The sequence below is a fragment of the Curcuma longa genome, chromosome 8, assembly GCF_044706935.1.
Source record: "Curcuma longa cultivar G26 ecotype Majalengka, Jawa Barat chromosome 8, ITB_CL_G26_1.1, whole genome shotgun sequence".
NCBI lineage: Eukaryota > Viridiplantae > Streptophyta > Magnoliopsida > Zingiberales > Zingiberaceae > Curcuma > Curcuma longa.
The window spans coordinates 5,813,600-5,952,451 of record NC_133868.1 but is presented as its reverse complement, the minus strand read 5'-3'; the positions used below and the strand labels follow the sequence as shown (position 1 = coordinate 5,952,451).

The following is a 138,852-nucleotide window of genomic DNA, read 5'->3' as shown; positions in this document are numbered from 1 at the left end:
AAGACATTTAATCTATTAGAGTCAATACTTTCATTTGATTTTGTATTCAATCTACACTTGATGAAATATGTCTTAGGATTTTAAGTGAATTATTGACGATATTACAAAAGAAAGATCAGGATATTGTGAATGCAATGGATTTGTACAAGTATGCAAACACTAACTCTAAAGTATGAGAGAAGATGGTTGGGATTCCTTTTTAGAAAAGATTCATTATTTTTTCAGCTATATTATATTGATGTTCTCAAAATGGATGATATATTCACGTTGGGTACCACGATGAATGATAATCTTATTGTACATGTAGAGAAAGATATATTTCTAACAATTAATAATAAAGCTATTGTACCCCTGGGGCAATGGTGCAACGACAGGACATCTTCTCAGTTTCTCAGGCATCTAAGGATTGAGTTCCAGTTTTGGGGAATTAACGGATGAATTTCCCTTAATAGCCAGTTGACATAAGAATATTGGATTGATGGGCCACTCACTGCGAGCGCTTCTTGATTTACTTTAGTGGCCGATGGAAAACTTCCGTAGGACCGGACCGATCATTCCCAAGATTAGTCAGCATAAGCTGGAGATCTAGTGCCAACTAAAATAATAATAATAATAAAGCTATTGTACAAGAGTTTCAAAATATGAAAATTCAAAAAAAAACAATGGTAAAATAATTATTTTATGATATTTTATAATTATAAGATTTTATATTTTATTTTTATATTTTATTAATTATATTATTTTATTGTCTACATTGAATCAAGATCCTAGCTCCGTCCCTGAACTTTGACAACTTAGTTAACCAAAAACAAAAAGCAACACTGAGTCTTCACAAGAAATGGTCGTTGGCCTAAAATTTCAACTGTGTTTGGTCGACCAAATGTGCATTTTTAGTCGTCCAAAGTGTGTCATGTCATCATTTCGTTGCTAGCAAAGCACTTCATGGAGGAGGTTATTTAAAGAGATCAGAGGCTCGAACGGAAGACATCTCTCCAACATTCAATTCATCTAAAAAGAACCATATTATTATTTACATTGAGCCTAATTGTTGTTGTCCTTTGTAAACTTTTTGTGCTGCCAAAAGCTACTTCTGTAAGAGCTCTCCACCTCCAGCACATTACCGAAGGAGAGAAAAAATAGAGGATTATGGGTGTGATCTATGCACAAGATCATAGGTCGTGGACCAGGAGCTTGGGGGCTATCGAACCACGTTATATCATTGTATTGTTTTGGTGTCCACAACCAATTCATCTAAAAAGAACCATATTATTATTTACATTGAGCCTAATTGTTGTTGTCCTTTGCAAACCTTTTGTACTACCAAAAGCTACTTCTATAAGAGCTCTCCACTTCTAGCACATTACCGAAGGAGAGAAAAATAGAGGATTATGGGTGTGATCTATGCACAAGATCATAGGTCGTGGACCAAGAGCTTGGGGACTATCGAACCACGTTATATCATTGAATTGTTTTGGTTTCCGCAACTAATGAATTTTGTGTCCTTGCTGAAATCGCAGCAGCAAGAGAAATAATTTTTATTTTCAAACACACTACACCTCTCCCCCTCTAGCGATCCAACTCACGTGAGACCCAACACAATCAAGTCCGAAACTCAGTATTTGCAACATCCTATAATTTCTCTTCTGTCTCCCAAAATTGAAATTGAAACTAATGGCCACCATGCCAAATAGCAATCCAAAAATTGGTGTATGACAATTGACTAGTCCGATCAACATATCAATTGGCATATTAAGAAATATTTTTGGCATGCTCTCCTACTACTAAAAGGGAATCATATATCTGCATTACAATCAAAATTGAAGCTGAAATTACTAACTACCATTACACATGGCTAGCCCAATTTTGCTACATCACAGTCAACCGAGACAATCATCATATCAATTGACATATTAAGGAATAAATCCAATCCTGATACTATTGGCATGCTTTCCTGGCACAAAAGGAATCATCTAGTCACTTTGGTAACCAAAACTACGGATGTTATTGTTATAGATATACCACAAGCTTGATAAACACCCAGTCAGTCTAATTTTGGTAAACATCCAAAAGCTTTCAATGTTGACTTGCCACATGCTGATATAGCTTAATAATTTCATAGGATAAGCAAAAATATGCCTGACGGAACAATATTAAATAAAAATAATCTAAAATGCATTTTTCCATTTGAACCAACCTGAACTGCTAATTCTCCAATGGCCCAACAAGCATTATTTGCCACTGACACAGCTTCCTTAACTGCAGTGATACTCTGCCATAAGTATAATTAGTCAGAAATTGTTATGGTGCTTATTTCTCATTTTAATGAAAGAATTTCTTTGTACCAGTTGCTCAGCTGCAACCCTTAGGAAATCTGTTATACGAGGATACAAGTGCTTTGGGCAAACCTGACTTGCACAAGCGTTAAATAAAGAAAGCAGAGATAAGTGTAAGTATTTTTAATGTCAACAAAACAGCCATTAAGAACTCACTCTTGCAAGGTCACCCAAAAGTGCAAGGGCACTTTGCCGAATATCAGCTGCTTGATCCGTACAACATTGCAAAAGCAGGTCTCTTAAGTTGGATATAGCAACCTACAAACACCCATGAATTGAACATGTTATCTTGTCAAAGAACTCAAGCATGACTAGAATCATTTTGCTCCTTTACTCGATTAGAGGTTTTGAACTTTTGATAATGCAATACTAATTCTCATCACAAACATGGATGAAAGTGGAAGGAAAAATTTCATGCAGTCACCTCAAATAGTTGGTTCTCACATCGTGTTATTGTTATTGTTGTAGCATTTTTTTATTCAGTTATAACATGTAGCATTGTTTATTTGCTAATAATGGGGCAAAATTTCAATTTGTGTCAACTTCAGAAAAATACTAAGCACGTGCCTTTTTCCCCAAAACAATAATTAGAATGATAAAAAGCTCAGTCAGAGTAAGGAACATAAGCAACAAGAAGAAGACAAATATTGTGTTTATTACTGTTGAAGGATCAGCAAATGTAGGTTATTTAAGGAAAGAACACTTGTACCCTGAAAATAAGATTCATCTCGCTGTGATTAAATAATAGGATGTATTCTCAAGGATCAAGATCACCTAAGAATTTAAAGTTTTACACAAGTACATCATTTGTCACAACTGTACAAAAAACATATTCAAATCAATATTACGAGTTTGCCATTGGCAGGTATCACAACAATCTACAAGAAATACGAAACAAAAGACTAACTAGAAACATGAGTCTTGAACAAAGGATATGAATTGCGAACAGCATAAGGTGCTAGACCATGCATTTCCTGATGATAACTTTGCTATACACTATCAGTTGTCAATGATCATTCCTAGTCATGCATAGCTGTTGTCAGACTGTTCCTGGGCAGTACTCCATAAACTGGTGAGGTGGTGCTTCAAAGGACTAGAACCAGTTCAGTACAAAAGTAATGGCGCATAAGACTGGTCCAGTTCAAATCTGGACTTGCACAACTTAAATTGTTTTCCTATCTTCTCTTAAAGATTCAAAAATTTCCTCTTGTGATCCCTGAACTCCTCTTTGATCCCTTAACCTAAGATGAAGCACATGAGAAAAAAACGGGAGAAGAAGCACAGGAGGTTGTGGCACCTAGAACCTCTGCAGATTTGAATGGTAAGGTCAATGATAAGTAGATTTACAAGGCCTGAGGGCAAGCCAACAACATAGATTGAAGAATATGCAATGTCATAGAACACGAACTGAAACCAATATAGTTGTCAAACAATTATCTGTGTGTGCAAATACTTTAGAAGTTGATATACTTACTGCTAGATGAAATATGCTACACAATATGCATCTTTGTGTCCCAAATATAGATTACAGATCCCAAATTCATAAGAAGCCACAGTTCAGTTAATTCTCAAACACATGCTAGGAGTACATAGCAAATCAATGTTTATTTTGAAACCAAGAGCATTTCAGGTAACCGATAGCAAAGGGCAACTAATAATTAGTGGACTATCTAGCATAGATTAATATACTGGTTTTTGTATCGTAACCAAGCACATCTCATGCTGTAGATGAAATTAATAATTGACCTTTCCTTGGTGAGCTCATGGGGTTAGCAATAGGCCTATGGACCTAGAGATAGGTGGATTGTCACTACTGTTAGCTGGCTGATGCTAACCAACTTGATCTAGGATGGTAGAAACAACTTCCATGCCCAGTACCATCACTCTCTCAATCAGGATGGGTTTTTAGTCATCTAGACGACCACATCAGTAAATCCTAGTTGGTTTATGACAACTTTACTACCAAATTGATGTAGACTGATATCTTCAGCTGCCTTCAGGAAAGATGCTTCTCCAGATTGGCTTATGAATCACTTTTGACTTGTATATACCACCTCCTACATTGTTCTGAGGTGAAAATAAACCAGATAACTATAAAATAGACTAATGTCATCTTGAAATCTAATAGGATGACACCAAAGATATTCATGCGTACTGATAGTTGAGAGACAAACCTTGTGCTATGAATTTAGCATACTACACTGCTACTAAATATACATGTGAACAAAACCTATACTATTCAATTTAGTTATTAATTCCAATAATTCTAAAATTACCCTCAAGTTGACATATATATATTATTTGTGTCCAGTGTGTTATATAAATAGAGTAAGTCACGTATAGAGAAAAATCAATTGATGGCACTAGCCAAAGATGACGAAGAGGCAACACTGATGTAACAACTAAGAAATTTTGATAAAGCAATACTCTAAAATTTAGTATCTTTATCAAATACTTTGATTGAGTTGGTGTGATAATCTAAGACTTGATAAAGTGCACTTTAACTTCGAGATCAAGTAAAGGGTCGAAATAAAAAAAATGATTATGATTCTAGTATATACTCTTGTGACAAGGAGCTAATATAAGGGAAGAGATCAAGTAAAATCAGATGTACTCTTTGAGACAAGGAGGAAAGGTCAAAGAGGAGGCTGAGAAATATATTCATATAGGGGAGAAAGCCAAAAAGGGATTGCATTACTGATCGCTTCATATGAAAAAGTAGAGAAACCTAACCCTACTTTAATCCATCAAAGCAACATATGAAAGAAGAACCATAGATAAAAATTTGTGGCAAAGTATTAAAAAAAATAGAGAGAGAGAGAGATACAATAAAGTTGAGTAATGAGGAGAGAGAAAAATGAGATGGTTTCAAATTTGTCTTTTTTTCATTACCCCTTTCTAGATCTAGTTCCTCCTTTTCTTATATTTTTCACATGAATTGCCTATTTTTGAACTTTTTCTCTTTTTTGATAGATTCAAAAAATAATCAAAAGAATAAATCTGAAGTTTTCCAGAAACTTGGTCATGTCAATAAGATGTCCTTGTTATTGAATGTCACATCACAGCTGATTCTGCAGGATTTTAGCACCTATTTGAGAAATTGGCAAAGCAGCCAAATCGGAATGAGAAGATGAAGTTGAGGTGTGCAACAGGCCAAATTAGCAATGAACACACTACAGGTTGTTGGTTAGTATGCATGTGGTGAAGCTGATATGGTAGGTGAAGCAAAACGAGGTGGTGGTGACTGATTCCTTTGTTGGACAAAGAATGGCCTCCATCTCGGCGATCAAATTTCGAAGGACCCGCCAAGTTAACTCTGAAGACTACTGCATTATCATATTTATGTCAAATTCAACTCTGACAAAATTCATATAGATCCTGAATATTATTGATCCTGAATGTTATTGGCTGAACAAACAACCTGAGTAGTTTTTGCACTAAAAGTGGTGGAGGCAGAGAAGGTATAGGAGCTTTTGAAACTTGCATTGATGCGATGTATATGGGTTAAGAGAAGATATATGCTTGTTGACATATGGGTCAACATCAAATTTGCAACGACAATGTTGGGTGTTAGCTTTTGTGTTTAACTTTTTTGGAGTGGTCATGTTTAGGGTGACGACATTGAGTGGGTTTACATAGCGAGGAGAGAACATTGATCATCAACTTATAGGCTATTGGGCCTAAGAATACAAGCAGGAAAAAAGTGATTGAGCAAGAAAGATGAAGAAATTTTTTTTCCCGCAGGTGGATATGGGAGAGTGTTCTGTCATCATAGCAAACTCGCAGCCTTCCCTTAAGGGGATTGAAAAACCATTGGATTAGATACCAAATTGAGAGAGATGTAATTGTATTTACGAAATAGTATTACATTTATAGAACCATTAACGATGAAATAGTAGCCAATGACTAACACGTGACTGAGCAAGAAAGATGACGAAATTTTTTTACCGCAGGTGGATATGGGAGAATGTTCTGTCATCATAGCAAACACGCAGCCTTCCCGTAAGGGGATTGAAAAACCATTGGATTAGATACCAAATTGAGAGAGATGTAATTGTATTTATGAAATAGTATTACATTTATAGAACCATTAACGATAAAATAATAGTCAATGACTAAATAAACATATACTCTTATAACTTAATTCTAATATGCTCTAACAGAGACGTTTATATCAGGGTTATGTGACAAAGACAGTGGGGAGGAGAGAATAATTTACATGATCAAGTATTTTCCCAACCCAAGTTAGCTGTGTCATCAAGACAATTAAAGATATCATGAAGGTGTTTTCTGACCCAAGTTAGCTGTGTTAACTAGAAAATGGAAGACTATCGCAATTTTCCTTTGGTTAAGGAGATGCAATTCTATATTTCCATCATGTTTATGCTCAGCTGATGATAAGTTGTTGACACAGATGAAACATTTATCTCCATGGTGAGTACCTTAGACATCCAATGCTTACAAGAGGGAATTGGGTTGGAGGTTCCTATATTTCAATAAGAAAATCCCTCCAGTGAGGCCAAACCCAAAGAGTAAAGTCCTATAAATCCAATAAGAAAAGCCCTCTGGTGAGGCCATATCCAAACCCAAAGAACAAAGTGTGGTTTCTACTTTCTATTGTTCTCTCACGCAACATGCAAATAGGGTCAAATTGGATATGTTGGGATATTGAAAGGTTATTTTATGACGAAGCAATCTTTGTGGATGATCCAGGCAAGAAATTTGACCATGGGAATGCTATAGTTGAAACCAGGTGCTTAATCAGGACATCAGTTTAAATGCCAACACGTAAGAAAACTAGGTTTTCCTTGCACAGATTTAATACCGCACATCAAAACTATCGCCAATCATTAACAATACAAATTTCAGATGTGCAAAGAAATTTTTTACCCTGGTAAATTTTCAATTGAAGCGAGTAATATGAAAAGCTAAATATTCAATAGACAGACTGAGAATTATATTGGCAAATTAGGTGTGTCAAAATATCTCATATGAATTTGTAGAAACAAAGACAACCTCATACGGGCACACTTCACCAGGAAGATTTGCCAGAACGAGAGATCAATGAAGCATTAAATGTACGCTAAAACTGTATTTGTGAAATTTTGGTTGGAGTAATTTAGTTTTAAAAAAAAAGAGAAAGTGATTATGATTGAGAAATTAAATACCAGACTTTCTACACTGCTGCCTAGTCCTTCTGCTAGACCTGATAACAGATCCAGAGAACAGACAATGAACTCTTTATCATATTGGACACCAGCTGTAGCATAGTCAACCTGTGTTTGTAATATCAGATATCAGCATCATTAAAACCAAGCTCAATTATTGAAAAAATGATTGTTATCATGGAGAATGATCTGTTAATAATACTGTTATGTTGAACACAACAACAGCAGAACTGACTATGGTTCAGAGGTTAATCTTACAACACAAAGATAACAGAACTCAGAAGTTAAATATATAAAGTAAACAATAAGGAGCATTTCAAATATTCCTTTATGGTAAATGGCAGTTTTGTAAGTGTTAAAGTTTGTTTGCAAAATATCTCTCAGAATTTGCCTTTTGTTTGTATGATGTGGCCAAATTTTATTTTTAGCAAAATTCCCTAAAGTTTAACTTTGTTTGCAAAACATCCGCATGCTTCACAAAATCTACTAAAAAGAGATAGAGCTGGTTTTTTTTTCCGTTGTGGAAATGGAATGAATGAATTGAATCCATAGGATAAGCTGACTAGCATCTGTAAACTAAACTCAGGCTGTATTTCCTACAAGAAAGGAAACAGCTAGGGAAAGAATAAGGATCAGGAAAAAAAACTCATAGGAAAAGGATGGGAAAATATTTTCCTAGTTTGGGTTTGATTAAAGAGAAGGAAACAAGTTTGTTTTTCCAAATGTTTCATTGGAGAGAAGGAAAGAAGAAGGGCAACTTTATTTGTTAAAGACATAAAATAACATAAATCAAAAATAGATTTCAAAAAAAGATTTTTAAAGTCATATTTAAGCTTCATTCCATGCAAACAATAACTTTTCTGTCCAAATTGAATGGAAGTTTAATTGAACAACAAACTAAGCAAAGATTTTTGCAATCATCCTTCCATCCCTCTATTTCAACCAAAGGAAAAGAAGGGAAAGTGCTGCCAAGAAAATATTTCTGTCACCTAGTTTCCATCTATATCTGCTTCTTAGAAGGAAACATGCAATAAGGCAATTTTCCAAACTGAACATCCGAGGGCAGGAGACACTTTGCAAAAAATAAAAAGGTTGACTTAGATGTCACCAAGAAAATATTTCTGTCACCTAGTTTCCATCCATGTGTGCTTCATAGAAGGAAACATGCAATAAGGCAAATTTCCAAACTGAATATCTGAGGACAGGAGACACTTTGCAAAAAATAAAAAGGTTGACTTAGATGTCATGTCATTTACATGATCATATCAAGAAATTCATAACAATATAGCAAAGACTAGATGATTCCAAACCAATTCGTAGAAGCAATCAAAAGTACCTTTGCTAATTGTTGGATCTGGATAATACCAATACATCTCTGAAATACAGGTTCAGCGAATTGAGAAAACCCTGGTCCCAAAGCCTGAGAAAAATAATAGGATTCTATTTGATAATGGAAAGATTTGTAACAGAATTTCAATCAAAGATAAGCAATTAAGGTTGTAAAATCATAAGCACTAATTCCAACAGATCTTGCCAAAAAAAGTATTTCGTTTGCCACCACTAGGTGAATGTAAGAAAAGCAACCTCAGTTCTGATGCCACTAGGGTACCATTCAATCAGCCACATGTTTTTTATGAAGAATTCCATTTCCATATTTATTTGAACAATACTACTTGTGATGCATTTAAGAAACTTTGCTCCACCCGATCTCATAAGTCATGCATTTGATATGCACATCCATAGTGAGCTTCAGAGGGGGATTTCTCATGTTATCTATAACTGTTGTCTGAAGTTTCACTAACTTCTCTGGCTCCATATAATACATTTTACCAATCTTATGCAGGTAGAGAACTGACAAATATGTTAGATCTACATATGTGATATATGAGAATTTTTAGCTAAATTAGTTAGCTTTAGTTCAGATAAACACATTGCTAGAAGCCTAGGTTGGAATATTTTCCATTTGCAAATAAATTTTAAACAAGAGTTCAGTGTAGTTTATTGTTTATTTTTAGTTTTCTAAGGCATACATTCTCTGAAACCAACAACATAATTAGTAACACCAAAAATAAAGTTTGAGTTAATTATATGTATTCAAGGATGGCAACGAATTAGGAAATCAAGTACATTTGAACTAAAATTTATTGCTTATTCAAATAGTTAAGTTTCAGAGCTAAGTTTGAAGGTTAACATCTAACGTATCATAAATTACAGGGTAGTTTCAAAATGCCCACTTTTTTCATTTCATATCAATTTTATGAGCAAAAGTTTAACCATGCTCCAATGAAAATTTACTGTCAAGTAGATAAAGCATCACTTTCATTGTACTTTACAAGATAAACAATATATCCATTATTCAATATAAAAATATTGGACTATTTGCATGGAGTTGTTACATATTAGTGTAAGTGAATGAACTGATTATCACTTACTAACTTTGCCCCTAAAAAGTTGCTGGTGAAGGGATGTTATAATTTAAATTTGTTCAAATTTGTGTGTAAAAACCTAAAGGTATGTAACACAAGGATTATTTGTTAGGATCCACTTGGGTTATGGAAGAAAATTCTCTTTGGGTACAAATGATTCCTAGGGATTTCTGCAACAACTGACAGTCAGCTGATCAATGGTTCCCAATGACTACTAATGTTTGCAGAAATATTATATGAAAAACAAAAGAGTAAACATACCTGTGCAATGGATGTGAAGCACTCCAGCAAAGGAAATAGATCTTTGTCAGCATTAGCGAGTTGTTGCCATTTTGCAATCAATGGAGGCATCAATATTTCTAGATATTTTGGCTGTAGGTAGGTCATTGACATGTTGAGTTAGCATGTGGAGAAGGATCCATGAAGCCACCAACAGAAATAACAGAGTTCTAAATTTGATCCAAAATTTTAGGCAAACAAAAAGGTGAAGAGAAATTAGCTCGCAAAAAATATAAAACCTGATTGAGCTCTGAACCCACTGCATCTGCTAGAGTACCGATGGCGTCATACAGAATACGCATGTTTCGTCTCTGGATAAAGAACATAGACAAAGTTATGGACAATGAAAAGGAAAACAAAGTTGACTAAGCCGTCTTTTAAATGAGTAGTGAGAACGATATGGATAACCTTAATTCACAGAAAATATTAAGGATATAAATCTGATCATAAGCTATAAAAGAAACCTGATATTTCCCATAAGCACATAACAGATGCTGCAAAATTATTTCTAGGCGAGGGGTCAGTTCCTCTGCTGCCTCCTGTCAACAGAAACACTCAGTTGGTACCAAGAAAATATGATGTTGAGTAAATATAACCTACAAACTGAAGCATAACCTCTTCTAATGTTGCAAAAGCAGAACATGCTGCCTCTTGCACACGCTTGTTAGTGTCCAATATTCTTCGGAGCAGTCCCATTAAAATTTGGTCAAATTGCTCATAACCATTATTTTGACCAATGTTCTGAAATGGTAAGCAAACATACTTTAGGTGTAAACATATTGCTTCTCTCTTGATACAGACAAGAATAAAGGATAACACTACAAAAACCAACCATTGCAATATAATAATCACAACAAAAAGGCCATCAGAAAGCATTAAGTAACTGCTAGCAAGATCTATTCAGCAGTATTGGAACAAGGTTCTGTGTCACACCAAGGGCATGCCAATGGACCCTTCGCACAGTGCAAGGGACAAACTCCTACCAGCATGCCATGTGAGATTTTACAAGATTAAACTCCTTGCTTGAAACTTGAAAGCATTTCCATCTAGGATACTTTGCCAAGCATCATTGGTCATTAAATGGAATTCACCCAGCATTTAAACTAACTGGATGGACAGGACAAGATGGCTGACACATACAATGATGGAAAAGAAAAGTGAAATTAACAGTAGAAATTTAGTAGCAAGAATTGTTATGGTTAACATAGGGTACTCATAACTGGAAATTTACCCAGTTATGCAAGCACTTGAAATGTGTCATGAATATTTCTACAGTCAAAATCTTTTCTTAGGCATATATAAAAGATTTTTGGGTTTCCTTCTCTCTTATACCTTTCTTTGGTTTATGCTTTAGAATAAATTTACATAAGCTTTAAAGCTACGACAAAAATTATATTAACTCAAATTAAGCAGTGTTGGATGACTATAACCGCCATGCTAAAGATAAAGACTTAATAGAGAAAAAATCTTCAAGGATTTCTTTACAATGAGGGAATTTTGAGGGGATGGGAAGGATAGACTGTCCTTTGTTTTGCCTTATCAGAAAGGAGAGGGAGAGAGTCCACAGTGTGGAATTCTGTCCCCATACCCACAATAGTGTTTATTTTTCCATTTCTTCAGATTAGAGTACACTGCTGACAAGATTCCAAATAACACTGCAGAAGGAATCAAGTGAAGCAAGGAAAACGAACTATGTAAAATAAGTTTTCTGAAATTTGTACAGGCTGCATTATCTGAAAATGATTAAACTAAAATAAAATGAAGAATGACACTGATGAAAATTTGTATATCTCTAATTTCTATAAGATGAGACATTCTCAAGCCGTGATACATGGCAGATTGAACATATACACTTTAACTGTTTTATGATATATTAAATGAAATAAACAAAAGAAAAAGGTCAGGTGATTTCACTCAGGAGACCAACCAAGCTGAGTATGCATACCTGAATAATGAATTTGCTAAACCGAGAAAGGGTCCAACAAGTGATACTCCGTATAAGTGGAAATTTATCATCGAGAAGAGGAATGAGGAATTTGACAATCTGTAAACAAAATAATAGCGTCAGTCAGTCAGCTAAAACACAGAAATAAGAGTCGATGAGGAATTACAATTTGGGAACAAAAGCAATGCCGACAAGCCAGCATTTAATGTTACAATTGTTGCCCAATCAGGCCCTGTTGATTCATACAACAGAAACCAATTCAGCGGAGGCACAGTTTTTGAGACAGTACATGTTCCTTCCCCTCCAGTTACTTGGACAGAAATCATGGGGGACGCTCAATCAAACTTCTACAGAATGGAATTTGCCTGGAAATGCTTCTTCCCAGTTTTGAGAGGAAGCAGAGGAATGAAGTGCGAAATGAAGAAACCCAAAAAAACTGATTTGTACATTTACTCCCTATGTGCTCCTCTGGCAATACCTTCATGACCTCAGTACATGGCATTGACATGGGCCTCATGTCTGATGGGTTTGAAGTCAGGTAAAAAGTGGCAGGCCAGGTAACTGAGCTTGGGCCAGCCACAAGAAGGTTGGTTCGAGATGCGACGCTGGCACAAACTCCTGGTGCGTTTGAGTCTTTAGTTTCCTTTCCATTATAACAAGACCACCTCCTCCCTCACCCCTCAACCCCACTCTTTTTCTTTCCTTTCCTCTTTCTACCTCCCTTCTTCAAAGGTTAAAGCATGTGAATTTCAAAACCCTAACCCTAGGTTATTCTCTATCCTAAAATCGCACTTCACGGTCATCTAATTCTAGAACCTTTACGCTCTGTTTGGGAGGAGGTGAGGGAAGGAAAGGGAAGCGTAAATAAGGAGAAGGAGAATTTTGACCCTTGTTCGAGATGGAGTGAGTCATGGAGGGGAAGGAGAGAGAAGAGTAAGCTCTACCCCTGCATGCTCATGAATCGCTACAATTTCTTACACTCCAATTTAAGGTGTAAGGAAGGGGAAGGGGAACTCAAAAATATTTTATTCCAATTTTATCCCTATTTTAAAATATTAATTTCTAAATTAACTTATTTGTTTAGGTATCTCGTCTTTACGCCGTCGCTCCTCACACAACACGTGTCATCACCGCTCGTACTCCATGACATCGACGTTGGCCCTCGCCGCAAATCTCTTTGAGGACAAGACTCAAAAGATAGAGACGGGTAACTCTAATCTTCTTCTCCTCCTCCTCCAAGGACAGAGACTTATCCAAAGAACATGTGTTGTCTATTTTAGGATCTTCCATATCCCAACTTCTACATGTAATATGCGTTATCTTTTTTTAAGAAGTGAGGATATTTTTGTAACTTTATATATTTAACTTTTATTCCCCTTCCTTTCCTCTCAAACAAGATAATACATGTTACGTTAATGAACCTTCCATCCCTTCCAAACAAGGGAAACATAAATACTTTACTTCCCCTTCCTTCCTCTCCCTTCCCCTTCCGTTAATGAACCTTCTCTCACCCCATCCCAACAGAGCATTAGCTTTCTTTTGTCACTTTTACGCTTCTCATGGCAATATTCACAATGAAACAAATTCAATCTTCCCAACAAAATGAATATGAATCTTAGTAATTCCAACCATCTAGTTTGGAACAAGGTATGCTTGCTTCATTTTTTTAGGTCTCTTGTTTCGTTCAAAAATTCTCAATTAAGCCTACAGTAAACATTTTTAGTTTCATTGCAAGATTGTAGTAGTACTGAAAATGTCAACTACAAGAAGGCATGAGACATGCTACTCCACCAATGACAAATTAGCATCAGCTATAAATTTGATATTGTTTATGATAATGTGCAGTCTTTTTCTCAATAAGCCATTGCTTATCATAAGAAGCTAGCTAGCAAGAGAGGTTGAATTCTCAGAACAATAACCCATAACAGGTACCGAAGTGTTGGAAGACTCATTCTAGGTTTTACAAACTAAAATGTAGGTAATGGAATTTCAAGGCGCAGTTATACAGAAATTTTTAACACTAAACTAAAGCATATGGCTGAACAATGCAAGTATAAACAAAAAATAATACTAAACAGTTTGGTAGTTAGAATATAACTAAACACCTACTCATGTTACTAGTGTGAATGATATACCTCAGGAAGATGGGGATAGAGTCCATTAATGCATCCCTCTGCTATGGCACCAATAGCCAAAACAGCAGCCTCTCTCTCCTTCCAACTAGTGTCATTTGTAGTTGATAGCTTTTGCTGCAAATTTTAAAAAATTAAAAATAAATAAAAAAATGCAGGCAAAATGATGAGAAATGGACAAGCTCTGATCAACTGACATTGATCATCATATAATTTGAGATAGATTGCTACACAATGTCTGCTTAATATATTTAAAGGATATGTAAGCATATCTAGTGTACTATAATAGAGGACAATGCAATTCTGTAGACGTATCACCAAGGTCTAAAATAGCAGTTCTTATACTTCTTGTATCAGTTTAAGTTCCTGATCTGAATGTTACTGTATCAGCACCAATCCATGTTAGCACATGACATGGACAAACTTAGATCAACCATGCAGGAAATTGAAGAAGAGGAAGCGGAAGGAGAAGCTATAACTTCTGGATCTTACTTTTGATCAAGAGGTGGGAGGGATAACGGGTTAGTAATCTTAATGGATTTGTGTTAATAAAGATTTGCTACAGCTTTTGAAGATCGATAGCATCAAACCCTTTGAACTGAAGCTCACAAAATGAGAGAATTTTTTTGTTAGTTAGGATCTAATCTTCCTCTGCCAATTATCTCTTCATTGGTTTCAACTGGTATGAATTGAAACTTACCCATGCATTGCCTAGTATATTCATCCTTAACCATCTTGTTTTGGCTTTGGACCACAAGTGGGATGGAAAATTTCAGACATGACCAAGAAAAGAAATGGTAAATCAAAGAAAGGACAACAGGACTTTTCATTTTGATCTTTTTAATTATAGATACTAGTTAGATTCATGGAAGTGGAACATTGTGGTATCTCATTTCTGTTATTCCTCTTTGTTGAGAGAAACCATCTATTTTAAACACCAACACCTTTTTTTTTCTTGATTGCATTTTTTAATTTTCTTTTCTTTTCTTTCCCAATCACATTCTTCTGCAATTTCCAACTTAGCAGTCATTTTAGTGGTAGGATCTAATCTTCCTCTGCCAAGTATCTCCTCATTGGCCTTAATAAGTATAAGGCAAAACCTATACGAATATTACCTAACAAGGGTGATACAACCTTGATCTCGAGGGCACGGGCAAGACATCCATATGTTTCAGTTTTATTCCACAAGTGAGATGGAAACTTTTCCTCAGCCTAAGTAAAAGGAATTGTAATCAGTACCAAGGAGCACAGGAGTTCATTCTGATCTCTTTTTATTAGCACTTTAATTTTAGTTAGATTCATGGAAGATTCTGGTATCTCATAGAGAGAAGCCCTCTATTTCAAACCAGCGCCTTTTTCTTCCTCAGTTGCATTTTTCTATAAATTACTTTTCTTTTTCTTTCTCAGTTGCATTTTCCATGAATGACTTTTCTTTTCTTTATCAGTCACATTCTTCTCCATATTTCTAACTGTGTGGTCATATTAGCCTCCTATAAAGAATTTTACCCAAAAAAGGAAATGGAAATAGGAAAATGATTTAAGAACCAAATATTCTGTGGTTTTCAATAAAGGATAAAGTTAGGGAGGTCTTGAAAAAGAAGGATTGAATAAAGATAGTTATTTTACTTTTGAATAATTTATTCTGAGATACTGAACTGGATTTTAAATTTCTAGTGTCACTCAAGACTTATAAACTCATCCCCAGCAGTATTTCACCCCCTCCAATTCCATATTGAAAAAGGCAAAGTGTGCAAAGGCAACAGCTAATATTGAATTTGCAGGGTCTAGGCACACGGTTTTACCATAGCATAGAAAAGAGCTTGCTTCTGTGATTCAAACATCAAAGTTGCAGTGCGAAACAATGGTGTTGCACCATCAGCAATGACTTGTTCTTTTCCTTCAACTCTATGATAAAGAATTAAAAGGAGCATGAAGAACTAGGCTTCTCACTTCCATATTTGTGAAAATTTAATTGGAAAATAAAATAATATATATTCTACAAAATGAATCCTCAATTTTGCTGCTCCCTTCACAAAGCCCTCATCTATGGTAGAGGTGAGGCATCCAACAGTCTACACATGAATGAATCCAACATGAGTTATACTTCTTTTGCTAGTTTGTCTTTTCTTATGCTGATTTTGTATTTCTCTGTACAAATTCCACTTAATTTTCTGTGGTTGCTTTGGCCAGTGGTTAATAGAATTTGGAAAAATAAACTGCTTCAACGGTTACTATTCAAAATATAGGTGTAGAGATTACCTGTATCAAAGGCATCAAGGTCAGAAGAATCTCATCTCCAAAAACATTTGAAACGATATCTAGTCCAGCTGCACTAGATTTTCTTAAATTCCAAACATTGACTGTGTCTTCATCCTGTAAACAACAGAAAGAAAGCTCAGAAATGAGTGTTTGGATACCTAAAACAAAAGCAATGACATCAGTGCCTCTTTGTTATACTCTTGCAATAGCTGGGTGGCATAATCATAAAAAAAAACATAAAAATAATAAGATTGAGAACATACATCCTCTGTAATATCAGATCCATGTAAACGAGATGAATGAAAACGAGGCTTCAGATCCTGTTCGTTGGTACAAAATTCCAAGTCATTCCAAACAGAACAGTAAGAAGTAATAAGCACCCAATACTCAAAAACGGACAAGCAACTATCAAGTAGCAAAGTAGTCTTAAATCAAGACCAATACCTGATCCCTATCTGGAAAGGATTCATCTTCCTGCAAACAAAAGAATCCAGTTGACAAAAATAAAAAGTCATGAGAACAAGCAAAACACATTTTGAGCTAAAGCAAACCTCTGCATCAAAAAGCGCCTCATCGTCCTCAGCATATGCCATATTGGACAATAAAACCTACATAATTTTTGTATTTAATTGCAACCATTGTTAAAGCAAAATAGAAGAGGAAGTTAGCTTTATCTGCTGATCTGATCAAAGGCTTACTGGAATCAAGTGTGGTAAATAGTCTCTTAAACCATCAGGTGGCAAGGTACCATCACAGTATGCTGACCTGAAACATTAACAATGATCTGCATTAGCGAAAGTGAGAGCTAGCCAAATTTCTCCTTATGTGATGCAGAACATATTGGCTGACAAGGCAAAACCAAAAATTTTGAGATTCAAACTCATGCTCAATATCTAAGTAAAGAACAATTGCACTCTCTTAAAATTCTTGTGTTAATGACAATTGATCTAAGTCAAGTTTTCACATCAACTAGGCAGCCCAAAACTAAAAGATTAAGTGTGCACTATGATTTGCAGCATATATCATTCATTTGATAATGATATTTGATTCTTAAGTAATGCAAAGCTAATAAAGAAGGATTAATATTTTAGAACCAAACAAAAAATCATAGGAAATATCAACAAAAAAAGGATAACTCATTTGCGAGTAATTATAATGTTCTAGAATTGCAGTGGTAGTACCTGAATATTTGTATAAGAATAACCATATGTTCAAAACCTCACACACTAGTAATTGACAAATCAATCACAGAGGCTACTATTTCATGTTTAATGTATCTTGTGACCCACCCAAAAATTTATATATTTTTTCTTAAGCTTATGGTAAGTGTTTAACCTATCAAATAATTAACCTTGTATCAGAGAAATGACTCACAACGCACAAGCTTGAATCCTAAAAGCCTCCCAACATTCTACTGTTAGTATTTGTCTTGTAAAATAATAAGACAATAGATTTATCTCTCTGTCTATTACAAGATATAAGCCCCTATTTATACATGAATATAGGGACCTATTCTAAGAGAATTATTCTAAAAAAAAAATAAAATATTTATCCTTAACAGAATATTTTAACAATTCCTAAATATTCTAACACTCCCCCTCAAGCTGGAAGATATAAATTATATGTACCCAACTTGTTACATATGTAGTCAATTCGAGGATGTCCTTTGTCTTCATACAAAAGACTCTTTCCTGGAGCACCTCTGATATATCGGATAATGCTTGTTACAGCATCTCAATGTTTCTTGCATAGAGAGTTGACTTACTACACTTACTGTAAATGAGATATTCGGACGAGTAACAGTAAGGTAGCTTAGTCTCCCTACTAATCGCCTGTATCGTTCAGGATCTGAAAGAGACTTCCCCTGATTTGGCATGAGCTTGACATTCGGAGAGCTGAAACTTGCTAGCTTGTTGCCGTTACTGGAAGAGGGCAGTGGAGAAGAGAGGCGCACGACCACAGGAAGAGTGGCGTCGTGAGGAAGAAACAGGAGCGCGCGACCACGGGAAGAGTGGCGTCACGAGGAAGAAACAGAAGCTCGCGACCATGGGAAAAGTGGAGTTGCGAGGAAGAAACAGGAGTGCGCGACCACGGGAAGAGTGGCGTCGCGAGGAAGAAACAAGAGCGCGCGACCACGGGAAGAGTGTCATCGCAAGGAAGAAACAAGAGCGCGCGATCACGGGAAGAGTGGCGTCACGAGGAAGAAACAGAAGCGCGCGACCACGGGAAGAGTGGCGTCGCATGGAAGAAACAGGAACGCGTGATCACAAGAAGAGTGGTGTCGCAAGGAAACATGTTGCTCGTCGCATCGTGGAAGACACGTGACGAGGAAGCCACCGCGATTGCTGCGTCGCGACGAGGAAAACGCGCGACGAGGAAGGCGGCTGATAGAAACGCACGCGAGGAAAACGCGTGGCGAACAAAGAGAGAAGGAAGTCATTGCAATTGCTGCGTCGCGACGAGGAAAACGCGCGACGAGGAAGGCGGCTGACAGAAACGCACGCGAGGAAAACGCGTGGCGAACAGAGAGAGAGAAAGAAGGAAGAGGATTGGTTTGGGCGGATAACCCTAAACCTAAGGAGGGAGGAAAACCCAAACCTAAACATTAGCACACGCGAGGAAAACGCGTGACGAACAGAGAGAGAGAAGGAAAAGGATTGGTTTGGGCAGATAACCCTAAACCTAAGGAGGGAGGAAAACCCAAACCTAAACACGAGCACATACAAGGAAAACGCATGGCGAACAGAGAGAGAGAAGGAAGAAAGAATTAGGGTTAGGCGGATAAACCTAAACCCCTTCGCTCTGATACCATGTAAAATAATAAGACAATAGATTTCTCTCTCTGTCTATTACAAGATATAAGCCCCTATTTATACATGAATATAGGGACCTATTCTAGGAGAATTATTCTAAAAAAGAAAAACAGAATATTTATCCTTAACAGAATATTTTAACAATTCCTAAATATTCTAACATGTCTTTTTAAATAACAATAGTTAATAATCTTAAGCAAAGCATTCAATGTTTGATAATATTTTATAATTTAGTCAACGGTTCAATGAAGGAGAGCCTTAACACAACGATAAAGTTATTGATGTGTGACCTGGTGGTCATGGGTTCAAGTCGCAGAAACAGCCTCTTGCAATGCAAGGTAAGGCTGCTGCAATAAACCCTTCTTCAGAACCATACATTAGCGGGAGCTTCGTGTACCAGACTGCCCTTTAATCAATAATTGAATCCCATAGAATCAGAATTGACTAAGATAGAGTTTCAAATAAATTTAGAAATTTAGTTATTTCCTAACTAATAATGGCATAAGTGATTATCCAATCAAAAAATGGACAATTATATTCATGGTTGTCAAATTATCGGGGATTGAATGGTCAAGAAATCTAAATCTCAGTCATATTGGATCAGTAAAATTGATGAAATCAGAATCATTAATTGTTAACAAACAAATCAAAAAACAGAAAAAGTAAATACTTCATATATGGGATAACAAATGATATTTAATGACAATAAGGATGCATATTATGTTTCATTAATTATCAGATTATTAGTAACTGATATTATAGAATCAATAGTCAAGTTAATTAAATTAGATTATCAACGCAATATATTATCATCATGCCAATAATAACATATTGTTATTATGATGATAAGCTGACAATTTTTTTATCAATTTTCATTTTTTTGCAAATATTAAATATATTTGAATACTGTATTTACTACTATTGAATAAATAAAATTTTATAATTAATAAATCATATGGATTGCTATAAAGCTGTTAAATAATTTTAACTATTAAATTGCCATTTAAGAAATTAGGTTATCATTTTTGGCCATGTTTCCTACAAAGGAAGAAAATAAGGTAGGGAAAGAAAGATGGTAGGAAAAAATTGCATAGGAAAAAGATTGTCAAATATTTTTTCATCGGGTTGTTTCTTTGGAGGGAAGGAAAGAGGGAGGGAACTTAAAAAATTTTGGGAAAAAATATTTGCTAAACACATTTTTAAAATTTAAAAATAATTTTGATAAAAAATATATAATTTTAAATGAGTCAGATTTGAGCTTCATTACATGCGAAAGTGAGCCTTCCACCCAAATTGGGTGGAAGTAATATAGAGGAAAGCTGGGAAAGATTTCTTCATTCTCTCCTTCCCTCCTTTTTCATGTCAAAGGAAACAAAGGGAAAGTGTCGCTAGGGAAATCTTTTTTTGACCTTAATGTTCATGGTTTTCTTCCCTCATGGAAACACACGCTTAATCTTTCATATTATAGGGTTCAGTTAGAAACTCAATCACGTCCAAATCAAATTTATCGAAGGGAGCTTTGAGGTCATTATTGATAAGTGAACTGTTTATTCCTCTTTTAATCGACAAAAACCCTCTCTCAATCGACACAAAAAAAAAAGCAAGGTAGATGAGTGACTTGGCCTAGTGGATAATGGATCACAGGCAGTAGCAAAGTTGAACAACATATGTTGCAAACAAAGGTTTAGCATTGTCGAACCTAAGAAATTTAAGCTAATTCCATAGGACAACAATGATTCTCCCCTTCTTTTGCACATTTGCTAGGATTGGCAAAAAGTTAATAGGTCAGCAAATTTTCTAAATTCAACCTAGTATGACTACTCAATGAATCCCACCCATTTTCGCTTATTTGACCAAATGTTAATTAATATTTACTTTCTAGTAGAATCTTAATTCATTTGTAACTAATTTCTTAGAATCATGAGTTTGTTAAACTTCTCCTTTAATTTGTGAATGATTGATTGCTCTTTTAAAATATTAGTTTAACCTAATAGTAAATATTTATAGTAATCAAATATTATAATAATATTTTTAATTAATATATTTTATATTTAAAAAAATACCGAAACCGTATCGACACAGCGCGATACGATATTGAAATCATATTGTTCTGATTATAAACCGAAATTCCGATACGGCTTGAAATTTTAAACCATGGCTCAAATTATGTGAAAAAATATATATATTATTTGTCCTAGAATAAGCCAAATGTATTGTGTGTTGATAGCGTGAAGGACAAACTCAATTCACTTACCAAAATTCACATGCCTCAAGAGCAACTTCATCATCAGGGTCCTTGTTGGCTTGCAAGATAAACTCAATTACATTTCTCAAATGGGACTGCAATATTCAAGGCAAGTGTTAATTAGGAATGTGATGGTCTACAAAATGGAAACAACAACAATGTCTCAAGTGAGTTCAACAAATCTGACATTCCAAAGGGGGGATAAAAATTCCACTATACTAAAAACTGAGAAGTAGTGAGAGCACAGTTTACTAAGCATAAAATCAGCAAACAGCACTAAATGACAATAAACCAAATAGAAGAACAAATTCATGGTTCTATGTTTCACATCCTGGATGATCATGGTTCATATTTCACTGTGTGCTACCATAGTTGTGCCAGCAGAAATGTTGACAGTACATTTTCCATGTCATATCCCTATTTTGATGTCAGTCAAAGATAATGCAAAAACACACAGCCAGTATGGACAGTTGCTAGAAAAAGAAACAAGAACAAATTCATCTGGAAATCAAATTAAAAATTTACATACCTCTAGGAAGGATGGCCGAACTTCTATAAGTTGTACAAAGGCAGAACAGACCTGTGTTCCAGAGAAAACAAACACAGATTGGAGAAAGATCATAATGCTCAAGGTAACCAAACAATTCCCTCTTCACAAAATAGTCCTTTATTTTCAACTTTTCCAAGAGATGACTGCATAACCTAACCTAAACAAATATGAGTGGAAATTTAAGTTGTAAAAGCAGGCACTGATAAGCAAGGTGTTGTTGCAAGAATGTTGTCATTGTGATGCATCTTAAGCCTAATAGTTATCTCTTATTCTCACTCATCATCTACGACTGAGTTTCATAGATCTTCATAAGTAATAAGTCAAAGCATTGCAAAAGTTGATTAATAACATACCAACTTCCGGACATCTGCTGAAGGATCCCGAGCAAGATGAAATAGACCCTGAAGGTACTGGTCCATGGACATAAACAATGCCTGAAAATTGATTCAAACTAGGTCAAGGAGACTCCAACTAGGTCCAGCATTGCAGTAGAACAAAATTGCCATTATATTTTACTTACTGAAGGCATTACTACAATAAACTGATTGATGGAACCCAATGATAGCTTCCTCAATACAGCATGTGGAGACTGGAAAAACTGTACCAAAGACAAGAATTGAATAACTTTCCAATTGTCGCCCTAGTCATTGTTACTAAAAGACACCTACAAACCATTTCATAGAGACCAGCTAAAATTACCTGCAGCAATCTGGGCATAAAAATATTAATGGGACGTTCAGATAACCCAGGAACATCTACATCAAGTTCCTCCGGAATGTCCTCACATATCTGCCATGATAATGCAATCGTCATAGAAATGACTTTACAAGGTAAAAATCTGTTAAGTACAATTTAAAATGTAAACTATCATAACTCCAAAAAGGTTGTTCTATCACTCAATAGTGCTCTCAATAAAGCATGTTGAAGAATACATGTTGCACAAAAAATAATAAGAATGAGAATAATCTAAACTCACAAGAAACATTTACAAGATCAAGGTTCAGCTTGAATCCAATAACAATAAGCAACTAATGGCAAGAAAACTGTGTGCGCTCAATCATCACATTTTCAAGACAACTGCAGAAATAACTTTAAGAAGTAAAGATATATTTAAGTACAATCTAAGATGTAAACTATCATAACTCCAAAAAGATATATAGTCATTGCCGCCATGACAAATGGAATCTTGAATTAGGTACCTGGCCTACATTTCCTCTATCAGTAATTCAACCATGATTCTATTGGAACTATATTTCTAAAGTTTTGGTGCATAAGATGCACCTGGCTTTATCGGCCTGGAACTTAGCAAAACTCTTGCTTGCTAGCCTCGACAAAGACAAGTTCAGTCAATGATTATGTCTATGAGAACTTGAGCAACACTTGGCTACTGGGACAAAAGAGAAAGATATAGCCGAGACATCTATTACCCTTTTGCAATTGTACTATCTCCGCTCATTCTTTGTAAATTTTTAAATTTTGCTAGGGAGGTAACATTGCACTTCTATGGAATATTTGTCAGCCAACTAGCTGTCCAGTTCCATTGAGATATTTTTGGGCAACAACACTAGTTCAACTAAGAGATATGAAATCTCCAGTTACAGTGTTTACTCAAGTGAGTCCTATGCAATTGAACATTCATACTAATTTAGACACAGTATTTCAGAATTGCAACTTCAGCTTCAACTTGATTTGGTAGATAAATTTAGCAAAAGTGTCAAGTCTACTAAATATCTCATTTCATTTTGAAAAAGAAAAATAATGCACTCTGTTTAATCTTCATTACCTAATGATGATCAGAGAAATATAAACTAAGTTACTTCAGAAAATTTTGATAACAGAATAATAGCAAACAACTGAATTAGAGTATTGAACGAATCCTACTTTGTATATAGCATCCATAGCACCCTCCATATGAATAAAGTCATTACTAGCCAAACATTGAGCTAGAGCTTGTAACAGTTGAGGCCAGCCAACAACCCTCTCTAACTGAACAAGAACGCTGATAACAGTACCAACTGTAGATCGAATTGTCCTATCTGATGCCCCTAAACAAGGCAACAATTCTGACTTTATATATTGTCGGTAGGAAGAAGACAAGGAACTGAAAGTTGCCCTGAGATTGTTTTTCAACAGCAAACCAGCAGCTTGTCGTACTTCCAATGATTTTCCCTGCTTCAATTCAAATACAGAACACCAACCATTATTAAATGCATATTCCAACAGTGCCAGAATGCTGACAGTGTCAAAGATAAATTACAAACTGCAATTTCAAAACAGCATATAAAGACAGACATTATGAAGGTAAATTCAAGTTAGAGTTAAAGCTTTGTAGCATATTGCCAGCAAAAGAAGTGAGAATATAATTCAGAGAAAAAAAAATGTGAAGTTAGACAACTTGAAATCAAAAGCCAGGCACACAAAAGACTGAACTGACTGTTACAAGACAGATAAGTTTCATGAACTTACATAATTCTGAAGCAATACTAATTGCCAAACTGTGCTACACCAAATAACCAAATCATTTAGATTATCTTTAGACAATAATTCCTCATTTTGATATTTTTTTAAAAAAACTACTATCAATGTTTTAATCCTAGCTGTGTCTTATCAAGATTTTTAAAAACATATGTAAGCAGTATGTGATTGAATTAATGCATATGTAGGATGCAATCGCATATCCAGTCCATATTTTTTAGGAACTAATATTAGTTATATTAACAATAATAAGTTGCTTTGTGTGCCAAAAAATATGAGTTTGTATCTGCTTAACAATAATCATCCTTAGCAATCTTTAGTTACGTATAATTCTTTTATATATAAATCTAAGAAATAGATATAATGCAAAGCACATAACATTTATAATGCATTTTATCCAACTAGCACATTCCATATAAAAGAAAATTTACAAGTTAACCTAAATAATACATAGAATACGGTTCTTGTTTGTCTATTTACAAAAATAGTTTAACCAAATCAACATCAATTTCAATGTGATTCCCAATTAACAACTTGCCTAATCCTTATATAGCCGTAAGTAGACACTATCAATTCCTTACTGCATAACCAAATGCATCCACATAAGTGGCTTGTGCAGAGGCTTTCTAATATAACTGCTCTTATGCATTTCGTTAGCAAAAAATAAAGATATAATGCAATATTCCCCTTGGACAGAAATGATTTTTTCTCTTTATCATATATCAGAAACTCCTACTTGCATAACATTTTCCCAAAAAAAACCCAAAGTGTGCTACATTGTAAGATCATGTTCCCTCTCAGTTTTGGAAACTAGAAATAGGAGCTCAACACTCTCTTAGAAAGAATGACAATCCTCTCCTGTGTTGGTGTCATAACATATCTAAATGAGAAACCTAAACCGTTAACTTGTTAGGCCCGACCTCCTACTCCCTTTCCATCTCAAGTTATCTTTAATCCTTCATCCCTTTGACTAGAAGTACACATTTTCCCATTTTCGTGTGCATCAGCAGGAGTGAAGAGCAAATTCCTCAGCCTATAGTGGTCTCACTGTTCACTGGCATTGTAGCAGTAAGATCCCTCCTTTTTGTGTTGAATCGACAAGTTTTAGGCTAGGGCAACATCATGTGGTAGTGGTAAGCCTGAGAGCTTTTTTCTTCTCTATTTCTACATCAAGGTTGCTCTAAATCCCTTGATTCTTTGATTAGGACAGCAGACGACAGGGATCATTTCAGTGTTCTGGTAGCGATTCAAATGTGTTTATAACTTATGAGGTAGGATCTCTTTGCTTTATGGGTCTTCTTCCATTCCATTGAACAGAGCTGTTTCCATGGTGATGCAGGAATAGTTTGATTTAGGGATTTGTACTCCATGTATTTCCTAATCATTGTGACATCAAATTGTTAGACCTTGTATTATTTAAAGCTTTAAAAGGAGAAACAGAAAGGGATGGTCTTTATATGCTTGAATGACAATTTTTTTTAACGAACACATTAAGTGACTTAAAAGAGACTCTTAGCTGTTGTACTAAAAGAGGCAGCAAGACTTTGGTAAACTAGTTGGTTATGTTCCCATAAAGAACATAGTTTAAGTTGCTACAATTGGTGTCAAGTGGGGCTCAATTTACAGAGCGATTAGATAAGACATATGCTAGTAATAGAGTGGGTAAACACGAATTTTGGGGACCATCTCCTAATGATTTTTGACCCGAACAGCTGTTGTCCTAAAATGGACAGCAGCATTTAGGATTTAATTTCATGGTTCTAGTGACTATAGTGATGTTAAATATGCCTGTAACCTCCACCAAGCTACCATGCCTATTGGCTCTTATGATACTTTCTTCATGGATGTATAGCATATTTAGTGCTTATATAAATTGCATGTCACATCTCATGAATATTTTTCTATGCTTATTATTTCTTAATATTCACGACACATGAGTGTTATTGTTCTCTTTGGTATTGATATCATGCTTTGACGCATAAAATCTTCAATATACTAAGTCAAAGAAATAAAAAGCTTGCTTAATTAGGGCATATGGTGTTCAATGGCTTGCAACCGAACATAACATTTCCAGGAATCACTCAATAAATTATTGGTGAGTGTGTGGCAGTCATACCCACCTTGAGCATGCAATATGTACCTCTTTATGGTTGTGGAGTTGAAGGAGATAACCCACAAATGTACAACACTCAATCTTGCTTAAAACATAAAGCTAACTAAATTGATATAATATGGTTCATCATAAGAACATTTCGTTCACAATGTTACTTATTATATATAGTCAGTCCTTAATCTATGTAATTATGGATTGACCCACCTTAGTGATACCCTCTCATTTTACTACCAAAAAAACTGACCTAATTCATTTCACAAGGGAGGGACTAAGATATATCTTTGATTGCTTAATCAATGAGCACCTTCTGACCATAAATTTGCCCAACCATTATTCTAACATTGGATAAGCCAGAATTCAATTCCACTTGGGATCCTTCAAAATAAAGACCTAATTCACTTCACTGGAGAGGAGAGGAACTAAGATCACTCTACGTGCTCGCTTTATCAAAGAAGAAGCTTCTGACTAATTTAACGAAGTAGTCATTATTCTAATATTGGATAAGCCAAAATCCAATCACACTTGGGGATTGGGATCATCCTCAAAAAGCGACATAATTCACTCTGGAGAGGGACTAAGACAACTCTAAGTGCTTGCTTAATCAGGGAGCAGCTTCTGACTGTTAATATACCAAGCTAACACCATTATTCTAACATTGGATAAGCCAAAAACTCAATCCCACTTGGGATCCGCCAGAGGATGGTACGAGAAATGGCGGACAATCTAATGGTGTTTGAAACCCCAGGCACATCACGTTAGAATGATATTTAAATAAATTATTCCTAATTACCATTCGTCAACACGACGCTTCGCCAGAGGACGTGACATATAAAACCTAAAAGAAATCACTAAACCACTACGAAGATAAAAACAACGGACAGAAACTCGAGAAGGAAACAACAAAAATCCACACAAGACGAGACGAGAGAAGGAGAGGAGACCTCGGCGTGGGCAAGGATGAAAACAAGATAGTTATTGAAATCAGGAAGCTGGTTGTAGTGCTGCAGCTGCTGCAGAATCCGGGATTGATCGGAGTTGGGGGAGATGTGCTCCTCCAAGAGGGCGCAGATCTCGCGGAGCCCCTCCTCTTGTGGCTGCCACACCGCCGCCGCCGCCGCCATCGATCCGCTGCTTACGGCCGATCGGGAAAACAAAAAACATAAACGAGCCCAACGATGCCTGGTCGAGTTATAAAGGATCCAATTCTAATCGGAGAATAGAAGAATTTTAGTCGCAGAGAATAAATAAATAAATAGAAATAAAAGAAGCAAAAAAGAGATCAAAAGCCCCAGGCCCCCAGCCGTCGTGACTCATGAGTAGGGAAAAGAGCAGCCCTGGATTTGAGGGGTATACGATGAGCTTTTGGATACTTGAAGGGGCAAAATCATAAAAGCCCTCCGACACGTTGTTACTCTTTTAAACGCGTGTTTACTTGCGTAAATATAAATATAAATAATAATTATTATAAATTTGTGATGATAAGATGAAGCCATCGAATCTCCTCATTTTATTTTTCCTACAAAAATTTTTCTTTTCTATTCTGTAGATAAATATTGCATAAAAGAAAGCCAGCATAAGAGATTAAGCTATTTCATTCAATTTTCTTAATAAAAAATAAAGGCCAAAATGTAAATATATGTTTTTTATAAAATTAATGAATGAAATTGATAAGGAATATAACCATTATGAAAATAAAAAATTAAGAACTTGTTTAATTAAAATATATGCATTTTTTAAATAAATTTTTTATTTCATTTAAATTAAAATCATCTAATCAATTAGAAAAGTAACTCTTAATTATCCATTTAACTAGTGCATCTTATTCATATACATGGATTCAATACGCTCCTACAAATAATAATAATATTTAATTAATTGATTTAATTATTTAATTCCCCCGTGAATACATCTCTTTATCAGTTTGTACATGTATGTTTTTATGAGGGGTAGAGTTGTTGAAGTAGACAAGAATTAAATTTCGACGAAGCCGAGGCAATGTCCTCCTTTATCGTGGTCAACTACAGTTTCCTTATTTATCTCCTCACAGATGATCGTGAGATTGATCGTATGAGACTGTTGGAGTGACTTATTCCACTTTTTGCTGAAATACATGCATAATGTTTAACCTCTAATAAGAGGCTAAGATTATCAAATAAAGATCAGTTCCATAAAAATTGAGTCGTACCGTAAAGTTTGATTTTTTTTTTTAACACTGAAATCGGTTTGTTCAAACTTAAAACTTCAGATAATATCGATGCATATGCAATACGTGTTGTAAACAACAAAGAACTTTAGTCTAAGGCCTCGTGACATGGTCTGATAAAAGATAAAGGTTGCTCCCTGACTGACAATTCTCAAAAGAATGAGGAGCTTTTAATTAACTAGCACGCAGTAAAAAGTAAGGGATGAGCTTAGACTCTTGGTTTCTTTTTCAGGGCTCAGGAAAGGCAACATCTATCAGATGCACGGGCGAGTAAAGAGCCACTAGCCGCCCGCACTTACTGGCCTGCATGCCTTCCTTGTACTTCGATTGGACACTCGTGGCTTCCGCTAGTTCCATGCATTTTCTTTTTTTATTTTTTTTTTTATTTTTTTTTTTTGCTCTTTTTGCACAACATTACTGATCTACGCGCATGGGCGGAGCTTACATGGGCCCAGTGTGGGCAGTTGCCCACACTGGGCCCGAACCAAAAAAACATATTACTGAGATTTTGGGTATCTTCAACACTTACCTTTCGTCAATGTTACGCAGAGTCCATTGTGGAGGGGCAACACGCTGGCTCCTAAGATTTTCAAAGCCCTGCTAGGTTGACTAACTTGTCCAAGTACCTCCAGAAAATTTTCTGTGAACTTGTAATTAATCCCTCCATATATGCAGAGATAAGAAACAGCCAAACATGCAGTGGAAATAAGAGAATTACCAGAATAAATGTACATCCAGTAGAATCATTTGAGATAACCTCCACCTTTGTAAGATGCTTCAGTTTGTAAAAGTTTTGCTAGCTACAAGTGAAAACAATTATGTAAAATAGTGCAATTGTAGGATTTAGTTGCTTCTCTTACTGTTACAGTTAAGGAAGTAAGAATTGTTAGCCTTTCATGAGTGATACAGTCAGTAGCCAGTAGGTAGTTCTGAGTGGTTGATATTTCTGTTTTCAATGGCAATAGTAGGATTGAGGATGGTTTAATGTAGTGAAATCAGGAGAAAAAAGAAGTATTATATCACAAGTCAAGTAGGAAAGAGTAAGAACACCAACTAAGGCAAAGGACAGAGACCTTTTGAATTTGATAATAGCAAATCCAATCCATGATTAGGAACTCATCCTGGGTAGCAAAGGAAGAAGGAAACGTAGTGAAGTCGCGCTAAACAAGATGTATTTTATCACAAGTAGTTCCAATCACAAAAATTTGCAGTTGGATTTCATAATTAAGCCTCTTTTTATGATGATAGTGGAATAAATAATTTTTTTTTGATATTAGGGAGGCTTATCCGGTTTGACAAACTTAGCAGGTTAGTTTTTATTTTATCATTTGAAGTTTAATTTTTATGTCAATTTTTGTGCATCATGTTAATGTGTTCTATTCTATTAGATAATGAAAGTTATTCCTTCATATGAGTTTTTTGTGGGGCACACTCAATATATATGTTATTTAATTAATGTTGATGTTTAATTTTAGAGCATGCATAATTTTATGATTATAAAATTTGAATTTTATTTGATTTTATTAAATATATTATATTGTTGCCCACACTCGATCAATATCCTAGCTCCGCCCCTGTCTACGCGTACGCTTTCAGTTCATCATTGGGAACAACTGTTCCAAATTTATGGAGGTATTTCAGGTGCCCTCTATTTTTCATTCATATTATTAGACTTAAGTTCATCCATTTTTTTCCCTATCAATCATATATAGGACCTATTTTTTTCATTAAGTTTTTCAACAATTAGTAGATTGAGTTTTCTTTCTTCGGTAAGGGTTAGATTTTGATTACTTAGTTAATTGTGACAAAAGGTGATATTCTCACTCGAATCCCTCTAATACCATCTCACATCTCTAATACCATGTCAAGTAACCTAGAAGAGAAGAGAGGTAAATCACAGAAAATTTTTTCGAGACATGGCAGGCCTTTGCATGGAGGGTGAGGCATCCAGTAGGTATTCCGTAATCGTTGGAGTTGATTGCATGCTGGAACAAAACCGCACCACCTCATGGGTGCTGATTACTTGTTTAAGATTTTCCCTTTTACTTTAAGGGTGCGTTTAGTTCAAGTTATGATATATAACCTTGGTTATATGATTACCAGATAATCACATAACCAAGGTTATAGGGCATAAAACATAACCTAATGTTGTTTGGTTTACTTTATTTATTTGGAGAGAATAAAACATAATCAGTTTTATATTTACTATATTACCCTTCATTTAATTATATTTTTATATAATTTATTAAATTAATAAGTATAATTTGTTAATTTCATATTAATAAAATAATTAATTAAAAATAATTATTTTAATAAAAAATTTATTAAAATAATAAATATAATTTGTTAATTGTATTTTTTAAATTTTAAAATAAATTTATATATTAATAAAATAATTTATTAAAATAATTATTTTAATAAAATAATTCATTAAGTTAATAAATATAATTCCTTAATTTTATATTTTTAAATTTAAAATAAATTTATATTTCTTTTAATAAAATAATTTATTAAAATGATTATTTTAATAAAATAATTTATTAAATTAATAAAGATAATATGATAATTTTATTTTAATAAAATAATTCATTAAAAATAATTATTTTAATAAAATAATTTATTAAATTAATAAATATAATTTGTTAATTTTAGTTTTTTAATTTAAAAAATATATTTTTAATAAAATAATTTATTAAAACAATTATTTTAATAAAATAATTCATTAAATTAATAAATATAATTCATTAATTTTATTTTTTTAAATTTAAAATAAATTATTTTTAAATTTATAAATATTTAAATTAAAATTTATTGAATTAAATAATTTGATTTTAATTAGATTTTATAGTACCTTTTAATTAACTTAATTTTAAAATCGGAGGGTAATCATGGAAAAAATTTCGTTAACCTCAGGAATTGTAGAAAACCTTAGACTGCCAAGGTAATCACATTACCGGATTATAACTCATTTGCTGATGTGGCGGTAATGTTGTATTACTTGGGAATCAATCATAACCTGAACCAAACAAGGTTATCAACGATAACCTTGGGCAGATAACCAAGGTTATCAATAATAACCCCCAACCAAACACCCCCTAAGTATATTTCATTGTTCGTAATGAGAAAAACTCATTAGTCATACAGCCTCGTATAAAAAATAAGAAATAAAAGAAGAACTAGATAATGAGTATTAATTTCTCACTAAAAAATATAAGTTATTAGCAACGAAATTTTATGATAAAAATATTTTATCATAAATTAGAAATGACATTTGCGACGAATCAATGATTCATTGCCAATTTATAATGAAATTTATGACGAAAATATTTTAGTTGTGAAAATTATGATATAATAATTTTTGTTGTAAAAATCATCGCAAAATTATCCCCTTGATCAAGCATTGTTATAATACCTATTGATAGCTACTATAATATGTAAAAGTTATCGAGTAACTGTTACAACATGTAGAAACTACTCAGTAGTTGCTACGATGAGGAGCATGCACGTCGACAGTTCATCTGAACCATCAATAATGTATTGACCGAAACATATACTATATAAAAACTATACAATAACTGTTATAATGTATAGAAGCTAATGAGTAGCTACTATACTATGTTTAGAGTGAATTTAAGATTTAGGATTTACACTGTATAGAAACTACTCAATAACTACTATAATGTATACTACCTAGTAACTATTACAATAGGTTTAGAATGAGTTTAGAATTTAAGATTTATAATTTATGATTTAGAATCTGAATAATATTATATCAAAATATTATTTATCAATTTTATCAAAATTATTTAAAACTTCATCAAAATCACTTTAAAATAATTATAGAAGTTATTATATAGCTATTATAATCCTAAATTCTAAATTATAAATTCATCTTAAATATGTTAGAGTAGTTACTAGATAACTTTTATACGTTGTAGTAGTTATTCATGAGCTTCGACATATTCTAACAATTATTCAAAAATTTCTATATTATGCAAATTTTAAATTTTAAATTTTAAATTAAAAACTCATCCTAAATATATAATAACTTTTATATATTATAACAATCACTAATAAGTTTTATCCATCGTGAATTCGTGATGGTTATCAGTAGCTACCAATGATTATTTTTGAAATAAAATCACATGTACATTTGTTTTTTTTAATGTCCATTTAATATTTATCTTAAGTTGTCCTGCAGATTTTTTACCTACGCCCAAAGAAAAAACAAAACCAAGATCGGATGGTCCGCACATAATCGGAGCGACTGTGGAAGTGCGCTACCCGCATAGGGAGCCTTTTGCACTGTGTGGACCGATATCACCGCGAAGAGCTGGTCCGGAGTCCACGAATGGGGTGGTGAAGATATTCCCGGCCCCAGGTTCCATTCTCTTCCACACCATACTCCAGGAGTTGTCTCCAATCGACCCGCCGCCCAAATCCATCGAGTCTTCAGGTACACCTCTTCTTTCTTTCCTTTTTTGTTTCTTTTATTGATCTCTTTCTGTTAAATTGGCCTCTCCCTTGCTGCTTTGTTGTTTTGAGTTCTTATTTTCATCGGTTTCTTAGATTCTTTTTTGGGCGATCGCTATGAGGGTTTTGACTATGAGTATTGGGGAAAGAGAGAGTTTTTTTTCAGCTGATTATTTAGACGCCCTGTGAGAAATTGGGAATTTTATCTGCTGCGTCTTTCTTAGGGCTTTCTTCTGTTATGTTTGTATTACTTATGTATGATCGTTACGTAAAAATAAGATCAACTTGGAAAATTTTGAGGCCTTTAGATGTTATCCAATTAATCGATTAGTAAGGTAGGCTCTGATTTTGTCATGGGCTGCTGACGCTGGGTAGACACCTATGAAAAAATAATTGATAACAAATTCAGCAGATGTTGAGTCTTTTTAACAAATATGATTAGAGAATGAGAATGTCAGAAGAATATTAGGTATGGAGTTATATTCCAGTTAGTCAAGAGCAATGATGAATGCAAGCAGGAAGAAGCTGGAAAAGCTAGTGAAAGTAGTGACATTTACTACTCTCTTCTACAGAACAAATAAATTGTATATGGTGCAATGAAATAATGGGTTAGGCTTCATACTATTTTTAAGTTTATTGAGGAAAGTTTGTTTGGGCCACAAAAGTTATTACAATTAAGTAACTCCTTGTAAATCAGCATACTAGCGTAGCAGTTTTGACACTTTTGGTTGTTGAAAACAAGATGAATTAGCGCTTAAATGAACTTTAAAGTTTTCAATTATCATGGAAGTATAAGCATTCGACAACTGTATTTTTAGAATTAGTCATCTTTCTCCGTGATCTGTCCAGTTGCCAAAGGCTTTGTTAGACACTGGCGCCCACTTGCCATTAGGCTGCCCTTCAGTATCTTGTTTTTGCACTTGTGAGGCATTCTGTTAAAATTTATGCACTGGCATAAGTGTATTTTGCTTTTTTCACGTGTGTGGAATTCTGTTAAAATTTCTGCATTGGCATACGTATAGAATATTTTGATTGACGCAGAAATTTAGCACTAGGTATTCTCAAGTTGGTGTGACAACATGAAAAATAATTAATAATAGTGTTTAATCTCCTTTTTGCAGCTAAATTACTTTTTTCCTACCTTAAAATGGACTGATTCATATCAGTTGCAGGTGATATAATATCCATAGATATTCATGAGATAACTTTGAATTTTTTTTGTAAAATCTGATTGCAAACTGGTAAATCAACGCATTATAAATCATAAGCTTTGCTAATAGTTTAAGCTTATGGAATCAAGATAGTAACATGGTATTAACACATACATTAAGTTTGAATGTTGTGTACGGTCATGTGTCCTTATTCAGTTAATCATCTTGTTCTTCCGTGTGCAAATTTCATATGTACTTGACCTCAAATTCTCTTTAAATTTAAACCATATTTATACCTAAATCCAGTTTGCTTGTGAATAGGATGCTAAAACTGTAAATTTGTTATTAGGTCCTTTCATAATAGCTTAGGCTGTTGGATGGGTCTTGATCAAATTTTATCAAAACTCATCCATATCATAAGGAGGATCAAGCTATAGTAAGAATGAGTGAGTGGGAAAAATAGATCTTTTAAATATTAATAGATAACCAATTACACATACATATATATTAACATCTTTTTTGTTGTTTTTGAAGTGAGCCATTCTGTTACCATACCTAGAATAGCCTACTTATGTTTTGCAACTTGGTCCCTCAGTTTGTGCTTTTTTTGTATTTTATTTTGATTTGTCTTCAGAGGAACATGTTATTTCTATTTATAGTTGCATTAGAATGCCGGGCATTTTACTCTTCCTATTTTGAATAGAAAGTGCCTGACCTTGACTTCTTCTTGCTTCTTTTTGTCTTTTCAGCCCTATTCTATTATATGAATTACATTTTTTCCTAAATGTCTCCTAAACAAAGTTCAAAATAAAATGCAAGTTATTTACACTATAAACAATTATTGCTTTTCCCCCAGACTTGAATTTTTCTACCTATTCTCTCTTTGAGGTGGATGAAATGGCATCTCAACACGTACCCACGAAGTATTTCTTGCCTCAATTCTGGGTGTATGTTTTCCCATTCATCTGATGTGATATTCTCCCATTTTTCAGATTGAGGAGGCATTTCTAAAGGTACAATTTTAGGTATTTCATCCCATGGTTTCAAGTGTTTTGGGAACAAGGAAGATACTGGAGGGAATTCTAGTAAATTGGGCAATTCCGGAAGTGGGAGGTCGTCGAACCATTCTTTAGTTCTCCTTAAATAAGCATGATATTGATACATATTATCGATTTGCTCCCCAATCCCTCTCATCATGTCTCTAAAGTCTTCTCTTCTTTCCCATTCCTCCTTTTGTTGTTCGATGAAATTTTTGGCAAGCTCAAATAATCTCTTGTCCTTGGTGAACAATTGTCGCAATTGGTTGAACCGATCTTCATTCCTTACTACTTGTTGCTCTAAAAGATTTTTAATAGCTTCATGATCGGTTTGTAAAGTATCAAGGATTGAGTGAAAAGATGTGAAATCAAATGCTCTTGCAGGGGGTCTTTTCGTAAAGGTTTTAGATGAACAAGTGGCACTTGTTGGCATTGGATTTTCAGTGGCTTCCCGCATTAGCCAGTTTTTTCTATCTAAAATGTTTGTCAACTGGGTATTGGGTAGTCTGACAGGATGGTGGTCATTTAAAATTAGACTATAGCCATTGGTATCCCTTTGAATCAGCCGCATCTCCACACAATAAGCAAGGTCTAATCTAGGATTTCCCTTTTTCATTTCAAAACCGTCTAGATCTAGTCCTAGCATTAATGCCACTCTTGTAATTAACCCTCCTAGAACAATAGGGCTCGTGTAGTGTGGGCGCGATACGTTTATTAAATGATTTAAGAAATGATGTCCAGTATCGAGGTCGTACTCTTCTAACATGGCCCATAAACAGAGAAGCTCATCCCTACACACCACTTTGTTGTTTTCACCTCTTCCGAAGATAGTGTGCTTCATCAATAAGATCATATATTTGAGCACGGGATTAATCACACTGGAAGTTCTAGAGGAGGATGGATGGAACATTCCTCTACCCCCTATATCAGACCAGATTCTTTGTGGGTTAAATTTCACAGGTATTTCTTTGTTGCCACCACATGGCAGGTCAAATGTAGCGTTAAAGTCATTAAAACTCCATGTGTAACTCTCGTTAAGCAATCTAAAGCATACTTTTCCATCCCCACTTTTACTCTCGATCTCAAGGGTGCTAAGAAATTCCAACACTAGTCTTGGATATGTAGGGTAGTTCATTTCCATAAAAGTTTTCCATCCGATCCTACCTAGTAGCAAGTTAACATCATCCTTCAAACCCAACTCTGTCAAGGTATTCCAATCTAAATATCTAGTGCATAAAATTTTTTGACAAACTAATGCATCAAATCTATGTCTATGTTCTTGCTTATCGAAAATAATGCCGAACTCAGATGCCATACCTTGATGAGTAGAGTCTCCTTCTCCAGTTTGCGTTGCCTTTCTTGATTCCTTCGCTTTCCCAAACCTTTTCAACATTTCTTCTACCACAAAGAGAGTATTGATGAGTCCCGGTGAGTGCAAAGGGAAGAAAAAGGAGAGAAATAGCAAGAATGGGAGAAAAATGCAAGGGAGGCGGAGAGAGGCACGACCGTGTGTCTCGTGGCGGCGGGCGTGAGAAGTTAGGGCACGGTCGTGCCCTTTTATACCCTTTGAGAGGCACGGCCGTGCCTAATAGGCACGGCCCCTGGCAATCGCGTCTCTGGAAAATCGGCACGCCCGTGCCTGTGAGACACGGCCTGGCACAGTCGCGTCTCTGGAAAATCGGCACGCCCGTGCCTTTGAGACACGGCCTGGCACAGTCGCGTCTCTGGAAAATCGGCATGCCCGTGCCTTGTGAGACACGGCCTGGCACAGTCGCGTCTCTGGAGGGAGGCACGGCCGTGCCTAATTGGCACGGCCTGGAGACACGGCCGTGTCTACCAGTTATTCTGCCCGTGCTTAATTTGCACGGCCTGACTTTATTCGATGTATTTCCTGTAAAACAAATTGGAAGTAGTTATTTCTATCTTTACAAAATCAATTAAAAGAAACTTAAAATCTAAAAAGGTGCTTATTTTAGGTCTTTAGCTTGACCCCTTTTTCTTTTCTTCTGCACGAATCTGGTGGCTTTGGATCAACAAGTAGATAATCCTCTTTTGTCCTGGAAAGGCAACTCGAGGAAGTATCTCTTCAATCTCTGTCCATTCACTTTGTTTATGCCAGATTCTTTATCCCATATATCTACAGCTCCGTTGGGATAGACTTTAAGAATTTTGAAGGGCCCAGACCATCTTGATTTCAATTTCCCCGGGAAGAGTTTTAGTCTTGAATTGAACAATAAGACCATATCACCTTCTTTGAATTCTCTCTGGACAATATGTTTGTCGTGCCATCTTTTTGTTCTTTCTTTATATGACTCTGCTTGCTCGTATGCATCCATCCTTATTTCTTCTAATTCTTCGAGTTGAAACTTCCTTTTTTCTCCGGCCGCATGCAAATCTAGGTTCAGACGTTGTATTGCCCAATATGCTCTGTGTTTCAATTCGACTGGTAGATGACAGACTTTCCCATATACCAATCTAAATGGAGACATTCCAAGAGTGATATTGCATTATTAGATTTTGTGTTAATTTATTACTTTCAGTATTTTCATCTTAATTATCTTATTCTTGAATTGTTATTTTCTGATGTAAGAAAAAAAGAGGAAGAAGATCAAGAAGATGAAGAGGAAGTATGTGATTGATACTTTGTTTCATTGTTTAATTTGACTTGAACAATATTATGTGATTGTCTAGTTATTTGATTGTTTGTTTAACTTGAACTTGTTTTAAAACTTGTTTGTGTACAATGTATCAGATCTTGTATGGGATCTTTGGTTTGCTATGTATATGAAAATTTTGATTTGTCATTTTGTTATGAGATTTTTGATTTGGTTATGAATCTTTATGAAAAGTGTGTTTCGTCGTAAATTATGACGAATCAATTTTGGTGGCAAATCTATGATGAAACTCACAATTCGTTGCAGATTTGCATTTGAGACAAGATGAATTTCGATGTGGACTATGTGACGAATTTTATTTTAGTCTCAAAATTACAATGAATTTTGTGACGAAAAAATTTGTTATCAAATTTACGATGATTTTTTTATATAAAATTCATCACAAATGACTTTTTTTTTTAGTGATTTTTCATATTATTCTAGTTTTAAATCATTAAACATTGTAACTCTTGTATTATTGTTTTTATGAAATAGTAATTGTTCCCGGGGTAATGGTGCAATGGTAGACATCCGAGTTGTGACCCAGGGACCCGCGGTTCGATCCCCAGGTACGGCGGGACCGATCCACCGGACCGGCCACCTCAGGGATTGAGTCCATGAGACTGATTGAGATTTATCATTTTTTTTATAACAAAGATCTATCAGGGATTGAGTCCATGAGACTGACTGGGATTTATCATTTTTTTTATAAAAAAAATGATAAATCCCAGTCAGTCTCATGGACTCAATTCCTGGGGTTGACCGATCCGGTCCCACGGAAGTTTTCTACCGACCACCACGGTAAATCGGGAAGTGCATACGGTGGCCAATCCAGATGCCCAGCATCATTGATTGTGTTTCTCATTTGGAAGAAAATTCTTACAAATACGCCGTAGTTGGGGATCGAACCGTGGGTCTCTGAGTCGCAACCCGAATGTCCTACCGTTGCACCATTGCGTTGTCCTGGGGTTGACCGATCCGGTCCCACGGAAGTTTTCTACCGACCACCACGGTAAATCGGGAAGTCCATACGTAGGGGCCAATCCAGATGCCCAGCATCATTGATTGTGTTTCTCATTTGGAAGAAAATTCTTACAAATACGCCGTAGTTGGGGATCGAACCGTGGGTCTCTGAGTCGCAACCCGAATGTCCTACCGTTGCACCATTGCGTTGTCCTATCTAACTTCTTCTTCATGGTGAATTATAATTTTTTGATTTACTTCTTTATAAATATTGAGACGGCAGATCTCACTTTTTACATAAGTGTTTACCAAGACATTAAGTACAAGGCATCATTATAAATGTATTGCAGAAGGTTCAACTCCGTTTAGATAAACGGCGTTAAACTAATTAAACTACAGAAAGTTCAATCCAAACAGACCTGCACCACCCACCATGTGCCCATCTTGCGTTTAATTTCACAGTTTCTTGCTACAGCGAAAAGGAAGGCTCGCTGACATTAACCATGCACACGTCCCCTTCAATTAACTCACTCGCACTTTGCCTGGCACTGCACTGCACTGCACTGCAGCGCGATGCTTTGGCTGTACCAAAGTCCAAATAGCAGAGCCTGCACATGCATGCTAATTCTCTAGCCGAAGCATCCAGCTGCATAGTTCAAAAGAACGACTGAGACATCACTGACATCCTCGAGAATGAAAACGAATTAGCTACTCAGCAGCATTCCATGCACCAAGTTACCAAACTCGCTAGTTTCGATCGAAACTACATAAGACCCCACTTGATCTCTCTCTAATCTCTATCCCATGAGCTGCATGGGAACCAAACCATGTGACACACGTGCCCACTTCACGTGCCGGCACGTCTCTCCACATGCCGACCGCGGGCCACGTGATTAATTACGTCACGCAGATTCAAGCAACCTAGCTAGCTAGCAAGGAATTCGATCGCCACTACTCCTCCTCATCGATCGGCATCGCTCTGTTTGAGTCCCCCGTTCGATTGTCTCCTCTATCTGCGTTCATGAGATTCCCCGACTGGCTGCTGCTGGCCAACACTTCACATGGCGAGCTCATGGGGAATTGTGAGATTGCCTGGGAGTGGGAGGGTCCTCCTCCCATGGCTCGCAGAGCATGGAGAGTTTGTGCCATGTTGGTCATGCATGTTCTTGATAGGGGGAATAAGCAGTGGGCTGTCAGCCGTTGCTAGCAGCTCTGCGTCTAGCTCATGGGCAATTGTTGAATCCAAACCATTTCCTCGGTGTCGGGGCTGTCAGTGGAATTAGGAGCCATGCATGGAGCATGGAGCATGGAGGTGATTACTGATTACTGATTAGGGGGAGCTGAGGAGGAAGACGACAACGCAGTTGAAGACATTTAAGAGGAGAAGGTGGGAGTCATGTGCCTGGTTTTTATTTTAGTGTCCCTCTTATGGGACCAAAATAATGGCCGGCGTCTTAATTTTCTTCTTTTTCTTCTTCGTCTTTCCCAACCTCTAATTAATTTGTTTTCCAAAGCCAACAAAAAGAGGAAGGAAGGAAAATCTGTACGAGAGTTCTGTAGCAGACAGATCTAATTATGCCAATTATTAATTCGGATATAAAGAACCATTGAATTTGAATGGCGCCAAAACCATACCAGTAGATGAGTTCCTCCCTCCCTCTATTAAAATCTCTGCTGCTAGCTTTCATCTTTTTCAGCTCTTTAATTTACCATGGAATCTTAAAGCACAGGTACTATCGCTTATCAGATTTCTTAATTCCTGCTTCACAGACTCGGTGGCGACTGTCACCTTCTCAGTGCCTCTCCCTTTATAAGTTTGAATAATTTAAAATATTTTAACTCGACAATTATAGCTCTTAGACTAATAGATTTCATTTGAGAATATATCTATAACAAGGTTCAGAGCACAGAGAAGATTGATCTTGAGGTGAAAACAATAATCAAAACAGTAGCATTTAATTGTCTCTGCTGACATGTAGTGTGTCCTCGTCCAATTATTATGCAACAACTGATCACAGGCAAATGGTGACCTCATTAACCTGTCCAAGCTACTTTTCCTGCACTTTGTGCGTGGAAAGAGCCCCAGACATTAATGGCTGCTACTTGTTAGGTCAAAGGCCTTCTCTGACTGTTCATAAAAGTTTTGTTGACTTAACTTGTGCTGGCCTTGAATCATTGTTCCTTAGTATTTTAAACTTAATGTAAAAGTTTATATATAACTGAGTGATAATATATATTGTTTTCCAATCATTGCAAGTAACATGGATCTCTCTAGCTAACTCACAAACATCAGAGTTGAAGCTTGGAGTACACTTCAGTGTACCTTCCAAAAAAATGCTATGATTCCCTGCACACATCATTTTTTTGTTTAAAAAAAAAACAAAATAAATGCCATTAGTTTTTCCAATTTGTGGTATCAATGGAGTATAATCATTGTTCATTCAAATTCTTAAACCAACTAGTTTGCTCAAAAAAGGAAATTAAAAGAATGTTTTTCTCACATATTTTCTCCATCACTAGAAAAAGAATTAGTGTATATTTCTTTACATATTTATCACAAAATCAACATGATTAATTGAGTAGATTAATATTTAATTGAGGCCAACACAAATCTCTGAGAGCTAGGTTTAAATTGTAAGAACTTAAAACACTAAAAAAATAATTTAATACATGAAGTCTCTATATTAACTTGATCTTATCTTATATTATAAAAAATTATTTTTGAGACTTAAATTCGTGATCACTAGATCATGCAAATTGAATCATTAAAATAGTTGTTTTTATATTTATATTTATGTCTATAAATAGTATATGTGCTCGATGAAACGATAGATTTATGTAATGAATTTACGTCTATATAAACTAATACCCGGAAATAAAATAAAATGGATAATCGCCTGGCCGAGAGGGAATATTCCGTGGAATCTCATGTGCGTCGACGTCATCCGGCACCGAGAGTGGAGCAGGGCTAGCTGGCCGCCACGCTTACCGCTTACCCAGTTGGCACGGCACATCGCACGTGGCCAGCTGCATTCGCCCTTCCTCCTCACCCGCTTCTGTCTCCTCGCGCAGGGGTACTCGAGTCATTTCGCCTCGTCCATGCCCGGCTGACGTGGCCAGAAATTGCCAACGTATGTATGGAATATTCTCGCCTAGATGGTCGTATGGAAGGCGGGGAAATTATTCATTGCTTGCCCGACTCACGAATATTATTTACGTTTTATTATTTTCTAATTTTATATTTAGGGTAGTAATTAAGCTTAAAATTAAATATTTTCGATTTTTTTTGTTTCAGTATATATACAGTCGCGACGGAGAGAAACGAAGCAGAGAGAGTGAGAGAGAGAGAGGGGAGAAGAAAGCGGGTGTAGAAGTTTGGGTACTTTTGTGTGTCTTCTTCTGCCACTCTGAAACGAAGCAGACGCGTTTGGTGCTGTTTATATTCGTGGCGGTGCGAGCGGAGGCGGTGACGGCATCTCAGTAGCCTTCTATCGGACCGGCTTAATGCCCCGCCCCGGCGCGGTCGACCCGGTCGCCTACCGGTTCGGCTCCGCCTCTGGTTCTCCGCGACGGGACGGACGAGGGTATGGAGAAGGACAAGCCCGACGACGGCGGTGGCGGGCTCCTCGGCTCCCCCGTCTCCCCCCTTCGCCCGCGGGCTAACACCACCAGCAGCTCCAGTTCCTCCGGATCCGCCCCCGGACGACCACCGCCGCCCGCCAGGTCCGAGGAGACTAGCCCCGCCGCTGCCGCGGACGGCGGCGGGGGCCTCCAAGACCTCCCTCCGCCGCTCCGGATCCGGCCAATTGATTTTCTCCTCTCGCGCCGCCGCCTTCGGCGGCGGGTGTAGCTCGGCGACCTCGTCGCTGACGAATGTGCTTCCCGCAGGCAACATCTGCCCCTCGGGGAAGATCACGGGCTTGGTGCCGAGGACCACGGCGGCGAGGAGCGACGTGCTCGGTTCCGGCACCGGGAACTACGGCCACGGAAGCATAATGCGCGGGGGGCGACCGGGCGGCGATCCACCGACGGCGAACCGGGGGGATCCGAATGCAACGAGAGCCGCGGCGAGGGCGGATCCGCAAGAGGTGACGAGGGCGGGGAATGAGCAGTACAAGAGGGGGAACTACGGCGAGGCGTTGCTGTTATATGACAAGGCGGTGGCGATGTGCCCGGAAAATGCCGCCTGCCGGAGCAACCGAGCGGCGGCGCTGGCTGGGCTGGGGAGGTTGGCGGAGGCGGTGAGGGAGTGCGAGGAGGCAATCCGGCTGGATCCGTCAAGCTGCCGCGCGCACCATCGCCTCGCAAGTCTATACCTGCGGTAAGAATCACAACTCCTCAAATGCATTCGAACAAGGATTCGATGAGTTTTTAATCAACAATTTGCAATGATTTCGAGTTCTTGGTGTGCGCTATCTGATGAAAAATTACACCAGTTCGTCGTGTAGATCGAACAAGGTAAAAAGCGAGGAGGTCATACTCATGCCTTCTGTTTGGTGCCGTCAATCATTCATGTTTCTTTGATCTCACTTCCTCTTGGGCCTGCCTTGACCTTTGTCTTGCTCTAGTCGATGATTCTTCACCGTCGTCCATGAGTTCATGGCCCCCAAACATTGTCACTTTCAGTGACGGACCACAGTTTGGATTTTATTTACCATTTGAAACAGATTCAATATGTCATATAGGTAGAGGATTTTTATGTCTTTCCCACAGTTCGATAGTCTCTTTTCTGCCTTTCTGTTTTTTTTTTGGATTCTTTCTGCAACTACACTTGCTTGATCACAGCATCTTCTTTGTTATCACTTGTTGCAGGTTAGGGCAGATGGAGGATGCAAAGCAGCACCTATTTTTAACAGGGGGCCAGCCAGACGCTACAGAACTGCAAAAGCTGCAAACACTGGAGAGGCATTTAGGCAAATGTGACGAAGCGAGAAAGGTAGGTGATTGGAAAAGTGCATTAAGGGAAGCTGAAGCAGCAATTGCAGAAGGAGCAGATTCTTCTCCAACGGTACATTCAAAAACACAAAAATTGTGGATTCATTTTAAGAAACAATCGAGCATGGAAGTCATGTGTATTTGAAAATTTTCAGATAATGGCAGCGAAAGCAGAAGCGCATCTCCGGATTCTTCAGATCGATGCAGCTGATTCGGTCTCTCGAGCTCGCTTAAATTTGAAAAATCTCCACCGTTTTACTCGGATGGCAAAATCTTTGGCATGCATCCAGGTTCCTACATCTACATGATTCGTGCACAAGTCGATATGTTCTTAGGAAGGTGAGCTGGAAATTTTGTATTTGTTTATAAAAAAAGGATAATGATTCTTAAAACCCTTTGAGCAAAATGTGGGAATTTTGCAGGTTTGAAAATGCAGTTGAATTAGCTGAAAAGGCTAGGAGGATGGATCCCAGAAATATGGAACTGACATTGATTTTTAACAATGTCAAGTCAGTTGCAAGAGCTCGGACTCACGGGAATGAGCTCTTCAAGTCTGGAAATTTTGCAGAGGCCAGCGCAGCTTATGGTGAAGGGCTCAGGCTTGATCCTTCAAACCCAGTCCTCCTTTGCAATAGAGCCGCATGCCGGTCGAAGCTCGGACAGTGGGAGAAGTCCATTGAAGATTGCAACCGAGCCCTCAAAATCCAACCCCATTACATCAAGGCTCTTCTACGCCGAGCTGACTCCAATGCCAAGGTGAAATCTTTTATCATCTGGATACTTCAAGATATGAATCATCCAAAAAAATGGAGGTTTTCTGATCGTTTCCATGCTTGGTAATCAGCTTGAGCGATGGTCTGAATCTGTAAGAGATTATGAACTTCTCAGCAAGGAAATTCCAGGAGATACTGAGGTGGCTGAAGCATTGTTTCATGCACAAATTGCACTGAAAAATTCACTGGGTGAAGAAGTTTGGTGGCTACGGTCGAGGATGTTACTAGTTTGAAGCAGCTCCAAGCTGCAATCAGCTTACCTGGTGAGATTCTCTTTCATCTTTAATATAAGCCTTAAATTTTCTATTGAAGCCTGCTAAATTATACAATGTACCTCAAGTTGTTGACAGCAACTTCTATCATTTACTTTATGGCAACATCCAATCTGCAATGTTCCCAGATTTCACCATCCGTTGATTCATTGTGCACCCGCTATCCATCTGCAAATTTTTTCAAGGTATCATCACCATCACTATTACCATACATTAGTCACACATCCAACTGCTTGAGCTCATCTTCGCATGATGTTTTCCCTACATGAACTGAAGGTCGACATCAACAAGAGTCCTGCGGTCGCCAAGTCTGAGAGCGTGAGGGTCGCACCTACATTCAAGATCTACAAAAATGGGATAAGGGTAAAGGAGATGATCTGCCCCAGCCAACAAGTGTTGGAGTATTCTGTGGGGCATTATAGCTAGGGATAAGTCGAAGCACTATAGCTATGTATTCATTCATTGACTGGAGACAAGACTTGAGTTCTGTTTTCCTTCCTATGATTAAGCCATGCGAATGTCTGTTAAGAGGAGATGTCCCAGACCCAGTTCCTGCATAGGACAAATAGTGTAATCCTCCAGGTTAGTTTGTATAATGCACCGAGTTCTCAAGTCAAACAGATATTCTTTTCGTGTATATACATTATATAGAGAGCATTGAAATCCGTTGGGTCGATTATAAATGTGGTGGAGCTGGAGGTTGGGTTGAGATTGGTATATCAATTCGTTGTTTCACATTACAATCAATGTTCAATTTTGTAGCTGCCACTGTTGCAGGTGGAAGCTTACATGTGACTTCTGTTCTGTAGAATAAATGAATTGACAATATTGTCACTTACTCTGTGCTTCAAACTTGGATTTACTACCATCTGTTCAATTTTGTCATAAAACTCTAGATCTTATGCTCTATTCCTATCACACATATTGGACTGAGTTTTTCAATCAAACTGATGGCATCATTCTGGTGGTCGATCCAATCCGTGACAACATGAGCTGTTTAGGTCTTGGTTTTAAATGGTATAGCTGCCTCATGCATGCATCTCTTTATAAGTAAACAGCTGGGCAGATAGCAATGAGTAATAGGGAAACACATTAAGCCTGTGATCTCATGCAATTTTTTTTATTGGACTAGTTTTTTTTTTTCTGTTGTTGTTTTTACACTAATTGTTATTCATATCTAGAGACAATTATATACATATTTAAGATCAATTTTGAAAATCCTCAGATTTAAGAGAGCATCAATAATTATTCCATTTTAGTCACTGTGTATATTTGATTTGCTATTTCATTTCATTTCATTCCATGTATCAAGACTAACAAAAGATATTGAAATAAAGAGTACAATGTTTTTGCTTAAAATCTTACAAATGATGATCATTCAATAAAGGTTTAAACAGAATTATATACAATATTCTTTTTCACAAAGGTACCTTTAACTACTACACCAAGTATTCTTGGTAATGAGGAATGATTGCGTTGAATACTGCTGCAACTATCTATCAACATTTGGCTTTTCTCTAAATTTTTTAATAAACTTGTCTATCAACTTTATTTTTTTCTTTCTATTTTTTTTTAAAATAAAATTTTATCATTTTAAATAAATAAAAGTATCATTGAACTTATAAGAGCAAAATTTATCTTATTTTTTAAGTTAAGATGTCTGATTTCACCCAACTAATCTAGAAAATATACAATCTTCTCTTAGTTTGCCTATTGGATAAATATGAAGGATAATTTATGCACATTCAGAAACTGACTTTTAAGATATTAGTTTCATTTTGAAATTTGGATCTTAATCCTCTTATCATTTCTCTAAATGCTTTACCACTGCATTACACCAGTGGGGACTGCCATATAACTTTTTTATATCCATCTAGGGGTGGCAATTTAGTTTCATCCATCATAATAAATCATGTCTCATCGACCTTCAAAATGTTTAATCAAAATCAAGGCCAAACCGTCAAATATTTAAGAAATTATTTACAACCTACACACGAGCTATTTATAAATGGGTTGATTCATCAAATAACTCATTGAATAGACGAGTCACAAACATGTCATAAAGCTTGACCTATATAATTAAACAAGTCATAAATGGATCCTATAACATTATATTATAGATTTATAATTTATATATTAGATTATATATTTACAAGTTATATAGATTACAATTAATATAAATAATTAAAAATCTATCTATTCATCCGCAGGTTGACATGTGTATCGATATTTGGTAAAGAAATTAGAAGATACTATTATTCCTTAGTCTAAAATCTCTCTTATATACTGGTATATCTCCTCTCCGTATGGTTACAAATCACAATATACATGGTAATTACATGATTGAAAGAAATAATCAATTACGGGCTGATTTGTGAGGATTTGTATAACTGAATATTATGATGGTAGATGTCAAGGGATTGATATCTTCACAGCTATTAACACCTCCCTTTTCAATCTATAGATCCTAAACCCTAATACACCCATTTGTATTTGATTGTTGACTTGCTAGAAGGAAGGTTGACAAGGTCCATGAGTCATTCTTCTCGAGAGAGAAAAGTTCCTCTATCATAACCTATTGCCATTAAGAACTAGAAGCAGCTTCAAGGTATGCGAGAGGTTCATAAAAAGGTAAAATGGATGACAAATGATGATGATTGTATTGAAAATCTTGAAGATAAGTAGGAGGTTTACCACAAATTGATTGTATCGAACAATGTGCAGGATTATCATGTGGGAACTTAAAGGAATAGTTACTTCTTTGCCTTGGCCAATTGAATCAACATTGATTTCAATGTTTTTTTGGTATTGCATAGTAGACTGAAAGAAGTGTAAGCAAGTTAGGAAGTTTTTGTCAAGGTAACAAAAAGAATGAACCATTTCCATGAAAGCAATATGTTGAGATATGTTGGGTTTGTGTGCTTGAGGATCACAACACCTATACCCTTTTTGACGAACGAGTTTGTATTTAACAAGTTGGTCAAGCGTGTAGGTTAACTTGTGGTCAAGCGTGTAGGTTAACTTGTATTTAACAAGTTGGTCAGACTTGTTCAAAGAGCTTAGTATTGACTTTGTGTTAAATTCCCAAATGTCAATATCTAGGAATTGCCTATGTTCAAATTAGGAGTTTTGGATCCATAGGTTTAGGGCTAACTAAACCTAATATTGAATTGTTTGTGACTTTGGAAAGGTTTGGGACTTAAATAACCACTTTGAAAGTGGGTCAACCAAACATTTGAATTTTTCTTACTAAAGCTTCTTATTTGGCAAACCAAGTTAATTGGATCAACCAAACAATTTTGTTTAGATCTCCATATAACCATGCTGAAGAGCTTTTCTAAATCTAAATAATGGAAAAATCTAAATAATGTATATAATCAGAATTACATACAATAATTATGTATATACCATTTCATGGCAACTATATGACTTTATATTAATCATAGGGCTTACTAAAAGGATGTATGGGTATTAAGTGTTAACTAGTGCAAACCCTAGGATTTACACTTTCTATTTGGTTATTTCCTTCTACTGTGATCAATCAGTGCAATTTGAGTTACTGAAATTATTTCCATGGGTGAGACAAAAATTACAAAAAAAGAAAATGAAACACCATGTTGTTCAGATCAAGAAGCAATGTTACTTGAACTTTTTAATGGTTTGTGGCCAATTCCACCAAGTGAGAAACGGGAATTGTTTTTAATTTCTCCAAAATCACTGAGCAAATGCAATCAACTTAACTAATGTCTCAGTTCAAGTACCTTGAGATCAATAACTACGAAGTTCTACATTGAATGCTAGAATTGTTGTCTGAATGCACAACAAAACAATCCAATTTGATTAAAGGGAGTATTGGAACTTACCAGGGAAATCAATGGCCGACTACATCGCCAGGCTCCCATGAATTGCCCCATCTCACTTTCCTGATTGATCAGCAGAACGTGAACACTTGACGTTGCCCTTTAAGATTTAACAAATTGAAGGAAATTTTTGATTCGAAAGACACAAAATGTTAGTTTGATCCACGAAGAGAAGGCGAAAATTTGGAAGAATTAGAAAGATTTGAGAAGTACCTCCATCTGGAAGATCGACACGTTCCAGAACAATTGTCACGGAAACGAACGAAGAAACAACCATTTAGCAATTTCTCCAAATGATGCAGCACGATTAAGTGCGCAGAGAAAGTTTGAGAGGATCACCTCTCTGTAGAGCTGCAGAGGTTCGAGTAGCTTCGAGAGGTTCCCCGTCTCCTCGAAGAACATCGAGTGCCCCCATCGCCCTGCGCCGAAGATCATCGCCGTAAAGATACCCATCAAGCGGGAGAAGAGGGAGCATGGTCGACTCTGCTTACTCGCTGGTGATGATGAACTCGGAGACGCACTCCCGAACTGACTCCTTGGCCTCCTTGGCGATTTTGCCGTTCTCGGGGACGGCCTTCCTCATGATTCGACCGATGTTGGCGATGGGGAGGAAGCGGTCCTGCTCCCGCGCACTTCCGCCGCCGCGTTCGCCAGAGTTTCCGCTCTCCGGCGAGCCCTGGGGCCCCGGATTCCGCCATGGAGACGAAGGGCACAAACCCTAATCCTGGTCGACATTATAAAACCTTGATATCCACGGTGGGCCCGCTACAAAATGCTATATAACAGCTATCCTCCCATTCTAAAACCCTGTTATCTTCCCCCTCTCTCTCGACTCGCCGGCGACTAGGGTCGGACGATGCCTTGCCAACTCCTTCCCCTCTGCTCGCTTGATTCTCCGGGCGTCCTCCGCTTCCATCTCGGGGCATCCATTCTTCGAAGAGCCTTCCCCTTCAAGCTCAAGTACCTGCCCTTTCAAGCCAAGCCTGCCCGTATTCTCCTTCATAGTAGCGATTCCGTTGGCATCGCACGGAGGAATTCCATTCGTCTGGATAACTCCGGATCCCGTTCGAAGCAGAAAGCCTTGGGCAAGGGCGACGCGCAGCTGGGCGATTGGCAGTTTGAAGAGATGGAACGAGATGGGAAAAGGAGCAGTCGGGGGAAAAATAAGGTCGCTTTGAGGGATGGAAAGATAAATCCAAAGGCGTCGGTGTACGATACCATCTTTTCAAAGAGGAGTGACGACAGTTCCAAGTCCTTGCAAGTGATCGACAAAGGGAGGGGAAAGAGAACCTTGGATGAATCTGGAGGGCGAGCTTCTAAAATTTTTCCCTCCAAGAAGAGAGTTTTAACTCAGCTCGGGAAGGAAGATGAAGGCGAAGACTGGAATAGTGATTCCCATCCGAAATTTACTGCTCGTAGTAGCAGTGCTCATGTGAAAAAGGAAAAGTCTGGTAATGCAGTCAGCGCTGTGTCTCCTATAATTTCAGCATCCGAAGATGAGTCCTATCTAAGCGAGACCAGGTAAAACTTCTTGGAAACTAATACTATAGGAGGTTCATTGCTGATAGACATAGTTTGGCAATGTTTGAACTGCTAGAAGAAGTTTCTCGTGGACATTTTTCATTTGCACGTTGCTTATAGAATATTGTGATTGTTTTTCTCTCAAAGTTGCTTTACTTTGCGTGTATATAACACAGTGTTTGCTTTCTACTCAAAGTTGATGTACGTTGGTTATATAATATGGTGATTGTTTTCCCCTCAAAGTTGCTCCTTGTCTACTGCAGGTTTGAACATTGTTCTCTTTCTTCTTTGTCACTTAAGGGAATAAAAGATGCCGGTTATGTGAGGATGACAATGGTGCAGGAAGCAACACTTCCCTTGATCCTTGAAGGTCAGTTGGCTATATTGTGACCTTAAGTACCAATGTATGATGCATCCAGCAGGCTTTATGATTTTTAACAAGACCGATCAATGGTGAAATGTCCAATCTAATAATTTTAGATTTACTTTGCTATAGTGGTATTGCTATTACTTTCGTAATAGATGGTGCTACGGTTGCATCCCATAGATATAGTTCGTATGCCCAATGTTTTAGAAATCCCTTGCTATGCTAACTCACGGAGAACTTTTCCCCTTATTCACCTACTACATTCTATGTCACAAGTTATTAATCATGTTCCTATTTTTGTGCTTCTGAGAATTTAGTTGCTAATGTTTAAACAATTAGCTGGTGCACTGATTATTTCTGGCATGATAGTTAAAATTGGAATATCAATTCCTTCTGGCAATAGATGACATCTGGTAAACTTTATTCAAATCTACTCCAGCTCAATTGCTGCATGTTTTGCCCTCAAACTCCACATATCCGCTTGCCATGCAGATGATGATCCTTTCCTGTTCTTAATGTAGGCAAAGATGTTCTAGCAAAGGCAAAAACTGGAACTGGAAAAACTGTTGCATTTCTGGTACGGCCTTACAGGATCAAAATATTTGATTTATGATCCACCCGATGCATTTTTCGATTACTTAGTTATTTTTTTCTTTCCTTCTTTTTAGACGAGTGCATTTCCCCAATTTTACCATTGACAAGTTGTTTCTTTGCAGCTTCCGGCGATTGAGGTTATTTCAAAATTACCTACGTTTGACCTTGATAGAAAAAGGCCTTCCATTAATGTGCTTGTCATTTGCCCAACACGAGAACTTGCATTGCAAGCAGCAGCAGAGGCTACTAAACTCTTGAAGTATCATCCTTCTATTGGTGTACAAGCAGTAATAGGTGGTACACGACTTACGCAAGAACAAAGACACATGCAAGCAAATCCTTGCCAGGTGAAATTCCTAATGCTCGCTGGTAAATGTGAATGCATATCTATAATAGCCGATTGGCGGTGTTTATGCTAATAAGTGTTAGTCTAATAGATTCTCATTGCTACTCCGGGAAGACTCAAAGACCATATTGAGAACACAACAGGATTTGTCAGTAGGCTCAATGGTGTGAAAATTCTTGTTCTTGATGAAGCAGATCGTCTATTGGATATGGGATTCCGCAAGGACATTGAGAGAATTATTTCTACCGTTCCAAAACAACGACAAACACTTCTATTTTCTGCAACCATACCAAATGATGTATGCTTATGGCAGTTATATCTTTAGTTTTCATTCTTGCAATGGGATTTTTATTGAATAATCATGTGTGCATCTAGGTTCGTCAAATTTGTCATATTTCCTTAAAAAAGGATTACAAGTTCATCAGCACTGTGGAAGAGGGTAGCGAAGAGACGCACTCACAGGTACTTTTCTTCTCATAGACATGCAATAGATAATTTGTTGCTATAATTTCATTTAATTGATTTATCCTTATGATCAGGTGAAACAAATGTATCTGATTGCTCCATTGGATAAGCACTTCTCAATTCTTTACTGTATACTGAAAAAGCATATTTTGGAGGATTTCGATTACAAGGTGGAAAAACCTTTCACTTGCCTTGTATCTTATCTAGTCATTGTTTTCATCATCTGGCATGTCATTAACTTGTAGGTCATTGTATTTTGTACCACTGCAATGGTGACAAAGCTTGTAGCTGACCTGCTTTCTAAGTTGCATTTGAATGTGCGTGAAATCCATTCTAGAAAATCACAAAGTTACAGAACCAAAGTCTCTGAAGAGTTTAGGCAATCAAAAGGGCTCATTCTTGTGAGTTCGGATGTGTCTGCTAGAGGTGTTGATTACCCAGATGTTACCCTTGTTGTACAGGTAACTTGTAGACCTAAATTTTCTATTTACTTTGCTTGTATAACAGTTAATTAAACTTATATTTTTCTTGTAATGATGATAATGTTGCTCAAGTCACATTTCTTGTAGGTTGGACTCCCTTCAGATAGAGAACAGTATGTACATCGACTTGGTAGAACAGGCCGGAAAGGTAAAGAAGGAAAAGGTGTATTGATGCTAGCACCATGGGAAAGTTTTTTCTTGACAACTATCAAAGATTTGCCAATAACAGAGACATCACTACCTTCCATTGATCCCAACACTGCTAGACAAGTGAGTATCAAACAATGTACATGAAGTGTTATCTTAGTAACAGAGTGAAGTGTGCTGCTATTCTATGAGCTTAACATGTGAAGTATATACTAGAATTCAGAAAATGTTGCCCCTTGACAACTTCCCTTAGTTTAAATCTGAGTTGTTAATTGACTATTATTAGACATAATTAATTGAGTAATTATCAAAGATAATCAAGGAGCTATGTGAAGGGGAGCCTTGCTTCTTCTTCTTCATGCAATAGTAAAGTTGATGTTGTGTGACCTAGAGGTCACGGATTCGATTGTCTCGAAAACATCCTCTTGCGAAGTAGGATAAAGATGCGTACAATAAACCCTTCCCCAGGACCCCGCATTGGCGGGAGCTCCAGTGTACCAGGCGTGCGCCGGATTGCCCTTTTAATCAAGGAGCTATGTAACAATATAATTAAAATCATTTACTTGTGGAAAGTGCCTGAATTAGCTAGTGGAAATAACTCCAGTGGGTGGGATTTGAAATGATTTCACTTATGGCTGGGGTTTGATTCTTTTAATGGTCTGGAATTGTAATTCCCACTGGAGGCTTGATCTGTTTTGTTTAAATTTAATTTTCATCGTGAGGGAGGAGATGAGGCATTGTCAAGTTTAATTGCTGGATTGTAATTAATTAGTGGTTGGTGTTCTTTCATCAAAATGGACTGGACCATATTTTTTGAAGTGGATGTTGTGACCTGTTTCAATTAATCGATTTAATTTCAGTTGCTTATATCAATTACTTGGGATGCTAGTTCTTATTTATGCCTATTGGAATTGCATGACATGGTTTAACTGTGTAAGGCTTGGTACTATTTTTTTTTTTTTTTTGGTTTATGCATATGTAATTGGAGACTGGCCCTTTAGTGGCATGTGAAATAGTAGAATGTAGGAAAATTGAGTTTCATGTGATGGGAGGAGATGGTGTAAGTCATGATAGTATATCAGAGTTATTTTGATGGCTTTTGTCAAATTGAGGTTAGGTTGTATTTTGGTAGTAGTTGATGAGGAATAATGAGTTTGGGATCAATCCTGAATCCTGCTTTGACTTACTTGGCGGTTGAATAAATCCAAATGAGATTTCACTGGTATTTCTTGGCCCATCACTCGATCTTATTCAAGAAGGAAAAGGTACATGAATTAATCCTGCTAGGGAGCATATTTGAGTGGGCTTTAAATTCATGCTCAGCTATTTTCCATGAAAGAGAGGTATTGTGTCACAAGAGGGAAACAGGCTTCAAAGGGTTTTCTAGAGTCCATGAAGGTTTTTGGAGAGGCTGACAACATCAAGGAGGCATGCAACTTTGAGTGGAAGTGTAAATTTCGAGGATAATTTCCAACTCAAGTGGTCATTCCATTCTTCTTTTGAAATCCATGATTGCCTTAAAAATTCTCTTGTGCATTCATCCTGCTCATGGAATAATTTTTATTCTAGAATTCTTGTTTCAATCCTACTTTTGGTTTAAGAGAGGTTGCATGATGGAGTTGAGGGAAAATTGAGCAGACAGAAACGAAAGGTTCAAGATGAAACAAAACAATTCAACGAATCTCAGCGAATATCGAATTGTAGAGTATCCTCATCTGCACTAAATTGTGATCCTAGAGTACAGGATTCAGTACTAGAGGAGAGTAGAGATGAAGTTTCCTGTAACCGTAGAGTATCTGTTGTCTTTCTCGTTTGAGTTGTACCTATTTTGTTTGCAACTCCCTATCAATTTGAATCTTGAGAATTTCTTATGAGTCTTAGCAACATTTTAGTTATGAGAATGAGTTCGACAATGTATTTGTGTTGTGCCTGAGTAATTGTGAATGGGATTTTGTAGAATGTGCTTCTTTTGCTGCAGGAATTTTCTGGGAACAGTTTATTATTCAATTTTTTATGATTTATGAACTTGCAGAAAAGTTCTAAATTTTTTTGTATACTGACCTAGGAAGTTGATTACATTTTAAAAATCCTTGAATATGTATGTTAAATATAAACACGTCCATGAAGTCACTGTTGCTTTGATATCTCTGCTATGGTGGTGTTGCTGATGATGAATTTTTTGGTGTACAAGTCATGTTGAGATATCATATGAGCGGTATTTGTCTTCTCTAACACAGTTTCATCTTGTGTTTGTACAGGTAGACCAGGCTGTGAAACTGGTCGACATGAAGAACAAAGAATCGGCCTATCAAGCGTGGCTTGGTTACTATAACTCTGACAAAAATATTGGTCGAGATAAATCTAAACTCGTGGAACTAGCAAATGAGTTCAGTCAAAGCCTAGGTCTCCCAGATCCTCCTGCAATACCCAAGCTTATCCTTAGGAAGATGGGTCTCCAGAATGTGCCCGGCCTGCATTCCAGGTGACAAACTCTGGATGCTGCTGCTAGTTCTTTTCATTGTTAATGTAGTTGGTAGCTGCCCTAGTTCTTGAACGTGTTATTCTTCTGAGCAACAATTCAGTTACCACTAGGAAAGTCATAAAACTGCATTTATTTTTGAGAGAATTGCAATATAAACACATATATTATGCTTATAACATGTTTATTTTCGTTGTCTACTTTCGAGTAATTGTCTTCTAATACTGACTCACCAATCTACTGATTCTACTAGGTGACATCAACTCTACTTCAGTACCTTGTATAACCTCTGCTTATGGAACTCTTTTGGTGTTATTGCAATTAGTTGGTCGTCACTAGTTTCTAAAGTATAAACAAACCTCTTTCTTCGAAGATTACAAGCTTCATTTATATTATCACTATCAAATAAACAACGTTTTGCATTTGGAAGAGCTACGCAAGTCACCACTTAATCCAGGCGTAGTTAAGTCAAAGTGACTTAAGTGAGTGAGTAGCCTGGAACTTGGAAATTTCTCCGACGGGTCACGATCCATAAAGCGACCTCCACCAGTAGTACTTGGAGTCAACGAAATGGATCTTAGACGGCAAGATTGTCGTTCACACAGACCAACCAGCTGTACTTCATTTTTTTTATAATCACTATCAAATCGCAACTCTATAAACTGTTATATGTATTTTTAGCATTTAAACAACGTTTTAAATTACTCTTATTACTTAACCCAGGCGTTTTCAGTCAAGGTGAGAGCGAGTACACTGGAAGTTGGAAAGTTCTGCGACAGATACAAAACACCGACTGTGACCTCCATCAGTAGTACTTCGAGTCATCCAAATGGAATTATGAAGTTAGACCTTATATATATATATATATATATATATATATATATATAAAAGCCACCATTCAATGAATCTCCGTAGGTGACCTTTCGGGTGGAGCGAAGTGCTGATCCGAATCTAAGACACACTTCAAATAAGAGATTAGATTGGTGTCAGAGAATCCCGACAAACCACTCTGACGCTCAAGTTAGAATTTTAATAGAAGCAGTATAAGGTAAGGAAGAAAATAGTATTAGTAGAATTTTAAGGATCGAATCTCGAATATGGTGATGGGTTAATCTTTTTATAATCGATATTGGGTCCCTCCACGTTGGGTAAGATGACATCCTAACCGCCTGCAACCACTTGTAGAAAAGGAAAAATCTCCTTCGGTAATCATTCTCTGTTGGCCTTATGTACAAGAAAAAAAGACATTGGGGAATCAAATTTGACAACTTTGTATTCCATTTGGCCTTATGTGCAAAAGAGGGGGTATCGGGAAGTACCGAGTTTGTCAACTTGACACTCCTTTTGATCTGATGTGCAGAAGCAAGGGTATCGGAGGGGGTCGAATCTGCAACTGCTACCAATACAGTCTCCTGCTGGTACATTCTCACACAGATGCTTGCTTGTAAGAATAATCAACTTTTCCTCTGATGGGCTACGCAATGTATTGGTATGCCGAAGACCTACGAGAACCTCAGATGTAGAGTGGCTGAGAAGAGACGTTTGAGAGAGACGGGACGAGACAACCGGGACGGCCGAGATAAAGTTGGCCGAGAAGAGGTTGGCCAAGATGAGACGTCAAAAGTGGCCAAGATATTAGGCGGAGCGAGGTAGAGTGGCTGAGAAGAGACGTCTGAGAGGGACGGGACGAGACAACCGGGACGGCCGAGATAAAGTTGGCCGAGAAGAGGTTGGCCAAGATGAGACGTCAAAAGTGGCCAATGAGGTAAGCCGAGATGAGACATGTCCGAGACTGGGCTGATCAAGATGGTATTGGCCGAGATGAGACATGTCTGAGAGTGGACTGACTGAGATGAGATTGGCCGAGAAGAAGTTGGCTGAGACGAAGTTGACCGAGATGAGACGGTCGAAGTGGCTAAGACGAGATGTTTGAAATGATCGAAATGAATTAGGCAGCCCGACTAAGTAGTTTAAGGCTGAGCCTATACGACACTTCTAGTATGGTCTGAGTCTGATATTGAAAAACAATAAGTTTGACTCTTAAATATTTAAAATTATTGATTAAAATAAATTTTAGTTGAGATTTTTATCAATATTTTTAATTTTTATTAGTCAAATTAAAAATGATTGATAATTATTAGTTGGTTGAAATTAGATTTTAATTTTTATCATTAGAACTTGCTATAATAAATAATGGTAACGATGAGGTAGTTGATGTAGAGTGATTACGAGCACATGGGCTTTATGTCCTTTTTACTTCACGATTGATCTTTTCCGATCAATCATTCATTCATTCTCACCGCCGGTGCGCTTACCGCATGTGCCTGAGTGGTGACGTGCTAAAGAATTCCACTATATATTTTTTTTCGTCCCCGAGACTTTTAATGTGATGAGTGTTCGGATGACATGGGACGAGAACACATTGATGACGACAGTGGTAATGAAGTCAAGTTTTCCGCAGTTTCTGGCCTTCCTATAAATCTCCCCTCCTTTGGTCGTTCCTCTCATTCCACTCTTTGCTGTCAAAAGTTGCAACTTTGCAGAGAAGAATGGAGAAAACAGGCTCAGGGAAGCAACAGCGAGGCCTGCTGCTACTGACCGAGCTCGATCGAGTTAAGGAACTGGCGAGGCAGTTGGAAGCTGAGCTTAATCTTCACCTTTGCAATGGACCTTGCCATTTGCTGCTGCAAGAGATGCTTGAAGCAATAGACAAGTCGATTTCCTTGGTCAAGTCGGGACACCCGGTGGTCGCCGGAGAGTCCCTTCCGTCCGCCGGCAGGATGCCCAAGAAGAGGTCCGAGCTAATCAATGGCGATAATGCCGGGATGTACGTAACTTGTTCTAATTTACAAAAATCTCTTGCTGTGTGTGTTCGCAGGAAGATAATGCCCAAGTGGACCAAAGAAGTGCGAGTGAATTCCGGCGAAGCCGCTGGAGTTGAATTCCCCGTCGACGATGGCTGTAGCTGGAGGAAGTACGGGCAAAAGGACATCCTCGGAGCCAAGCACCCGAGGTCGGTTGCTATCCATTGAGCTTCATTCTCTTTCTCTCAAGATTAGAACTTTTCTGTAAAGAAATCGTATTGAAAGTCTCGTCTCTTTGCAGAGGCTACTACAGGTGCGCGCATAGGGTGACTCAGGGCTGCCCGGCGACCAAGCAAGTGCAGCGATCGGACGGCGACCCGCTGCTCTTCCACCTGACCTACCACGGCGAGCACACTTGCCTTCAATCGGCGGCAGAACCGTCGAGGTCGGGGCAGTTCCGGAACGGGCTCAAAGTTGAAACAGAGGGCCTGGAGTTGCATAGCCGGACAACGGATGCCTCATGCGACTTCGCGGCGCCGACGACGCCGAACCGCAACAACTGCAGCATGAGCGCCCACTCGCCGGCTGCCGGCGGTGATTCGTATTCGTATTTGCCTTCTTGGGACGTGGATTTGACGTTCCCAGAGCTGGATTTGGAGGCAGATTTCTTCGGCTGGTTCGATTATCCAAGCGACTCAGTGAATTAGAATTCACCGTCGAAGAATGATTCAAAATTAATGGTAACGTTGAAGTTAGTGGGTAGTTGATGTGGAGTTAATGGAGTATGATTGAGGAATTAGTGGTTTGTTTAAGTTATATAATTAGCTTATAAATAAGGATGCTCTTTTCTTTAGCCTCATCCATGATCTTCCTTTTTCATTCTTTCTTCCTCTTCTTGATAACTATAAAAAATAAAGATTTTTCATTCATTCAAATGTAAAGCATTATCTTCCACCTCACGGCGAGCTAGGTCCGGTGACGTGTCTCGAGTTTTTTTTTTTAAGTTTCTCGTCATATTTTTAGATGAACTTAGCATATTTGAATAGTAAAACATGATATATTATTTGATATTGATGATTTAGATTTATTTTTTAAATTAAATATTTTTAAAAAAATAATAAATTTAGAATTTAATAAAATTAAATCTCATAATTTTTTCCAATACATAAATAACTCCTAGAACACTATTGATAATATCTATTGAGTATATTTTCAATAGATTTTTTTTTAAAAAATAAAATTAATAAATTTTTTTAATAATATCTAAAAATTAAATAATTTTATTAATTAAAATTTTATTATCAAAACTTGAATATAAAATTTTATTAGTAATAGTACTTCTCAAAAAGTTAAAAAAATATAATTTATTTTTAAAAATAAATATTATTTTTTAAAAAATAAATATTTAAATATATATATTTTTTACCTGGGTCCTTAAAAGAGTTAAGACGACTTGGTTGTAGAGCTAAAGGAAGAGGTTAACAAAAGAGTTTCTTCTTCTTTCTCTTTATTTTTTTTTCAACTGTAATTTTGTAATTTAATTATTTTTTCTCCTTTTTTTCTCTCTTTTCCTTCTAATTTTGTAATTTTGTAATTTGTTTTCTTATAAAATAGGGGAAAATAATTTAAAATTTGTGGAATTTTCTTTGCCGACGAGAAACGACGACGAAAGTTGATGCTTCCTTATCCTCTGCTTCTCGTGTTACACGTGGGCTTGAATGCAAACTTGTGTCCGGGTTGACGATAAAGTGGTTCATTTATTAACTCTTATTTTTTGGAAATTGATTTGGACCTAACTTACTTAGATATATATTGATTTAATTTATTACAAAGTGAATGAGTTAATTCTTTATTTTAAAATATTTTTCTTTCCATTTAAAATAATAAAAATATAAATTCATTATTGATAATTAATTAAATATGAAACTTTTATTTTGTCTTTTAAAATACAAGCATATATATTATCATGTGTAGCTTAGATTTGTACTACTTTATATATATAGATACATTTTATGATCACAATAGTTAATCCAAAAGTTATCACAACTTGTATCTGATCCAAATTCTAAATTCATGATTCACCTAATTCTTTCTTTCTTTTTCTTTTTTTTTTTTTTTGTTGTTGTTAATTTATATGGCTACTGCACTGGTATATTGATTAATTAATTAGATCCTGACGAAGAAGATGCTGAGCTCCTGGCCGTCGTTGCCGTCGGGGTTGAGCATGTAGAACGTCTCCGAATCCTTGGAGCCGGTCACCCGGTCGAAGTAGGCCCGCATGTAGGTGAGCTCGCCGTCGACGGGGTCGGTCATGTCGCCGGGCAGCACGCCGGCGCCCATCGACACCGCGTGGAGTAGCTGCATCACGCCGAGGTCCAGCTCCGTCGGGTCCCTCCTCGCGGCGTAGCCCACGTTTCGGCCGTTGACGTAGGCCGCCCACAAGGGCTCGTCGAGGACGCAGCTTTTCCCGCCGGCGTCCAGCTTCTTCTCGCACTCGAGGGCGACGCGGACGAGGCTGGAGGAGCCCATGTCCTGCATGAACCGGGCGGTGGGGACGGCCAGCTGGAGGAGGAGGAGGGGCACGCTGCGGGGGTTGTCCTGGAAGGCCAGCGTGATGCGGGCCTTGCGGTGGCCGAACAGGGTGCCGGTGGTGCGGGTGCCGTGGCCGTCCCGGCGGGCGCTAGAGCTGGCGCGGCTGAGGGCGGCGGTGGGGATGTGACATCCGGGCGGGGTGGCGATGATGGGGAGGGCTCGGAAGGCGGAGCGGAAGGAGCGCAGCAGCTTCGCGGACTTGGAATGGTTGTGCCTCCGCTGCGACGACGGCTGGAGGAGGATGGGCGGGAAGTGGTGGACCGTGCTCGGCTCTTGGGCGTCGGGGTCGGCCGCCGCGGCCGCCTTGCCAGGATGCGAAGGAGGGCAAGGAGGCGGACCTGCCATGGAGCGGCCGAGCGAGAAAGAAGAAGAAGAAGAAGAAGGCTTGGAGATTACAAAAGAATTATTAAATTGTTAATTAGAAAGAAGAGATTAATTCGAATCAAGTTTAGTAAGTGACAATTAACGGCCGTGCACGTTTTAAGGCAGGAAGAGAATGAGAGGAGGTTAATTAGATTAATGAGAGGAAGTTAATTAGATTAATTAGATTTAAAATATAAACTTTTTTTTTTATCGAAGGGCATTAAATTTCATTGATTCCTGAAAACCTTTTCCCATCTCGTCTAAACGGAAGGACATTAAATTTCACTAAATTGCAGATTGTTTACATTTTTCAATATAAAACCTTTCAAATTTATAAATCTCAACTAAATACCATTAGTTTAAGCTAAACTCGAGCTAATGATGTTTAGTTAACATTTGTATAACCGAAATGTGAACCAGTATCGACTTGTATGATGTCACGTAACGGCATCTCTTTCTCAGTTGCTCCGTCGGTACATCAGACAGTCCGCCGCCTACGTGTCAAGAACTAATTCGTTCTAACGCAGTTCGCTGCGAACGCATGGACGGTAAATTTTTTGGATGCGTACGTGGCACGGAATGATTGGTGATACACGCGATGGGGAGATCGCTTGGGTTCTGAAAAGCTCAAGGAAAAGACGACGGTGAGGCAGAGGGGCAGCTCAGCGCTTCGAGACAACCTAAGCGTGATACTTGTTTTGAAATCCTACCTCGCCTTCGGCGGCGACTTGCATCGACGGAGAGGATCTCGCCGTCCGGTGCCACGAAAGGCTCCTCTCGTTGGTGATCCTGGACGTAGAAGGCATGACGCAGCTGGTGGCGACCAGATCCATCCAGAGTGCGCACCTTTCGCGCCCAGAAGCCAGATCCGGGGGCTGGAGCATGCAAGCATGCGACCTGAAGCCTTCGAGCATCCCCGCTCGGTTCTACCACCAGGAGAAGAGCATGAGTGTGCGGGTGGGCGGTTGTCGCCGCTCCGCCGTGGTTGCCGTGGCCAGGCCGCTGTCTCGTCCAGATTCCGGTGTTCTTCCTGTGTCCCCGGATGACGTATCAAAGGTTTTTCTTACATTCTAACTTGTGAATGCTAAATTTCATCCCTTTTACCCGCCGTGTTTGTGGTGTTGGAATGCGCTTATTGGGATAGTTCCTGTTCTTATTTGTTAAGTGCATTATTTGATTTTCTTGGGGATTATGAAGGTACCACCCATCTTCGAAATATTATAAATTTTCATATTAGTTTCCATTAACAAATTCAGTAATTTATGAGTGGGAATGTGAAGAAACGATTTCATTTATTAAATCTTTATTTCTCACTTTTGAACTTCGATACTCTTAAAACTATAGTGAAATTGGAGATTTTGATCGCAGGAAGAAGAGCAGTATCAGCATCTGAAGAGCATTCAACAATTGGGTGATGTTTCGAATGGTTTCTTGTCTAAGCCGAATAAAATGCGTAAGACCAAGATAGTCTGCACCATTGGCCCATCGACCAACACAAAGGAAATGATATGGAAGCTGGCTGAGGCTGGCATGAATGTTGCTCGGCTTAACATGTCTCACGGAGACCATGCATCTCATCAGAAAGTTATTGATCTCGTGAAAGAATACAACGAGCAAAATAAGGACAATGTTATTGCAATTATGCTCGATACAAAGGTGGGGATGCTCTTACTCCTATTTACTTCATTGATCAATTTGGATTTATGAGAGCATTATAAAGCTCAGGGACTTAAATAAGCAACATCCTGTTCATTTTCTGTTCTTATGAGGCAATATAAATATCTTAGTAAGGATTTGCTATTTTGAGGGTTGATTACAGATCTAGTTGACTGTTTTTGATATTTAATCTGAATGTCTATTCCATCATCATAATGTCTAATGTGTATCTTCTCCATGCCTATTTTTTTTCAGGGGCCTGAGGTTAGGAGTGGTGACTTACCTCAGCCAATTAACTTGCTTCCTGGACAAGAATTCACTTTCACGATAAAAAGAGGAGTTGTCTCAGAGACTTGTGTTAGTGTAAATTATGATGATTTTGTCAATGATGTAGAAGTTGGCGACATGCTTCTTGTAGATGGTAAGAAAATACTGTTCTTTTGTGTTTGCATGTCAAATAATCTTTTGAGATATAAATATAGTGCATGAATTTGGGCATAGACTATTGTCCGATGAGTTTGTCATAATCAATGACATACGCACTCCTCAGTACCATAAAATCCGAATTAAATACAAGAAAATAATTCAGAAGAAAGTCTTTTATAGTTAATCAAAGTGAAAACCTAGCAAACAATTTCCACGTTTGGGCTTTTGTATGCCTATCATTAGGCTATCAGTAAGTCAACTCGGGTTTATTCAGGTGGAATGATGTCCCTAACGGTGAAGTCAAAAACTGAGGATTCTGTCAAGTGTGAAGTTGTTGATGGCGGTGAACTCAAGTCCAGGAGGCATCTAAATGTTAGAGGAAAGAGTGCAACCTTGCCATCCATCACAGGTAAATTAGTATGGTTATGCATGTCTTTTTCTTCTTATTAATTGAGAGGTCATTGTCTCAGAGGCATTCACATTGTGTTTGGTATAATAACCTTCTCTTCATCTCTTACAGAAAAGGATTGGGATGATATCAAATTTGGAGTTGAGAACAAAGTGGATTTCTATGCAGTTTCTTTTGTAAAAGATGCCAAAGTTGTCCATGAACTGAAGGATTATCTGAAGAGTAGGTGCTCAGGAGTAAATTGGCTCAATGTAACCTTCCATTGGCATGTAGATTTATCTGTTAAAAGCTAATTCCTCAATTTATTTTGTTAGGTTGTAATGCAGATATACATGTTTCAGTAAAGATTGAAAGTGCCGATTCGATTCCAAATTTACACTCCATAATTTCTGCATCTGATGGGGTAAGTGTCTGAATGTCTTATTCTAAAAATTAAAGATGGCATGCTAGTTTAATGCTTTGCTATCTCTCTGGACATTGCAATATAAATAATGCAGGCAAGAATATATGTTGGATGTTGTCCCGTGCTTTAAAGGTCATTAGCCTTTGCTGAATTTTATGTGCTGAGCATTTATCATGAAGTCATGAATAATTATCCATCTTCAACTGCTTCAAGTAATTCCTAGCAAATTGGAAGGCATATACAGTTGATACATTGTGTACTTGAACTTTTTATGTTTTAATCTAAAGTTTCATGAGAAACATACTAAATCAGTCATATAAACTAAGTTTAAAGGTTTGTCTTCCTTTATTAGAGCTGACAATTGACTGCAGCTACAAACTTTATCAATTAGCATGGATGGAAACTGACTTATAGGAAATATCATGCCACTTACAGGTGAAGAGAATTAGAATTACTTGGTGATGGCTATTCATTTGAAGGGATGGTGAAATCATGGACAAGCTTAAAGTATTAATGAAATTCCACGTACTTTAATAATGTTAAAATTTCAAGGATAAAAGAGCTAATCCTATACACAGTGTCTAATTTTTTGAATGCTACTTGTTAGGCCATGCCATATAATGCATCATTCTGTAACATGCATTGGAGTTTTCGTTTATGTTTATTAGTTAGCTGGTGGCGAGTCTCTTTTTTGTTAGAATTTTAGCAATTTCTACTAATTATGGATGGATCTGCTTTAAGAGTTTTTTTCTCCTTTTCTTTGAAGTAATAAATCATTTTTTATATTTTTCCACAGCAGACAAGTTAATTTTCTTATGCCTTTTCTAGGCTATGGTAGCTAGGGGTGACCTTGGCGCTGAACTCCCTATTGAAGAGGTTCCTCTGCTGCAGGTATTTGTCGTCCATCAATGATAAAAATTCATAACAAAAGTGTCTAGAACAATCTATTGAATGAATGAAACAAAATTGACCTCCTTTTCCTTTTTGAATGGAAGAGATATTTTATCTGCTTATCGTGCAGGAAGAGATCATAAGAATATGCCGGAGCATGGGAAAAGCTGTTATTGTAGCAACAAACATGCTTGAGAGCATGATTGTTCATCCAACACCAACACGTGCTGAGGTCTCAGATATTGCCATTGCAGTCCGTGAGGGTTCTGATGCAATAATGCTTTCCGGGGAAACTGCTCATGGGAAGTAAGAAATTTGCCTTCTAAATTCTACTTTTAGGAGGTTTTTGTTTTTGCTCTTTTGTATGTGCTTTTCTGAAGAGGAGCCTTGGCGCAACGATAAAGTTGCTGCTATGTGACTTTGAGGTCACGGATTCGAATCGCAGAAATAATCTCTCGCAAAATGCAAGATAAGATGGCACACAATAGATTCAATGTGGTCTGGCCTTTCCTCAGGACTTGTATTGGCGGGAGCTTTGTGCATCAGATTGTTTTGTTTTGTGTTTTTTTTTTTTTGTGTGCCTTTCTAGGTTCTGTTTGTTCTACAATTTCGTGTTGTTAATTACTCTGGAAAGCAACTTACTAAGACTGTTCTCTCAAATAGCCTAAGGGTGTAGTTTTTGCCAATACGTGTAAATTCATATAATTCATGAAGTTCTTAAGTGCATAATTATCAGATTATTCCCTATCTTACCTTTTTTACTTATAAAAAATAACCTATTTGTTTATCAGATACCCACTTAAAGCTGTTAAGGTCATGCACACTGTAGCTCTGAGAACTGAAGCAACTCTTAATGGAGGAGAAGCACCAGCTAATTTTGGTCAGGCATTCAAGGTAACAATCATATATTCTTATCTAATGGCATAGACCCGTAACTTCCAAACTTTTTCCAAGTAACATGAAACCTAAGATATTGCTGATTAGCTTTTTGTTTATTTGATGATGATGTTTCCTAGAGTCACATGAGTGAAATGTTCGCCTACCATGCAACCATGATGTCCAATACTATTGGCACATCAATTGTTGTCTTCACCAGATCCGGGTTTATGGCAATCTTACTAAGCCATTATAGGCCTTCTGGCACTATATTTGCTTTCACCGATGAGTACGTTCCTGTTCCTGTTTGTCCTTCCTCTACTGTTCTACTAACACATCCTTAATGTCGTGTCGATCAAGCCCATTTATAAGGTTGCAAGCAAAAGATTAATGAAATTAGTTTATGTGCAGTGAACGAGTGAGGCAAAGATTGGCTTTGTACCAAGGAGTGTGTCCTATGTATATGAAATTGTCAGATGACGCCGACACAACATTCACTGAGGCCTTGGCTTTATTGCAGGTAGCCACGTCTGTCCCCTCTTTTCCTCCTCCTCCTTTAAGCTAAATCAACTCCGTAAGAGCTCACATGCTGTAATTGTCCTGATAATGAGATATTTGCAAAAATGATGTGATTCAGAAACTTGGCATGGTCAAGGAAGGCGAGCAAGTAGCTCTCGTCCAGAGTGGCCGGAAGCCTATTTGGAGGTCCCAAACCACACACAACATCCAGGTCCGAAAGGTTTAATCGATTGTGATGAAACATAATCAACCTAAGCATTTAGACTTTTGCTGCCTGTTCCAGTTTTCCTATTTATTTTGATTGTTGTGTTGAATTATTATTCGATGTTATGCATCACTTGACAATTTTATGTTATGTGCTAAAAGGAATGAGACTCGTTAGATATACTAACACTGATAGTGGCAACTGAAAGGATACTTTTGGGTGATCCAGACAGATTTATTTTTTGAGAGTTTTATCTAAACACCCTCCCTCTTTATGAATGACACAGAAACATATTCCTATAATTTTTTGCTATCAGAAGCTCTTTCAGATTTATTTTTTCAGATGGAAGAGTATTTTAAAAAATAAATGTGCTTTTTGTTAATAATACGGAAAAGTTAGTTTTTTTATTATGTTTTTAAAGTTTAGCGCGTTATATTATAATACGATATACGTTTTTAATCTGGTATTTTATTTGCGTTTTCCTTTAGAAGGGATGGTCCAAGGCTATTTATTGTAGGATGAAATTCTGGCAATGAGATGAACACTTTTTAATATATATGTTTTTAAATTAGGTAGATGGCGGTAATGGTTATTTTTCTTTAAAAAATCTTAATTTATTATTAAGCATATTTATTGCCATATATCATATTTGTTGTTTTGAAGCATAATTTATACACTTAAAAATTAAATTTTAAAATATTTATTCAATTTAAGATTCAAATTTTATTATTATTATTATTGTTATTCTGAGTGTTTTATGGTTAGATTGTACTTGCGGGGCATTCGATTTTCTTTGAACCCAACCAAAGTTTAATTATATAAATATATTATTTACTTAAAATTTAATTAAATATTTTAGTAAAAAATGGAATTCGTCACTTCAGTAGTTTTACGATCATATGTGAGGAGGTAAATCGAGAAATTATAGTTGGCCACAATAGAGGAAGTCATTATTTCAATTTCGTCAAAATTTGATTCTTGTCCACTTTCATAATTCTACTTTATCATAATTAACTAAACTATACTCCAGAGGTAAGATTTAATTAATATACTATATGCATTAATAAATTGTATACTATTTTTAACAGTATTGAAAGAGTACCTTAAAAAAATTAAATCTAATAAATTTAATCTCGAAGACTTTATTGATTTATAAATATTAATTTTTAATTCCAACTAAAAATATATATAATAATAATAAAGAGACCGATAATGGATAATAATTTTGAATATTTATTTTATCCAAAATATTTATCATATTCATTATTATGATTATAATGATTGTATAATATATTTAATTTTTTAATTTATTATTTAGATGATATATGAGAAAATTTGATTAATCATATAATCAGAAAAATATTAAATTTGTCAAAGAGTTGAACTATTGGTATTCAACATCCTAAAAAATTCAATTTAAATTTTGCCGATGGTATTACAGCTTTAAGACAATTAATTATTTTATGAAATTTTTCTAAAATCCTTTCTTTTGTGCCTACTTTTGATGAACCATTCAATTTTTTTTTTACTGAATGATATATTGATATTGTAGTAATTCATAATGTCATACAAAATTATAACATTGTTACAGAAATAATATCGTATTATAGTTCATATACTGAATGATAATGTTTTTAAATTTATCATATTCATTGTTACGATTATAATTATTATATATCATATTTAATCTTTTTATTTATTATTTAGATAACTTGTATAAATAAATATTTTGACTATAATAATAAGAGAAAATAAATCTTTTGGCTGTAAGAGAATTCAAAAATAATTATTCTCTCTCTCTCCATTTTTCTAAAAAAAGATAGATCTGCCACCTTAGCGGCCCCACCATCTGTGAGGAAGTAAATCGAGAAAGTGCAGTTGGTTACGACGCAAGAGGATATTGCCTGACTTCGTCAGGATTCGAACTCTTGTCCTCTTTTTTTTGCTGCGTCGTAACCAACTCACCTATGCCCCGGGCTCTCTCTTCTCTCCATTTTTCGTTTTTGTGGTGGTTTCTGATAGAATCGAACAGGTAAGAGATTGAAGATCGAGGGCAGTGCCGAGATTTGGTGTTTTTTTGGAATATTGTCCGAAATTAAAATTTTCATTAGTCAACGATCCGGGAAGTGAAGCTTTCCCCTTCAGTTAGGGTTCTTTTACTTTTAAAAAGTAAATTTGTTTATCTACGATGGGTTTGATCGCCAGTTCAGTGATGGCACCCATCTGAGTACCAGATCACAGTAAATGAAAGGCGAAGACGAGGTTGAATTTGATCTAAATTGTGAATTTCTTTCTATCTTATTTCTAGGGTTCATATCGCAATCTTTTTCTTCATCCTAGCTTTGAAATTTGTCTATTGCGGCGTTGTTTAAATCAATAAGAAAGTTTTGCTCCAGCCATATTTTCTGTGTCACTGATGGTTGATATCCATGAAATCAAGTGATCTTGATTTTTGGCAATCCTTGTTAATGGAACATCGCTGCTTTGATTCACCTTTTATGCTTAAACAGTAATGTACAGATATATCCATTGTCTTGTTTATGCTTGAAGTTTTAACAAATTTAGATCTAACATTTGAGATTTTGTGATTAAACTAGTTGAGTCAAATAGAGTTGAAAGGTGTAGGTAATGATATCAAAGAAAACTCTAGTTAACATAATAATCAATGTAGAACTTACATGGAATTTACATACACACATGTTAATTGAGGGATAAGATCAATGTAGTTGATCTCAAATGGTTGCATAGGCATGACATATTTGTGGGAGCTCTTTTCATTATATATTTTGCTGATTTCCTCTTTTCTCTTTGGGTCAAGTTTAATTAAGTTGGTATGTTTCTACTCGCTGGTTTTCCTAGCTGAAGAGCCAGAATATATGGAGGGAAGTATGCATGCTTTGCAGTTTAGGATCATCCTTTAATTTTGAACAGTCTGGATAATTTTGATTTAGCAAATGAAACAAGAACTAGTGGAGGATTGCTGGAGTTTGATAATGGATTCTTATTTCAAAGATGAAGGTTCCAATTATACTTGTATAAAAATCAATATAAACCAATGTTGAACACCTCAATCAAACTAGATAAACACAAAGATTATCAAAGACTAACAAAATAAGAGTGGCTGAGTCGTAGTTCTCTTCTGATGAATGCCTTGACAATTCAAGTAATTTGAGAAGCTGTGGTGTCTGTAGAGCTATTTTGTCCCCATTGCTTGTCTTCAATGTTGGTATGAACTTATGAATTGTGATCCATTACCCGTAAATGGTTTATAAGGCGTTGGATTAAGTCACCGAATGTAAACTCTTTGATTGGGAACAGATCAAAACCGAGCCTGGCGGCTACTGTTGGTTGCATGATGCCATTTATGCTGGGAGTTTGCTTCCTTTGCCCATCCATGGACTGCTTGTGGCACAAGTACCATTACTGCCCTAGCTGTGGGCAAAAGGTTGACCTCATTGCTTGTCTGCGTGATTTCGCTCCTGCTCCTTGGTATAACCGTATGAGTAATGTTGCAACTCACAGAATTCCTGTTTCGCAGGTCGCTGACTTTGAGAAATCAGACCCATGTTTGGTCATGGATCCACCAAATTGGCAGGAGCCGAGTTTTGCTGTTCCCGCATAGTAATTCGCGGCATAATCCTACATCTTCACTGCTGTGTGCTTTGCTTGTAAATAAACGATTGGCATAAACTATTCAGGAGATTTGTAATTGAAATGTGCACTTCTATTGCTATCTTTAAGATGGAATAAACTGCAATATTTGGCATGATGTTGTGCAGAACATGGGTTGGTGCTTAGGAGAAAAAACACTTGTTGCAAATCATAGAACCATAACAGTTTTTAAAGAACACTGCACCTTTTCTTTGTTGTGTGATAGGAACTTTATCTACAAAAATGGTGGCGGTGGAGGAACTGCCTACCCACAACACAGGAATAAAGAGAAGACGCAAGGAAACAAGAACACCTTCCAAAGTGCTCTTATCCAAAACTAATGTTTCAGGTGAAGATTGCACTGGTTCTGGTACCTAATTCAGAGTACAAATTTTAACAATACTTCAACCCTCCACTTCATTTTGAAACTCCATCCTTTTGCTGGGTGCCAATAATTCGTGGTGTAGTCGCACAAAGCAAAAGAAAATATGCCAAATACAAAAACTAAAATAGTAATTAAGCTTGCCATTCATGATGGTGAAAGAGTTGCCTGAGCGTCCTACCCATTATCCATTCCATATCGGCCGATGACAAGGGTATATGGTTTGCTATGAGAGGAACAGCTTCCTTTGCCTCTTTATAACCACACTCGTTGACAACAAATGGGAAGTCACTGCATCACATGCTCAGATATAAAATCACCAGCAAATGATGCGAAATGTGAAGCATAAAAAATTATTAGCCTGCTCATAAAGAGAATTAATGATCTTATTTTTGATGAAGAGTTGCAGTTATCAACTCACAGAAAAAACTTTGAACGAGTACCTTCCCCACATGACATGATTAGCCCCAAAGCTGGAGATGACTTTAGAAAGAATGTCTCTTGTGTCTTCATATGGATACTGGTTTCTTGACAGACGGAAAAGTGCACTAAATTTCACATAAACCTATTCAACCCAAACATTTCTGTAAGCATAGAGTAACACAGAAGAATGACAGATCCCAAACCAACAAAGAAAGGAAATGGACATTTAATTGAGTTAAACTAGAATTATCTGAAGTTTAAATATAAAAACTTTTCATAAATGAAAGTCCTTCAAATTATCAGAATACATTGCAATTTTGAGGATTAGATATAGATCCTTCTTATATTAAAGAAGCAAGAAAATCACACTGGGAAGTAAACGGTGCAGGATGAAAGTCTCCGTTAAACTTACAATTGTTTACTTTGGATTGAGCAGCTTCTATTACTCTTTGTGAGCAAACAATGAAAGGGCATTGGTTGGCTAGTATAACAAAGTTTTAACTTGCATGGATTATATTAGCCTACGTGAACTATATCATATTAGTCAAAAGAATGTTTGCTATTTCCATAAATAATGCATGAAAATCATGGACACACCCAATCCATTATAACAAAATCAGCAAAATCGTAACTGAGTGGCCAGGTGCAAGACGATACAAACTTTCCTTGAACATGTACTACAGCAAAAAAAATAAACCAATTTTACCTGTGGAAATCTGGATAGCTTTAGCAATGAAGAGAGTGTATTGTGTTCCTCATCAGTCCTGGTAGAATAACAAACAGTTGGAATAGCTCTAAGCGCAATATGACCATAGAGCACATCTGGTGCATTAGCTAGCTTACAATGGAGGTTTGCAGAAACCCATATGGTCAAGAAGTACAACTGTTGAAGAGTAACTTTCACAGAGCTCCTCTATTTCTGATATGTGTAGGCTAAGACCCTGCAGAAGGCATAGAATTGGTACTTATCAAGGATGGGTATGAATAATTAGTTTTTGACTAATGATAGTTTGAAACGAGACAAATAACTCTTGTATATACTAATATATAGAAGAAAAAAATGTTGCATTTTTTTGTCAACACATGGCATATTTTGATCTCAGGATTGTAGTATACCAAATATGATCTACCTTCATACACATAAATCCAACTGGAACTCCAAGTTCGCCAGCTTTAGAGAATAATGCTTTCCCAATTTCATTTGTCATCTGTTCAGATGTAGACAATTAGTATATGTGCAACACAAAGGAGTAATCAGCATATTTACAAAATATTGCAATCATAAATATGACAAGTGTGATGTTATAGTGCATTAGTTGAAAGATAAAATGTGATTCAAGAAAGTAAAAGAACAAAAATGATAATGGAATACCTTTTGACTAGGAGGCCACAAATATGGATTGAATCGAACAGCCTTGTATCCATCCTTGAAGATGAGAAAGAGTGTTAGATTCACCAATTAATGTTAATAACTCCAATGTATTAAATTACTAGCCTATAGTAAAAAACCTTCAGCACTAGATCCTGAAGTTGTCTAATCCCAGATCCATCATCTGCAGGATTTGCAAGGCAGCAACCAACAAATTTGGATGGATGACGCCTCAAAACACTATTGCATTAAAATACAAAAGAAAATCAACTTTTTTCCTGATTCAAAAATCTTAACCTAAATAGCTACACTTCATCAAATGAATGCACAAAGTTTGTGTTGCATAAAGCAAAAAACAACCTAGTTACTAAAGAATGATCAAACATATGGTTTATTGGTTGCACAATAAGGGCACCATCAACTCCTGCCTCTGACATGCACTGGAAGAAAAGGCAAATATGTCAGGGATGTTTTTCATTTAAGAGCATTAAATAAGTTGCCAACAAATTCACATATGATTGATTGCAGCAAGACAACTTGGAGTCTAACCACCAGATGCTATTGTAAGGAATGGTAGTTCTTCCTTCTATCACCTTATTCTTAGCAAAGATGACAAGTATATTCAATAAATTGCTCCACAATGTGATATACAATCATTCTAAAAAAAAAAAAAAGAGTAAAGTATCAGTAAACTCACTATTACTAGGAAATAGAATATCCCTTCTTAACAACACAAAAGGCTGGGGTCCTAAACAAGTATTACAAATAGTTCTTTTACTAAATCTATAGCAAATCAAACTGTGAAAAAATTGTAATGTGAAGATAACAACACACTACTATTAGGCAAAGTAACAAACAAGTATCAACCAAATACAGTTCCTTTTAATAATGCATAAAATGCTATTATACGGCCAATTTATCTACCATGACACTGGATCAATAATTCTGATAATGTGCACAAGGATATGAGTTTGGAACAATACCGGAATTGCATATACTGATAGTCGCTAATTTGTTACCTAAGTCTGACAGATTTCCACCAATAAAATTCTAACTCGGCAAGATGGAAAACAAGACCAAATCTCAAACGTCCAACATAGTTGGTGAAAGATGATAGATTCATACGTCAAATGCCAGGCGCACAACCCGTTGTACTAACCTAAACAGCTCGAGTGGTCTCGGTCACTACAAGAGATTATTTGAAACTCCTATCCAGAAAAATCCAAGTACCTTGAGCAAGAAATCAGCGTCCCCAGGGATGGATGGCTCCTGGCCAGGAAAATAAGGGTAATTCTCTGCAGCCTACATGCCAAGGAGGAATCATCAGCGTCGAAAGAAAGCACGTTTCGAGTCAAAGGCATCGGGGGGTTTACCTCTTTGGGAGACGCCCATACGTGGAGATGTGAGTCCAATATCTTGGGAGGAGGGCGAGATGAAGGAGAAGGGGAAGGGATGGCCTCGGCATTGGAGGAAGCCATTCGGACGGCGACGGGGAGGGTTCTTGGATTGGAGCAGCGTAGCTTGTGAGAGAGGAACAGGGCGAATGGAGAAGGGGAAGCAGCTAAGAGCATGCTTGTTGACCTTATTCTTCACTAGGAGAATTATTTTTTAAAATGGATATAAAATGATATGAGATAGTGAAAAAGAAAATAATTTTATTTTTGAAAAAATAAAAAATAAAAAAACGGGCTTCCACTTTCAAGCGAAGCCCATATCGAATTAAGCCCGGTATTGTAATCGTAATCAAGCCGGAGCCCAAATACATGGGCTGTATTATGAAGCCCATGTTGAATTATGCACGGGGGCTGTGATACTTTCAGATCGATTGGAAAATTTTACCAAAAAAATCCGATTTTATATCAGAGCGAGGTTTCGATCCTCGGACCTGTGGGTTATGGGCCCACCACGCTTCCGCTGCGCCACTCTGATGTTTGAGTAGCAGCCAAGTTGATAGATAGTTAAGCCAATTAAACTGTGCAACTGAACTGTTCCAATTAAAAAACACGTAAAATTTGCGTCTGCCGGGAGTCGAACCCAGGTCTATTGCTTGGAAGGCAATTATCCTAACCGTTGGACTACAAACGCTGGTGATGATAGGTAATTTAATATTTTTTATAACCTAAAAAACCCTATTAAAAATCTCCATTGAATTGATGAATATTTCATTAATAAAGAATAGATATAGAGTCTTGGAGCTATCACGTTCTTAGCTTTAAAAAAGGAAAACAACATGTAGAACCTCTTTCTCTTGTGGACTACAGAAAATTAGTGTAAAAGGAGAAAATAAAATAGGTAGGGCTAAGAAGCATTAGTTGAAGATAAGATAGTAGAAAATTTATTAATGGTCTCTGGACGTGTTCAACTAAGAGAAGTCGATGAGGCATTATCCATTAAATAGATATTTTTTTTTTTAAAAATGGGCTTTGAGTCTAAATTTTTATAATTTTCATATGCTAACTAAAAGTTTTATCCATTTACTTCATTATTAGGCCAACATGTAAGTCTTTATTAGGTTGACTCAACGTCAAAAACTCTATATTAGTTTCACCTATTAGTTCTTATATTTTAACGGTATAATACTCACTTTTCATTTAACAAAATTATCATGTTTATTCTTATATAATATGGTAAGTGAGGAGAAGAGTAAACGGTTAAAAATTCATTTTTAGCTTCAAAATGATTTCTCATTATATTCTAAAACCGTTATTCATATTACATTATAATTAAATTAATAACGATGATATTTAAATTTAAATGAAAAAAGAATAAATTAATAACATTTAAAATTTAAAATATACTTAAGCCTGACTCAACTTATCTAGGACTAAGCTAGATCATCATAAGCGAAATAAACACCTGGAAAAGAATAAGCTTATGGATTTTTTTTTTAATTTCTGAAACCTTGCAAATGAATAACAGATATGTACGTACATAACATAACGTTGAGGGAATTCACATTAACAATAGGCCAACTGTATTTTGCATTTATACAAATACTTCAAAACATAAATATTTCAACTGCTAGGAACAAAGTTCATGCAAATTGGTGGATCGATCCTAAAAATTGAGAGGATTGCCGAAGGAACAGTCCATATCCCATCGCCACATATCAGGCCTGATGCAACTGCTCCAGCATAGTCATCAGCTTCCTTCTTGTTCAACCGTTCCCAGACGAACAAAATCACTGTCCCGACGAACATGTCGATTGCAAAATATGCTCCAATGTAGAAGGGAACTGCCATTGCCATTGGTATCGGGATGTACTTTGATACGGTTGTTGGGGTTACATCCCTGAGAAGATTAATTGCCAGCGCAGCTACAAAGAACCCACAGCAGAGCTCCAGGCAATGCTCTGGCAGCGCCGAGAAGCCTTCAACGCCTAAGATGGCCATTTCCCGGTATATGACTGCATACGGAGCCTTGTAGACGCCATCAGGTGACCCAATGTCGAAAGCAGTCCAGTAGAGCCAGAAGGTGAGAGGAGCAATGACACAACCTAAGGCTGTGCCAATCAACTGGGATACAAACATGGACCTTGGAGAGGATATTTATTGATTTATAAATATTAATTTTTAATTCCAACTAAAAATATATATAATAATAATAAAGAGACCGATAATGGATAATAATTTTGAATATTTATTTTATCCAAAATATTTATCATATTCATTATTATGATTATAATGATTGTATAATATATTTAATTTTTTAATTTATTATTTAGATGATATATGAGAAAATTTGATTAATCATATAATCAGAAAAATATTAAATTTGTCAAAGAGTTGAACTATTGGTATTCAACATCCTAAAAAATTCAATTTAAATTTTGCCGATGGTATTACAGCTTTAAGACAATTAATTATTTTATGAAATTTTTCTAAAATCCTTTCTTTTGTGCCTACTTTTGATGAACCATTCAATTTTTTTTTTTACTGAATGATATATTGATATTGTAGTAATTCATAATGTCATACAAAATTATAACATTGTTACATAAATAATATCGTATTATAGTTCATATACTGAATGATAATGTTTTTAAATTTATCATATTCATTGTTACGATTATAATTATTATATATCATATTTAATCTTTTTATTTATTATTTAGATAACTTGTATAAATAAATCTTTTGACTATAATAATAAGAGAAAATAAATCTTTTGGCTGTAAGAGAATTCAAAAATAATTATTCTCTCTCTTCTCTCCATTTTTCTGCAAAAAAAAAAGTGGATCCGCCACCTTAGCGGCCCCACCATCTGTGAGGAGGTAAATCGAGAAAGTGCAGTTGGTTACGACGTAGGAGAGTATTGCCTGGCTTCGCCAACCTTTGCCCTCTTCTGTAAGTTTGTTGAATCGTAACCAACTCACCTATGCCCCGGGGCTCTCTTTTCTCTCCATTTCTTTGACACTACGTATCACATTAAATTAAATTAGATGACATTCACATGGTTAAAATTTTATAATAGTATCATTATACACACCCAAAACCTTTAGATGTTGAATTATTTTAATTACGACTTTTATGTTAATATATCAAATTTGTATTTGATATGATCTAAAACCCTATGATGGATGGAACCCAACTCGACTTGGGATGGTAAATTCTATTAGATTTAGTATTCGATTACATCTTATTCCATAGTTATAATGTTATTAATATGAAACTGGCTAGCCAATTCAATGAATCTAATAGATAGGGATGAGTAAAAATTCAGTTAAATCAAATAAACGGATCAAATTTAAAATTCATGTTCGGTTATTTCAAAAATTTAGTTATTTTTTTTAAAATCGATTAATTAGATTAATTCGGTTCGGTTTCCATTTTAAATTTTTTATTCGATTAAATTGAATTAATCAAAATAAAAAAATAATTTATAAATTTTTAAGTAAATAAACTTATAAATCTCTAACTAATTGATAAATTTTTTATAATATTTAAAAATTTTAATTATTTCAGTTAATTCAGTCAAAAATTGAATTAATTGATATTTTATCAGTTCGGTTTGTTCGATTTTTATTTGAAAATTCGATCGATTTTGTTAATTTAAAAAATTTTAATTTTAATTAATTTAGTTCGATTCGGTTTGATTTTAATTGAATATTCGACCCTACTAATAAATGTGTGTGAAATAGTGTCATATTTCAAGCCTATTTTCTTTAGTTATTTTCTCTATTAGTTGAATGGAAATGTAGTTAATATGGTAGAGAGTGACCATGTGTCCCCACATCAACCCTAGCTATTCTAGGCACAAACGTCGTGGTGAAGCACTCTTTTAGCTTGAGAAAGATTAATTTTGAGGATGAAATTTAAACCGAGGATCGCGGCGATAAATTTGTCCTTTCTAAACCAAAATAGCCTTTCCAATTCCCATCCTTCACCCAAAGCTTCAAATCTATATTTAGACCATCCGAAAATTCTAACGATACCGCTATAAAATCCTCCCTTTCGTCATCATTCATTCCTCGCACTCATCCTCCTCCAACTCATCGTCGTAATCTATCTAACAAGAACACATTCAAATAAAGGCGAAAAAGGAGGAGGAATTGCAATGGCAAAGATTCAGTCCTACACCATCTCACTAGTCTTGGCAACTTTGCTATCCCTTTTGGCCGCCTCGCAAGCCCATCTAAAGATTCACATCGTCGGAGGAAGCTACGGCTGGAAGATTCCCCCCACCACCACCTTCTATCAAGATTGGGCCAAGAACCAAACCTTCGTCGCCGGCGATAAACTAAGTGAGCTCAAAAATTTTAACATTGTTATCGTCGTCATCGTTAAATTGTGTTAGTTTTAACTATTTAAAAGGTCTACTATGATTTCAATCTTCACAGTGTTTCTATACACGAGCGGGATGCAAAATGTAGTGGTGGGATCCACAGAGGATGACTTTGCCACGTGTCAACAGAAGAACGTGGTTGACATCCTCTACGAGGGCCCATCCACAGTGGAGTTGACGGAGGCCGGCACGCACTACTTCTATTGCAGCGTGGGGCTTCACTGCGAGCGTGGTCAAAAGCTCAAGATCAATGTCAACGCCTCCGCTTAAGTCAAAGACCAAAGTCAAACAACAGAATTGTTGGTGAGGTTGCTTGTTTTGTGAACGGGTCGATATACGTATGGCTGCTTGTTTTGCAATACTACTTTATGAATGATTATATTTTAATTTCGGGTTGATGCTCGATCACTTGTTGATTTATTAATTTTTCATTTATCAAAAGGCATCCTCTTCTCTGCATGTTTCACTCGATTTATTGATTGTTCATTTATTTGGTGCTAAATTTCATAAGTTTAAATATTAAATCAATGTGAAAATCATAAATTTACACTGGGCTTGAAAATAAATTTTTAAATATTCAATACATTGGGTTGTTATATTCTCAGGTAGGATTGAATGATCGGTTCAAAACTAAACTGATCTAATCAATTTAATCAAAATTAAATCAATTGATTTTTTTAAAAAAATTAACTAAAAAAATTAACGATTGAACTTTTCAACAAAAATTAAACTAACTAAATCGATCACATATTAATTAATTTGATTTTCAACTGAATTAATCAAACTTTTCATAATAATACATTTATATCCAATTTTAATTAGACCTGATAAATATTTAAATAGTCTAAAAATTCAAACGAGGTAAAAAACGAAATTAATTTTAATAAAAAGGATTAAAATTCTTCAAATCTTCCGAAAAACTTTAAACAATGATTTTGTGTCTAAAACTTCGACGTTATGGATTACATCCAATAACAAATATAGATATCTGAATGAATTTGAATTTAATATATTATAAATCTCATAATTCAATCCAAATTAAAAATTACGGTCAAAACGACCTTGTCACGAATCTCCCTGCATCAGCCAAAACTTTGTGGAGTGCCAAAACTGATCATAGATCACAAGTACTACTAAGCATCGATAGTAGAAACTCTCAATAATCATTGATAGTAGAAACTCTCGATCGATAATCGCAAGTAGCCAATGTAAATTTCCATCATGATATGGTAAAAAGCATACGTTGTTTACATGAGGTCGAACATTTGGAGAATAACAGAAGATTAAGTTGATCCTTGCACTCCATGTGTCTGAATATTTACCATGATTAAGACTCCTGCTTCATGTTTCGAAGACCACCCAGCAAACCGATGCAATCAAAGTGACATTCTAAAATACACACTGAATTTAATATTTTTTTTCTTTTTTTTTTTTTTTGAGATTTCGAGTGTCCAGAATCAGTGGCACCTTGCTTGAAAGAAGCTCAAGTTCATGCAACAAGAACAACCAGCTTAAAATAAGTAAACTAATAAATAAATGAAAGAAAATGCATGTCATAATCTATGCAAGAGCTTAATAACCAAATATCAAACTGTAGCACTGTCCCTGAATATATATTTCTAAAGTCAATCACCAGTTGTAAATTTTCTCAAATGGTGAAATCAAAATATCACAAAAGAGGATTTTATTTTTGATTTTCTTTCACTTGTTCAGATGAATGAATGGGCGGCAGGAAGCCTACTGGTTATGTATGTGATCTATATATAATAACTATAGTCCAAAGACACATCAAAGAAAGGGCTATCTGAACTCCTGGTGCTAAGCATGTTCACGGAAGCAACTTTTATGCCTACTAAGAAGCACTATGTTGAAATCCACAAATATAAACAAGTTATGATCAGAAACAAACAAAAGGTCAGTCTTGGTAAACATCTATGTTGAAGATTAACTTCAGAGTAATTGTCCGCTGCCCGAACTATCAAAGCTCAGGAATTTTAAAAGAGCCCACGCTAAATCAATAGCAGTAAGAACAAATAAAAGAAGAAAATCAATGGACGAGAACGAGATAACAGAGGGATGGGCTCGACCTGCGGATAAATATGACTTTTCCGAGAGCGAATTTGAGGCTGAAGTCTTGATGGCCCAAGCCGTTGTGGGTATCGCAGTGCTTCCTGAGACGATCGCTGTGGTTTTACCTTAGCAAAGATACTCCAGCTCCGATTTGCCAGGTAGCATCTCCCTCAACAGGCTCTCGACCTAGGGATGTGAAGTGAGAAAACGCAGTGGCGGAATCGCAAAACTGTCATGTGGCTGTCTCATGGCCACTATGTGGCCTTAGAACCAGAAAGGTGTAAAAACAGTTAAATGAGATAAAGGAAGATGGGGATGAAGGGGGACTCACATTCAATCTCAGCAGCCCCGACCTCCACCTCTACTCGATCTAGGGCCTCAACTTCGACATCTGCTCAATCTTATGTACTGACTTCGACTCAACCTCGGACTTCGACTTCGACCTTTATTCAATCTAAGACCCCGATCTCGACATCTGCTCAGTCTTATGTGTTGACTTCGTCTCAACCTCCTTCGACCTCTACTCAGTCTAAAGCTCCGACCTCGGCATCTACTCGACCTCAGTCTTAGTCAAGGAATCAGTTTGCTCATAAGAACAGAAAACCTTAAGACTATTTCTCCCAGAGAAATAAGAAGACATCTTGAAAGATATGGACAATTGAAACAAGTATATTAGAACAGAAGCATATGTTTTGAAACCTTTTTAAATTAGAATGTGTATTTCGGAAATAGATATTGACAACTCTATAAATTCTAATTTTCTCAAGTACTTACTATCCTTTCTCATATAAAATCCTAACTTAATCGTCGGAGTGACTCGTTGGGATCTATCCTTCGATGTCATTCTAACTCTCGTGAGTGTTTTTCATATCACTTCATCTCTCCCGCCGACTGTCTTCGAGAAACGTGCACGTCAATAGTTCATTGATAGGTGGTTTGATTATCCGCGGCATTTGGTCGGAACATAACTGAATAGGGAAAGAAAATAGCCGCGATCGTGAAGTGGAGCAACAATCCCATTGTGTTGAATTTTATTCAGTTTCGATTAATTCGGTTCGATTCAATTGTAACCAAAAACACAATTACAAATATAGGGGATGTAGCTCAGATGGTAGAGCGCTCGCTTAGCATGCGAGAGGTACGGGATCGATACCCCGCATCTCCATGTTTTTTAATTTTAAGAAAATATAATTTAATATAATTGATCACAACATAAAAAAATAATTTTAACCATATAAAAAAATTAAATTATATTTAAATACAACTATTAATAATAACCTAGTAAATTTTGTCATGAGATTTTTTTATATTTTATAAAATTTCTCTTTTATTAAAAATTAATTATTAAATACTTTCAAATTGAAATAATTAATAAAATTGATTGAATTAATTTGGTGCTTATGTTGAAGTAGATAGGGGTGAACAAAAGTTCAATTAAACTAAACTAATCGATCGAACATATTGAATTTAAAAATTTAGTTCAACTATTTCATCATTTTAATTTTTTTTAAACTAAAAATATCGATTATATCGGTTAATTTGATTTAGTTTCGATTTTAAAATTGTTATTCACTTAATCCGAATAAATCGAATAAATCAAAATTAAAAAATAATCGATAAATTCATAATAGCCGCGATCGTGCAGTGGAGCAACAATCCCATAGCGTTGAATTTTATTCAGTTTCGATTAATTCAGTTCGATTCGATTTTAACCAAAAACACAATTACAAATATAGGAGATGTAGCTTAGATGGTAGAGCACTCACTTAGCATGCAAAAGGTACGGGGATCGATACCCTACATCTCAATGTTTTTTAATTTTAAGAAAATATAATTTAATATAATTGATCACAACATAAAAAAATAATTTTAACCATATAAAAAAATTAAATTATATTTAAATACAACTATTAATAATAACCTAGTAAATTTTGTCATGAGATTTTTTTATATTTTATAAAATTTCTCTTTTATTAAAAATTAATTATTAAATTCTTTCAAATTGAAATAATTAATAAAATTGATTGAATTAATTTGGTGCTTATGTTGAAGTAGATAGGGGTGAACAAAAGTTCGATTAAACTAAACTAATCGATCGAACAGATTGAATTTAAAAATTTAGTTCAACTATTTCATCATTTTAATTTTTTTTTCTAAAAATATTGATTATATCAGTTAATTTGATTTAGTTTCGATTTTAAAATTGTTATTCACTTAATCCGAATAAATCGAATAAATCAAAATTAAAAAACAATCGATAAATTCATAATAGCCGCGATCGTGAAGTGGAGCAACAATCCCATAGCGTTGAATTTTATTTGATTTCGATTAATTCGGTTCGATTTGATTTTAACCAAAAACACATTTATAAATATAGGGGATGTAGCTCAGATGGTAGAGCGCTCGCTTAGCATGCGAGAGGTACGGGGATCGATACCCTGCATCTCCATGTTTTTTAATTTTAAGAAAATATAATTTAATATAATTGATCACAACATTAAAAAATAATTTTAACCATATAAAAAAATTAAATTATATTTAAATACAACTATTAATAATAACCTAGTAAATTTTGTCATGAGATTTTTTTTATATTTTATAAAATTTCTCTTTTATTAAAAATTAATTATTAAATACTTTCAAATTGAAATAATTAATAAAATTGATTGAATTAATTTGGTTCTTATGTTGAAGTAGGTAGGGGTAAACAAAAATTCGATTAAACTAAACTAATCGATCGAACAGATTGAATTTAAAATTTTAGTTCAACTATTTCATCATTTTAATTTTTGTTCTAAAAATATCAATTATATCGGTTAATTTGATTTAGTTTCGATTTTAAAATTGTTATTCACTTAATCCGAATAAATCGAATAAATCAAAATTAAAAAAATAATCGATAAATTCATAATTAATTAAATCTATTAATCGCTAATTAATCCGTAAATCTCCCACAATGCTTGAAAATTTTGATTAATTCATCTTATTCAATTTTCAACCGAATTAATTGATATTTCATCAGTTCAGTTTATTGGATTTTTATTGAAAAATTTGATCGATTCGATTAGTTAGAAAATTTTTGATTTATTTGATTTTAATTAATTCAGTTCGATTCAATTTTAATTGAATAGGATATATAGCTCAGATGGTAGTTTGCTTGCTTGGTATTCGAGAGGTATTATATTTAAATACAACTATTAATAATAACATAGTAAATTTAGTCATGAATTTTTTTTTATATTTTATAAAGTTTCTCTTTTATTAAAAATTGATTATTAAATACTTTCAAATTGAAATAATTAATAAAATTGATTGAATTAGTTCGATGCTAATGTTAAGTAGGTAGGGGAGAGCAAAAGTTTGATTAAACTAACTTAACCGACCAAACAGATTGAATTTAGAAATTTAGTTCAACTATTTCATAATTTCAATTTTTTTTTTCTAAAATATCGATTTTATCAATTAATTCAATTTAATTTCGATTTTAAAATTTTTATTCGCTTAAATCGAATAAATCAAAATAAAAAAAATCAATAAATTCATAATTAAGTAAATTTATTAATCCCTAATGAATCAGTAAATCTTCCACAATACTTGAAAATTTTGATTATTTCAATTTTTTCAACCAAATTAATTGTTATTTCATTGGTTTAGTTTGTTGGATTTTTATTTGAAAATTCTATCAATTCGGTTAGTTTGGAAAAAATTGATTTGTTCTGTTTCGATTTATTGGGTTCGATTCGATTTTAACCGAAAGTTCAATTATTGATATAGGGGATGTAGCTCAGATCGTAGAGCGCTTACTTAACATGCAAGAGGTATGAGGATCGATACCCCGCATCTCGATGTTTTAATTATTTTAAGAAAATATAATTTAATATAGTTGATCACAACATAAAAAAATAATTTTAACCCTATAAAAAATTAAATTATATTTAAATACAACTATTAATATCCTAGTAAATTTAGTGATGAGAAATTTTTATATTTTATAAAATTTCTTTTTTATTAAAAATGATTATTAAATACTTTTAAATTAGAATAATTAATAGAATTGATTGAATTAGTTTAGTACTTTATGTTGAAGTAGGTAGGGATGAATAAAAGTTAGTAAAAATAATCGATAAATTTTTAAAATTGAATTTAAAATTTTTATTTGATTATTTTAAAATTCCTATTTTTTCTAAGAAAATTGATTATATTAGTTAATTCAGTACGATTTCAGATTTAAAATTTTTTATTCGATTAAATCGAATAAACTGAATAAATTAAAATAAATAAATAATCGATAAATTCCTAATTAAGTAAATATATAAATCTCTAATTAATTGATAAATCTCTCATAATTTTTGAAAATTTTAATTATTTCGGTTGATTTGATTTTCGACTAAATTAATTGATATTTTATCGGTTCGATTTATTCAATTTTTATTTAAAAATTTGATCAGTTCGAAAAAATTTGATTTGTTCCACTTTGGTTTATTTGGTTCAGTTAAATTTTAACTGAAAACTTAGCTCTAGAATAAGGGATGTAGTTTAAATGGTAGAATGCTCGTTTAGCATGCGAGAGGCATCGGAATTCATACCTTACATCTCCAAATTTTTTGAGAAAATATAGTTTAATATAGGTGCTCACAACATAAAAAAATAATTTTTAAGCCTATAAAAGATTAAATTATATTTAAATACAACTATTAGTAAGGTAGCTCGCTTGAATTGATACGGAGGGCAAGCCATCAGTGAGAATTGATATGGGGGCGAGACATCAATGAGATGTCAGGACCTATGGGCCAAGGGACAGTCTCAGGCACGGGCGGAGCCACGTTGTATGCTACCCGGGCTATAACCCGGGTAGCTCAACGTGAAAAGCCTTAAATTTATGAAAGGGAATTTTTTTTAAAAAAGAAAACGAAGGAGACAGCCTGGGTTGTCTCGTCGGAACAGTCCACAGTCGGAGATCAACCCGGATAAATTACCCGGGCTGGCTCCGCCATTGGTCTCAGGTAGACAGTTTCTATGGAGTGTAGGTCTCCCAAAAGGTAACGGAGGCGTGGAAAGGTTTCCTCCGACTGAATGGAGATTGTCCCTTGAGTGCAAAGGCAGAAAGGAGCTTGATTGCAAGGTCCACCGGTCGAGTAGGGACGAAAGTTAGTGCATCTCTATGTTTATAACTTTTTTTAGGAAAACTTAGTTTAATATAGTTGCTCACAACATAAAAAAAAATTACTTAAGTCTAAAAAAAATAAATCATATTTAAATTAAATATAGTAAAATTTAATTACAAAATTTTTTATGCTTTATAAAATTTCTCTTTTATTAAAAATTAATTATTAAATAATTTTAAATTAAAATAATTAATAAATTGATTGAATTAGTTTGATGCTTATGCTAAAGTAGACAGGGGCAAGCAAAAGTTCAATTAAACCAACTGAATTTAAAAATTCTATTTGGTTATTTTGGAATTTTTATTTTTTCTAAAAAAATCGATTATATCAGTTAATTCAGTTCAATTTCGATTTTAAAATTTCTCATTCGATTAGACTGAATAAATCGAATAAATCAAAATAAAAAAATTAATTGGTAAACTTCTAATTAAGTAAACTTATAAATCTCTAATTACTCAAAAATTCTCCTAAAAAACGATTTGTTTTGTTTCAATTAATTTGGTTCGGTTCGATTAGATTTTAACCGAATACTTAATCATAAATTTAGGAGATGTAGTTTAGATGGTAACACACTTGCTTAGCATGCAAAGAGGCACGTGCATCGATATCTTGTATTTTAAAAATTTTTAGAAAAATATAGTTTAATATAGTTGCTCATAACATAAAAAAATAATTTTTAAATCTATAAAAGATTAAATTATATTTAAATACAACTATTTGTAACGTAGCATGCTTCACATACGAAAGTCACGAGAATTGATACCGTGCATCTCCATGTTTTTAAATATTTTTTGAGAAAATGTAGTTTAATATAATTACTCACAACATAAAAAAATAATTTTTAAGTCTATCAAATAATTAAATTATATTTAAATTCAACGTAGTAAAATTTAATCATGAAATTTTTTTTATGCTTTATAAAGTTTCTTTTTTATTAAAAATTAATTGTTAAATACTTTTAAATTAAAATAATTAATAGAATTGATTGAATTAGTTTGGTGCTTATGTTGAAGTAGATAGGAGTAAGTAAAAGTTCGGTTAAATCTGTTGAACCGTGTTAGCAGTAGTCCTAGAGCAATTATGTGATGATTGACTAGAGACTTTTGTATAATATTCTATTATTAATAAAGGCAAAGTTTGGTTATTATATTTACTTCATATTTTTGCCAAATAACTAATATAATGTACTTGAGTAATAAGTTCTAATCTACATCATATCAATTAGTTGAATTCACAGTGAGATGATATAAAAAATACTACTCTTAATTATTCCTAGTCAAGTATTAATATTCAAGGAAAATATTAATTCATTGAGACTAGCATGTAGGTCAATTGATTACTTGATCTCACAAGTTATGAATATATAATATCATGTTGACACATGAGTATATATTAGAAAATATATATTGAATTGACTCGTCATTAGAAAGTTTCATGGATTGTTATATGAGTATCATAAACTTTCTCATGTGACTATTGGTATGAATAGTCGTTAGACCCGAAGTCACTACGGTTCCCTATATAAAAAGTTATGTACTTTGGTATCGTCAAACATCACCCATAATAGGGTGGACTATAAAGGCGATCACTGGGTATGCAACGAATTATGTGAAGGGATATAAGTAATATAGATGATATATATCCCTCCCATATAACGGGAGTAATATCTATGGTCTCCTTGATCGAGTAGGATTACTAAATGCATGATCATGTTCAAATGAGTCAATATGAGATATTGAGTTCATTGGTTTAAGTGAGTCCATTCGGGGATCAAAAAACATAAAGATTAATATCGAAGATGACACGATTTATGCTTCATTGATCAATCTATATATCGAGAATAGAAAGACATCATCATACATTATAATAGTCATGAAAAGGTTAGGTCGGATCTCAACTTTCTCGTCACTTGGATAGCAATGATGCATTGCTAGATGCCGCTCATTGCTTATGTGTCTAAAGCGATTTAGACACATTACCAACGTTACAAGAACCTATTGGGTCACACATAAAGGACACGATGCTTTAGAGATTGATTGATTTTAGTTTGAATAAAATATGATTCGAATTGGATTAATTGAGTTAGACTCAAGTGAATCCAATTGGATTATGAGATTGAATCTAATTTGAGTTAGACTCATTTAGATTAGACTCAACCAAATTTGAATGAGATATTGATTCATTAAAATGTTTAATGAATTAATAATAGAGGAAGATCAAGAGTTTTTCTCTTCACTGATGAAGCGAAGATGAAGAGCAACATGAGAAACAAGTACTCTATTTGAGTTTTAATTGACTTTAATGTGGGGAAGCTAAAGAGGTAAAAATATTTCATATTCATGAGATGAATATAAAAAGTTTTTCTTGTATTTTTCAAAAGGAAACAACACATTTTAAGCTATTTTCTCCTGGCTCTCTTGGCCGAACACCCCTTTTCTTCTTCCTCTTTGTTTTGGTCGAATCTCCTTGTGTGGCTAGCACCACAAAGACGATTCTTCTTCGAAGCTTAAGATCGTGTCCGTGTGAATGCGCATAGAGGCACAGACGCTTGAACGTACAAGAGATCTAACGAACCGAGGACGAGCGGGATAAGTGAAGGATATGCTTCAAACATATAGATTTATTAGATAGATAAATCAAACTTTGTACAAATTTTCTTTTGCATGGATTGCTCGTTGAGATCCTATTTCCGCTGCGAATTTGTGTGTCATATAGGATTCCCTATAAACCGATCAAATTTAAAAATTCTATTTGATTATTTTGGAATTTCTATTTTTTTCTAAAAAATTGATTATATCAGTTAATTTGGCTCGATTTCAATTTTAAAATTTCTTATTTGATTAGACTGAATAAACCAAATAAATTAAAATAAAAATCAATAAATTACTAATTAAATAAACTTATAAATTTCTAATTAATCAATAAATCTTTCATAATACTTAAAAATTTTAATTATTTCAGTTAATTTAATTTATTTCGGTTAATTTAATTTTCAACTGAATTAATCGATATTTATTTGTTGAATTTTTATTTGAAAATTTGATCAGTTCGATTATTTCAAAAAATTCAATTTGTTCTGTTTCAGTTCAATTTTAACCAAATACTTAACTCTATAAGTAGAAGATGTGGCTTTAATAATAGAGTGCTCGCTTAACATGCGAGAGACATGACATGTTTTACATGCAAGAGTTAGAAGAATTGATACCGTGCCTATGTTTTTAAATTTTTTTGAGAAAATATAGTTTAATATAATTTTTTTTACGTCTATAAAAAATTAAATTATATTTAAATTCAACATAGTAAAATTTAATCATGAAATTTTTTTATGTTTTATAAAGTTTCTCTTTTATTAAAAAGTAATTATTAAATACTTTCAAATTAAAATAATTAATAGAATTGGTTGAATTAATTTGGTTTTTATGTTAATAATTAATCTAGTTCTTAATATAACCAGAGCATCTTATTCAGCAAAATTTTAGTCGGTTTAAGTCTAAATTAGAAATTTAACTTTATTATCACTGTGAAAAAAATAATCTCAGCTACAACTCTGAAACCAACTAAGGGGCCAAATTTGAAGCAATCAATAACGTTGATAATTATAATCTACCAGTGCTATTTATTTGATAAAAAAAATAAAACAACAAATTAAACCATCATGAAATTCGAATAGATTTTTAACAATAAATATTAAACGCATACCTGATACCTACTTGTTCACGAGCAGATTGGTACAGTTGCAAGTCAGTTGTCAAGAAGATTGCATGGTTATCTCAAATATGACTCCTTCGAGGTTTGCGATAACCGTTCTAGTACCTTGCACTTCACTGATCTGCATTCCATGCTTGAGAGCTTCATCGACAATCATCGTGTCCATACTGTTTAAGGGAGATGTGGAAAATACTTTCAGTTAACATTTTGTTTGGGCATAATCCATTGAATGCTGATATTAAAAATATGGATCAGAGCTTAAATTAGAACAATATGATTTCCATCAATTAGTTTCAGCCATTGGATTAGAATACAAGAAAATGCAACAGCTCTAAGTTTACACGATTGTGATGGGGTAATATTGGAATGGTGAGGTTTAGAGCCAAGCTCACTTGAAAGAAGCTTAAGTATGGTCATATCAATCTTGCGAGGGAATGAAAAAACAGAATGAATGAAAGCCTAAATATGGTCATATCAATGTAAGCTGCCGAATTGAATTGTCCTCGTTTGATACATAATTTTGCTATTTACAAACTTCATCAAATCAGGTAAGTACTTGAACTGCATCATATTTGAATCTCCAAAGGAACAAAATAACATTAAAAGTTCAGCTACTTTACCACTTGTTCCTAGCATATTCTGTTTACTCATAGCATTTTAAAACAAGCCTTCGATGGAGAATAATGGACTAATCAACAAAGTTTATAGGATTAACTGAGTTATCTACTGTCAATTTAAACTCAAGTGTTTTGGAACAGTGCTTGAAACAAAGTTAAAGACCCAATTCTCCTATGCAGACAACTTGTGGCATTTGGTATTCAAACAGATACCGTCCTTAATCACAGTGAATTGTTTGAAAAATGTTGTTCAGAAACTTTGGGTCTTGATGGAGATCTGAAATCTTTACTGGAAGATTATGAATCATGACATCCTACTTTAGCCTGAAAATTGGAGTTGTGAGCTAATGAAGAGGAGACTAGACGATAAAATTGCTATTAAGTTGGGCTTAAGTATTTTGATCAGTTGTTGGACCAAACAAAGCTAATAAGTTAGCTATCTCATTTGGATGACTTGTAATATAATTGAAAGTAAATTCTCATTTCAGTAGTGCTAGAACAATGTATAGTCGAAGCTGTAGATGAATACAAACAATAACAAACAAGGTAATGTCAGATGATCGAAAGGAATAAGCTTATGGCAACAGAATGCTTGAAAGTAATAAGCTTACTTCTTCGCTCGAGATACGTAGGCAAGTATAAATTTGCACTTGCCACCCTTAAAATGTAGAAGCTCCTCTACGGTACTGAAAAGAGGAGGGATGCTGGACTGTTGGAAGCTTATAGATAATGTCAAGGAAAGAAACATGACTTCTGATATGGAACAATAAAAAAAAAGAAAATTCTAGAAATATAAAGGATATAAATGTCAGCGCCAAGGACAAGATCAAATCCTGCAGGGTGCTCCTGCAAAATTTTGCTCAACTGGTCACTGTTTCCCCATTCTAATTTCAGAGCTCTTCTTAATACTGCAAATAAAATGAATCAAGCGACATTATTTCAAGTACCTACTTAGCAACGAACATTACTCTTGCTAGAGGAATAATGTAGTTGAAAAGAATATATATACTTTTATCAGTTTTCAAGAAAAGAATATTTGACTGTTAAAAAGCTTAACTACCTTACCAGCAGAACTTGGATCATCTAACGATGACTGAAGTTCTATATTTTTCCTTATTATCTGAGAGGAACAAGGAAAACATCAGGACATAAAATTAAATAATAACTGGCCAAGGAATAAAGAAAGAACTGCCACCTGACTAATTAAAGATACCCTTCTTTATTACTTTAAGTACATATTGATCAATTACTAACTTATCAAACTTTCTTTGCAGTTGTCTACTCAAAATAAAGATTAAAGGAACATCTTGATAGAAAATATCTAATCAATGAAAAAAAATTGTAAAATGTAAAGTAGTGATGTATCCACCAAACCACAAAATGTACTGACAAATTGAGTTTGGACCTTGCCTCAAGAACTTCCACATTGTGGTCAGTTAGTACAATCTCACTGCAGAATCTACTGCATAAAATACCAGTGATTCCTGTTAAAGAAATGCATAATTAGTATGCTAGTATTTCACAGAAGATAAAGGCAAGTTGTTTCAAACTTACCAACTCCAGATCCTAACTCTATAATTGAACATCCATGGAGTATTCCGGCATTCTCTGTAAGGTAATTGTTTAGCAAAACTGCACCAGGCCACACTAATTGCCCTGTAAGATCATAATCAGCTGCCAAAAAAATTGTTGCAACTCATTACAAACAAACAAAATCATTCTTGTCTCAAGCAGCACAATACTAAATAAATATGAAAGCAGACAACCAGTTTATAGGCAGACCTAGTTCAATATTAATACTAAAGTATAAGTTTTAGTTGGGATTAACATAGCTTGTTGAAATAATAAGTGCATACTTCTTTATCTTTTTAATCAACTGAATACACATGAAACCTACTCAACTTTATCTGAGTTTGAAATTGGAAAGGATATAGCCCCAACTTTGAGAAATTACAAATCTAGAAACTACATGCTCATAGGGGAGGCAAACCAAGTCCGACAAAACCACAACAAAAAAAAACAGTTATCAGTTTAATAGTTCAATTTTAGTTTGAAATATAGTGGAAATTTACATTTCAGTTCAATTTCATTTTGGGACAATGGCAAGCCAATGTGTCAACAAGCCAATTGAACTGATGAGAAATTATGAGGACACATGCATATACATTTATCTGTCAAACCAAATGAATAAGACCAGTTTGGTTTCTGAAGCTTATCTATTTTGCTTTAGTTTAAAAATTTTCAGCTTTAAAATTTCAATTTGGTTTTAGATATCTTCCATAGACCAATAAGCTGAACTGTGCTCGCCCCTATTTTCTTGTACACAACAAATCTATCCATCGGAGAAGTTCATGCTATCTTCACTACTATGTTTTCTTGTTCATACGGCCAAATGTACCCTTATGTAGAGTTAGTTAGTTGTACACGAAGTTAAATCAAGAATATAGTAAATTATGCTCCATTTTCAGGAAAATGAATAAATCTAGCACTCACACTTTTAATTGATATGTGAAAAGTATTAACACTTCTATCATGATGTTGACACTCTGAATTGTTAAGTGACTTAACATTGCTGACTTGTGCCAAGTAAGCAACCTAGTCAATGTTAATTCAACCTTAAAAACCTGACTACTTGAATCTCATGATATCCCACCGACCAAAGCAATGAAGGTTTTATTAGGATTACTCAGGTATATTGACATGGAATTTAGTATCAAATTAGCATTTGACCTAGTAGCGATTTAATAAGGTGCTAATTTGTTACACAGCCAAAGTAGTGTCTATATAGTGAAAAATGTAAGTCGAGATAAATAACAAATGTATATGTGTGTATGTGAATTATTAGTTAAATTGTAAAGTAGATGATCTAAAAATTGAGAACCACAATTCTAGTATTGATATTTGATTATAGGATGTTGATTAAGGGAGCAATTGGTGCAGCTAAACCGAGTCTTGATCTTGTAATGGTATGCCAAACTTAACAGTATTACTTTGTCTTGATTTTACTCGATCCTTGTAAGCTTTAAGAATATCAATGAACAACTCCTGATTCGCCGACCAAAATCATAATCAAATGGGATAACAAAAGAAAAGAAAGGCGGAACTTACTGGAAGCGGAGCGAAGACATAGTAGGCGAAGGGAATGACACCCGAAAGTGAAGGTGGTGAGCTCATAGCTGCGCCAGAGCCAGAAAACACGGTTTATGAGGAACCAAGCAGAAAAAAAAATGAAGAAAGAGACATGTGTGGAAGGAACAATACTCGCGGTTGACGAAGATGGATTCACCCAAGCAGATCGTGTCGTCGTCGCTTTCCTCCATCGCGCAAATCGCGTGGCAAACCCTGCTGCTGTCCGTCGCCGTTGCACTGCACAGCAGGCGCTTCAACCTGCAATGCCAAAGAAATAGGGAAAGAAAGACTGCGAAGCCCATGTAGTAATCGACTGGGCCTGTAGAGAAGCCCGCACCATTTGTTCTATCTTTTCACTTTGCCCCACATAGTTTCATAAATAGCAATCCAGTTATTTGCGCACTTTCAAAAAGGCACCACTATTTAGCAAAATCATCAAAAAAAAAATCTTCCGATGAATCCATGTCTCCTTTTCTCCCTTCGACGCCCCGCGGGCCGCGCCGATCGTCTCCCATTCGCCCACCCACGCCCTTGTGCCGTGAAGCTCCGCCTGGATCACCCGATCCATGGTGCTCATCCTCCCCCACTTTTGCGTCTCAAGATTGGCACCCCTCATCAACGTCAGGTTCGCCGGCAGCCGGAGACAGCGAATCGCACAGAGGTGGAGCTGTGAGAAAGACATAGAACACCGCGTCGAGGTCGCTGCTGGAGAAGCCGCTCTCCGAGCTAATCGAGGAGTACACCAGCGCAAGTCACCCACTCTCGTATAGCTGCCAGCTTCTCCAGCCGCCAGAGACGTCAGATCGCGCAGAGGTGGAACCACGAGGGTGAAGGAGAACAGAATGCCGCGGATATTGCTGGAGAATCTGCTCGTTCGAGCTCGCGCAGAGGCGGAACCGTAGCGTGACGGAGAACAGCATGCCGCGGGCATTGCCGGAGAATCCGCTCGTTCGAGCTTACCGGGGAGGATAATACCTCGCAACTCACTGCCCTCATCGTCGTTATCTTCAACGACCCAGAAGCGCAGCACGGGGTGGACGAATAGGAGACAATCGGCGCCGGGCATCGAAGAGGGTAAACAAAGGGCCGATCTCAGTAATTTTAATTCATCTTTGAGGATTTCCGGAAAATGGGCATTGCCGAAAATTCGCAGCGAATTTTGCCTCGTTAAAAACTCACACACTCTCTCTCATGGTTCTTTTTACCACTGCAGCGGCAAGGGCACAGGGCTTCACGGCGCCCCCGTCTTTCACCGTCGACGCGCCTCGTCCTTAGCAATCGCTGTCTCCGGCGACTCCATAGTACGGTGCCTCTCATCCCTTCGTCGCCGCCCGCGAGACACCTTCCTTTCTCCGCTGCCTCTGTCGCTGCCGCCAGCCGCCCTAGCCGCCGTCCACAGTCGAATCCGCCGCTCTTAACCCGCCGGGTGAGCAGAAGAGGACAGTTTTTCTCACGCACATCAGACGTTCGGTGAAAGTTCATATCGCACTACCATATAGATTTTGTATTTTTAAGTTTGTCTTATGTAATCTATTTGAATTAATTTGTTCTTCTGCAAGATATGCTGTAGGCTCTAGTTTTGCTTGAATGGCTAATAGCAAGTACGAGTATGTGAAGAAGTTTGAAGCTGACGACAGATTGCCTCCTTCCAATTGGATTGTTGTCAGAATCGATGGTTGTCATTTTCACAGGTTAGAAGATTTCCTTGACCTAGAAGAAGAACGTGAAGATCAAAGAGAAACTCTGGTCGATTATCATGTTGCAAAATTTAATTGTCATATCATGGAATGAATGAAAAGATGAGTTAAAGATAGTAAAACAGTATGTGCTCTATAATCACACTAAGCATTCTTTATCTTGTAAAATAGATTGCATTCCTTAGCACACTTAGGGCAATCACTATGTGAGGCTATCAACAACACGAAGAATCTGTATGCAGACCCTTGCTGACTAGAAAATTTTTAAAATGAAATATCCAAGGTCAGAAGTTGATTGATGATAATCTTCATAGAAAGAGTGAAGATGATAAGCTTTATGACAAAAATATCAGTAGCTTTCCTAAATTATCATCCTATGGCTTTTAACAATTGTATTAACTTTTCATGTTTATATCATGCTTTACTCCTCTTTTGCTTGGCATTGACTAGTGTACTTTGATTTCATCAATTGGTTTGACGTATGGGATCTTACATCTCTTTTTAACTCTTTCACTTGAACTAATAGGGTTTGCTTCTTGTTTAAAATTTGAGCACAATATATTTAATCAAGAAGGTAATTTTTCAAAATCAAGAAGACAATTATAAACTCCACTATGTTCCTTTCCACCTTGTCAAACATCCATAATCTGATACACCATATGTTCTCTAGCTTTTACTTGTTTTGCTGAACAAAGTTCCCTTTTTAGGAAGCCATTTTTGTCTTTGATGTTCTCTGGAGAATTACTGTCATACTACTAAATCACATTTAGTGCATGGATAATTCAAACGCTCAATTAGGTGGCGAGACTTCTCATTTCATTCCCCATTCTATTTTTCTATCACATATCAGATATGTTTTTCTCTCTCTCTGATAGGTTTTCTGCAGAACATGCATTTGAAAAGCCCAATGATGAGAATGCCTTAAACCTAATGAATGTGTGTGCTGTTTCGATGCTAGAACAATTTCCAGAAATTGTGTTTGCTTATGGTGTCAGTGACGAATACAGGTACTAATCCTTAAATCTACTATTGATCCCAATTGTAATTTTAGTTATATTATTTTTTTATTGTGTGTGTGTTTTTTTTTTTGGGGGGGGGGGGGGGGGGGGGGGGGGGGGGGGGCAAAATGGATAGAGAGATCTGTGTTTTACTAACAAGGTGTATATAACAAAGTACAACTTAAAATTCCATATGACCTCGAAAAAGTCGCATCTTGAAAAGAGAAAACTATATTATGGGGGAAAAAATAAAAACATAATAAGATCTACATAGGTGACTGGTAACAATATGATAGCATTTTAGGTACAGGGATTTCTCCTCTGATAAAATCATAAGCATAATTAAAGGAGAATCTATCATTTCTGAACTATAGTCCAAACTATAAATATGCTTTCCATACACTGTGGTGTGACTGATTTTCTGGAAGCCTATTCCAGTTACCATTTATAATCAAATCAACTACCTGTATTATTTGTCTGGGAATACTCAGAAACAATGTTTCTGTTCATTTCCAATACAAAGCACCATCAGGCAACCAATTGTCAATCCATATGCTTAATACAATGGATAGCATGTTCTGTTGAGGAAACTGTAAATCTAATAATGAAATATGCATTAGATAGCCCACTAAGTGTCAACCTGTTATACTTGGATGTTTGTTTCTATGTTATCATAGATTTTGTATGAATAGCAACATGATATACAAAACTTATATGTCCATTTTATTTATTTTCCTTTTAACTTTCTTTGCCTAATCTTGCTTATTTTTTTAGTTTTAAATTGATTAAAGATAGAACATTTCTTATCACAACTACAATTCCACCATTACTTGGCAAAAATTCATACTTTTTTCTGTCAGGTGACACAAAATGTGATACAAGCAATGTGCATACAACTTTGCATACCAAGTTGAATGAAACTGTATAGTAGCCCATCATTTGCAATCTTATCAGCTATTTTACAATATATGAATCAAACATCTAAGGTGACAATCTTATAAGAAGACTTAAATAGGTCGAGTATGATTGTACTGAATCATCTGATATTTACTTTTTTGCAGTTTTATATGGAGGGAAAACACTCAATTTTACCAAAGACGAGAAAGGTAGATCCTTTCCGCCTTTTGCTTTTATGAATAGGCACATTTTTATATATACTAATGGTGGATGATACTCTAGATTGTTATGTGTTATCCTATATCTGATCTTATTCCATGTTCCATAATTAAAATATTTGCCTGAATTAGAATGATAAATATGATGTTGATGATTCACTGACTGTTTGCTTTGATTAAAATAATACAGCAAATTACTTTCACTCTGTGTATCCTATTTCACATCTATGTATGTGATGAAATGGAAGGATTTCTTTCCCCACAAGGAGCTGAAAGGACCCCCATATTTTGATGGACGAGTTGTATGTTACCCAAGAGCAAAAATGATCAGAGACTATCTGGCATGGAGGCAGGTTGACTGTAAGTGCACAGATAAAGAATCAGAAAATTTTGTTGATATTACTCCAGCAATCAAAGCACACCAAGATCAGGTTAACATTCACTTTGTTTTGCAGGTCACATCAACAATCAATACAATACATGTTTTTGGTTGTTGGTTAAGTCAGGAAAGACACAAAAGGAAGCACAAGAATATCTCAAGGTATGGCAAACCACCCATTAACTTGTTTATTTTTATAAAGGGTTCCCTTTCACTCTAAATACAATGGATTAATATTTCTGTTGAATACTGAAATAAAATTTTCTGAAAAATTATCTCATCTAGTTGAATTGTCATAAAATATGATTCTAGCAATTGCTTGTCCTTCTAGTAGAGAAAATAATGAAATACCAAATGCAGCAAAGAATTATTATTATCTTGTAGAATTTTTCTCTAATTTACTGAATACAACATAGCATAGGGTAGTTATTTTAATTTGTTTTTTGATACAATTTTATGGCATCACTTCTCCTAGTTCATATGTTTAGTTATGCTTGAGCCTTTTACTGCATATGTACTTTCCTGATGCTTCTCTTTGCTCAAAATTTATTATGCTACAGGGCACACAAGCAAAAGATAAGAATGAGCTGCTTTTTCAACAGTTCAATATTAATTATGATAAGCTACCTCAAATGTTCCGAAAAGGATCTTGTATTTATAGAGAAAAGGTAAAGTAATCATTTCTTAGTATCTTATTTCCCTTTCATAGCAAACTTATTTTATTCGGTTCACTTTTTCTTCAAAATAGTTTGCATAGAGAGTTGATTTATAAATGTCGAATGTTGTTTTGGCTTCCTTTGCTTTCCTTAAACTAAGAAAGCAGAACTTTGATACGAGGCTTTTCATTTTCATCCATTCTCTTTGCTGATATTTACCTGTTCGATGTAATTGTAGGTGGAAGAAATAGTGAAGGAAGATGGCAATGCCAATGCCGTCGCGAGAACTCGAAACAAAGTGGTTCTGGAGCACATGGACATTATAGGCCCCAAGTTCTGGATCCAACACCCTTATATTCTCCAAGAGGATTAGTGCTATCAGAATTGAACCTGTAAGACCTTTTTATGACCAATTTATTTTGTATGCGTCATGATTTTAAAATGCAGTTGCTGAATGCTGCCCTGCAGTTTAGACGGATTTGATGGAGATCATAGTGGTTGCATATCAGTTGAAAAAATAATTTATAGTTGATCCCTTCAAATCTATTTAGACTAAAGAAGATTTTAAAACAAGATTTACAAATTTCAGGCAACAGGTGGGCCTATTGGGCCAGGCTTATTATTGGCTCCAAGGTGAGTGTGAGTCCAACTGTGGGAAAGAAAAAAAAACTTGCATTTATTTTTATGAAAAACTTTTTTCTTTTTTATTTTCATGTATCGTTTTTTCATAAAAAGGTTTCCCTCGTTATTGTTTTCTTAAAAGTGTGCTCTTATCATTTTCTCCAAAAGAGTCTACTTTTTTAAAATAAATAAATAAAACAGTGTCTCAAATTGTAGCGATTATTTTCAATAACTATTACAACTGCAACTGGACAATAATTGCTATTATTGATTTAATTTTGATCAAATTAAAATATTTTTAATAATTTAAACCAATTTAATTACGAGTATTTTAATATAATATTAATTGATATATAATAATTTTAACTAAATTTTTAAAAACTGATAATATGGATGTCCCTTGTGTATGGGTATGATAAATAATTGAGGATTATAGTACATTGAACCTTTTTTTCTAATTCATGTTAACTAATAGATAATCTTATTCTAGTGGATAATTGAAAAAATATTTGATAAAGAAGATCCATTGAAGATAAATTAAAAAAGTGAAAAAGTAACTAATATATAATCTTAATCTAGTGGATAATTGAAAAAAATTTTGACGGAAAAGATCCATTGAAGATAAATTTAAAAAGTGAAAATGTAAAGGGTAATCTTATTCTAGTGGATAATTGAAAAAATATTTGACACAGAAGATCCAATGAAGATAAATTAAAAAATGACAATGTAAAGGGCCCAACCGGATTCGAACCGGTGACCTATTGATCTGCAGTCAATTGCTCTACCACTGAGCTATGGACCCAATTGATGAACCTGAATAATTTTATTAATAATGAATATAAGATAGGCTTCAATTATAAGTACTATTACAAAATGATAAGACAGCTTATCGTGGAAAATTTATAAACTTCATCAAGTAAACATTAGATTTTTTTTCTCTATCAATATTTACTACTATTTTGAGAACAAATATACTAACTAGAGAAAAAGAAATCATTCTGGACTAAAGTTGGATATTCTATCAAAAGAAAAAATTTATATATAAAAACGTTACGACGACATGCAAAAACAAAACATTTCAATATATTAAATTTACCGATCAACTAAGTCGATTGAATTTGAAATTTTCTATCCAAATTGAGGTGCCTCTACGGTTAAGCACGAATCATAAACATATTACAAATTTAAAAATATAGAGAAAGAGGATGATCCTGGAGAGAACATGACTTAACCTAGTTAAATTCACAATGAAATAATAATCCGGATGTCTTCTAAGCTTACTCGTGGGGTCTCCTTGCTTTTCCTCTTTAGTTAGTATTAGATATTCAGTCCTTTGATCGACTAATTTTGAGATTGATCAGTCGGATCCTACGAAAATTTTTCACCGACTATCAAAGTAAATTGAGAAATAAAGATGACAATCCAAACAATCAACGTTCATGGATGCACTATCTATTTGAGCAAAAATCTCCATAACTAAGTTTCAAACTCTAAATATATGATCTATCATTGACAGACCTAACCATCTCATTATTGCCTCGGTGGCCTCCTCGTACTCTCTTTGAACCTTAGAACACAAGGATAAGTCGTTGCTTGTTTGACAATTAATGGGAGTTGGTCAATAAGTGGTATCCCAACATTAGAGTTTGATCCTTCGGGTTATTTTACAAATAATCAATTAAAAATACAAACTTCTCGAGCGTTCTTTATGACACCCGACCAATGCTCCACATCATCAAGTATCAAATGCACCGAGTAAGGTCGCTCCATGCTATTTGCCCCTCCACTACCCCATAAATACTTTATGTCCTTCGAGTTTCTTCAAAGTTTCACTATTTTGGCTACCAAGCCATTGAGCTAAACATAACTTGATCTTGTTGAGTCAATAAAAAGGATAATCCACTTCCGTTAATATGGAATCTTGAGGAGGGTCTATTGTGTATAATTTTATCCTGATAGTACTTGAATTATTTTCCAAGTGATCATTCTTGCTTCTCGATTGACCATGCCCAGCTCCAAGTACTCCTTGAGTAGCATCCCCGAACATTAAGAAGTCAACACTCCGAATACTAAGTATGACAATATTTCCGAGGACTAAATGGGCAGTATCCTCAGCACTAAGGCAACATCCCCGAGTATTAAATGAGGCAACATTCCCAAGTACTAAATGGGGCAACATCTCTGATTACTTAACTTGCATGCAACGACCTCCCTCTCAGGATCTAGAAAGTCATTTATTGAGCTTTGTTCCCTAAGTAATTAGTGCTCCTTGAAGGACAACCTAGTGGTGCTTGGTCAGATTGGTACTAAGCCTCAGTTCTAGATTATGGAGCAGATCGACATCGTCCACATGAAAATTCTCTTCAATGGGCAATCACCCCTTGATCCCCTAACTTCCCCACAAATGGATAGTGGGTGAGAGCGTGAAGACTCCCCCAATCAATCGCCTTGCAAAAGGAGAGCAGATGAGCGTGTGCTACCCATGGGGACATCTCGGAGGCGCGACTCGAAGGTGTTCACTCCTTTGATTCCTAACCATCTCTTTGGGGATATCCATGTGGAGATTCCTTTTCGGAAGCTATATAATAGTCGGTGAGGGTAAGCAAGAGGTATGATTTTTCTTTTCACGCGCGAAGGTAACTCTTCTTCATTACACTCTCATTTTGTCTCTCTAATCTCTCTCACACTTCTGCGAGCTTCTCCAATACACTTTGGTTCTAATTTGAACATCGAAATGACCATATCAGCAGAGCTAATCAACTCTGACGTATCTTCCATCATAAGCCATCAGAGTTTAGTCCACCAACAAACCGCCATGACCTCGGCTTGAGAAGCGTTCAAGAGGGGAGGAGTCCGAGCAAGCGAAAATGATATCATCATATCCTATATTACAAAATATTATTTTCGCGATTCAAATCCATGAGACCACTAAGTTACACGATAACAATTTTACCATCGCATCTTGTTGAGTCAATGCCTAACTCATACCATATCATTGACACATTAAAATAATATAGTTTAACTAACATTTAACTCAAAAAATAATATTGCAATTTCTGCATTTTAGGTGTAATTCGGCATCCAGCGATCCCACACGGTTGGTTCCACGATCATCTGTGAGGAGGTAAATCGAGAAGCTACAATTGGCTATTTCAACTCTGCTAGGAGGGCATTATCTCAGCTTCATCGAATTCAAACTTTTGTTTATTTCTACAACTCTGCTCCTAACCAACAAATTTATGTCCTAAAGGCAAAATAATAATCATAATAATAATAATAATAATAATAATAATACTGCAACTTGCTTCATCAAGTAGCTCAATTTGAAGGAAATATGAAAAATCAAGGGGCAATTTGGAAAAAAAAACAAAAATCAATACTGGACGACTTTTAAAATATCAACATTTAACGTCTTTTTCAACATATTGGCCTCCACATTCTCAAGGATAATATTTTCAAAGGAAAAGAAGTCCTTATCGAGTAAAGCTACGAGAAGCATTTGAAAAATCTCAAAAAACTCTTTTTTTTCTTTTCTTTTTTCATAAATAAAAAATAATACTCAAAGCAATTTTGAGCATTTTGATGGCCGGTCCCACAGAGAAGGAAGGACCCGATTTAATAAATTGAAGTAGGTAGAAAGGCCACGGTGGCGATAGTGTTTCGATAAATTAAAATAATTTGGCGAAGCACATGACGTTCACGTGAGAGATGATGTCGTTTGCTCCGGGGCACGTGGCAAGCACCTGACTAAGAATGACTGTGATTAAATAAATGTCCATGCTAATTAATAATTTGGAAATTCATTAAAAAGGCTTAAAATAATACTGTTCGATGTGCTGTTTGTCGACGAGGATGCCACCAACAACACTGTTGGTGCTTGACCTTTTTCTCACGAAAAGATAATGAAATATATTCTGCTTTTTACCCTACCAAATGCATTTCAGGATTTTACATTTAGCGTACTTATATTTAATAATATCCAAATATATAATATATTTTTAAAATATTTATTCTCTTTCACTCTCGTCCATCAATCAATCCTGAACATAAATTAAAAAAAAAAGATAATTTAGAAATATGTTATATTGATTTAAATTCTAGAATCTACCTACGCGATTTATAAAATATTGAAATATATTTATAAATAATTTTAAATCTGTCTTAATTTCTTACGAGGCTGAAGGAACATCACGAGCCGGCTGAACCCGGTCGGTTCGGTTTCCGGCTTAGTAGCGAATCGGATCAGATCCTATTTAAAAATAGTGATTAAAAATCAAAATGATATGATTTGCTCTCTCTCTCTATCTCTCTCTCTCTGGGTTTGCGTATGTAGGACGGACTGCTCTTCTACCTTGCTCCACTCGCAAGTTGCTGCCAACCTCTTCCTCTTTTCTTCGATGGCCCCTGCTTTCCCCGGTACATTTGAGATCGATGCAGCGAAATAGGGGTTCCAAGGAGCAACGGAGTTGGTGGGAAGAAGAAGGAGCCGGGATTTGATTCCTGGAACGCATGCGATGAGAGGAGGAGAGAGATTTCTTTGGTTTTGATGCTCTCTTTCGACTCTGATTTCTTGTCTTAGACATGGCTGGAAGCAACGAAATTAACGCCAATGAGTCCAAGGTGCTCGATCTCTCTTATTATTATTGTTTGTTGTTTTTGTTGTTGTTTCGATTTTTGGCCTTAGGCACTTGTGATTGGATTTCTAGTTTGATCGGTTTGTTGCTCGGCTCTCTGCTTCGCGTTAGGGTTTTTTTCTGCTTGATTGTTTTTTTTTATGGCTGGATGCATCCAAAAGCAAAGGGAGATGTGTCGATTTGAGCCCATTCTTGTTTGCTTAAAATTTCCTAGGTTTTCTTCGCTTGGTTTGACCTCTGATGAAAAACTTGAATCTGTGTTGGAGATGACAGTAAAAGAAATCTAACAAGCCGCATCAACGCAATAGTTATCTGTGTTTGTTTTTATCATAGATTTCGAACACGCGAAGCAAAACGAAGAAACATTCGCGTTTCGAAATCATTAGGATCTCATCCCATCTTCCCAAAGATGGGATCTTTGATCGCGTTCGCCTTCGGTTCTCCCTAAAATTGATGAATCGTTAAAGCAGAGTTGGCTGCGCACTCCACTTGTGGCTTTCGATCTCACCTCTTCTTTGTTGTTTCTGATGCCGACACAGATGGCAGTTCCTCTTAACACTTGGGTTCTCATCTCCAACTTCAAGCTGGCTTACAACATGCTGCGCCGCCCGGACGGCACCTTCGACCGTCACCTCGCCGAGTTCCTGGACCGGAAGGTCCCCCCGAATGCCACCCCCGTTAATGGCGTCGTCTCTTTTGACGTCCTCATCGACCGCTCCAACAACCTCCTCGCCCGAATTTACCGCCCCGCCCCCGCCACGGCGGCTGGTTACGTTCCTTTTCTCACTGACCTCTATGAACCGCCATCAACCGACCCGTTTCCGGTCATCATATTCTTCCACGGCGGCAGCTTCGCGCACTCCTCGTCCAACAGCGCCATCTACGACTCCCTCTGTCGCCGGTTTGTCTCCCTCTGCGACGCTGTTGTTATCTCAGTCAATTATCGGCGGGCACCGGAATACAAGTATCCCTGTGCATACGACGATGGATGGGCAGCTCTCAAGTGGGCGAGTGCAGTGCCATGGCTTCACAACGGCAAAGGGTCCAAGCCTCGAGTGTTCCTCGCAGGGGACAGCTCCGGGGGTAACATTGCACACCATGTGGCGGTCATGGCCGCCGAGTCTGGGATCGAAATCGCCGGTAACATTCTCCTTAACTCCATGTTTGGAGGGAACCATAGGACAGAGTCTGAGAAGAGGTTGGATGGCAAGTATTTTGTCACCATTCAAGACAGGGATTGGTATTGGAAGGCTTACCTCCCTGAGGGGGCAGATAGAGATCACCCTGCTTGCAACCCCTTTGGTCCCAATGGTGTTAAGCTCGAAGGGCTTCCTTTCACCAAAAGCCTTGTCATAGTTGCAGGCCTGGATCTTGTTCAAGACTGGCAGTTGGCCTACGCAGAAGGCTTGAAGAAGGCTGGCCACTTTGTGAAGGTTGTCTACCGCGAACAGGCCACAATTGGATTCTATTTGTTGCCAAACACCAACCATTTCTACGAAGTGATGGATGAGATCAAGGAGTTCATCCATGCTAACTTGTAGTGGAACGCTGCCCTTGACTTACTGTTCATTGGTCAATTAATTCCTCCACAGATGGCAATGATTCACAGGCTTGCTCATGGTTCTGTATCAAGGGGTGCATAAAAATTCAGATTATGTTCTCGAACTGTTCTATTGAATATGAACCATATAAGTTCTTGTACATGGTATGTTGAAGAGCCTTGGTCCAGTTCAACTGATACAAAATTTGCTTATGCCTGATATATTTCAGCAAAGTTGTTGTGGATGACAGATGTTTCAGAATTTTAGCTAACCGCAATGATTACAGTGACATGGTCAAACACTAAAGCTCTTATTTTGTATATATTGTCCTACTCAGATTCTCAGTTAATATATATTAAAAGAAAAGTAGAGGTTTGTATTTCTGTTTGAATTTAAAATTAATTGCAAGGTAAATATAAAACGGATAGTTGATCAATTGTATAATGTCCTCTTAGCTGTTGATAGTTCTATTCTCTCCCCTTTGCAGGGTTGAAAGATCAATGAAGACCCAGTTGGAGGAGAATCCTTTTCCTGTTAAAATCTTCTGAGCCGCCAAATACTATCAACACATTTTCCCCCCTTCTTCCAACTCATCTCATCTTGAACATGCTTCGATCATATATGTCTTTGGCACCAAACTGTTGTGGGAAATATAATCGAGACAAATGATGGAGTCAGAGTCATGGATTGGTGGCCATGGGGAAGTTTTCAGACAAGCAATTCAAGGCTACTCTGTCACTGGCCAATTTGCCTTGGACCTTTTTTGTTCTTGGTCATATTTCTAGCAGCTAGTAATGCGTGAGCATTTGGATTGCACAGTGGCAGTTCTTGGCAGCTTCGCTGGAGCTGCTCTTGGGGTTTTGTTATTGATGGGAGGGGGAATCCCCCCACCGATCGAAATTTATTATGGTGTTGTCGTGTGTGGAGAACTTAAGCATGCCTTTTACTTGCCATTTAATGCTTTCCACAGCTAGCCATGATGAGGACCTGTCTTGCTCATCATCTGGCCTCTTGTAAAAATATATATATATATATATATATATAGTTGGATAACCTTGAGTTCAATAATGAATTTGTACTCTTTCATGGGATCTAACTTGCTGTTTTTTAGATGTCAAATTGGTTCCATTGGAGGAATGAGTTAAGTAGACGAACAAGGTGAGTTGAACAAATGGGATAAGTTGAGTCTCATAAACAATATGTTATTGTTTGTATACTGTCTATATATTATTTACAATACACAGAAGAAGACACTTTGAGGCTGACAGAAACCCTAAATGCTGCAAAGATACGTACCTGGTGCATGCCCTGAGGGAGGTTTCTGCAGTGCTGTGCATGGTTCATACCACCACCTGAGCTGCTGCAAGCCTTGCAATCGGGACCCTGTGAAGAAATGGTCAGGGAACGCAAATTTGCATGCAGATAAGTAAAGAAAAAAGAAAAAAGTTTATAGCACAACCTGAAAGGAGAACATGAAACATAGTCCAGTCCAGTCTGTGCAAAAAAGGCAACTGAAGAGGGTTCTCCACCATGCTCACCACATATGCCTACCTGTTCAATGAACCAACCAAGGCATCTTTTATGATTCATTTTAAAGCTATAAGTGCGAGTTCATGCCAATGGTCACCTTCAGATCAGGCCTAGCTCTTCGACCTCTCTCTGCAGCCATCTTAATGAGCTGGCCTACCCCTTTCTGATCAAGAACCTGAAAGAGTCAAAGCCATTGATGATCCAGCAGCAGAACTGAGTTCTTCAAACTCCATTCGTGCATCACAAACTGGTGCTGCAGTATTCAGAAAAGAGTATGTATATACCTCGAAGGGATCGCTTTGGAGAATGCCTTTCGATAAGTAGATAGGAAGGAACTTGCCGACATCGTCTCGGCTGTACCCAAATGTCATTTGTGTCAGGTCATTTGTTCCAAAGGAGAAGAATTCTGCAAACTCAGCAATCTGCCAAGAGACCTTTTATTGAGAGAAGTAGACTAGTGTCTTTAAGTTAGTTAGAACACAAGTCAGTTTCTACCTCATCTGCAATAAGAGCAGCCCTTGGAACCTCAATCATAGTTCCGACCTTGTATTTTATGGAGGTTCCAGTCTCAGAGAAGACCTTCTGTGCTATCATCCGTATCAGACTCGTTTGATGCTCTAGCTCCTGATATAAATATGAATTCCAACAGATGAAGTTGGTTCAGATTTCATCTGTTGTATAGCATAAATAAACAGAAGTGAAGCTTAAGCGTCTAGTAAACACAAAAGCACCATTTATCATATTAATCAGTAACCATGACATATAAGCCTTGAAGATCTAGTGAAGTGGTTTGACACTATCAAGTTATAATTGTTACTGCACTTGATTTCTCCATTAAATGAGTTCAGCTATCCAATACTACTTTCTTTTAGTTAAGATATGTCAAAGGTAGAGAACAATAGTTTGTTTTAGCTTAAGTATGTCGAGGGAGAAAGCTATGTACCTGAGGTGTTCCGATGAGAGGTACCATTATTTCTGGAAAAACTTTGACACCTTGATTGTTCATAGAGATGGCAGCTTCGAATATAGCACGAACTTGCATCTTAGTCAACTCTGGGTATGATATGCCAAGCCTAATGCAAGAATTCTCTTACCATAACCAGTATTGAACAAGAGCTTAACTCCATATCCAAGATTACAGTGTTAAATGTTCAGGGTTAGGTGATAGTCCAATTTGATTTATGAATTGGTTCAGTAGATGATCATAAACAAAAAGGTAATTTACTCTTTGAAAGATGAATCCATAGCAAGAGAGGGAATAAGGAACAAACCTGCAACCTCGAAAACCAAGCATGGGATTGACTTCAGACAACCTCTCTATTCTTGAAAAGACTTCATCTTCTGTGGTGCCAGTCTCTGCAGCAAGTTCTCTAATCATGTCCTCTATGTTACCCTCTGGCAAAAATTCATGAAGTGGAGGATCCAACAGTCGGATAGTCACTGGAAACCCTGAAAGTCGTCGCGGAGATGAACATCAAAGTGAATTTTTTTTTCCATCTATTTAGCTAACATCAATCAAACTATTGATGAATGATCAGAACCTACCATCCATGGCCCGAAAAATTCCTTCAAAATCAGATCTCTGATATGGCAAAAGTAGGTCCAAGGCCTTCTGCCTCTCTTCAAGATCTGCAGCCATTATCATTTTTCTAACTGCTTTAATCCTTTCATCTGAAGCAAAGAACTGTGGCAGCATTGTGTGCAGATACAAAGTGGTAAGAAAAACAACAACAAATTAAGAAGAAAAGCACCTTATTAGTTTTTCTTAACAAAGTGATGTTTGATGGTGCAAAAGATTTAAAAGACTAACCATGTGTTCTGTCCTACATAGTCCAATCCCTTGCGCACCGTTATTTCTTGCAGCAAGTGCATCATCAGGTGTATCTGCATTTGCCATAACCTAAGATGCCGACAAGAAGATCATCAGCTGGTTACTGTGCCATCATCATTCTTTCAGCTGAGATTATATACATGATCGTTTGATCTCAAAAGGAGTACTACCTTCAGTTGCCTAATGTCATCAACCCACGACATGAAGATCCCCAGATCGCCACTGAGAGCTGGCGGAGAAAGTGGTTGCTTCCCTAGAATTACTTCCCCTGTCGATCCATTGAGTGACAACCACTCACCTTCTCGTATCACTTTGTCACCAATAACCACCACCTAGCAAGCAGAAAGTAAACTTCAGACGTGAATTTGCCTCAGCATCAAATAAACAAGGGGAGATTAACAACCATGTCTGCATCATTCACACTGATATCTGAGCAACCAGAAACGCAGCATTTTCCCCATCCCCGCGCTACAACAGCGGCATGAGATGTCATGCCCCCTCTTGCCGTAAGGATTCCTGTAGCTGCATGCATGCCGCCAACATCCTCAGGGCTAGTTTCTGTCCTCACCTTCAAACATGCAAAATAGTAGAGGCTTGTGGGTTGCTGCAACTACTAATAAAAGAGAGACCAAAATGATAAGGAAACTGGCTTACCAAAATGACAGCCTTCCCCTGAGCATGCCATTCTTCAGCATCATCAGCAGTGAAAACAACTTGGCCCACAGCGGCTCCTGGTGATGCAGGCAACCCTGTTGCAACTACTTTATCCTTGTATGCTGATGGATCATCAAACTAAACAAATCAAGATGGCAAAGAAAGATTCAGTCCAATTTGTGTTTAGCTCGAGCAGTTAAGCAACTAGATTTACCTGTGGATGGAGAAGTTGGTCCAAATGGCTTGGCTCAACCATTTTAATGGCGGAACTTTTATCCACGAGGCCTTCATTAACCATGTCGACTGCAATCTTCACTGCACCTTTCCCAGTGCGCTTCCCTGATCTACACTGCAGCATCCACAGCCTATTTTCCTGAACGGTAAACTCAATGTCCTGCGACAATGGGAAAAACAATAACGACCTTTGAATGTTGAGAAGGAAAACTCTTGGCAATTGAGAGAGCTAGATCTAACCATCATGTCTTTATAGTGCAGCTCCAGAATTTTGCAATTCTCTACTAGTTCACTGTAAGCTTCTGGCATGTGCTCCTTCATAGTATTCAGATCCTCAGGTGTTCGGATCCCTGCGACAACATCCTCACCCTTGCAAAGGAAAATATATAATGTAATAAGTGATGGCTGTGACAACCATCATGTTGTTTAATTATGATTCCTTGAGGTGTCTTTAGTACCTGCGCGTTGAGGAGGAACTCTCCGTAGAGCTTCTTCTCGCCGGTGCTCGGATTCCGAGTGAAGAGCACGCCGGTCCCCGAGGTGTTCCCCATGTTCCCAAACACCATGCACTGCACATTGACAGCAGTCCCCTTGAGCCCCTTGATCTGGTTGATGCTTCTGTATTTGTTAGCTCTGGGGCTGTCCCAAGAATCAAAGACCGCAAGAACTGCCAAGTACAGCTGCCGTTTGGGATCTGCAACCATCGATCAATTCGTTCAATTCAAGTAGAGAAGTTAACAAATCGACACGGTTGAAGAAGCACATTAGTTGAGTTCGAGGTAACTCAATGACCAGAAGGAAAATGTTCCCCTTTGGCCTCGGTGTATACTTTCTTGTACTCGGCCACCAGTTCCTTGAGGTCGCCGGCGGTAAGGTCGGTGTCTTGCTTTGCAGCTTTGGCCGCCTTCAATTCCTCCAGTTTCTCCTCAAAGAGCGAGTGGGGAATTCCCATCACCTGCGCAAACCTGAATCAAGCAGTTTGCGTTGACATTTTTACTCTCTCCAAGCCACCTAGAGAGCGAGCACTCACCACGTTCCCGAACATGTCCAAGAAGCGGCGATAGGAGTCGTAAGCGAACCTCTCGCCGCTCTTCAACGCCAACCCCATGACCACCTCGTCGTTGAGTCCCAAGTTGAGCACAGTGTCCATCATCCCAGGCATCGACACTGCGGCGCCGGAGCGGACGGAGAGGAGCAGGGGACGGGAAGGGTCGCCGAGGCGAGCCGCCATGTCCTCCTCGACGGCGGCGAGGCCTTCGAGTATCTCGTCCCAGAGGCCGGCCGGGAGCTGGTGGCCTCCCTCCTGGTACTCCCGGCATGCCTCCGTCGACACCGTGAACCCCGGCGGCACCGACAGCCCGATGCTCGCCATCTCCGCCAAGTTCGCGCCTTTCCCGCCCAACTTCGCGCCCAAACAAATTTGAACCAAATTTCAATTCACAAGAAATGATGAAAGTTCAGGTGCTCGCTCAACTCACCAGGGATTTCATGCTCTTGTTGCCTTCGCTCTTCCCCTTGCCGAACGTGAACACCCTCTGAGAAAACAGGGGAAACACCAAATCGATTCAAGATCCATTTTTGTACATAAAACAACAATCTACCAGTCAGAACCCATGCCTTCTTGGTGGTGGGTATCGGCGATACGACGGCTTGAAGCCGGTCGCCGCGGCTCCTTGCCAGTTGCGGCTCCTGCTCGAATCCACTCCTCCGCTTGGCCATTGCTTGCGTTAGGCGTCTCGCCGACCCGAGGCTCCTCGTCTCTTTCCTCTTCGACCAACCGAGCTCTTCCATGGGAATCAACCAGTGTTTCGTCATTGGCCTCCTTTCTGCGTACACGGATCGCATGCACGTGCTCTTGGTCGCTGGATACTGCATCTTTCCCTCTTTCGCTTCGATTCCTTCACAGATCACAAAAGGCTTAAGAATTCAACACCGGATCAATTGATTTATTTCGATACGGATCTCATTCATCAAAGAGATGATGGAGGGAAGAACTCAAGATCAGCTCAACCTCAAACTCGCAGCGCTGATGATTTACTATATTTAATATCCTATTTTTGTGGTATACTGAGAGAGGCGAGCGAGCTCACTCCCCAGAACTCAAAAACTAAAAACCGAAATTAAAAATTTACCCTTCCTGTTTTTCCCAAATGACATTCAAACCCTACACATCGTCCGTCCGATATCGATCAGGCGGTCAGTATGGGCATGACCATTAAGGGTTAATAGGTAATTTGACGTGTTATCTATTTATCACCTCTTGTTGGTTCATGTGATCAAGAAATTTCTTTTCTTTTGACGGCGATGCCGCAACTTTTCAAAATGAGGCATCCAACGGGCCTTATCGAGCCACGTGGCATAAGTCCGATCACACTGGGTCTCTCTTATCCTGAGCACCTCTTTGTGAAGAATATAGACAAATATAAATAAAACAATTTGTTTATCAACAATATTAAAATCGTATTAAATCATTCGATTATTAATCAAATTTACCAATAATTATTATGAGTTTGATCCCCCAAAAAATTATAATTTGAAAATTAAATAATTTTAAAAGCATAAAATGTAATTAATTTATAGGAATATAAATTTGTCATGGGCCGACAAATCCGGCCCGCGTATTCCGCCTTCGCTCTCTTCATGGGAGTGAGGGAGTCAAGAACAACCAAGGTCGCATTTTTCGTGGCGCAGATATAGATCGTGGTCTTTTTCATGGAGGTGAAGAGTCTCGATTTCCTTTTTGTTCGTCGATTTCGTAGCTTGGATTTTTGTTAGAAATAACTTTCCGATAAAATTATTTGTTGTTAATCTTGGCGAATCCAGAGATCTTATTTAGTCCCTAGTATCTGATCCTAACTTCGAAGGATTCTTGGGTTTGATTCAAATTAGTGCAGAAAAAAAAAGATAAGGATTCTTCACTGACTGCATCATCGGTGGAACCGGTGGCAATTTTCTCGGGTAGTTCTTGTGAACCCTTTGATCTTATCTTCTGAGGAACCTTCGTCAGAAATAGGTCGAAAAGTTAGGTTTCAGCGAAACGCTTCTTCATTGTGAATAAGCATTCTGCTTCTTTCCTGTTATTCTGTAGATTTTTGGAGTTATATTGCTGTTCCTATTTTCTTCCTAACTAGATGGGCCAAACCCTAACTCCCTTCACTTGTTTCTTAGCAGCACAACTGGTACTATTTTCCTTAATTTTGGCCTCTGGTCCTACTCATATTTTAATCTGGGAACAGTTGAGAGGCCCATAATCTGTTAAAACTGTTTTAGCTTCATTACTTGCATCCCTGCAATTTAGAAATAGGATTATCAGCAGATGACTTACAGTTCAGCTAGTGAACTTGTACTGCTGCACTTCTAACAAATCATCAGGAAAAAAGTTAATGTTGTGTTTTCACATACCTTTAGTAGTAGTTTACTTCATGCTTCTCAAAGTTAGGTTAAAGTATTGCGTATTTCACTTAGCTAAGGTTTTAGGTGATTATTGGAGATGTGGCTAACTACTTTTTGTGAGAAAAATGGTTTGTAAAAGTTGTTTGGAGTCAGTCATGACTCTTCATTGCAGAGAGGTAAATATGAATACTACAAAGTCTTAGGGAACCAAAAACTGATTAAGGTTTCAGATTCATCACCTTTGCCTTATGGATCTTGATGTAATCTGTTACTTTTAAAACTTGTAAGTTTGTGTCAGCTGATGCTGACCATGTCCACCTTCACTATTTGTTTTATTTAACTCTTCTTGAAATGGATAGATCAAGTATTTTGCATTTGTCATCTTGATTCTAGTTTTTCAATATATGATGTTTCTTGTACTCTAACTTACTTTCTCTTGATATTCAATACTTGATGGTTTCAGCAACAAGCTCTGAGCCTTTAGTTACAAGGGTAAATCTTTTGACCACCCAGTATATTTGATCCTAATGAAGTCATGTTTATCCTTTGTGATTTAGTATTCTCAATGCCTTATCTTGTGCCATATGGGTGAGAAGTTTCCGATACCATATCTGCAGTGTCATCTGGTTAGATTAATTTCGAAGTCCTTGATGCTAAAGACATACATATTAGGAATTACAACATGGCAATTGGAAAAGACCATGTCCTTGAATATATGTGGCCTGTGAGATTGGAATCAAACTTAGCAAATGCTGTTAGTGGTCCTCCAGTGATTATTAACAAGAGAAAACAAACTCATATAGCAAATAGTTAAAGAGGATGAGTCAAGTTGTGAAAAGAGTGATTCCCTTTTCATTAGACCAACCGTTTCACATCTCTTTTTAGACTCATAGTGGCCTCTGTGTGATGTAGCCTTCTATTTCACTTTACCAATCATTAGGACCACCACCTCCATGTATCTTTCATGCATGATGTTCATGTCTTTTTAGAAGGGAACTTGTGACAAGACCTCCTGAACATAATAACATCTGGCAAAGACCAGGCCATCTTTGAGCATGCATCGAACTAGAGCTTGACTTGATAGTTTAAACTAATGGAACCATCATTTCCTCAAAACCCATTTCCAACAATGGATGATAGATCTGAAGGAGAGAGTTTGAACTTTTGGTTTCAGATTGATTGTTGCACATTACGTACACTTACACACCCTGCAAACATCAATTCCCTTCTTCAGGAGAATATCATAAATAGTCAATTTTCCAAAGTGCAGCACTTAATCTACGATTGATTCAGGTTAGCAGATCATCACCAAATGGCCATCTATCATTATCAAGACTATCATCTAAAAGGATGAGATCAGAGTAGTCATTCTCAAAACAGGATGAACTTTTTCTGAGATTCTGGATGGATATGAATATAGAAATTTGATAACTTTATGTTTCATTCTTTTGGAAGATAGTTACATGCTCGTTCTTTTAACATTAATATTTGGTGTGAAATGTTCGACACGAGTTTTTGACAAAAAGAATGCATGTTTGAACATTTCCTTCAGTCTCATTTATTCTTGGATTGATATTATTTGTCCTGTTTTATTCATTCATTTCTGTTTATCATGTTTGGAGTTGAACGTATCAACGGTATTTGTTTTCTTATGCTCGACTAATTTCAGAAACAGCGAAAGTCCAACAAAATCATCGGTGCATATGCAGTGCAATGTGGCGAATGCTTCAAATTTAGGATAATCCCAACTAGAGAAGAATACGAAACAATCAGGCAAAACTTCATCCAGAATCCTTGGGTGTGCCACAAGAATCCGAATCTTTCGTGCGATGATCCTGGTGATGTAGAGTATGACACTAGTCGATTTTGGGTTATCGACAAGCCAAACTTGCCCAAGACTCCAACTGGTATTGATAGACTGGCGATCATGAGATCAGACTATTCCAAGATGGATATCAACTATGTGATGCCCAATGGAAAGAGGCTGAGGAGCTCAGTGGAGATAGAGAAGTTCATAGAAGCGAACCAAGAGTACAAAGGCAGATTTACCACTGCAGATTTTAGTTTTACATCTCCAAAGATTCCTGAGGATATGCTCCCCAAGGGCATAGAGGGAAGTTCAAGTAAGAAGAGGAAGACTTAAACTCCAAATCAAGAGCTGTAGTGTTTACTTTGACTGGCCAACCACAGCCAGAATTAACTCACAACCAGCAGTTATAACCGCGATATCTGAAAAGCATTTGCATATTTGTGGTAGCTGTGACTGATAAAGAAGTGAAGTGGTATCCTTCTACTTTTATCTCTAGCATTTTTAAGATTGTTAATTTTCTGAACATGACATGTTAGTAGCAGTGCATAGTGAATGCATCGCTTTTTAATCTCATATAATTATAAACCAGTTTGACAACAAACTACTGCAAGTTAGATCAGAAGTAGTACCTCAGCGTAATGTTTGCAATCATACTTCATATCATTCAAATGTTTGAAAACCAGCACTGACATGACTCATTCAGCATTGCATTAAAAGGGCTTGAAACAGTTCGAGCTTAATCTTGTTTAAAGGTGCTCCTTTGTAATGCTGAGTACTGAAGCCATATGTCAACAACTAGAAAATATCGGTGCTTGATAGAGATCACATATATTCATCAGCGGTGTCTTCATAATCACTATCTTCTACATATTCAGAGGAAGGTTCATCTTCCTACTCACTATCTTTTTCATATTCAGAAGTAGATTCCTCTTCTTCCCTTGGCTGTAAAAGTGATTTTATGTCAAGCGATGGTACTTCTATATCCATTTCCTCAATCCCAAAAGAATTATACTTCATTCCTTCGTCAAACTTCTCATCGCTACATTTAAGGAACCATTCCAAAGAACACTTAATTCCTCATCGCTTAACAGTATGTCCATGACCTGCAAGTACTTGACCACAGGCATTAGGCCCAGAAGCTGTTCGATTCCGGTATGCGGAGGAAGAAAGGATGAGATTAGGTTTTTCGTACAAAAAAATCGTAATAAAAAATGCAAAATTGAAAATAGAAAGAAAAAATAATGTATAGATGTGTAAGATTTAAAAAAAAATATTCATATTTTCAAATTCCTTTTAAAATAACCTATGTATTTTTTTACTTTCGTAAACTCTTACATTTATTGATATAGTTTTCACAATTTTAGCAATTTTGTTGATCCAAAATTTTCCACATAATTGAAAATTCCATTCAATTGAAATACAATTTCAAGAAAGTTACTGTTTTTTAAAATATAAATAATTAAAATTTTATTTCAAAAAAATTAAAATTTTTTTTTTAACTTCTTGTATATATGAGACACCAACTTGATTATTTTCCTGTATATATTTCTGTGGCCAAACTAACAGACTAAATCATTTTCAAATTTGTGAATTCTATGGAAATGAAACCAACATGACACACTCAACGTTCGATTTTAAAATAGAAGATTAAATATCATGATCATCCCAATCACCTATTATTGTGCTTTCAAGAGATCATAGTATATTATGAAAAATTATATTTTAGCCATAATGAGTAAATTAAATTTAAACTCTTAACTTCCTGGAAAAAGATGCATTGTAAATATTGTGAAAAAAGATGCACGTTTTATTAATGAAAATTGTGTACTCTAGTTAAGTATGGGAGAAAGGTTATAATTTAGACAAATGAGCTAGTTTAAGCATTTTGAACAAGTAATTAAGCATAATAAACTAATAGGTTAACACTGTCATTTACCTAATTTGTCTCCAATTTCTATATCCACATCAAGTTTTTCTTAATCTTCCATGGGACAACCAGAAAAAAAACCACCTTCTTGGCATGAAATTCCCTCTCCACTTTGACGGAGCCATAACTATATTCACTGCCGACTTGGCAAAGAAAATGCACCTCAAGAGCTGCAATGAAGATCTCTACGGCTCTAATGGCATGATGGCCAAGTTAACCGGCAATTTATAGTGAGAGAACCTAAGCTTGCGCTTCTAATTGTGGGAAAGATGGTAGCCTCCTCTTCTGGATACGTGGAGGAAGATGCTTGGTGTGCTTCTTGGACCTGACCACCCATGGCAAGAAGACTCCTGTTCCATTGCATGGCACCTTCTTGTTGGTGGCACTCATGGCAACAGCTCTAGGAGGTGCCAGCATGACAACAGGAGCGCGGAGAGCCAATCCCCAAGCAGTTGGAACCATGGCCTGAGGCCCATAGGCGATGGCTCCACTAGTAGGCGGCGCCTCTTGCATGGAAGTTGGGTTTCCAGGCTGCCACAAGGTCAATGCTGTGTTTGCCTGCAAGGCAGTTGGTGAATCTGCGTGGTGAGTGGCAGTTCTAACTTTCACAAATGTGATGATTATCCTCCTATTTGGTGATGCGCACACAACATGCCTTGCGATGTCAGCATTGTGCCCACGCATAACTAAAAGAGACCTGCAAATACGTAAAGTTATCAAATGTCCAAATTACAAAGTTTATGGATCCATTGGAATTATTTATCAATTCTAGTCTTTTTCCATACCCTGGCTTTAGTGAAAGTGTCAGGGATCCGTTGTAGTTTCCTTCATGATTGCTGATAAAAGAATGCCCAAAAGCCATTGTAGTTTCAGAGAGGAGAAGCATAGAAATGGGATTTTCCAGATGTGGAGGTTTGAAGTAGGGCTGTGAATGTTCGTCCTGCCAAAAGGTTGAAGATGGGAAGCACATGAGGAAATTTAGCTTCAAACTGAAGATCGTAATGACCTAAAAACATGAAATTCAAGCAATACCTCGTCGAAAAAGTTGATAATGCAGCTGTTGGGCTTCTTACTTTCCGGTATCAAGCGCCATTGAACCAAGTGGTCAACTATCGTTTGCAAAGCAGGGGGAATTGATTCGATGTTACCTATATCAAACAGTTTTTGGTCAAATAGTTAGAGGCTTAGTTTCAATGTTTAAACAAAATCATTAGTTTATTCATGAATGCTCATTGTATCAAGGGAATATAGGCAAGACTCAAGAGAGACATGGATTGCACAAATGTAGTTACCACATTTCATTGAAATCAATGGAATCAGAATGTTGTTAGAATGCTTAAATTGAGTATGCACCAAACCTTGTCGAGATTTAAACTAGAAAATTTGGAACAATTCTCATGAATTTGTTGTTTACTTGCTGCATCTTCAGTAGCTGATTGGAATAATGGAACACCAAGTTGAATGATCTCCCTCTTACTCCCTTTCATTTGTTTGTTGAAGAATATAAATGTTTCCCCTGGAAATATATGCACAAATGCAGTTATTCAACAGATTCAGAATGCCTTATGATGTGCCTGTACTTGTCAATCAGAAATGATAAGTTTGTATGGCGTATGTCCTTTCTTTGAAGGAAAAATACGTTCAGCATATGACAAGCCTTATTCCAACACTGCTTATTGAGTGTGTAAATGTTTATAAGGCCAACCAAATTGCATACTGTTATTAGCAAAATAAAATTTAAGAATTTTTCGTAAAGCAAGAAAAAATCAAGCTAAGAAGACAGGCTTTGCCTATCTTGAGATTCAGTTAAAATATATACAAGCGTGTAATTTTGTTGACCTTCTGCGCCAAACACCACAAACTTTTGATGAAAATAATGAGTATTTGTAATAATCTTCAACAAAGCAATTTCTTGAAGAAACATTCTAGTCAGTTTATTCCAAAAACTAATAGAGTAAAGATCAGAAATTTACCTGAGAGTTCTCCTTTGTGTCCTGCCATACGAAGGTCATTGATGTATCCAACAAGACTAGGTAGCTCTGATTCGCTGAATATGTCTTGGTACAACCTGAGACCTTTAACAACATTGACCTGGCACATAATCACAATAATAAACAATAGATTTATCATAAGGGAAGCTCACAAATTACACGAATTATACAATAAAAAAACTTCTACTTCCTACAGCATCATGTATTGCGTATCTTTGTGTCCAAAGGGGTTAAAGTTGAACTCACCATATGCCCCTTCACTGATTCCTTCGCCATAAAACCTTTTGAGATTTTGATCTTCTCCGGTAGCGCCAAGCAATCTCCATGGTCAGTGCAAATGTGGACCTTCTGTACCGAAGCATGCTCCTCTTGTGATCCTAGAATGTACAAATTTAATTAAACTAATGAATCAATCCATGACAACTCAAAGAGCATAGAAACTTTAACATAAGATTTGATGCAAGTATGGTTCAACACTTCAAGCACACCAAACACGAGATGATTTAGAAAACTGATAATTGGCAGTTGGCACAGTGTTGAAGACAGTAAATAAAATTCGAAGCTAATGACAACCATAATTGGATCCCGTTTAAGTTGATAAAATTTAGAAACTAGAAGCATATGCCATGATTTCTACCAAACTCCTCACCAAGGTTGATCACAATTAAGGGCATGTTTACCCTGGAAATAGAAAGTTGAAACTGCGGATCGGAATGGGAGTCGAGGCAAAAAAAAAAAAAAAAAAAAAAATCTGTCCGACGTTTAATCAGGGGAAAGCACGGCGCTAGATCGGGGACGCGAAATCGTGCCGAAGCACGAAATGAGATCAGCTGAAGCATAGCGCAAGATCAGAGCAAAGCACGGTGCTAGATCAAGGCGAAGCGCGGCTCGAGATTGGGGCTGGTTAGGGTATCGAGCGCGAGATCAAGGTCGGCGAAGAATAAGAGCAAGATCAGAATGAGCGCGAGATCAGAGCCAGTACATCATTTCAATTTATTTCCAATCCTTGGATGATCCTTATTCCTCTTCCCATTGGTCCCCTTCTACACCCCAGGTGTGGTCCGGTATCCTTCAGTAAAGGGAGCCTGTGCGGCAGCAATGAGATGGGCTCAGCGGTCACTCGTCAAGACCACCTTCACCCATCACGTGGCCGCCGCCGCACCGACCCCCACCGCCGCTCAACCCAGGGGACGGCGTCAAATGAGAATCGAAGTTTCGCTCCCCTACGAATGAGAGACACGTGGTAGGAAGGAAGCGAGAGCTCCCTCTATGCCGTGGCTCGGCTCCGTGCGCGAAGCTTCCCCACGGCGTCGGGCTGCCACACTTCCAGAGTTCATGTACTTCCTACTCCATGTCCGAGAACGCTTTCACTCACAAGGGTTAACTCGATCTCGGAGCCTGCCGCCGCCGGGGAGCAGCGAACTCGACGTCTGAAGGCCGAAGGGGGAGAAGAGAAGAGATCGGGACCTTCCGATCGAATTCAAAATTGCCGACGAGGAGTGGTGGGCGATTTGAAATCCGTAGCCGTTCGAACCACTTTAGGTTTGGGGAAAAGCAGATCTAAAAAATTTTAAAATCAGTAGGCGTGGAAGGTGTATTAACTGGCTAAAATATTTGTTACCTCCGTTGGCGTCACCGTCTTCTGCATTGATCTTGTATTCCGAAGAATAAACTCCAGAAGAAAGCTCCGCCGTCGCCGAAGCTTCATCGTCGATCCGCGCGATCTCATTGTCATCATCTACCATTTCATTGGAAGTTTCTTGATCCTCAGCTGCCGCTTCCTCTGTAACTACGATCTCAATGTCATCGGCCACCGCTCCTTTCAACGAGGCAGTTTCCGTCTCCGTGGAAGGGCTTTCGCTCTCCCTAAGTTTCTCCTCCGCTGTCAATGTCTGCAGCGGATTCACCTTCGGCACCACGCGGTTGGACGCCACCAAGCGGAGCTCGGCGAAGACGTCGGCGATGGAGTAGTACTTCTGCATGTGAAGCACCGGGATCCAGTTGAGACGCCGCCGGTGCACGGCAGCGAAAAACGCCCGGTACTCGTCCTCGCTCCCGATCTGCGCGAGGTGGCCGCATAGCCCGTCGATGATGGCGTTCGCCGCCGCAAACTCGCTCTGGAACCACGAAATCATCGCATCCCGCGCGTACAGCCCCGGCACCGCCGCCGAAGCCCTCTGCCCCCACCCCCACCCCCACCCCCACCGTCGCCATTCGCCGCAAAGACCAAGCACTCTTCCCTCCTCCCGACCCTGGATCGTGAGAGTCAGGAACTAAAAATAGACTGAGACCCCAAACCCCAGAGTGAATAAACAGCAACGGATGTGATGTGCTCTGTGAACACGTGGCGAGCAAGGACGTCCAAAGGACAAAAGGAATAGCAACCTGGCAAATACCAGATCCCAGCTACAGTTCGAACAACATTGATAGGCTTGGATTAGTTGGCAATGCAAAGCCGGACTCGGAGGTGGAGGCCTTGTCGTCTCCAGTCGTAGAAAAGGTTGCACGAAATCGTCAGAAAAGGTTGCAAGATATCGTCAATGCATGCAATATGAAAAAATATAGTATGAAATTAATATGACATACTCAATTATATGGTTGTGAGTCTCACTGTATAAATGTGAGATCCATTGCATGCAATATATCATGTTGATTTCATGTTGTATTTTTTCGTACTGTATATCATTGCTCTTAAACTCCTTACCGTTTCGCCAGTGTAGTGACGATATCTTGCAACTTTTTCTCTCATGATTTTCTACGAGTGGAGACGACAAGGCCTCCACCTCCGAGTCCGGCTTTGCATTGCCAACTAATCCAAGTCTATCAATGTTGTTCGATACTGTAGCTCAATAGCCATTTCCCTTTCTTTGTCAGTGCAAATTTAGTTGGGAACCAAAATATATACAGAAGCTCGAAGTTCAATTTCCATTCCTCACAAGATTTAGATCTATTTCAGTTGACCCGGTTTGAGCGGTCCGATTCTCTATAAAAGATTGAAAGCTCAACAAACCATTTCCCGGGCGGGCATCACGTGTTAGGTCACCCGATTACTAATTTGGACACCGGGAAGCACGTGAGGCATCACGAGGGCCAAATGTGAGGTTTCAATCTAAAGCCTTGTTTATTCACAAGACGACGCGTGCTCGCCGCTGAATGGCGGAACAAAATAATGCACGTTTAGTTTGCGTCGGAGGGGGCAATAATTAGTTATTTTGGACTGTTATGGGCGTGAGTAACGGGTCTCGGTGAATCAAATCTGAGAATGGTCCATTGGGCGAGACTTGGGGCTTGGAGTCCTACCGTAACTGAGTTCTCTCTATTCTATCGAACTCGGGTTGACTTAGAGAACCCAAATTGAGTCGAAGCCTCCTTCATACCGACTCCCGAATTGAGTCGAAGCCTCCTTCAGACCGACTCCCGAATCGAGTCGAATCCTCCTTCATATCGACTCCCTAATCTAGTCGAAGCCTCCTTCAGACCGACTCTCGAATCAAGGGGAGTCCTCCTTCAGACCGAGTCTGAGCCGAATCACCCCCCCCCCCCCCCCCCCCCCCCCCCCCCCCCCCCCCCCCCGGCTGCTCAAGCCGAACCTCCTTACGGACCAAGTCCTCGTCTCCAAGGATACGAGTTCCTAAGCCCGGGCCGAATCTTTAGGAGAACCTGATTCCCCTGTTCAACTTGGTTGCCTTGTTCCCCTGTGGACTCGCCTCAGGCCCGGTTCTGAGGATCTTTGACTCTCGTTGCCCTGTTTTGTTAAAGATCACTCCTCCCATCATCCGATTATGGAGAATGTCCCTCTGATACTCCTAAAATTAATCATAGTAATATTCTGATAGACATACGTGAAATGACTTTTCAACTGAAATCAACAATGAGACACATGTTTTGAATATCTCATTCCTTCTGACAAAGCTCTACCGATGATGGGACACCTACCTTACTCATGATGTGACGTGACTCCCCGCTCAAAGACATATATAAGGTCTGTCCTTCGAGAGGAGGAGGTATGCGCTCTCACAATTCCTACTTTCTACTCGCTTTCTGTTACATCTTCCTCCTCCCTCAAGGACTAATTTAAGCATCGGAGTGGTTGAGTCAGGGGACCCTTGGCCTTCCTTCTCACGATCAGTATGTTTGCTAGATCTTCTAGCTTTCAGATCCCTTCCTCACGCGATCTCATCCGATCCTGGTGCTGAGAAGTCGTCGACACATTCAGAAGCTGATCTCAATAGGAACATGGACCGTTGGGGCAAGAGACCCGCCACTAGGGCAATAGATGGTTGGCTGATGGAGGTGGGTCCCGCGCGCATGTACACGACAAAAATAATTCCACCCATATCTGAGCGTGGTGAAGGTTAAACACGACGGTGGATTTTTTTCAATTTCCACCTGAATTGTTCAGATTGCAATTTGGTCCAATTTGTTCTTTTAATTTGTTCCGAATATATTACACACACATATATATATATATGACTTGGGCCGGTTTCACGTGTCGGGCTTCTTTACAAACAATCGAAATCCGGCCCATAGGCATACTACCCCCTTTTACCTGTTGGCTTCCACTAACGTCGGCGGTTCCCTGCTTTCGCCTCTTCCCGGCGTCTCTCTCCTCTCGATCTTTGCCGCAAAGATGGTACGTTTGAATTTGATTCTTACCGCCTCTTTTGTCATCCTCGATTACCCTGCTGTTAACGTGACGCTGTTTTTCTCTTTATCTCGATTTGGTTTTCGTTTCTTTGCAGCTTTTCTTCTCATACTTCAAGGAGTTGGTGGGTAAAGAAGTGACGGTGGAGCTGAAGAACGATCTCGCCATCACAGGAACCCTCCACTCCGTCGATCAATACCTCAACATCAAGCTTGAGAACATCAAAGTCGTAGACGACGACAAATTCCCTCACATGGTAGTCCTTCCTCCCCATCTCTTTCTTCTTCTTCTCTGTGGGTTTCCTGATTTTTATTTGGTCAGCGCAGGCGCGTATTTGTGTTTAACTTTGGACTAGTGCCTGTTTGGGCGTTGCTGGTGTATGAGATTAGGTTTAGGGTTTGAGGTCTGTTGACGATTGCTAGCTCATTATTGGTTCTGTGAGTCTCCAAAAGAAATCCTTTTGGAGGTTTGACAGAATCTACAAGTGGGCACTAGATTTTGAGGATTCCTTGTGTTTCCTTGAGTACTTATGCACATACTAGGATGTTATGCCATGAGCTTTATTATTTTTTTCCCCCTTTTTCTTCTTTCATAATAAACAACAAATGGTATTTTGTTGCTAGGATACCCAAAGCTAGATGTAGTTGGTGAACAGATTTCTTAAGAAATATACTCATCTAAGATAATTTTGGTATCTCCAATCTTCTGCTGCTGACCGCAGAGGGTTTATATGGTTTCTGAAGATGAAGTCACTGGGATTATGTTGCTCTACCTTCTAGGTCAAACGAACATTTTGGAACATAATTACATTTCATCAAGCATTTTGTTTCATAAATTTTCTCTTTTGATTTAGTGGATTCTCTCAGAGGCATAATGTAGTTCTGTAAAAAATAGTTATTAGCTTCCCGCTGGGCCCTCAGTTTGATAGATGCTATGTAAGAATCCTACAAATCAATAGTATCTATGCATGTTTGTGATTTCACTGTTGTGGATTCCATCTTATTTTATTTAACTAAGTAGTCGCTTTCTATTTTGCTTTTAGATGATGTCAAATGTGATCCAGATATTGCGTGTTAGATTTTTTTTCAGAATCTGGTCTTACTCTTTTTTAAATTCTTTCTTGAATACTTATATGGGTTATATGGCACTGGTTGCTGATGTTTACAAAACCTTTATTTTACAATTTTTTTATTCTTTAGCATGTTTTCCATTTGCTAATTACAAACCAATGAGGGTATTTTTTTTCTCAAATCTCAAATTAGTTATTAACCATTGCATTATGTTGGTAAGTGCCTAATCAAATACTATTTCTGAGTTTTCAGTACTCATGTCTCTTCTGAACTGCCCCGTGCATTTAAAAATTAGGTATAATTTTCAAATCAAGTGGTCTTTCTCTTCTTATCTCTTGCTTTGTTTTATTATTTCCTTGGATTGACCCTGTTCTGTAACATGAGTTTCTTATCATTTATTTAGGCCTCCAAATATAAGCTTCCCAATGCCCACCACAATTTGTATTCACCTGCATTCGTTCCTGCAGGCTTTGTGATGTTGCACCAGGAACAACTCAAAACTCACTGGGAGTAAATTATTATTAACCGAAAGGCGATTCAATACAAGGGATCCTAATTCACTTTTATACACCGGCCCCTTTGATAGACCAGCGATGAATTAAAAATACAACTTGTTTGCCTCCAAAGAAAAACTCAACAAACTCCCCAAATGAATTTAATTACTGTTGAAATTTTAAAGTAACAGAATGTTCTCAATTAAACCCCTATTTCACCTTGTCACTGGTATCTGAACAGGCTCGAATATCTCAGTCTTTGCATCCTTTAGGTCTTCGTAAACTTTAAAGCTTTAGTTGATTTGTTTGACAACATATGTTTGAGTGGTTCTAGGTGTCATTAGGCAATTGGAAATATCAATTAGTCAGATGCATTCCATTTTCAATGTTCACCACCACAGCATCCAATTCATATTCTTTTAAACGCCTCATCAAGGAAGTTAAATTGATCTGACTGCTGAATAATTTTCTTTCCAGTGGAGTCTTAGATATAGACGAGCTTCCCTATAGTGAATCATTACTGCCAGTAATGATTACGAGCCAAGCTGCTCACGAGCTATTCGAGTCTCGGTTCAAAAAAAAGTTCGTTTGAGTTCGTTCAATTAAGTTAACGAGTCGAGCTCGAGCTTGATTTCGAACTCGAAAATATTATCGAGCTGAGCTCGAACTTAACAGTATTGGTTCGTGAACTCGCGAACATGTTCGTTTAAAGGCTCACGAACGTGTTCGCAATATATATATATATATTACATGAATTATAAATATTATATATTAGCGAGCCAAGTTCGAACTAAACTCGTTTAACTTTTAAACGAGCTATTTTCGAACCGAGCTCGAACTAAATTCGTTTAACTTTAAAACGAGTCTTTTTCGAACCGAGCTCGAACCGTTCGCGAACTGTTTAATTTCATTACGAGCCGAGCTTAAGCTTAATAATTAAAGCTCGAATCGAACTCGAGCCGAACTCGAACTTAGGAAAAACGAACCGAGCTCGAGCGTCTTATTGTTCGGCTCGGCTCGATTCGATTACACCCCTAATTACTGGTTTTGCATTTTTCATTGACGTTGTTATGAACAATGGTAGACCTTCTCCTGAGCTCATCTCATGTTCTTTAATCGTCACAGCTATCAGTTCGCAACTGTTTTATCAGGGGATCAGTGGTGCGATATGTCCAACTCCCCCCTGATGGTGTGGACGTTGACATCCTCCATGATGCAACAAGAAGGGAAGCCCGTGGAAGCTGATTTCAGTAGCTAGTAATTTCCAAATAGCACTTCTGCTGCTGGCTTTCCTTCTGCAAATACAAATTAGTCTCTTATGTTTGCAACACATTATACTGTTAAACAGCTTGAAACTGCTCTTGGTTTCAGGTTTCAACTTTTTGAACTTTTTTCATTATTCAGTCAGTTTTTTGTCTACTGGAATATGACCAGAAGGTGTAGAATTTGATATGCAACTTCATGACATGCTAACTCGCACCAATTTGAGGCATGAGCAAATGCTTTTCTTCCACTTCAAATTCAATCGCTCAACTTCTGTGACCGTCGATAACTTTACTGAAAGCAAAAGATATACTAGGATGCTTTTGTTTCATTTTATGGTAAAAGTTTGCCGATACGAAATTTAAGAGAAGTTTCTTTGTTCATGCTTAAACTCTTAAAACTACGTTTCACTGCAGAATGATTTTGATGGGCACACAGTATTAGAACATATTAATTCTCTATCTAAATTTTGCCAACCTATGAGGGTGCTTGTTGGATGAACAGGTAGATTTCCTTTCACGCGGGGCTTAAATGAATGGATGTATCTGGTGATAGATTGAAAATTTTTATGAGGTTAAGTTATCTTCAGAATTAATCAGAATGTAAAAGTTGGATTTTTAAATTTTTTAAAAATAAATTAATTGATGTATTAAATTAAAATTGGATGTTCTTGTTTGAGATTGTTGCTAGATGAGTCTTTATTATAGATGATGTGCTTCCTCACGTTTGGGCAGCTCCTCTCCCTTCCTACTCAAAACCACGACTGTGCTCGTCCTCCGATTGGTTGGGGCTCGATTGGTTGGGGCTCGATATCTTGGGAAACAATAACTCACCGATAATGATTGTTATTATCGGCATGACCTCCTCGACAATCGGATCAGTCCCAAGCTGAGCGAGATAAAATTCTTTTCTTTTGTAAAAGATGAAATTCGTCATTTTAGTGACCCGAGCGAGATAAAACTCACTTGTATGCAAGAGAGAGAGCAAAAAAGTGCTTCAAGAGAGAATAGTCTTCGTTTGAAAAAAGAAAATTAGACATTTGTCTAGTTTTATATAATCAATGAAGGGAATGTCCACGTTGGCTGCCACACGAGCATTAGACGAACCATGTAGGCGATCACACCAGTGAAGTGCTGCCCACAAACCAACTGCACGAAAGAAGGTTGGGCGATAGGCGATGGCTATTATTGAACCGTACCTCTATCACGATCGAGCCATTAGTCAGGTGTTGCCTTCAACATTGGTTGTCACGCTAGGGTTGGTATTGTGTTAGAAAATATCAAATGTTAAAGCCAAAGAGACCCCATTCGAAAGTGGATTATTATTAATCAGAAAGTTGAGCATTAATTGACTTCATTTTTTTATTTAACCATGATTTTTTTACTAAGATTTTATGAATCAAAGAAGTTTGTTCATGTTCGGACTCAAAATATTGTCAAAAAAAATATTTTAAATTTAGAGTGATACCGATAAGTCTTACTTCATTAATGGTATTTAGTTAAAATTTATTAATGACTGAAAAGTATTTGAAATCTGTTGTGATTTTGATAAGTCTATCCATCAAGATAATATACCAAAACTCATCGATGGATGGTTTTTTTTTTATCTATTAATAGCTGAAAAGGTGTGAAATTAAAGAATTTGAGCATGTTCAAACTCAAGAAAGCGTTGTCAAGATATTAATTCACGTCTTTCTTCATGTCAATTACAATTTCACAATTTATCTTTTCAAAAAATAATTGTACACCAACTTGTATAAAATCGTGAAACGGCATATTCTATCTTTTACTAAAATGTAAAAAATTAATTCAGATTTAAAGTGTATCTCATATGTTTAGGTCTATCAATCATTTTTATCAAAAAAAAATTTCATTGATAATTATTTTTTTCTAGATTGCACTAATTAATGAAAAGGATTTGTGAAATTAAAGAATTACTGTAAGTTCAAATTTTAAAAATGTTAAAAAGAAAATAATTTAAATTAAATATCAAATAAATTAAAATTAATCAGATATCTATCAATGAAAAAGAATCCAAATGGATCATGACTAATTGAACTCATGATATAAAATGACAAGTCTAAATAAATCATACAAAACCTAATATTTGATGTGAGCCAAAAAATCCATATGGATTATGAAATATCAAACAATTGACACGAAACAGAAAATTCAAATGAATCATGAGGAACTGAACACTTAATAACTAAAAATCCAACAAAAAGTTAGACAAAAAAAATTCAAATGAATCATAATTGATCAAACACTTACCTGACACAATCCTTAAACTCTCCAATAGATTACCCCACTCCACGGTAGGGTTAGTCCGAGGTCATCCGCGCCATTAGAGTGAGAGGCTTTGGACTACACCCCCCCCCCCCCCCCCCCCCCCCCCTTATCGGAAAAATCCAAATGAATTACATAGGATTGGACACTTATGCCCAGTTTACTTGGTAGCATGGATGGAGAACGGAAAGGATTCTCTAGGGAAAATAAATCCCTAAGGGAGGAGAAGGGAAAGTAAATAAAATCCATCCTTTCGCATATTTGTTTACCTTGGTTAAGGAAAGAAAATTAAAAATATCTCAATTATCCAAAATACCCCGGCAAAACCGACCTTCCTCAGCAGCCTCGCTGTCCCCTGCTCTGCAACTTCCTCCGCGGCCTCCTCTGCTCCTTCTCCCCTCTCTTCTCCCGGCCCTTGCTCGCCGGCGACGACGTGCGGGGTGAGCTAGCGCAGGCTTTGCTCCACTACGCGACCACGACGCAGGTGCCGCAGCAGTCGCGGGCGGAGATCCAGCTCACCTTCAACGTGCTCCGCCGCCGCGCCCCCTGCAACTTCTTGGTCTTCGACCTTGGCCGCGACTCCCAGATGTGGTCCGCGCTCAACGCGGGCGGCACCACCCTGTTCCTGGAAGAGGACAAGGAGTGGTACGACCTGGTGCTCAAGGGTTCCCCTTCTCTGCGGGCGCACTACGTCAAGTACCGGACCCGGCTCGACGAGGCGGACAAGCTGCTGAAGGGCTACTGAGCGGAGGCGGAGTGCCGGCCGGGGCGAGCGGACGGCGTCGCAGGGCTCCGACGCAACGGCGGCTGCCCGCTGGCGCTGGTGGGACTTCCGGATGAAGTCTACGAGAAGGAGTGGGATGTGGTGATGATTGACGCGCCGAAGGGGTACTTCCCGTCGGTGCCGAGGAGGATGGGGGGAGGGTGGGGGCCGGCGACGGCTCCGGAGTGGGAGGAGAGGGCGAGGGGTGGGCGGTCCGATGGGCGTCGAGCCGGGGGACTGCGCGGAAGAGACAGCGCCGATTGAGGACGATTGAGGAGAATCCCGTCTTTTTCTTTTCCGTCCTTCCTTTCCGTCCGATTTTGGGATGACCAATTTTGGAGGAAAAACAATCCGTGGATGGATTAAATTTCTTTCCCTTCCTAAAATTTTATAAAAGTAAACAATGAATGCATGCATGCAAAGGAAACCTTTCTTCAGTTTCTCTTTCCGCACCTCCAAGTAAACTGGGCATTAATATAAGATAGAAAATCCAAATAAATCACAAAGAACTAAACAGTTGGTACGAGATGAAAAATCCAAGTATATCACAATTGATCGAACATATATAACATAAAGCACGCTAACAAATGAACAAAAGTACATCTTGCACCAAAGTTCCTAGAAACATGACCAGAGAATCATACGCCAAAACAGTATGGTCAGAAGGAAACTTAGGATCGTTAGAATCTGAGCCAACAGTTCTTATTGCTAGGATGACAGATTACAAGTTTTCCGAAGGATGAGGGAGCTTTCTATTTTCTTCTTTGCAGTTCCAGCATTAGACTTCTTGTCGGTAGAAGTTTCTTTTAAAGCTTTGTCACTCTCCTGAGAAATATTGCAGAACGTAAGTTAGAATTCACAGAGGACTCTTAAATGTTTATGGCAGTTAAAGCACCTTAAACATTCACAGGTCAGCCGTAAATGCTTATGCCACTAGCACCACTTGACCATGTGCATGATTTTGAGTCATTGCATCAAGGCAGAAGCCAGTACCAGAATTGAAAGAATAACCACTACTTAATAGCAAAAGAAAAACGGAGAATGTGACAAGGCTTCTATGGGGGAAAAAAGGAAAACAGGCACACAAAAAAGGACCCAACTGAAGCATACCTTTCTTTTGGTGGGGGCGGATGCATTTACAACAGGTTTTAAAAAGGACTCCAAACTGGAAAAAAAAAATCAAAATGATTACATTGATCATAAGCAACACCAAAGTTCAGACAAGATAGCAAAAGATCCTACCGGCCCTAGGAAGATTTGTTCTTGGCCAATTTAATTTTTTCTATTGCCTAGAAAATTTTAGGAGGTGAGATTAACAAACAGTTTAATATAGGGACTTCCACAATCAACTATTAACACAGATGAAATCACTATGAAGAGGACAAATACCTTAGCAACTCGATCACTGTTGAATCCATTTTCATTCACCAGAAAGCTCAGAAGACCCTGATAAGAGAGGTATATTGTGTAAAGATGCCAATGGACTTATTAGCACCTAATTAATTTTCATTGCTACCTCCTCATCCGGAGCTATCCACTTTAGATCTGGAACGTCCATGGTCACATTTGGTTCTTTGAACAAGCTTCGAGTTTCTTGATAAGGCCACTCTTCAGGAATTTGATATCTATAATTATACCAAATTTTATAAAGAGAAACCACAAGGACCACATCAGAATCCTGATGGATCTTAATTTTTACAAAACCACAACAATTGAAGGTGATGCAACTAATCTTGCATGAGTGAATGGGGGAAATTGGAGCACCTTTCTTTGTTTATGTTCTCCAAGATATCCTCTATGCAACTATGCTGACGGATGAGCTTCAAAGCTGTTTGCCTTCCCATGCCTGATTGTCATTCGTTTAGCAACATTGCATAGAAAGTTACAAAATAAAAAAATAATTTAAAAAAAAACTGCTATGCATATTATGTACATATTAAAAAATATACACTCCAGGGAGAAGAAATAAAAATCTAATGAATGTCCTACGCACATAAAGATGAGTTCTGGAAACAAAAACCAAAACAAAAATGCATAAAGAACCTAAAACCTAAAATGCAACCATAGAAAGGTAAACAACATTATATTGTTTTTGTTGACACAAAACTTCCTCAAATCACGAAAAGGATGACTAGCATAACCGAGGATGGTATCACACGATTTTAAAGGGGAGTACAAACATAGCGTAAAACTTGGCAAGAGAATAAAATTGCTTTTACAGAATGATGCAATTTCGATCATTAAACCAAAAAGAGTTGTAATGGATCATAACATTTTTAGGAAGAATAATAAACGACAGCATAAACAAATCAATAAAGATACTGCCAATTAAATAGAAAGGTTGTGAAAACGTTTATGAAAATAGCATCACTATATGATGTGTACAATTTATTTCATGGAACATCAAATGCAGCAACAGAATTTTTTTTTCCTTCAACCGAAGAGAGTTAGTGATCAAACATTAAAAAAAAATTGAAATTTCCAAAGCATGAAATGTCCAAATCTGTGTTGTATATAGATACTTGGATAATGACACTCAAACAGTGACGCTAAGAGTGAACACTCACAAACCCTATTGAACACATGTACAAATTTGTAAAAATAGCCATGTCAGAGATTGTGATCATACTCATGTTGAACACTATATTAAGTTCACGTAACAGAGACATGGAGAGCAATATAAATATGCAACAGTTGCAGCACTGACACCATATTCAACTACACAAGCATTATCATACTAATGATTTGAATGTACAACAATAACAACCACACTTTATCCCACTAGGTAGGATTGGTTATATACATCTTTCCATGTCATTGCACATTATCCCCAACTATATCATCATTTATATTTAAATAAAATTTTTCTTATTTCATTGTTGTTAATTAAGTCTTTTTTATCTTCCTTTTCCTTATTTAACATGCACATTTGTCATAATTTCATATCGCTTAATTGAAACATTTATTGGTAATCTAATTATATGCTTATACCAACTTAAACGTGTCTCCCGGAATTCTCCCTCAATAGGTACAACCTCGATTTTCTATCTAATATTTTCATTTCTTATCATGTCAATCCTTATATGTTCACACATCGATCTTAACATCCTTATTTCTGCAATTCTCATCTTCTGCTCATGTACACGAGTCATAGCCCAATATTTAACTTCATATAACATAACAGGTCTAACCGCCGTTTTGTAAATTTTTCCTTTAAATCTTAAAGGTACTTTACAATCATAAAGAACACATGACGCATTCCTCCGATTTGAATGTACATTAGTTATCAAATTTCGTAAACAGTAAGCAAGTAGAGTACTAGACTTGTATGTTGAACTTGTTGAGTGTGCAATATCTGATAAGCAAGTTTACCTTTAATGCTATCACAATAATCACATCCAGAGAGAATGCACAAATCAATGAACTGATCCATAGTGAGTCCTAGTTCATCAAGAACCTGAAAAGTAAGGATGAGAATAAAACACTAATTCAATTAGCAATAAGCAGAATAATATACCTTTGAAACTTCAAATTCCATCACAGGGATTTTTTTGGAACTAGGATCCATTAAGTGACGAAGAAACCTCGGCGCCCCAAAAGTTAAAGAATCCATGTCTTCTGAGGCAACCGCATACGCCTAGAGATTACTTATAAACAAATATGTTTAGGACATTAAATTTTTAAAAAAAACAAAACAGAATATGTTACATTGCATCATTTTACCATGTCAGTTTTGCAAAGAGCTGCACATTGAGCTTCTGCTTCACAGAGTGCCTTTACATCAGAAAGATGAGTTTAGCTTCTAAAACAAGAGATAAAATATTTATATATTAAACAATTGCATGCAGTTTTAGGAAATGTTGGCATGAGAAAGCAAAACTGCATGCAAAACTGTGGCATTTTTATTCAAATTCTTGTAGCAAGGTAAAGAATTCAACAAGTGAAAGTGGACTAGTTTACCTCAATAGTAGGCACGCCCATTAGTCTTAAGAGACGTTTACAATCTTCATTATGTTGCTTGGTTACCTATGAAAAAACTCTACAGTAAGCAACTGGAATCAGATTCTTCAAGAAAGTAATATGAAAGTTTTAAATATATTTAAAGAAACTCTATGTTACATATGAAGGAAATAGATAATAAGCATGCTAACTTCATGCTGATTGTGTCATAGTCAATAAGATCCTCATGGTAATTTCCAATAAAATAGCAATATCAAAGATTACCTTGACAGTCCTTTTGCTGTACTTTTCAATTCCCTCCAGATCACCAGTCTGCAAACAGCAAAAGTAACCAACTAAGGCAGTAAAAGAATTTCTAGCAGACTAAAGAGTCCCAATAAAGGTACTTGTTATGCACAAGCAATGACCTCAATTGCTGTGTTCAAATCCTTAGTTGCATCTTCCCTCTTTGAATATCTAAAGAATAAAATAAGCTTATAGATTATCATTATCTCGCAAACAAAAAAAGAAAAATAGGAGGGAAAACAATGACAAATCTGTAAAGACTAGCCTTTTGGCAAGTTCTTGTTTCTTCAGCTCTGGAGGCTGACCATCAAATACATATCTGGACAAAATATGGTGGCATTTGTGATAATAAAATATGGTGGCTCAATGAGAAACAAAATGATATTTAGACATGCAAATGGACTTACACTGGCTTGATACCTGCTTCTAATAATCTGATAGTTCGATTGAACATCCATTGCAGATGACTTATCGGCCATACCAAATGTCAAGAGTTAGAAGGAGAAATAAACAAGTGCACGCCAAGCAGAGATTTCTCTCAAAATTAGAGCACTTTTAACATTTATCATGGGCAACACAATGGAATAGAAGTGTACGATCACCTTGTAACTTCGCCAGCCTCATTAGTGAGAGTTTGCATGCCAGTATTTCCGACAACGATCTAGACGGGAGAAAATGACATCAAGTTATAAATTTGAGGGAGGAAAGTGTGGGTACAAACAAGAGCAGAGGAGCTAAAAGCTCAACAGCCACTATCTAAAACCTTAAACCCTAACTCGAGAAGAGGACGGCATATCCAAAAGCATAATCCCAAAAAATAAGAAGAAAAAAAAAAGACTAAACATAAGTGATAGAAACGGACAAGGATCTGATAGATGCTCATGCTGGCGTCGATTGCAATCTTCCGGCCGAAATAACTCTCAAACTTCTGTTCCTTCATAGCTTTGGGCAAGGAGCTTCGTCAAACCCTAACAGCAAAGCGACAGCGGAGCTTCGCGAAGTCACAACCCTAACAAAGCAAAGCGACAGCGGGAGGCTTGATAACGACTAGAGGAGACGGTGATGGAGATGGCAAAGTAAGTGAGGGTGACAATCGCAGAGGCATATGGATGCGAAAGCCTACCTTTATCCCCATGGCGGCGACCTCGACGGAGAGGCTTGGGTGTAGCTCACGGAGAAGAGATAGAGGAGACGGTGATGGAGATGGTGAAATGGGAAAGAAGAGCCGCTATCTTTGGCCTTTCCCGCCTCGCAGACTCGTTCTGGTCTCTGGTGATCTTCCCCTTTCAATCCGAAGGTCCATCGAATCGAACCGAACCGAAGGTCCATCGAATCCGAACCGAATCGAACCCTAACAGACTAAGCAGTTTGAGTGCGGTCCGGAGTCTCAATGATCCGTTAATTCAAAATAAACGGCGTGTTAGCCTCTGCGGCCCAGTTAGGCCCACGAAGGATAGACAAAATAATAATTTGGGCCTGTCCTGCTCCTTCTAAATCTTTAACTTCAATTTAGGGTTGATAGTGAATTTGATAGGATTTTGAGAATCCACTGTTTAAAACTTCTCCACATTTACGTCTATCACAAATTGATTTAACTTCCCCATCTCAAACTCCTTAAGATACTCCCTAACAATTTTGCACATACAAATTCGTTAATTTGTTTAACTTAACCACTCAGGTTTATGTCACGAGGCGGAAGATTACTATGATTGGCAGGTTTGGCGTTTGACGATTGGCGTTAACATTAAAAAATTAAAAAAAAATTATGGCCCACCGATTAACGCGTTCAGAACTCTGAACGCGTTAAATACCTCACTCCTCCCTACACTTCCAGTGGTGATCCCTCACTCCTCGACGTCGGCCCAAACGGCTCCTCGACGGGTCCGCTGTTAGGGATTCGGCTCGATTCAGACTCCGTAAGCTATGCTAAGTCGGATCCTATGCTACTCTCGGGCCTAAATAACAGTTTCAACATAAGCAATGCAGCATGAAATCTCTTCTTCTCAGAATTGAATATGCAACTATTATGACATTGCATTCAACTCGCATCATGCACTTTGCATATTCTCCTGTGTTTTTCATTTCCAACTACTTCACATTGCTCAAGATCGAATAGTGGTATTCTTCCAATCGAAGATCAATTGATTAAAGGGTTCTTTGGATGATTGATGTGACTGCCTGCAAAAGTTGCTATCATAGATTTTGATATGCAATCTTAGTAGGTCAACATTTACTAACTTAGCTGCAAATTTTACTATTCATATTCAGAAACGAAGCTGTCTTCAATTTAACCAGCTCCAGAATTAGATTACAGAATCTAATCATGGAGGTCACCTGCTTTGCCCATGTGAAATGGGCTGCGTAGACTTGGCGATGCTCGAGAACGTGCTACCTTGTTCTTCCTCATTCTTTGATCACTATCTTTTTGTTCCTTCCCTGTCCCTTGCGTTTAAAGTCAATGGTATTCGATGCTTTGGAATATACATTTAGAAAAGCATCACCAGAAGCTTCCATTGCTTTGGCTCACTCGATTGGTGGCTAATGGCAGAATGCAACACGCAACCAGGAAGCCGCCTCCACAACCCAAACACATTCATTCTTCCAAGTCGCACATTTTTTTGGTCTTACGGCGGCAGTGAAGGTTCATTAATCTCCTCAGATGACTGTGGACAGGTACATGTAGAAAGCTGCATGCACTTGTCTTCAGATACACATCAATCCCATCACTTGAATGCTGCTGTGTTGATTAAATAGGAAACTGATGCAGACTCACCTCTCTTTCTTCAGTCATCGAAAAGAAGAGAAAAGAAAAGAAAATTCAATCTGCCAGAGCAAAAGGCTTTTATTTTCTGCCAAGTTATCAGCCCGACAGATTATTCAAAGTTCACATAGCAAAGAACTGTGATATGAGTCCTTCTGTACATGAGGAGGGAAAAATAAATCTATGGCACGCAATTCACACACCTTACAAATTCAACACGTCTTTTAATTCTCTAATTGTTCAATTACGGTGCCAAGAATTCAACTGCGGCTCTGTTTGTGTATCCCCGTACATGCATCGAATGGTGCCATTGAGGTACTCTGACCACTTGAGGTCCTCTGGCTCGTCTCCAATGTGGATTTCAGCACCTCCATTGTGTGGCAAGTCTGTCCATGGAAAGTAGCTCTGCAAGCCGCTGCTATTCCCGCTGCTCCCACTGCTGCTGCTTGGATTGGCATCGATGATACATCCATCCAAATACTGGAAAGGCTGAAATGAAGCATCTTGAGGGAGATTCACAATTGAAGTGAGAGTGTTGTCGTTGTTGTAGCCAGTAGTGAACTCAGGAATCACATTCAGAACTCTGTTGCTTGGCTCAAACCAGAGCGGCAGGCTCTGGCTCCCGGAGTTGGAACTGTAGCAAGAATTCTGAAGCCCTTCCCTTGCGGTGAAATCTGAATTCTCGATGATTGATGGCGCGCCTGGCTCATCCTTGGGGGGTTTCTCCTCTTTGGGTGGCTTGTGGGTGTCAGGGTCAATGCCATTCTGCTTCAGCTTCTTCTTGATGCAGGAGTTCCAGAAGTTCTTGATCTCGTTATCGGTTCTTCCAGGTAACCTCGAGGCAATCTGCGACCATCTGAAGAGAGAGAGAGAGAGAGAAAAATTGTCAAATGTCACAGAAATGGCAGAAATTTGATGCGTTAATCTGATGCACCTGTTGCCTAACGCTGCATGGAGTTCAATTATGAGCCTCTCCTCCTCCTCTGAGAACATGCCTCTTTTGAGATCAGGCCTCAGGTAGTTTATCCACCTCAACCTGCAGCTCTTCCCACACCTCTGCAAACCTGAGAATTTCCATTGCTCCCCCTCGATGATTCTTTCTTTCTTTCTTTCGACGAAAATGCCACGAATAAACAAACAGAATTGGGCGGAGATATACCTGCCAACTTAGGGACAGAACTCCAACATCCATGCCCATGCTTGATGATGTGGTTGAAGAGCTTCTCGTCCTCATCGGGCGACCACAGGCCTTTCCTCAGCTTCTGCTTGTAGCAGCAAGAGTGCCTCCCCATGAAGTGCTCTCCAACGCGGGCAATGAGATTGATTGGAGAGAATGAGGCCTGAGCTAAAAAGAGAGAGAGAGAGATGGTAAAGAAGCAAGGGAGGTCGTGGCTAGAGGTGTCAAATAGGTCAAGCCAGACCATCCATATCATATTTGGCTCCACACAAGAATGAAATGGGTTGATCTGATCTGTGTCAAGCCTACTCGGGTATGATCGAATCGATCGACACGACTAGTAGTGGTCAAATGTGAACTGAAGCACCTAAATCCAAACTCAACTAGCTAACTGAGCCCATTGTAGCAGACTGTCTCAAATAATACGGTATTGGAGTTTACCATTGTCTTGTGCTCTAAATTACAGTGTCTGTAACAGAGGAATGAAAGAACTATAAATCTAATTCAATCGAGTACGTCTTTTGTTATAATCTCCATTGTCTACAAGGACAAAGGCTTATTAAATTGTTAGGAATCTTTCTAACACTATTTCCTTCCCTCAACGCATTAAACTACAATAGACAAGCCTTAACTAGTTATTCCAATTTCCACAGTGTAGTTTATTATTCCATTTGCCGTCAATTATTGATTCTTGTTTCGGTGGCACGATGCTGTTCATGTGATCCCAATTATAAACCGAAATAAAAATTGATGAATTTGATTTCGATCGTTTAAGCTTACAGAACTTACTTGGATTGAGTTGACTTACAGCTTTAACTTCATGTCGAATCCTTAAAGAACACATTCGCTTTCACCGTCGATAAAGTAAGAGAATAGTCGTCTCGATCAGCTGTTGCAAGATAAGATAATAAAGTGAGGAACTCGATCGATCAGTCTTTTAAAAATGCATCCACCATAGTTCATAATTAGGTCCACGAGGGCTTTGACTATTCCTTTCCTCCCCAAATAGTATTCCATGCATTGGACTTCCTGCTCTGTTTTTATACTTGCTCTTGCTGTCGTCGCCTCCATGACTGCAAAAAAATACTAGCATGCATGCCAAGCCGCCCTTGTCCTCTTCTGCTGTCCCTGGAAGCCGAGGGCATTAAAAACAGAGCACGCAGACGTCAATTATTGGGACGAGGCATGGACTAAATTGCGAAGGAAGTTTGATCGATGTGGAACAGCTACGCGGCCACAGCTGGAAGATAGCGAGGCAGCATATTGGCGATATTGCGAATGCACCTCGCTCGTCCTTTCGATCGAGCGCAGGAGTCGATCCCTTCTTGTCCTCAGCGCGGATGAACCGGGTCCACGCTGCATGCTGCAAGACTGTCTGCAGTCTGCACACTACTACTGAAAGGAAGGTGCCAAAGAAGGTTCCCGGAAAACAGTTGACACCAACTCATGTTTTACGTTTTACGTTGTTGTGGTCCAGAACTTCAACTTAATTAAGAACAGCATTCATATATAGATATATATACAAATTAGGTGAGTCGAAACTCACGGTTTCTCGTTCTTGTTGTATATGCTTTTCACTGATTAATGGGTTTTTATTTCCGAAACAAAATAGAAAATGGAAAGATTATCCGGCCTCATTGCACAAGGAGAGATAAAGCTTTTTTTTTTTTTTTTACTCATGTAAAAATTCACTACTATCTCCTTCCAGGATGTGTGAGATCGTTCTGTAGGGGCTACTCTCAATTTATGCGTTGAATTTAGATCGGAGATCGATAGAGATGATTGAATATTTAAATTTTGATTTTACTAAATATTTATATAATACAGTAGTAGTAGGAGGTCCATTTTAGATTATATTTTCATGTTCACGGGAGGGATTATCTCTTGGAAGAGCGTTAAGCAGACGCTCATAGTCATTTCATTCAAAATTGGCTGATGGAGATAGAGAACTCTGAATTATTTTGAATCAAAATTAATGTACTATTGGACGTCTTCCTTAATAACGTAGATTGAGAATAATGAATTTTTAAATATGTAGAATAAAAATTTTAAAAAGGGAGGGAAACTTTTGAGAATAATTAAAGGAGGATAATTACGGGAATGCTCTCTGTGATTTTGGTATTATAAAACTTAGATACTCGAAATGAGAAATCTCTAAATCTGTATGCACGATTTAGTAAGATGTCGTTTTAAATTTAGTTTGAAATACACAAAGCTATATATTATTCTTTTCGTC

The 138,852-nt window shown here is 37.1% G+C and overlaps 18 protein-coding genes, 3 non-coding genes and 2 pseudogenes across 28 annotated transcripts in view; 12 read left to right on the top strand and 11 right to left on the bottom strand.

Moving 5' to 3' along the window:
• Positions 1 to 27,927, bottom strand: part of LOC141833118 (transportin-1-like) — a 45,929-nt gene extending 18,002 nt beyond the window's left edge. Inside the window, exons 1-23 of the mRNA XM_074720501.1 lie at positions 27,680 to 27,927; positions 24,032 to 24,319; positions 22,850 to 22,939; positions 22,671 to 22,748; positions 22,504 to 22,584; positions 22,130 to 22,180; positions 21,610 to 21,695; positions 17,241 to 17,307; positions 17,094 to 17,150; positions 16,987 to 17,016; positions 16,806 to 16,862; positions 16,543 to 16,656; positions 14,287 to 14,400; positions 12,152 to 12,250; positions 10,822 to 10,947; positions 10,671 to 10,745; positions 10,446 to 10,517; positions 10,189 to 10,299; positions 8,838 to 8,921; positions 7,502 to 7,609; positions 2,490 to 2,591; positions 2,343 to 2,405; positions 2,195 to 2,269 (exon numbers count right to left, since the gene is read on the bottom strand). Coding sequence (XP_074576602.1) covers positions 2,195 to 2,269; positions 2,343 to 2,405; positions 2,490 to 2,591; positions 7,502 to 7,609; positions 8,838 to 8,921; positions 10,189 to 10,299; positions 10,446 to 10,517; positions 10,671 to 10,745; positions 10,822 to 10,947; positions 12,152 to 12,250; positions 14,287 to 14,400; positions 16,543 to 16,656; positions 16,806 to 16,862; positions 16,987 to 17,016; positions 17,094 to 17,150; positions 17,241 to 17,307; positions 21,610 to 21,695; positions 22,130 to 22,180; positions 22,504 to 22,584; positions 22,671 to 22,748; positions 22,850 to 22,939; positions 24,032 to 24,319; positions 27,680 to 27,859 — 2,208 coding nt within the window. The 5' untranslated portion in view covers positions 27,860 to 27,927. The remainder of the gene's footprint in view (positions 1 to 2,194; positions 2,270 to 2,342; positions 2,406 to 2,489; positions 2,592 to 7,501; positions 7,610 to 8,837; positions 8,922 to 10,188; positions 10,300 to 10,445; positions 10,518 to 10,670; positions 10,746 to 10,821; positions 10,948 to 12,151; positions 12,251 to 14,286; positions 14,401 to 16,542; positions 16,657 to 16,805; positions 16,863 to 16,986; positions 17,017 to 17,093; positions 17,151 to 17,240; positions 17,308 to 21,609; positions 21,696 to 22,129; positions 22,181 to 22,503; positions 22,585 to 22,670; positions 22,749 to 22,849; positions 22,940 to 24,031; positions 24,320 to 27,679) is intronic.
• Positions 27,928 to 42,723: 14,796 nt separating this feature from the next.
• Positions 42,724 to 45,625, top strand: LOC141833085 (TPR repeat-containing thioredoxin TTL1-like). Its single transcript, XM_074720482.1, is given in 12 exon segments — positions 42,724 to 42,774; positions 42,776 to 42,982; positions 42,984 to 43,540; positions 44,032 to 44,227; positions 44,310 to 44,370; positions 44,373 to 44,493; positions 44,577 to 44,910; positions 44,999 to 45,117; positions 45,119 to 45,137; positions 45,139 to 45,190; positions 45,278 to 45,384; positions 45,476 to 45,625. Coding segments are annotated over 12 exon segments (1,974 nt in total).
• A 4,267-nt stretch (positions 45,626 to 49,892) lies between these two features.
• LOC141833124 (DEAD-box ATP-dependent RNA helicase 26-like) lies at positions 49,893 to 55,632 on the top strand. Its single transcript, XM_074720506.1, has 10 exons — positions 49,893 to 50,580; positions 50,844 to 50,950; positions 51,469 to 51,524; positions 51,664 to 51,888; positions 51,979 to 52,185; positions 52,263 to 52,349; positions 52,427 to 52,522; positions 52,598 to 52,813; positions 52,922 to 53,104; positions 55,240 to 55,632. The coding sequence occupies exons 1-10, from the start codon at positions 49,916 to 49,918 to the stop codon at positions 55,465 to 55,467; spliced, it is 2,070 nt and encodes a 689-aa protein (XP_074576607.1). The 5' UTR covers positions 49,893 to 49,915; the 3' UTR covers positions 55,468 to 55,632.
• A 2,377-nt stretch (positions 55,633 to 58,009) lies between these two features.
• On the top strand, positions 58,010 to 59,060 carry LOC141832772 (transcription factor WRKY19-like). Its single transcript, XM_074720155.1, has 3 exons — positions 58,010 to 58,254; positions 58,339 to 58,473; positions 58,566 to 59,060. The coding sequence occupies exons 1-3, from the start codon at positions 58,010 to 58,012 to the stop codon at positions 58,969 to 58,971; spliced, it is 786 nt and encodes a 261-aa protein (XP_074576256.1). The 3' UTR covers positions 58,972 to 59,060.
• A 1,370-nt stretch (positions 59,061 to 60,430) lies between these two features.
• Positions 60,431 to 61,201, bottom strand: LOC141832852 (protein MIZU-KUSSEI 1-like). Its single transcript, XM_074720219.1, has one exon. It carries the CDS (start codon positions 61,199 to 61,201, stop codon positions 60,431 to 60,433), a length of 771 nt encoding a protein of 256 aa, XP_074576320.1.
• A 663-nt stretch (positions 61,202 to 61,864) lies between these two features.
• On the top strand, positions 61,865 to 66,764 carry LOC141833065 (plastidial pyruvate kinase 2-like). Its single transcript, XM_074720461.1, has 12 exons — positions 61,865 to 62,275; positions 62,588 to 62,875; positions 63,131 to 63,296; positions 63,576 to 63,710; positions 63,822 to 63,932; positions 64,025 to 64,113; positions 64,942 to 65,004; positions 65,135 to 65,310; positions 65,796 to 65,898; positions 66,021 to 66,169; positions 66,292 to 66,400; positions 66,518 to 66,764. Exons 1-12 carry the CDS (start codon positions 62,024 to 62,026, stop codon positions 66,623 to 66,625), a joined length of 1,749 nt encoding a protein of 582 aa, XP_074576562.1. The 5' UTR covers positions 61,865 to 62,023; the 3' UTR covers positions 66,626 to 66,764.
• Positions 66,765 to 69,854: 3,090 nt separating this feature from the next.
• Positions 69,855 to 70,370, top strand: LOC141833906 (GSH-induced LITAF domain protein-like; the record flags this gene model as incomplete). The annotated part of the gene is made up of 2 exons (XM_074721408.1): positions 69,855 to 70,049; positions 70,143 to 70,370. Coding segments are annotated over 2 exons (279 nt in total), but the record flags the coding sequence as incomplete, so codon positions are not given.
• Positions 70,371 to 70,420: 50 nt separating this feature from the next.
• On the bottom strand, positions 70,421 to 74,000 carry LOC141833066 (uncharacterized). Of its 3 annotated transcripts, XM_074720463.1 has the most exons (11): positions 73,803 to 74,000; positions 73,660 to 73,731; positions 72,790 to 72,869; positions 72,570 to 72,669; positions 72,433 to 72,486; positions 72,191 to 72,268; positions 71,904 to 72,001; positions 71,767 to 71,824; positions 71,081 to 71,202; positions 70,819 to 70,928; positions 70,421 to 70,629 (listed from the first exon to the last, which is right to left on the bottom strand). In XM_074720463.1, exons 1-11 carry the CDS (start codon positions 73,998 to 74,000, stop codon positions 70,601 to 70,603), a joined length of 999 nt encoding a protein of 332 aa, XP_074576564.1. In that variant the 3' UTR covers positions 70,421 to 70,600. The 3 variants fall into 3 exon arrangements, with proteins under 3 accessions (XP_074576564.1, XP_074576563.1, XP_074576565.1); XM_074720462.1 differs by having other exon boundaries at positions 70,421 to 70,928; XM_074720464.1 differs by lacking the exon at positions 70,421 to 70,629 and having other exon boundaries at positions 70,865 to 70,998.
• A 442-nt stretch (positions 74,001 to 74,442) lies between these two features.
• On the bottom strand, positions 74,443 to 74,514 carry TRNAG-UCC (transfer RNA glycine (anticodon UCC)). The gene has a single exon. It is a non-coding gene; the product is annotated as a tRNA-Gly (tRNA).
• An 849-nt stretch (positions 74,515 to 75,363) lies between these two features.
• Positions 75,364 to 75,970, bottom strand: LOC141834128 (putative metal-nicotianamine transporter YSL6). Its single transcript, XM_074721580.1, has one exon. The coding sequence runs from the start codon at positions 75,957 to 75,959 to the stop codon at positions 75,444 to 75,446; it is 516 nt and encodes a 171-aa protein (XP_074577681.1). The 5' UTR covers positions 75,960 to 75,970; the 3' UTR covers positions 75,364 to 75,443.
• A 2,015-nt stretch (positions 75,971 to 77,985) lies between these two features.
• On the top strand, positions 77,986 to 78,483 carry LOC141833905 (cucumber peeling cupredoxin-like). Its single transcript, XM_074721407.1, has 2 exons — positions 77,986 to 78,172; positions 78,269 to 78,483. Exons 1-2 carry the CDS (start codon positions 77,986 to 77,988, stop codon positions 78,481 to 78,483), a joined length of 402 nt encoding a protein of 133 aa, XP_074577508.1.
• A 4,176-nt stretch (positions 78,484 to 82,659) lies between these two features.
• TRNAA-AGC (transfer RNA alanine (anticodon AGC)) lies at positions 82,660 to 82,732 on the top strand. Its single transcript has one exon. It is a non-coding gene; the product is annotated as a tRNA-Ala (tRNA).
• A 6,285-nt stretch (positions 82,733 to 89,017) lies between these two features.
• LOC141833310 (uncharacterized) lies at positions 89,018 to 93,204 on the bottom strand. 2 transcript variants are annotated; one of them, XM_074720717.1, is made up of 8 exons: positions 93,035 to 93,204; positions 92,882 to 92,949; positions 91,328 to 91,447; positions 91,184 to 91,257; positions 90,839 to 90,893; positions 90,577 to 90,681; positions 90,385 to 90,493; positions 89,018 to 89,323 (listed from the first exon to the last, which is right to left on the bottom strand). In XM_074720717.1, exons 1-8 carry the CDS (start codon positions 93,202 to 93,204, stop codon positions 89,197 to 89,199), a joined length of 828 nt encoding a protein of 275 aa, XP_074576818.1. In that variant the 3' UTR covers positions 89,018 to 89,196. The 2 variants fall into 2 exon arrangements, with proteins under 2 accessions (XP_074576818.1, XP_074576819.1); XM_074720718.1 differs by having other exon boundaries at positions 91,328 to 91,429; positions 93,035 to 93,132.
• A 920-nt stretch (positions 93,205 to 94,124) lies between these two features.
• Positions 94,125 to 98,289, top strand: LOC141833516 (tRNA(His) guanylyltransferase 2-like). 2 transcript variants are annotated; one of them, XM_074720985.1, is made up of 8 exons: positions 94,125 to 94,372; positions 94,473 to 94,593; positions 95,475 to 95,606; positions 96,659 to 96,703; positions 96,903 to 97,072; positions 97,168 to 97,253; positions 97,652 to 97,759; positions 97,986 to 98,289. In XM_074720985.1, the coding sequence occupies exons 2-8, from the start codon at positions 94,490 to 94,492 to the stop codon at positions 98,118 to 98,120; spliced, it is 780 nt and encodes a 259-aa protein (XP_074577086.1). In that variant the 5' UTR covers positions 94,125 to 94,372; positions 94,473 to 94,489; the 3' UTR covers positions 98,121 to 98,289. The 2 variants fall into 2 exon arrangements, with proteins under 2 accessions (XP_074577086.1, XP_074577087.1); XM_074720986.1 differs by lacking the exons at positions 94,125 to 94,372; positions 94,473 to 94,593 and adding an exon at positions 94,624 to 94,648.
• Positions 98,290 to 99,098: 809 nt separating this feature from the next.
• On the bottom strand, positions 99,099 to 99,170 carry TRNAC-GCA (transfer RNA cysteine (anticodon GCA)). Its single transcript has one exon. It is a non-coding gene; the product is annotated as a tRNA-Cys (tRNA).
• A 3,507-nt stretch (positions 99,171 to 102,677) lies between these two features.
• Positions 102,678 to 105,546, top strand: LOC141833309 (gibberellin receptor GID1C-like). 4 transcript variants are annotated; one of them, XR_012602202.1, is made up of 3 exons: positions 102,678 to 102,988; positions 103,542 to 104,707; positions 105,031 to 105,546. XR_012602202.1 is itself a non-coding variant. In XM_074720715.1 (2 exons), the coding sequence occupies exons 1-2, from the start codon at positions 102,950 to 102,952 to the stop codon at positions 104,541 to 104,543; spliced, it is 1,041 nt and encodes a 346-aa protein (XP_074576816.1). In that variant the 5' UTR covers positions 102,678 to 102,949; the 3' UTR covers positions 104,544 to 104,920. The 4 variants fall into 4 exon arrangements, 1 of the variants encoding a protein (XP_074576816.1); XR_012602201.1 differs by having other exon boundaries at positions 103,542 to 104,836; XR_012602200.1 differs by having other exon boundaries at positions 103,542 to 104,915.
• Positions 105,547 to 105,723: 177 nt separating this feature from the next.
• Positions 105,724 to 110,801, bottom strand: LOC141832962 (pyruvate, phosphate dikinase 2-like). Its single transcript, XM_074720329.1, has 19 exons — positions 110,410 to 110,801; positions 110,271 to 110,327; positions 109,823 to 110,194; positions 109,585 to 109,747; positions 109,251 to 109,486; positions 109,033 to 109,161; positions 108,773 to 108,952; positions 108,559 to 108,696; positions 108,308 to 108,472; positions 108,075 to 108,236; positions 107,884 to 107,973; positions 107,619 to 107,757; positions 107,345 to 107,522; positions 107,017 to 107,146; positions 106,569 to 106,697; positions 106,358 to 106,495; positions 106,171 to 106,248; positions 106,003 to 106,094; positions 105,724 to 105,926 (listed from the first exon to the last, which is right to left on the bottom strand). Exons 1-19 carry the CDS (start codon positions 110,665 to 110,667, stop codon positions 105,884 to 105,886), a joined length of 2,877 nt encoding a protein of 958 aa, XP_074576430.1. The 5' UTR covers positions 110,668 to 110,801; the 3' UTR covers positions 105,724 to 105,883.
• Positions 110,802 to 111,415: 614 nt separating this feature from the next.
• Positions 111,416 to 114,484, top strand: LOC141833501 (methyl-CpG-binding domain-containing protein 4-like). Its single transcript, XM_074720964.1, has 2 exons — positions 111,416 to 111,510; positions 113,855 to 114,484. The coding sequence occupies exons 1-2, from the start codon at positions 111,505 to 111,507 to the stop codon at positions 114,326 to 114,328; spliced, it is 480 nt and encodes a 159-aa protein (XP_074577065.1). The 5' UTR covers positions 111,416 to 111,504; the 3' UTR covers positions 114,329 to 114,484.
• Positions 114,485 to 115,861: 1,377 nt separating this feature from the next.
• Positions 115,862 to 120,941, bottom strand: LOC141833903 (RNA demethylase ALKBH10B-like). Its single transcript, XM_074721406.1, has 8 exons — positions 120,924 to 120,941; positions 119,535 to 120,165; positions 118,160 to 118,290; positions 117,896 to 118,013; positions 117,337 to 117,438; positions 116,955 to 117,070; positions 116,708 to 116,862; positions 115,862 to 116,619 (listed from the first exon to the last, which is right to left on the bottom strand). The coding sequence occupies exons 1-8, from the start codon at positions 120,939 to 120,941 to the stop codon at positions 116,163 to 116,165; spliced, it is 1,728 nt and encodes a 575-aa protein (XP_074577507.1). The 3' UTR covers positions 115,862 to 116,162.
• Positions 120,942 to 122,468: 1,527 nt separating this feature from the next.
• On the top strand, positions 122,469 to 125,589 carry LOC141833725 (sm-like protein LSM2). The gene is made up of 3 exons (XM_074721219.1): positions 122,469 to 122,546; positions 122,656 to 122,814; positions 125,248 to 125,589. The coding sequence occupies exons 1-3, from the start codon at positions 122,544 to 122,546 to the stop codon at positions 125,365 to 125,367; spliced, it is 282 nt and encodes a 93-aa protein (XP_074577320.1). The 5' UTR covers positions 122,469 to 122,543; the 3' UTR covers positions 125,368 to 125,589.
• Positions 125,590 to 126,562: 973 nt separating this feature from the next.
• LOC141833902 (arabinogalactan O-methyltransferase 2-like) lies at positions 126,563 to 128,697 on the top strand (annotated as a pseudogene).
• Positions 128,698 to 128,979: 282 nt separating this feature from the next.
• On the bottom strand, positions 128,980 to 133,157 carry LOC141833067 (flap endonuclease 1-A-like; annotated as a pseudogene).
• Positions 133,158 to 135,491: 2,334 nt separating this feature from the next.
• Positions 135,492 to 136,779, bottom strand: LOC141833374 (transcription factor MYB61-like). Its single transcript, XM_074720796.1, has 3 exons — positions 136,599 to 136,779; positions 136,374 to 136,503; positions 135,492 to 136,295 (listed from the first exon to the last, which is right to left on the bottom strand). Exons 1-3 carry the CDS (start codon positions 136,729 to 136,731, stop codon positions 135,680 to 135,682), a joined length of 879 nt encoding a protein of 292 aa, XP_074576897.1. The 5' UTR covers positions 136,732 to 136,779; the 3' UTR covers positions 135,492 to 135,679.
• Between the last annotated feature and the right edge of the window lie 2,073 nt (positions 136,780 to 138,852).

Bases quoted from the DNA above. Each gene is read 5' to 3' on its own strand.
- LOC141833066 (XM_074720462.1), bottom strand. From the start codon at position 74,000: ATGCTCTTAGCTGCTTCCCCTTCTCCATTCGCCCTGTTCCTCTCTCAC. The intron at 72,870-73,659 runs GTACTTGGATTT...CTTTTCTTCCAG, and splicing joins ACGCTGATTTCTTGCTCAAG to TGCATGTCAGAGGCAGGAGT. The intron at 72,487-72,569 runs GTTTTTTACTAT...CTCATCTTCAAG, and splicing joins TTCAGGATCTAGTGCTGAAG to GATGGATACAAGGCTGTTCG.
- LOC141833905 (XM_074721407.1), top strand. From the start codon at position 77,986: ATGGCAAAGATTCAGTCCTACACCATCTCACTAGTCTTGGCAACTTTG. The intron at 78,173-78,268 runs GTGAGCTCAAAA...CAATCTTCACAG, and splicing joins CGTCGCCGGCGATAAACTAA to TGTTTCTATACACGAGCGGG.
- LOC141832962 (XM_074720329.1), bottom strand. From the start codon at position 110,667: ATGCAGTATCCAGCGACCAAGAGCACGTGCATGCGATCCGTGTACGCA. The intron at 108,237-108,307 runs GTTGTTAATCTC...TCTGCTTGCTAG, and splicing joins GTGTGAATGATGCAGACATG to GTGGTGGTTATTGGTGACAA. The intron at 106,496-106,568 runs GTAGAAACTGAC...GTCTCTTGGCAG, and splicing joins CTGCTCTTATTGCAGATGAG to ATTGCTGAGTTTGCAGAATT.
- LOC141833124 (XM_074720506.1), top strand. From the start codon at position 49,916: ATGCCTTGCCAACTCCTTCCCCTCTGCTCGCTTGATTCTCCGGGCGTC. The intron at 51,525-51,663 runs GTACGGCCTTAC...GTTTCTTTGCAG, and splicing joins GAAAAACTGTTGCATTTCTG to CTTCCGGCGATTGAGGTTAT. The intron at 52,814-52,921 runs GTAACTTGTAGA...CATTTCTTGTAG, and splicing joins ATGTTACCCTTGTTGTACAG to GTTGGACTCCCTTCAGATAG.
- LOC141833903 (XM_074721406.1), bottom strand. The intron at 118,291-119,534 runs GTAACAAATATT...TGTACATTCTAG, and splicing joins AGACGGTGACGCCAACGGAG to GATCACAAGAGGAGCATGCT. The intron at 116,863-116,954 runs GTATTGCTTGAA...ACCTTTTGGCAG, and splicing joins TTATCAACTTTTTCGACGAG to GACGAACATTCACAGCCCTA.
- LOC141834128 (XM_074721580.1), bottom strand. From the start codon at position 75,959: ATGTTTGTATCCCAGTTGATTGGCACAGCCTTAGGTTGTGTCATTGCT.
- LOC141832852 (XM_074720219.1), bottom strand. From the start codon at position 61,201: ATGGCAGGTCCGCCTCCTTGCCCTCCTTCGCATCCTGGCAAGGCGGCC.
- LOC141832772 (XM_074720155.1), top strand. From the start codon at position 58,010: ATGGAGAAAACAGGCTCAGGGAAGCAACAGCGAGGCCTGCTGCTACTG. The intron at 58,255-58,338 runs GTCCGAGCTAAT...GTGTGTTCGCAG, and splicing joins GGCAGGATGCCCAAGAAGAG to GAAGATAATGCCCAAGTGGA. The intron at 58,474-58,565 runs GTCGGTTGCTAT...GTCTCTTTGCAG, and splicing joins CTCGGAGCCAAGCACCCGAG to AGGCTACTACAGGTGCGCGC.
- LOC141833725 (XM_074721219.1), top strand. The intron at 122,815-125,247 runs GTAGTCCTTCCT...TAATCGTCACAG, and splicing joins ACGACAAATTCCCTCACATG to CTATCAGTTCGCAACTGTTT.
- LOC141833516 (XM_074720985.1), top strand. From the start codon at position 94,490: ATGGCTAATAGCAAGTACGAGTATGTGAAGAAGTTTGAAGCTGACGAC. The intron at 94,594-95,474 runs GTTAGAAGATTT...TCTCTCTGATAG, and splicing joins GATGGTTGTCATTTTCACAG to GTTTTCTGCAGAACATGCAT. The intron at 96,704-96,902 runs GTAGATCCTTTC...AAAATAATACAG, and splicing joins TTTTACCAAAGACGAGAAAG to CAAATTACTTTCACTCTGTG.
- LOC141833310 (XM_074720717.1), bottom strand. From the start codon at position 93,204: ATGGGCTTCGCAGTCTTTCTTTCCCTATTTCTTTGGCATTGCAGGTTG. The intron at 91,448-92,881 runs GTAAGTTCCGCC...TTTTTTTGGCAG, and splicing joins ATGTCTTCGCTCCGCTTCCA to CTGATTATGATCTTACAGGG. The intron at 90,682-90,838 runs GTAAGGTAGTTA...TTTTATTTGCAG, and splicing joins AGATGATCCAAGTTCTGCTG to TATTAAGAAGAGCTCTGAAA.
- LOC141833309 (XM_074720715.1), top strand. From the start codon at position 102,950: ATGGCTGGAAGCAACGAAATTAACGCCAATGAGTCCAAG. The intron at 102,989-103,541 runs GTGCTCGATCTC...ATGCCGACACAG, and splicing joins TTAACGCCAATGAGTCCAAG to ATGGCAGTTCCTCTTAACAC.
- LOC141833374 (XM_074720796.1), bottom strand. From the start codon at position 136,731: ATGGGGAGGCACTCTTGCTGCTACAAGCAGAAGCTGAGGAAAGGCCTG. The intron at 136,504-136,598 runs GTATATCTCCGC...GGAAATTCTCAG, and splicing joins TTCTGTCCCTAAGTTGGCAG to GTTTGCAGAGGTGTGGGAAG. The intron at 136,296-136,373 runs GTGCATCAGATT...CTCTCTCTTCAG, and splicing joins CATGCAGCGTTAGGCAACAG to ATGGTCGCAGATTGCCTCGA.
- LOC141833065 (XM_074720461.1), top strand. From the start codon at position 62,024: ATGACGCAGCTGGTGGCGACCAGATCCATCCAGAGTGCGCACCTTTCG. The intron at 65,005-65,134 runs GTATTTGTCGTC...CTTATCGTGCAG, and splicing joins AAGAGGTTCCTCTGCTGCAG to GAAGAGATCATAAGAATATG. The intron at 66,170-66,291 runs GTACGTTCCTGT...GTTTATGTGCAG, and splicing joins ATATTTGCTTTCACCGATGA to TGAACGAGTGAGGCAAAGAT.